The following is a 144,179-nucleotide window of genomic DNA, read 5'->3' as shown; positions in this document are numbered from 1 at the left end:
CCCTTCATTGTTGCTGGAAGGCGACTGCCTCCAACTGCCCAGGAGCATCCTTCGCGTACTTCCTCCACAGAGACCGATCTTGACACCACTGCTACCAGTCATCGGCAAGTCCACTCAGCTCCACAGCCACACCCATTTAGCCCCCTCTATGGGCATGCGGATACATGACCCAGCCAATGCAGCCTTTGCCTGCCGGAGCAGCTCACCGATGTGATTTTGTCCAGATCTTTCAAGGATTTGTGAGCTCCTCACACAATCCAGCCTGGTTAAACCCAGGATGGATCGTATGCAGGCTCGCCTAACTGTTTCTAACCGGCAAAGATGTTCCATTAGGGGGGTCCGCGTTTCGCATGCATCATATACAGGAACACACATACACGACTAGTCCAGACACACCTGAATACTGTGTTGTCGTCATACCGCCCACTAAGTCCTGCCTAGTTTTGATGTTGAGTTGCTTATGAGTTATTTTGGGCAGCCACACATTGGGTGGGCTGTCACTTATGGCTCGCTCGAGCCGTTTAATTAGTTTCATAATAATATGAACACATAAGTCCAATTATCCAAAATGTTAATCTTTTTCAGAATTTCATGCAGCTGTGGAATCTTTTTTTACACCGATAAAAAAGATGAACAGTAGAGAATTCATCTAAATGGGTTCACACTCCGTTATAAATTAGGTTTATATGAATGTTTGTGCAAGAAATCCATTTCACTCTGAAATATATAGTCAGTGAAGCAATTTTATCAAGGCAGCTGATAAGCAATGACTCGGTCTAATCACAAAGCCTACCACTTGGATAACATTGTATGGTTAAACGTATGCAAAATATAGGCGTTCAGGCCAACATGACAATTTACCTTTCCTTCATTTTATTCGGTATTGTAATATTTTTATGTTGCATTGAAATGATTGAACACTGCATTGTTATATAATACATCTATATGTGTTGGTATTTTAACCAACCAGATACCACATGGCCAAATTTATTTTTGGATCAGATAAACCCGCGTAGGTTCTGCACTAAAGGACATGTCCCTCATTATGGATGACAGCTGAAGATAAACACATCTCTTGAGGAGGGAAGAAGAATGGGGGGGAAGATAATAGCGTGCCCACAATAATCATGATTCTAAACAGCGCAACACTGACGTGCCATCTCGCCGAACTCGAACCCAGTCAGCAATCTATTTTTTTCTGGAAATCAGAGATAATTAGTACCTTCTGCAAGGGAGATCTCAATTCAATCCAAGGTACACGTTGTAAATACATCGGAGTTATAACAAAAAAACCGTGGAATGCCCTCTTTGACCAAATCAGCCGGAATTAGTCCAATCACATCAGATCTTGGAAACTAAGGAGGGCCGACTGGATATACAGGGTGCTTCAAAACAATGTTAACACTTCGGAGAATTTGCAACAATGCCACAAGAAATGTGCTGGCTCCGGGCTTTGGAGACCACCTGTAGAAGATTCCAGGCCACGTGTTGACAACGATGGCGAACAAGTAGAGACGCTTTGACTTTTTGAAGCTATTAACATACATTTGTTATCATGTTACAGTATATTATTCGTTCTTTTTTCCATTAAAAACCATAGTCCCATATAAGTGCTAACATGTTTTTAAGCACCCTGTGGTTTGAATGGTTGACCACCATGCTTATACATACAGGTCCATTCGGCGTTGTGGGCAGTAGAGAGCAGAGCAGCAAAATCTCCATCCCACCAAGCCCATCCTTACACACCTCAGCAACCCGCACCGATCCAGCGTTTGTGAAGAATGGTTAAATGTCCGTCACGGCCTGTAGAGCATGGGGATGTCCTCATTTTGCAGTGGACTCACAAAACGGACTGTGGGCCTCCATGTATGAGTAATGCCATGTACAGTATATCTAACTGGAGTAGTTCTAGTGGAATATTGAACATGCTAACTCCAGTTCGGGCTCAACTCAGCCAACATAATGGAAATATGTTTTATGGCAAAAAACATATTGTAGTGCCTGAAATAATGGTAACTTTTTAAATTTAGAAGGGTAGGTAATTTGCAAGATGGACCAGCAGGTGGCGTGAGACTGACCGATGGTGGGGTGAGATCAGTGATTTTGGTGGGGGAAGCACAGACAACGGATGGAACACTTAAGCACCAGGCGTGCTGATGACATCCTGAAGAACGAAACCAACATCAACACGGTTTGCCTACTGAAAAATAAATTTTAAACACTACTCCGGAAGGCTCATAGGCCGATTGAGGTGCTTCTGTGGCAAGATGTTAACTACCTCGCCTGGTTTCCAGGAGGCCGTGGGTTCAATCCCGACCCTGACGCCTGATGAGTATTTGGAGTTTGCATGTTCTCCCCATGGTCGCATGGAGTTGTATCTGTGTCCTCTGGCTTTTCCCTCCAGATTTAGAAACATATGTTTAGAGTATTTGGTTGCTATAACTTTCCACATGATGAGCCATTTTGTTGAGCTATCATTTGTGGCCAGGTCGCTTCTGAAAAAAGATAAATATAGCTCAGTGGGCCTTACCTCGTAAAATAAAAATGGTTAATAATTGTTTTTATAGCAGAACAAATATATTTCGTTGTGAGATCGATTGCCTCTGTTCGTTATTTATTAGTTCCCCAGTAAACACGCAAGGTTTGGGTCAACGTCATGTGGCTGGCACTGTTGGACCATATTTGAGCCAACGTTAGGCCAATTGATTGATTAAACAGTAGTACCGCGATTTACGCCCTCCCGTTTAATGTACTTTCGCTATAACACTACTCAACTTATCGATTACCCAATCCCGTTTTACGCACTGTGGTACCTAGCCATAACGTGCGCGAGATTTACGAACTTTTTACCACTAAGATCCAACTTTGTTTACGATGCACAGCGACATAGAGGCGCCAGATGGCACTCAAGCGTGAGCGTTCCAGACTACAGTCGCCTCCGTCATGCGTCCACGTCCTTTATTCACGTCGTTCTTTCCCCTCACCGTGTCCATGGCGACTATCTTTTTGTGATACAAATGGAAACTATTTTTACACGGTAAACAACTAATACTAATTCATACAGTGTAATAGACAAGGAAAAACATATTAATATAGCAATAATGTGCGACAATCCTTTGCCAATCAGGGGGGCCGTGTTACGTTCCTGAAAACCGCGGTCGGCAATACTACGGCGTTATGGGAAATAGGGCGTTTGGGCAACCGCGGCCACGTTCAATAAACATGATCGAAATCATTTACCTTTAATAGCGAGGATTGAAGTCCATGGTGATGATGATGATGGGGTAATGGAAGAGGGGCTTTGCCCACCCTCTCGGTCGGATGCCCTGGGGACCATGATTAAGGACAAAATAAATGCATGTAAATAAGAATTAAAGGTCAAGAAACGCCGAATAATGCATAGCAATAACGACAACGTCCACACTATGCGAGAGAGAGCGTTTGTTAGTGGTGGGAAGAGAGCGGTAGTGGGATGATGCTGGGAGATGGGATGATGCACGGAGGGAACACAGATGCGGGTGATTTGAAATTACAAGTGCCGGTAGCCGTGCGAAACTGCAGATACACAAAACTCCATACCGCGGTTAGCAAACTGGCATGTCTAAGGAAAACCGTGGATACATAAATACTGTGGATGCAAAAAACGTGGTTTGGTTAGGGATTTGTGGTCTTACTTTTCACACCGATTGTTGTGCAGTATTGATTTAGGTTCTGTACCACGTTATGATCCACCATCCCATCTCTTTGCTTCGATTTACGTACTTTAGATTTACGTTCTGGTTTTCAGGAACACATCCTGGGCGTAAAAACGTGGGTATTTTATATAAATGCGTCAAAATCCGAGCTGACAAAGCTATTATTTTGTCTGTATTGGTCCATTTACCATGGGCAAGTAGCAGTAGGAAAGTGAAATCAGTAGGGCTGTTTAACTACAGGAGGCGTTGATAACTCCACAAATATCGATTCTTAAACTCATAAAGTCACAACACACGCATCGAAAATTGTTCGTGTAAGAATCAATGTGTTTACAAGTTGTAAAAGTAGTATGCTTACTCTAGCGGGTTCACGTGACCTATACAACCACCAGAGGCCGCTACATTCACCAAAGTGGAACAACAAATTCTAGTAAGAAAATCACGACCACGACGAATTGTGGCGATTCGTTTAATCAGCCCTAGAAAGTAAAGTATGTTGTGGTGGGTTCTGCAACAGAAACCTCTGTTCCGACCACGTTTTCTATGCACACTTTAGACAACTCTAAAGTGTTGAGTTTGTTATTCATGTATGGCAATGTGGACATATTCCATAAAGAGAACCAACTGACGAAAAAGATGCCCTTTTAAAGGGCCAGAAACTGATCGATCAGATGAGGTCTTCGGGTGTAGCAACTAAATATTGCTTCCAAAGCCATATCGTGGTTAGCAGACCTCAACATTGACATTTAGTGCCTAAACATTTTGCCATACGTAAGAATATAATAGTTTAACACGTAGGCTTTTGCGACCAATATCACCCATAATAGAGGTTTTTTGGGTTAGCTTGATGAAGCTAGTTGTAATTATTGGCGAAACGTCGTACTCAGATTGTAAATGTTGTGGCTTGGCTCTCCAACACAACGATGTGCTGTACTAGTGACGAATTGGCATGTTCTGTTTATGTGACAACCCTTACTAGTTGGCTGTGTCGGGTGGTGGCGGGTTTTAACGACACATTTATATATATTTACGCGATCTAACCCAAAAAAAACCTCTATTATGAAGAATATAATATGAACTCTGGATTAATCCGCCTACATGAAGGAAAATACCATGTTGTAGAAGTCACTGTACACTCGGTAATGACGTGTATTCCTGGCTAAGTTAACAAATATCTATACAATGCCGCATTATATTTTCTCATTCGTGCCGCATTTCATTTAGTAAATGTATTTTTTTTCCTGGGTCTTCATAGCATCGACTCTATTTGCTTAAACGTTCAAGACATCGTGTGTCTCGGCGTGTTACTTTAACGCGAGGATGTTGTGCAACATGCTGAGAGTGCATCAAAGATTATTATACATTCTATGCTATAAAGAAGGTGTATTGACCGAAATGTCGCCGAATATATCAATATATATGTCCTCTTAAGATCACAGTGTTATTGACGAATGTGTTGTGTTTTTTTGCGTTATTTGTACCGAAAGTTATTTGTACCCGTGTCCAACTTCCCACAGAGTAACATCACCAAATAATTTGCCCTGGAAATCAGCGCGTTCAATTTCAGTGAGTGAAGGTTCACTGATAAAAGCAGTGTCTTTATTTAATCGTTCAAGAAGTAACATGTATTATGCATTCTATTATGCACTCCTTCCACTCTTGTTCTTTCCATTCCATCAAAACAAGCTCCGAACATTTATGCAATAGGATTGTTCAGATAAATTAATGAAATGCTTTACAGTTGCAATTAATCATGTTTGTAGTTTTTAAACATGACCTCTAGTTAATGTGTTTAAGGCGATGCAAAAATCCATTTAATTTAAAAAAAGTGTTCTTAGACTGAACCAATGCCTCATGCTGAAGTAATATATTTTAAATGATGTATTTTGTGTACAATACAACCCTCTGACGGTCCACTGCTGGATAAAGGCCTCCCCACGCTAGGTTGATCATTGAAATGTTACCATACTTCACGATAGTCAGTGGAGTTTTCTGAAGGGATGGGTTGGTGGGCAGAACGAGCTTAAACTTTTGCATTTAGCATTTTAATAAAATCTTATATCTGTGAGAGTGGGATTGTTTTAACGGTAGTGTAGCAGATTCCCGCTCACGGCCGACATCGGTGACGATTATCTGAACCGGTCCTGGGCCTCCTTTATATCAACTCAGCCTCAAATGAGTACCTGGTGCGGTGTGTAAACTTCGCCACTGGGGAGACAAAGGCGGCCGGCCGTGGTGCCGGCCACCAACTCCCTCGTGTGCGGCGCCGTGCCGGCCTTCATAGGTGCTCATTGAGAGCACTTGCTCCTACAGTCTGTTACAGGCTACATGGGGGATCTTTGTGTTTATTTTATCATCACAAGCGACCCTACACACTTTATTTAGATAACAGTTTAATTGGCCGATGGTTAAGCATAGTGACGGAGTGGCAGCCAAATCAGGGAACTCCTCATAAGAGGCGACCACCGGGGAAATCAACTCGCGTGCAGTTGTTAGATGTATGACTGTTGCATCGCACAAACGTGGGAGATAGCGACGGATTGAGGAGGATGTATACAGCAGTGGACTGATGGTTGTCTGATGAAACATTGTACTGAATAAAGCCTTTTGATAATTCATAATTTTACTGCCTTTTTTGTGTGCGTATAAGAAAATGTAAGAAAAAACCCACAGGGGCTGGCCAGGTGATTCATGATCCTTTTATGTAAAATCTGTGAAAAAGAGCTTCAAAGCTCACCGGATTCCTCCAGAATAACTAAATATTCTGATTCTGATTTCCGGTGACTTGAGAAGCACAGTTTGTAACGATAAACAAGCATCTGCCTGTGTGTATTATTACGTGGGTGTTGGACTGTGAGTGAAGCTCGTTTAGTGTTGCACCGAGTGCAGAAAAAAATACCTAAATCAAAACAACAATAACAAATAAGTCGGATCATTTACAATTCTCTGAGGCGCATGGTTATGAAATGTATGAAAATAGTAATTATGTTCTAGTTTTCGCTAGCGTTTACATAAAGTATCAAAGCATATTATAGTAGTTTACATGGGAAATATAACATGTTGGCAACGCATTTCCTTTAATTCTTCAGATGCTTAAAACCGACAACCTTCATAACAGAACGAAGTCCATGGGTGATCTGGTCTTTGCTTCTGTGGCACCTAAATTGTGGAAATCTGATGAAAGCTGTCAGGGATTCCTGTTCGGTTGGGATCTTCAATGTGCCACTTAAATAATTTTTCTTCAGAAGGATGTTTCGATATTAACTTATCCACTTCTTACCTCCCCCCCCCCCCCATTGATGACTTACGATTTTAAGAAAGGCGCTATATAATCTGTAATTAATATTATTAAAAACAGATCAAGACGTCAACATAGCCAAAGCCGTTGATGCCACCACACCTCATTGCCAACGTTACCTACTACCCTCGGCCAATTTCTGCAGCTGCTACACAGTAGACAAACACATACGGCCTCAAAGATCTGCTCGGAGAGTCTCCCACCATTTGTTCTTAGGATTTCCACTTGATCGTCAGACTTGCAAGCCCATCCCAGTGTCTGTCTCAGCAATCGTCACTCTCATCCGATACAGTGAGGGAAAATAGTATTTGATCCCCTGCTGATTTTGTACGTTTCCCCACTGACAAAGAAATTATCAGTCTATAATTTTAATGGTAGGTTTATTTGAACAGTGAGGGACAGAATAACAACAAAAAAATCATAATGCATGTCAACAATTGTATAAATTGATTTGCATTTTAATGAGGGAAATAAATATTTGACCCCTCTGCAAAACATGACTTAGTACTTGGTGGCAAAATCCTTGTTGGCAATCACAGAGGTCAGACGTTTCTTGAAGTTGGCCACCAGGTTTGCACACATCTCAGGAGGGATTTTGTCCCACTCCTCTTTGCAGATCTTCTCCAAGTCATTAAGGTTTCGAGGCTGACGTTTGGCAACTCGAACCCTCAGCTCCCTCCACAGATTTTCTATGGGATTAAGGTCTGGAGACTGGCTAGGCCACTCCAGGACCTTAATGTGCTTATTCTTGAGCCACTCCTTTGTTGCCTTGGCCGTGTGTTTTGGGTCATTGTCATGCTGTAATATCCATCCACGACCCATTTTCAATGCCCTGGCTAAGGGAAGGAGGTTCTCATTCAAGATTTGATGGTACATGGCCCCGTCCATCGTCCCTTTGATGCGGTGAAGTTGACCTGTCCCCTTAGCAGAAAAACACCCCCAAAGCAAAATGTTTCCACCTCCATGTTTGACGGTGGGGATGGTGTTCTTGGGGTCATAGGCAGCATTCCTCCTCCTCCAAACACGACGAGTTGAGTTGATGCCAAAGAGCTCCATTTTGGTCTCATCTGACCACAACACTTTCACCCAGTTGTCCTCTGAATCATTCAGATGTTCATTGGCAAACTTCAGACGGGCATGTATATGTGCTTTCTTGAGCAGGGGGGCATTCTAGTCAAAGCCGCGCTAGGCATTGCTCAAGCAGCGAAACGCCGCCCAAGGGGTAAACGGTCGGGGGCTCGAGTACGGCTACGCAGACGCGGGATCTGAACAGTGCTTCCGAGCTTTTTCCTCTCCAACGTACGTTCACTGTGCAACAAAATGGACGAACGTCAGCTACTGATGGTGAAAAACAGAGACTTTCTTTCATCTTCTGTTTTGTGCTTCACGGAGACATGGCTGTGTGATTTGATTCCGGACACTGCGCTACAACTGGCAGGATGCCATCTTGTAAGATCGGATCGTGACATAGCACTCTCCGGCAAGACGAAAGTTAGTGGGATGTGTTTTTACATTAACAGTGGCTGGTGTGTAGATGTCACAGTAATTCTTCAACATTGTTCTCCGCTCCTTGAATCATTTTTTATAAACTGTAAACCTTTCTACTCACCTCGCGTGTTCGCGTCGCTCATTTTGGTCGGAGTTTATTTGCCGCCTTGTCCTCAGGTTAAAGAGGCCCAACGCATGCTCGCCGACCAGATTCTGAGTGTGGAGCGAGCAAATCCAGATTCGCTGGTTATCGTACTTGGCGACTTTAACAAAGGTAATCTCAGCCACGAACTCCCCAAATACATACAATTCATTAAATGCTCAACCAGAGAAGGGAACACTGGATCACTGCTACACTACAGTCAGTAGAGCCTACCACACCGTCCCCCGAGCAGCACTGGGACACTCTGACCATGCCATGGTCCACCTGATTCCTGCATACAGGCAGAAACTAAAGCTCTGTAAAACCTGCTGTGAGGACATCTAAACAGTGGACCAGTGAGGCTGTGGAGGATTTGCGGGCGTGCTTGGACTGTACTGACTGAGATATGTTCACGACTGCTACCAATAGTCTGGATGAACTCACAGAGGCTGTGACGTCGTACATCAGCTTCTGTAAGGGCTGCTGTATTCCAACACATACCAGGGTGAACTTCAACAACAACAAGCCCTGGTTCTCAGAAAAGCTCAGAAGGTTGAGGTTGGAGAAGGAGGAAGCGTTTAGGAGTGGGGATAGACAGATTCAAGGAGTCGAAGAACAGGTTTAGCAAGGCGGTGAGAGAGGTTAAACGACTGTACTCAGACAGACTAAAACACCAGTTCTCTGCTAACGACTCTGCTTCTTATTCTTAGCTCTTTCGGTAAAGTCACGTTGAAGGGAAACAATAAAATAATAAAATATATATAAAACAATAAAAATTCTCACGACGTTTCGACCATAACACAAACAGTCGTCATCAGGTACACCGTTTATTTATAAATAAATACACCGTTTAAAAATAAATAAATTAATGCAAACCGACACACCTGATGACGACCATTTGTGTTATGGTCGAAACGTCGTGATAATTTTTATTGTTTTATATATTTTATTGTTTTATTGTTTCCCTTCAACGTGACTTTACCGAAAGAGCTAAGAATATGAATTACTGCAGTCACGAAAGCTTTAAATCAAAATTTGACTCTGCTTCTGTCTGGAGAGAGCTCAGGCAGTTCACCAACTACAAGACCAGAGCCCCCCACACCACTAATGACTCCCACCTGGCCAACGACCTGAACGAGTTCTACTGCAGATTTGAAAGACAATTGGACTGTCCTGAACTACTCCTTCCCACCCAAAAGGCCCCATCCCCCACCCCTACTACAGAGACGACTCTCTCCTTTCAGGAGGGAGAAGTTAATAGACTTTTCAAGAGACAGAACCCACGCAAAGCAGCTTGGCCGGACTCTGTGTCTCCAGCCACCCTCAGGCATTGTGCTGACCAGCTGTCTCCGGTGTTCACCAAGATCTTTAACACCTCCCTGGAGACATGCCATGTACCAGCCTGTCTCAAGTCCTCCACCATCATCCCTGTGCCCAAAAAGCTAAGGCCAACAGGACTAAATGATTATAGACCAGTCGCCCTTACCTCTGTGGTAATGAAGTATTTTGAGCGCCTGGTTCTGGCACACCTCAAAGCCATCACAGACCCTCTCCTGGACCCCCTTAAGTTTGCCTACAGAGCAAACAGGTCTGTGGACGAAGCAGTTAACATGGCCCTCCACTCACCCTACAGCATCTGGACTCCCCAGTATCCTATGCCAGGATCCTGTTTGTGGACTTCGGCTCTGTCTTCAACAACACCATCCCTGCCCTGCTTCAGGACAAGCTCTTCCAGCTGAACGTGCCCGACTCCACCTGCAGGTGGATCACAGACTTCCTGTCTGACAGGAAGCAGTGCGTTAAGCTGGGAACACAAGTCTCTGACTCCAGGTCCATCAGCACCGGAACTCCTCAGGGCTGCGTCCTTTCCCCACTGCTCTTCTCCCTGTAAACCAACAGCTGCACCTCCAATCATCTGTCCGTCAAACTCTTGAAGTTTGCAGATGACACCACCCTCATTAGGCTGATCTCTGGTGGGGATGAGTCTGACTATAGGTGGGAAGCTGACAACCTGGTGACCTGGTGTAGCCAGAACAACCTAGAGCTAAATGCTCTAAAGACAGTTGAGATGGTTGTGGACTTCAGGACGAATACAGCCCCACTCATCCCCATCACCCTGTTCGACTCCCCAGTCAAAACTGTGGAGTCCTTCTGCTTCCTGGGCACTATTCTCTCCCGGGACCTCAAGTGGTAACTGAACATCAGCTTCCTCACGAAGAGAGCTCAACAGAGGATGTACTTCCTACGACAGCTGAAGAAATTCAACCTGCCAAAGACAATGATGGTGCACTTCTATACAGCAATCATTGAATCCATCCTCACCTCCTCTATAACCGTCTGGTACGCTGCTGCCACTGCCAAGGACAAGAGCAGACTGCAGCGTATCATCCACACTGCTGAGAAAGTGATTGCCTGCAATCTACCAACCCTCGAGGACCTGCACACCTCGAGGACAATGAGGCGAGCGAGGAAGATTGTGGCCGATTCCTCCCACCCTGGACACTCTCTGTTCCAGCTACTCCCCTCCGGCAGAAGGCTGCGGTCCATCAGGACCAAAACCTCACGCCACAAAAACAGTTTCTTCCCATCCGCCGCTGGCCTCTTCAACAAGGCCACGGGCTTACACTGACTTTAACATGTTATCTACAAAATTACACCTTGCTATATTTACACTATGTTACCCTATTTGTATTTTTAGATTGCATCTTATAGCTACTTTATATTAAGATTTAAGATTCCTATATGTTGAATGTATGCACCTTCCTGCCAAAGAAAATTCCTTGTCTGTGCGAACTTTCATGGCGAATAAAACCCTTTCTGATTCTGATTCAGCAGGGGATCAAATACTGTTTTCCCTCACTGTACACGTCCCATTCAGCGGAGCAGTTTTCCTAATCATATCTACGCCATTTATCTGTCATGCTCCCTTCCAGACCTCTGCATTGGTTATCCTGTCTTTTCACGAAATTACTTGCATCCCTGTCACGGACACCTGTGTTCAAATGCCATTCTCTTATTTCCCTGCTGCTTACTTAGGGTTCAGCTCTATGATCCACACAATAGTACAGCTATCACTCCCTCCTCGAATACCCTTTCTTTACACTCAAACATATCTCTCTTCTCTTACAAAGTGGTTTCCATAGCCCAAAAGTATTCGAGGCAATCATAGCTGAGATGTGGCGAACACCTGGGACTCTCCATCTTGATACAATGTGTGTTGCCAACGTTGATTTAAAGGGACAATGCTCATATGATAACATTTTCACGCAACCGATTTTGAACGTGTATATTTTTTATCAACATCATTGAAACTGCTGTCTGATTTATCGGCATCGGCAAACATGATCTATCCACTGCTACATGAATGGCTCACCAAATCATCGCCATTCCACAAGATCTCGTGATAGAACAATCCATCTCGCTCCTGCACATAAGGTCGCACTCATTACACACAAAGTTCTTGCCACAAATGAACCACACTACCTTGCTGATCTCGTCAAGGAGCATAAACCATCAAGCAAACTCCGGTCATCCTCGCAGCAGCTTTTGGCTCATGATCGAACAAAGATTGTCACTGTATCGCTCGCTTTCAGATGCGATTGTGTGGCCATCTGGAACACTCTTCCTTCCGATATTAGGAAGCCAATGAAGCTACACACTTTTAAATCTAAATTGAACACGAATATCTTTAGAAGTGCTTTTTGTGTTTCGTTTGGTAACCTTCCCCCACACCTCTGATTAGCATGATTGGATACGTACGGTGCGAAAGAAGTTAAACATACATGCAGGAACCGATCTCATCAATCGATCTCAGTGGTCCTATAAGGTATATTGCTTTCTTTAGCTGCCACTCCATTTTCAGTCTCGACCATTGACAATTATCCCGTCTAACGAACTTATGTGTATGTTTTCCTTTTTCAGTCTGAATTTAATCCTAAGAATGAATCTCTCCATTCTACATTTTACTTATTCTTCTTCTAACACGTACACAAATATGTACATTGTCAAAGATAACTGTAATAATTATCTCTTGTAATATTCCATAAAATGAAAACAAAGGCTGTAAATAAGGGCAATTGCGATTTTTTTTAAAATCGCAGATATCATTGTTAGTGTGTACAGTGAGGGAAAAAAGTATTTGATCCCCTGCTGATTTTGTACGTTTGCCCACTGACAAAGAAATGATCAGTCTATCATTTTAATGGTAGGTTTATTTGAACAGTGAGAGACAGAATAACAACAAAAAAATCGAGAAAAACGCATGTCAAAAATGTTATAAATTGATTTGCATTTTAATGAGGGAAATAAGTATTTGACCCCCTCTCAATCAGAAAGATTTCTGGCTCCTAGGTGTCTTCTATACAGGTAATAAGCTGAGATTAGGCGCACACTCTTAAAGGGAGTGCTCCTAATCTCAGCTTGTTACCTGTATATAAGACACCTGTCCACAGAAGCAATCAATCAGATTCCAAACTCTCCACCATGGCCAAGACCAAAGAGCTCTCCAAGGATGTCAGGGACAAGATTGTAGACCTACACAAGGCTGGAATGGGCTATAAGACCATTGCCAAGCAGCTTGGTGAGAAGGTGACAACAGTTGGTGCGATTATTCGCAAATGGAAGAAAACAAAAGAACTGTCAATCTTCCTCGGCCTGGGGCTCCATGCAAGATCTCACCTCGTGGAGTTGCAATGATCATGAGAACGGTGAGGAATCAGCCCAGAACTACACGGGTGGATCTTGTCAATGATCTCAAGGCAGCTGGGACCATAGTCACCAAGAAAACAATTGGTTACACACTACGCCGTGAAGGACTGAAATCCTGCAGCGCTCGCAAGGTTCCCCTGCTCAAGAAAGCACATATACATGCCCATCTGAAGTTTGCCAATGAACATCTGAATGATTCAGAGGACAACTAGGTGAAAGTATTGTGGTCAGATGAATCCAAAATAGAGCTCTTTGGTATCAACTCAACTTTCCGTGTTTGGAGGAGGAGGAATGCTGCCTATGACCCCAAAAACACCATCCCCACCGTCAAACATGGAGGTGGAAACATTATGCTTTGGGGGTGTTTTTCTGCTAAGGGGACAGGACAACTTCATCGCATCAAAGGGACGATGGACAGGGGCCATGTACTGTCAAATCTTGGGTGAGAACCTCCTTCCCTCAGACAGGGCATTGAAAATGGGTCGTGGATGGGTATTCCAGCATGACAATGACCCAAAACACACGGCCAAGGCAACAAAGGAGTGGCTCAAGAAGAAGCACATTAAGGTCCTGGAGTGGCCTAGCCAGTCTCCAGACCTTAATCCCATAGAAAATCTGTGGAGGGAGCTGAAGGTTCGAGTTGCCAAACGTCAGCCTCGAAACCGTAATGACTTGGAGAAGATCTGCAAAGAGGAGTGGGACAAAATCCCTCCTGAGATGTGTGCAAACCTGGTGGCCAACTACAAGAAACGTCTGGCCTCTGTGATTGCCAACAAGGGTTTTGCCACCAAGTACTAAATCATGTTTTGCAGACGGGTCAAATACTTATTTCCCTCATTAAAATGCAAATCAATTTATAACATTTTTGACATGCGTTTTTCTGGATGTTTTTGTTGTCATTCTGTCTCTCACTGTTCAAATAAACCTACCATTAAAATTATAGACTGATCATTTCTTTGTCCGTGGGCAAACGTACAAAATCAGCAGGGGATCAAATACTTTTTTCCCTCACTGTATGTGGCCAATAGAAGAAACCTTTCCTAAATCCAGCCTGCTCACCTGCTTGGTTTGCCTCTAAATCTCCTATTCTGTTGCAATGATCTTTGTGAGCAATGTATGTGTAATGGGAGGCACATAGGGCCATCATTTGTGCCTCCTATTTTGAATAAAATATTAACGTTCATATTTTTAAAGCTACTTAGGGTCCAGCTCTATGATTCATACAGTAGTTTAGATGTCACTCCCTCCTCAAATATCCTTTCTTCACACTCGAACTTATGTTTTTACTTACGAAGTGACTTCCAAAGCCCAGAAGCAAAAACATTCAGTACATCACTACTGCGTTGACAATTATAAAGAATAGCATATAAATATGAAATACACATAAGGCTATAAAACGATAGGGAAGAGAAGTGGAATTACAAAAAAGCGTCATAGCAAGAATGGGAACATGCAAGCAGCGAAATGGGATATAGGACTTCGGGAAAAAAATGGAACCATGGAATAACACAGACAGAATATTAAACCGACTGGAAGAGAATAATCGTATGCAGATCCCAATAGAAAAAACAAACATGCCAGGAATTTAACATTGTTTCATATGAAGTGGAGAATGTACCAGAGGTCACACTTGATGAAGTTTGAAAAAAGTTCACAGTCCACGTGGACAAACCGGACATGATCAAATAAATAGAACCAACTGTTAGAACAAAATTATTTCCTAAATGTTCACGTAGAAATGAAATCCCTCAATCATTGACTGATGCTGTTCAATTGCATATCTTTAATAACGGACGATACCTTTTTTCGACACCCTGCACTTCTTTCGGAATTTTGCACTACAGCCTGCAGCGGACGACCAAGAGGTAACTACTGCAGCAGTACCGGTGGCTCAGCATGATCCTGCCTCTCGTGCCTGGAAATATGCTTATGAAAAGTTGCACCCCACACGGTCCATCAGTTGTTGCACACAAGCACAGTCCGACTGGGCGCGCACCACCTCCCTCCCCACCCATCTCGGCCGTTCTACCTCCTCGCCAATAGCGTTTGATGCCTTCTCTCTCGTGCATAATCATGCATGGGCTCTCAGCAAGCAGTGGACGGCTCCACTTTATCTCTTTGACGGGAAACGAGAGAACAATATCTCCCGCTGATCAGTTATTCATACTCTCAGACTCGGATATTCGGACTCTGCACACACCTACACAAGCACACGGACTTACCATATACACACAAACGTCCTTGTTCCATGTGGAAAAAAACAATTGTTAGCACGTCAAGCTGCGGGTCTTCCGGACAAATATTATCGAACATTATTTATTTAAGCAAGCTATTTTGAACTGGATTTGACCTGCTGGGCCTCATCAGCAATCATGCTTTTTTAGCAGAAGTTGCTGTTTTTTAAAATGTTATTGGCAAAAGCCATCCACCATTACCGATGGTGGATGGCTTTTGGTGGATGGCCCTTCAGCGCATAGAAGCCCCTATATGATATACATCATGTAAAAATGTATTGTATGGTGCCGTGAAAGGTTGTGTAAACCTCTATTTATCCACATACTGTATATGTTAGTCCGGCCCACTTATAGACTCATCTTCGCTCGCGTTACCTGGCGACACCTTGTCCAACATTTACCAAGGCTCTTAAGTGAGGCTTTCATCTTCTGTGCACCCACGCTTACAACAATACTCTTTTGAAAAAGGGCCACATTCGAGAAGACATCACTTTGAAAGCACGGCTTCTGACGCTGCTGATTGTCCCTCTGCCATAATTGCAGACGAGGATTGTCTGAGAAAACCAAAAACCCTGCTCGTGCGCGCACACACACCCCTACCTGCACACTAAACAATGCATATATATGATCCATTGTCAGCATACTTGAAGGCCAGGCTGCTCAGAGACAATGATCCGGAACTTTTTATTTCCTGGGTTCGAATCCGAATGTCAGATACCCGCCATTGAAAAAGTCAATGGTCTTTATCCAGTTGCAATGACTGCCCAAAACAATTAGGGTACTCTAGGTTATGTTTGGTTATTTTAGCTCTGTGGGACCAACATAAATTTGATTTGATTCCCAGGATGAAAAATCTGAACAATTTGGCTTCTGCTTTGTATACAGTATTCTCATATATATGAATGGATGTTTTACTTTATCAGCCAATTGGCCTTTTCGACTTATTTTAGTTAACCTGCAGCTTTTGTTTAAGTAATTTATGGACTGATTTTGGCCTTCTGGGTCTCAATAATTCTAGAAGGTCAATAGACCGATAAATTCAACAATTATATTTTTGTGGAGACATAACTGAGGGTGTTTTATGTTATTTAAATGTAAGCTACGTATTCGACAACATTGCATAATACTACTAATGTTAAGAAAATAAATAAATATATTCACAACTGAAGGTCGCTGCAAGTTGCCAAACAGTCAGCGAGGTCATGTTATGAGTCTTGCAATTCAGTATGAATGCCAAAGGCTTCAACAGCCAAACTATCAAAAGATCCTATGAGCAGTGGGAGAATTGTCCCAAGCCATACCACGTTGTTGCCTTGTTTTATAGCTATCAGGGTTCCTGGGAAGGTGCACCACCTCATGTGGATAAAAGACAATCGATAGGACCCTAGATGTCATCTTCAACTATGATGCCATTTTGCAAAGGCCATTCTGAAACTTGGGGGTGATGCAATGCCTTCAGCGACATTTCCCAAATTATATTATGTTCATTGCACAACATGACGCCTTCTCTGTTGTGCAAGAAGGCAGATGCGAGGGTCAAGGGTTGCGGTCGTAGAGTGGACAAACTCGTCTTTGTGTTTAGAGCGCAGGAACAAGGCTCCAGCAAATTACTGTAATGTGTATATGGTAGCACCTAGCTTGGCACCAAGCACTGTGGTGATGTCACCACCACTAAGTAATTCATGGTAGTAGTTATGGGAGGAATGTAACCATTCACTCCAAGGTGATTTGAAAAAATGTCACAATTTTGGGTAGCAATTTGAATAAAGAATCAGTTTTTTCTTCTCTTAAACCATGTCAGTGGTATTTTATTTTTGTTTACGTTTTGTTTGTACAGGTTTGGTTTTCTCCATTAGCATAAACTTAACAAAATATAATTTGCTTACATTTAAAATATTTATCCTTACATAGGTGATTTGATGCATGTGCCTGAGCCTTGGATTCAAAGTGAAACAGTACATCGTCAGAAACGTATTGTCCCTTGTGGATATTGCCTGTGTTTGTGTCGTGTGCTAATTCAGAGACACTAGTACGAGGTACTCTCTTTAATTTATTCTGGCCTTCACAGCCATAGGGGATAACTACACACTGGGTCAGGACAGCCAACATGCTTCCTGACCCACAGCTCGAAGAGGCGAAGACCATGATGACGGCAGCACGACGAGTTCCACTCCAGACCACGGCAGCCCCGACTGTGAGTCAGAGCTCTCCTTTCATCCTCCCCAGCCTGGCCAGGCTCCGCCCTCGGCCACGCCCCCTTCTGGATTCCCCCAGAAGGCTCCGGGCTTCGCCCACATGTCCCACTGGTAGACTGAGCTGCTACTTATAATCCCACTCTCTAACAGTCCCCAGCGCTACGCGTTCCAGTGACTCATTCTATGTCACTACATCACCCCCCCCACCCCACCCCCCCCCCCCCGTGATAAAAACCAACCGTCCCGGCTGACCTCCATACGTCGTGTAGCGGGACAATAAATGCAACAATACCCATGTAAAACAACATCCGCAATGCATGACAACAACCCAGCCACCAAAATACAAAATATACAGCAACCGAACAATGAGTAGGGATGGTCATCTGAACCGAACCATCTTGGAACGGGTCCTCGTCACCGGCCCCTCATATGGGCCCGAAACGGGTCCTCTGGGGTGACTTAAAAATGGACCAACGGGCGTGGTTCCTCCCGGGACGAAGATGGAGGGAAAGAAGAAGCGGGTGGCGGTCATATTGTCCACCCCGGTCCGCCTATGGGTGACACCGCCGGCGGTTCCATGGGCTCCAGGCCCTGGGATCCTGCAGATGGAGGAACAGAGTCTCGCTGAGGCGCAACTTCCGTAATCGTACATCTGGCTCCGTCAGACACATCAAACACCCGGCCATCAGATGGTAGAGATGAAACAACCTCATAAGGTGGAAAATAGGGTTTTAGCCGTGATGGGTGCACATACCAATCAATACCTACGACCAACCTGGATCCGCACACACTGCGGCCTCCAAACCTCAATCACCTCCACCAGGCTCTGCCATGGCCTATGTAATTTAGGAGACATGCCCAGAGGCACCTGGGGGCAATGTAGCCATGCCCTCTCCCCAGGTTTCTATGGGTTTCCGGATTCCTTAAGCCCAGCTAGTTTTTCATTCGCAGCCTGCCACTTGGCCGAATTGCCATGGGACGCCTCCCGCACTTCCGTTAACCGCTTATGGGTGAGGCTCATAAGTCCCGGCACAGCGACTCTCTTCTTGCTTGACTCAATATTTAATTGGGCTTCCATGGGGGGGTTGCATTCTCTCCCGTACATAAAAATAAAAAGGGGAGAATCTGGTAGAGGCGTGAGAATCTGGTAGAGGCGTGAGGGGCCATCCTATACGCTGCAAGAACACCCGGAACGTGCAGGTCCCAATCGGACTGTGCCTCGTTAACCTGTTGGCACAGCATAGACGTAAGTGTCCTATGTAAATGCTCTACCATTCCATCAGTCTGGGCATGGTATAACAAGTCAAAATTTTCTTTGTACCCAACAAATCACATACCTTTTGTAACAATTTTGAAGAAAAATTTCGTAAGGAGACGTTCCGGGGCCCGTTTATCTAACAACCACGCAGGAACGCGTCCGTAATGGATGCCGCCGACTGATCCAACAGGGCGCATGCCACCGGCCACCGTGACAGGTACTCTACCCCTACCAGCAAGAATTAATTTCCCCTCGGAGTGGTGGGAATTGGCTCGAGGATGTCGAGGGCAACAAGCTTATTTACACGGGACACCCAAATAGACTGCAACGGTGGTTGGGCCAGCCTCGGCGGGGGCTTCCGGCGAGCACATTCCACACATTCCTTAAGCACGTTGTGGAGGTCTTCCGACATCCCGGGCCAAAAGAAGTCACGCTTCAATGTAGATAACGTTTTCTGTACCCCTAGGTGCATACATTGCACATGGGCAGCTCTCGTTGCTCTACCCCGGAGAGCAGTTGACACAATAATACAGTACCGCTGTACCTCCGTATCCCAGCGCATAAGTAGCCCACCTCGGAGGACCACGGGGGACATACCCCCTGGACCCTTCCTATCGCTTGGCAAGACCAATAGTATTATCGCGCGCCTTCCCCATTACGGGTGGCGTAGCATCCACCAATGCTACAACGGCACCCGGCTCCCCCACATCCATTGGCTTACAATGGCTGGCGCCCATCAAACACGCGCACTGGCTCTTCGGCAATAACCATGACAGAGCGTCCTCATTACAGTGGCGCAACGCTTTCTTATAGGTGACTATGAAGCAATAATCTTGCAGAATTTCTAACCATCATGAGAGTTGCACAGACGGCTGGTCAACTCGTAGCGCGTATTGCAAATCCGCGTGATCCGTGCGTGCCATGAACTGCCTACCGTAGAGGTACGGGCGGTACTGCTGTACAAAATTCACGAGAATCAACAATTCACGGCGCGCAACACAATAGCGCTGCTCTGCGGGGGACAGTACCCAGCTCGAGTAAGTGACTACGCTATCCACGCCGTTCTCCACCTGCGACAACACGGTGTCTGTGTCCAACATAAACAGCAAGGAGGAATCAGGGTACTGAACGGGGGGGGGGGGGGGGGGTGCGTTCACGAGGCCGTCACGCAGAATAACAAATGCGGCCTCCTCCTTCCCCCACCGAAACCTCTGGCCTTTTGCCATGAGAGCGTGGAGCGGCTTCGCGATCATTGCAAATCCAGGCACGAAGCGGCGGTAATACAACCCGAACCCAACAAAACTGTGGACCCCACTTCTGACACCAAATGTAGTGTGCTAATTCAGAGACACTAGTAGGAGGAACTCTCTCTCATTTATTCCGGCCTTCACAGTCATAGGGGATAACTACACACCTGGTCAGGACAGCCAATATGCTTCCTGACCCACAGCTCGAAGAGTCGAAGACCATGATGACGGCAGCATGACGAGTTCCACTCCAGACCACAGCAGACCCGACTGAGTCGAAGCTCGCCTTTTATCCTCCCCAAGGGACATGGCCAGGCTCCGCCCTCGGCCACGCCCCCTTCTGGATTCCCCCAGAAGGCTCCGGGCTTCGCCCACATGTCCCACTGGTAGACTGGGCTGCTACCCATAATCCCACTCTCTACCAGTCCCCAGCGTTACGCGTTCCAGTGACTCATTCTACGTCACTACATCTGTATGAGTGTTAATAAAATTTAGGAAAAGCTTAACCCATTCCTGGCATGTCACATTCTGAAATTTCTAAATAGCCATGTTCTATATTATCAAGTAAAATATTAACGAATGAAAATGCCAATTACATACAACTTTATAACAAAATAAGCTCTACCGAAAAAACCAATGAGTAAGCTCTCCCTTGTCTATTTTTGCGGCATATTTGCAACAATATGATTGTCATTGACAAAACCATTCTGCTGCTATGATACAATACGAAAAACCAAAATGCAGCCGTACACATTACTCCACAATGCAAAGTGTTCTGTACGTGATCATTTTTTTAATGTATATAAACTTCGATTCAATGGTTATTGACAAAGTATGACAGAATACTTCCAAGGCATTGAGTAATTATTTCAGCAGTGTGACTAATTCCTGTTGAATCTGTAGGAGTGAAAAGGCAGCCGGGCAGGAAAACTTACCCAAGTGTCGGACGTTCCTCTTATCGCTGGAACACAGCGTGCTCACTGGGGAGGAGAAGTGATGGCACTGACACCTTTGCGGTTGACCATTGATTACTGTGATACTGCCACGATAAATCACTTAAGATAAGCGGAGCAATTATACTTGGCCCGGAAAGCAGAGCTCACTTTCCTGTAGGGATTACCCGCTCCGAGCAGAACAGTGGTAGTCATTTATCTGCCCTTGGGTCAATTGTCGTGTTATTTATATTTTTTATGGCACTCACTCGTTCACCAGTGGGAAAGCCATAATCGCGAATAACTTTAGTTGTTATGGTTCATTGTGCTAAATGGCGCATGCCTCAAATCTCGCCCTTTCGAGTCGAGGTTGATGGGTCACTCACAGTAGTCATGTGCGAGACTCTGAACGTGCATGCCTAAAAGGCGGCCAGTAGATGACAGTGCAGTCAGTGGGTTACACATTTATCTGGATTTTAATGATATTCTCAAACATTGGTGTTTAATATTATGCCACATGCTGCAAACATCTCAAAGTCAACCCCGCTGAAAGTCTGTAGACTCAGTGATTGCTTTATAGATAGAGGGGCATTCTTTTTTGTAAAGCTGACAACAAATGTAAAGGTGCAGCCCGGCAATTTATAGCTCACACAACTGCTGGCGAAAGGGCCTCCACTAGAGCTCGTGGAGGACCTACATTCCTGCACTCATCAGACGTCTTGAAAGAGGCGAGAGTAACCACACATTACACCACCACGAGTGTCCTTCTGATCAACTATCTGCAGTAAACCCACTTACACTGCTGGGTGGACAGAGGCGGGAAGATTTAAGAAACTTGAAAATGCTTTCAACCGTCAACACTGGGCGATTGAATGGTGGCCTCTGGACTTCAAGTCACGTGTGCTGAGCATTAGACCACAGCAATTTTTTAAACAAAATCCAGTAAGGTTGTTTTAAACGTACATATGTCACGTATTGTACTTGCTAGTGCAGAAGTATTCAGTAATTAATGCAGAATTATCATGCATGTAAAATTGTCAGAACGTCACACTCGCGAGCAATCAAAGGGATTCAGAGAAACACACCCCGATCATATGAACATGGAAAATCCATAAATGTTCTGCCCCACGGCAGATATGGGGGTGTGTTTACACAGGAACTTTCTGATATGACGGTGTTGAGCTTGGTCATGTGACCAGGAAGTTACGAGTTAAGGGTCTCTAAGCCACGAGGCCAGGCAGGTGTGTCAGCCATTACATAGAGTACAAAATGGAGGCACAATTAGGGTCTCAGTGAAGACAGGTGCTTCTGTTCATTGCGAGACTTTAAGAAGAATTGTCTGTAAGTTCGTTTATGTTCTTATAACACTGGGGATGTTGTTATAATGTTAGAATTGCCATTATAATGCTGTAAATGCCTTTATAATGCTGTTAAATTGTTCCGATGAATATGAGGCCTAGTTAACAACGAAGCCTGCCACTTGCATTATTGTAAATGTTATTTGTAGTTGGATAAATCTTGACTTAAAGCTTTCATGACTGCAGAAATTCATATTCTTGGGTCTTTCAGTAAAGTCATATAGATAGGTTAAAAGAAAATAACAAAAAATAACAAAAAAACTACGACGTTTCGATCACAACACAAGCAATCATCATCAGGAGAAAAAACAGCTATCATCAGGAGAAAAAATAGCTGTGATTGCTTGTGTTGTGATCGACACGTCGTAGTTTTTTGTTATTTTCTTCGAACCAATCAACGTGACTTTAACAAAAGACCCAAGCATATGTAGCTGGATAAGTCGAGCCAGACTTGTGCCCATGTAACTTTAATGCGTTCATGAGAGCAAGGATGAATAAATATCTCATTCGCAGTTCAGTGTTATATGCAGCATTGTACATTTAGGCTGCAGAATGAATAAACTGCCAAATCGCTGCGCGTGGCACTAACGTTTTTTTTTATAAATACACCGTTTAAAAATAAATAAATTTATGCAAACCGACACACCTGAAGACGACCGTTTGTGTTATGGTCGAAACGTCGTGAGATTTTTTATTGTTTTATATATATTTTATTGTTTCCCTTCAACGTGACTTTACCGAAAGAACTAAGAATATAATATTCTCTTGTATAGCTATTCAGTGCAAATGTAGGTACCTGGTCCATCCAGGACCTATTGTTCAGATTCATGTCATCTAAGACAAAGTTATGATGCTGCAGTGTTCATTCATTGTATTGATATTGCAAGTACAGGGTGTTTAAAAGAGATGGACCCAATTTCAAAGCAGTATATTTCACGATGGCAACATGTTACAATTACACAAAAAGTTACTTGAGTTATCAAGTTTTACTAACCATTTTATAAATGCTCTATGTGCCCTCCACCTGCTGTATGGACAACATCGAGACGATAGTTGAAATCGTCCCAAACACCTCTCTTCTCACGTTTTCCTCTGAGGTGCATGGTCGCCCTGTGCTCTTCCCCTTACATAAACAGCAGCCCGTTTCCTCAAATTGTCGGTACCAACGACGAATGGTCTTTGACATTGGCGAATCAATGCCAAAACGCCGTTGAAACGCACGCTGCACCACAATTACGGATTCAGTCTTTCTGAACTGCAGAACGCAAAACGCCCCTTGTGTTGCGAGGTTAACATCTTCGGAATGACTGAGGCTAGGGGCTGTTTGTGCGCTGGGAGAGGCATCTAGCGGAAATCATTTGAAACTCTATGCCTCGCCCTTTCAAGTAGTAAGAGTTTCATTCATGGGCGGTTCGTGGTTGCAGAGATATAGCGATTTCAAATCGGGTCCATATTTTAAAAACACCCTGTATTAAGAGATGCTGTATTTTGTGCTGTGTTTTTCCATCAGTTTTACCTCATTCTATAAATTAAATACGTTGGAGTCGGATGCTCACCCTGGCTCTGAAGGTTTATTGAATGCGAGGTTATCTACTCGGATAGTGGTGCAATGCAGCGCACAGCAAGGCCGAGACAATAAATATCTTCCCATGCTGATGTCATTGAGAGACCACTTTGACTAACTCTTTAATTCATATCATATGTTGTAAAGTCTGGTGTCATTAAGCAACACCGTATGTTGTTGTGTCTATGCACTTTTATGTTAGATCTATGGTAGATTATGTTATAATCAGTGGAGTGAATTGTTATAATGGATGTATTTACTTATTTGGATTTTACTGAGGAATATCACATATTTGGGAAGTTGTGATGCAGTGGCTAGCACATTGCGCTATGAACGTGGATATATTTAGAAATAAACTTAAAAACCAATTTATTTCCTAGGATATGTTAGATAAACTAGATATGTTTTTTTTCTGTACGGCAATGTGAGGCTGTTTGTTGGGTCTGCTGCGCCTTATAAAAAGTAAATATTAATTATAAAATATCAACTTGTTTCCTGCCAAGGCTAAAATCTGAACTGGTCCCACTTTCAACCCACACTGAGCAGCATGGTGAAGTATGGGTAAACAACCCCTATGGCAGAGACGACATAGGAGGAATGCATCCATCCAACAGGGCATTGACAAAGAGCTGTAAATTAAACACATTTAACACACGAGGATGAATGAAAACGTCCTTCATTAGATTGGTGGACGGGCTGATAGCCAGCTCCTCACAGTCTGGTGAAACACACTAATCTTGGGGGGATGTCGAGGCAGACGAGGGCCTGTCTCAGCCGACTGGTAAACAGGAGATATCAACACAGGAGGCAACAGTCAAATTAATTGAATTAAACATATAACTGCAAGGTTGATTAAATTAGGAATAAGAGGTGAATGTAGAAAGTATGAATGGGATATGGGAGGAGAGGATGTGTATGGATAAAATGAATACAGCTTAGTGTTGGGGAAAATCATGGAGGGGGGGAGTCCTGGAAATGCCTCGCATGCTCCGTGTGAGGACACAGAGAAGTGAGAAGTTGTGGAGCGGTGGCAGTTTTAAATGGGTACTATAGGGTAGTGCGAGAAAACGGGGGGAGATCATGTTGTATGCCCTTGGATGGAGGCTGCGATGGGAGTTGAGACCATAATTGTATTATTAATTAAATATGGCTTACCTGAATAAGATACTTTTGGTCTTGTTAGGCACTCTCTTGGTTATAAAGGTCATCTACCTAAATAATATATATTCCATTACCTGTGGATTTTCGTACAATGTACTCTGTTGCGCATAAAAGCACCCGAGAACAAAAACGTGACTCCTTGTCCGATCGTTCACAATCTACACGATTGAGCTGCTGGATTTGAATCCAATCTGGAACAACCAATCGTGATTAAAACAGGGTTCCCAAGTTTCCTGACATGATGGTAACAACCCGATCAAAGGTGACTGCACAAACACATAATATGAAACTTGGTATTTAGCTTATCAGCTTATTGCAGCTCTGAGGACTAAAAATACTTGCATTTATTTCCATTTGCCGAACACTGTTTGCAGGACATGTAAAAGGGAGTGGCATATGCTGTGGATCAGTGGCGTAAAGTGACTTGAGAAGTAGTAATGTCACACGGTCTTTTAAGAGGCGTTTTCTGGACACAATTCAATGTCACAATGCCCCAAATAGAAATGTATTTATCTCATGACTTGGTGCAATGAGCATAGAGGACAAGAATGTTTAATGAACAAATATAAAGTGGTGTTATTCGTCATGCTGTCGTATGTATTTTGAACTTCTTTTGTACCATACGTACCCAAACGTGCTAATTGGAGGTTTCGTGGTTAGCACACTAGACTAGAAATCCAGACATCACTGGTTTGATCTCACAGCCCAGCAGTTGAAATGGACAAGTTACTTAAATACTCCCCCCGCCTCTGTCCAAAAACGTATACATGGATCCACCAGTTATTCGATCGGTAGGTTGCATGTGGTGAGGTAAACATGTGTGATCAGCGTGGTAAAGTCGGCTCGAATGCCCTCCACAGTGGCTCTGTAGAACCCCCTCGAGTGGAGACCCTTGCACGAGCAGTGGCGAGAGCAAGTACTTGCAGGGCTGCACTTTTACCGTAAATTAGTGACAATTATATAGAAAATGATGGCAATGGTAATGATGGTTGTTATATGTAACGTGGACAAGGATGTTGGGGAGGGGGTGGCGGGGGGAGGGGGGGGTGCATTTGTGCTCACCTCCAACTCTCACCAACCCCACCTCCCTCCTCCATTCAATTTGACCACCAGGAGCCTCCACAATGAAAATGAAACCCAAGCTGCACGGCACCTTTTTTTTGCGGCAACAAAGACGGGGGCCCGGATAACGTTTCGAGCGAGCCATCAAATTTTCATGTCCGCTCAGTCCCATGATCAATCATGACGTCAGTCCAAGGGAATGCGAGGGACGCGTCGGGGTTGGGAAGATGGGGAAGGAAGCTCAGTTGTGAGCGAGCCGCTCCGAGAGGAGGGGAAGAAGGGCAAGACGACGAGAAGTGAGTGAGGCAGGGAGAGAGAGAGAGAGGAGAGCAGAGCGTAGAATATTTTGTGAAATCTTTCATTTAAAAGTGGGGGGGGGGGGGGTACATAAACCAAGGCATTGAAATTTTTTTAAAACTAAATGATGAACGAAGCAAAGTGCCGACTACACCGAGCATCTTCTTGTTTTCTCTAATCGCTAAAAAAGAGAAAAGCTGGGAGAGAGAGAGAGGTAGGGAGGAGGGGAGGCGAGAGGGTTGTGAAGGAAGTGAGTCAGGGAGGGAGAGAAGCAAGGAGGGGCAGAGAGAGAGAGAGCGCGGCAGGGAGGGAGAGGCGTAGAGGGGAGAGAGGCTGGAGGGGGGGCGAGAGAGAGAGAGAGCACACAGCCATCCTCACCCCCGACGGCAGACACACACAGCAGACGCGCAGCATAGCAGCACCGCTCCTCATCATCACAGCCACAGGACGCTTCCCGCTCAGCAGCAGCAGCACAAATCACATCCTCGGTTCCGGCAGCAGCAGCAGTAGCCAGTACCCGTAACGTTTGTGTGTGTGTGTGGTTTTTTGGTAGGATAGTATTTATTTCCCCTCGTAACAATATATTTCCCTTTTGCTTCCTCTTCGTTTGGTGAATTATTCGCGGACGGTGACAACGCATAGAAACTGCTTACCCGCTATTTCGAGAAGCAAGAGATTTACCGTACATCATACACACAGAGAGAGAGATGGCAATGAAGAGTCTACCACTGCTGCGGTCGCTGCTGCTGCTGGCCGGACTGTTGGCTTGTCTACTCGGGGGAGCCCTGTGCAAGACGGTAAGTCACAATAGCATCGGCACGCAGCCTTGTATAGTCACGAAACCACGCGGCAGCCAACAGCAAGCATCCTGACATCGCTGCGCTGCCACAAACAGCACACACGCTCGACGGCACGGATAAAACATGAGCAAGAAACAGCGAGCACACACACACGTGTGCGTGTGTGTGTGTGCGTGCACACGATTCCGGTGGAATACGATGCGACACCCCCCTCGCCCGCCGTCGCCCCCAGCATGCGCGTACATCAACGCGCGCGCATGCTGAGTTAAAGTCGGCATCACATCGCGGGGAGTAACGTGCACGCGCTCCGGATTGTGCGGCGACTCTTGGCCCAAGTCTGTTGTGTCGTGCGGTTTGGGAATGTTGGAGCGCGCGGACCCAAATTTCAGATGAATAACATATGCAACTCAAAAGGCGGCATCTGCAATAAGTTACCGTTGTTGAAACGGCTTGGGGGGATAGAGAGAGGGAGAGAACAGGCACACACACACACACAAGTTTGCCGTCAGCTTGTACACTCACCCGTGGTGTAGGCAGCCTTCACCAGCTTGGGTTTGACTGCCAGCAACTGCGTTAAGGACCGCAAATTGCGTGAATAACGCACGCGTGTAATTACTACCCGTGCATTGATAGAAAGGGAAGCACGTGGATGAGAGAAACGAACGCGCGTAAAATACATCGTCTTTACTGTTAACAAAAGTAAAGTTGGGGTTTTTTTTTAATATAAAAGGTATGATGGCGATGGCCGATGGTCCAGCATAATAACGCAGTGGCAGCCAAGGGATGGAATGCACACCGAGAGAGAGAGGGGAGTGGAAGGGGGTACAACCTAGGAGATGGAGCGATGGAACCATCAGCTCGTGGTAGCAGGTGCTCGCGAGGCAGGGTGTGGAGGAGGTGTGGATTATTCATTACATCGCAGGTACGTGAGAGATTGCAGCGACTTGGGGATTCAGCGTAGCCGATGATGAAGAGCGAATAATTACCACTCCCGACTCCCTGCCCGGTTTTCGTTGGAGTGACGTTCAATAATTAGCGGGCGCGGCAGTTTTCACGAGTTCACTTCGTTTCTTGTCGTGGCGAATGCGCGTCCCCCCCTGCCCCGCCTCCCTCCCTTCCTTCCTCGTGTTCATGACAAGGAGGCAATGACGCCTTCGCGCTCCGTCGCTAGAGCCTCACCGCTGCGCGCGTGCTGTGGACGCGGGGCTCGGGATGAGCGGCGGCGCCCGCGGGGAGCCGCAGCAGCAGCAGCGGGGGGGGGGAGGCGTCATCCTCGACGCGGTTCGCGTCCGTTCGAGAACGCAGGGCGCGTTCAGTGGCGCCGCGTATTCATCTATTAGCCCCCAGCCGCAATAAGCAGCGACTTCTTGCTTTCACGGCAGGAGGAGGAGGAGGAGGGGGGGCGGGGGATGTTATTCTTCCGATCGCTTCACGTTCATCCGTTTCTTTTGTGAATCCCGTGAGCTTTTAAAGGTTTCAGAGCGAGAGCATTCACGTTGTAAACCCCTCTGCGATGCTGCTGTGGAGCGGTATGGGAAAACGCAAATGTCCAGCGGAACTTTTGTTCTTTCCCTCCACACGTAGATATACATTGAGCGTATGTTTTTACCCGGCTCGAAACCCGCACACAATTTTGTTTGCTTGCCTATACAAATGCTTCTTGCTTATATTACCTTAACACATTCGTCAATAACGCTGCTTTATAGGCACCGTGTTTGGCAATGGCCCTGTAGAGCACATTTACAAAGCCGTATTGATAATATTCGTCTTTGTAACATTGGTCTTGGAAAGCCAATATGTTGATGGACTAAAACGCATGTTTTATGTATGTGTGGAGACGGAACGGAGTTCTGCTTATGTGTGCTTTTAAGATTGAGAGATCTGGGTGTGTGTGTGGGGGGGGGGGTGTTACTGCATGGGGTCGATTGTGAGAGTGGTGTCACATCCCTATCACAGCTGATGGCGTTAGCGAGGCGTTAAGTGACGCCCTAATTTACCAATATGCTCTCTAACACACTCCCCCCTTTCCATACACGCGAGCTCATTATAAATAACTTCAAGAGTGATTTACCACCTCCACTGCTGCATGGCGTCCTGCCCCCGCGCTGTTGCCGACCTGTAATAAAAAAACACATTTGATGTTTTATGTACATTCATTTCTATATTTGTCACAACATGAATGCGTGGTCACAATAACGGGTTTTTTTGGGGGTTAGCTCGCGTATATATGAATGGAAGTTGGCTGCGAGCCTGCTGCTGCTGTTGTTCTGGGTCTCGGTGACATGTCACGGAGCGCCCGCTGGGTCGATTGCATTTTACGTCGGCTGATTAGAGCCGAAATCCCAATACCATAAGGGAGAGCGCGCTAATGGATCTTCCAAAAGCGGATGTTGAAGATGATGGTTCCCAATATTTATTGTCCTAGCACTCCACTTAGCGCATGCATAACGCACCAATGATAGCCACAGTTGCCACTGCTGGATGAATACCTCTCCAAGCCGTTGCTATATCTCACTATCGTGCGATGTACTAATTCACCTAGCACCTGCACACGAACTGCATTCATTGCTCCATCTCTTCAGTGGACGTACATCTCGGACGTTGTTTCCTTTCCCTTGCTGCCACTCCGTAAACATTCTTCTTTGGTTCTTTCGGTAAAGTCACGTAGAATGAGAATAAAATAATAAATTGATAAATAATAAATTGATAAAATAAAATAACACAATAATATTCTTATTTTATTCTCATTCTACGTGACTTTACCGAAAGAACCAAAGAAGATGAATCATTGCAGTCACGAAAGCTTTAAATCCGTAAACATTGTTGACCATCGGCCACCGTGCCATCCCAGCGGCGTGACCTGTCAAAGCCCAGTGGCTTTTCTTAACAGTTTGAGCGAAGTCATTAACCTGCGTATGTTCTCTCATCCATGTGTTCCTCTTTTTGTCTCTCAAAGTCGTTCCAAGCATGCATCTGCCCATGATTATTTTATCACTATTCATTGCAGGCTAGAGAAACCTCACTATGCAGTCCCGTACAGTTTCGTCAGTTGCTTTGCCGCTTATGCATTAACGTTATTCACAATGCGCGATTAACAGATTCCATGGGCAACAAAAGTGATGCGCAATATTTTTGGTTCAAAATAGTTTTAAACACGCGCTCATGTGTATCTTGTATTGTCTTGTAAATATGAACTTGAGGAAGATACGGTACATTATTTGGATATTATTTATGCTTAAGAGTTTTGTAATGTGTTTTTAAAATAATAAAAACACAGAGATTTAAAAATGATCATGGGATTTACAGAATCACCGAAAACAAACTTCCTTTGAATCTTCCAGTGCAAAACTGCTGTGTTCTCGCTGTAAATGAGATATTCTTCGTATGCCTGGGCACTGCATGGCCGTGGGAAAAATAACAATTGGACAGACTTGTGCAATTATTACCCAGAGCCCAATGCCCTTTCTGACACACAAAATAAATATCGAGTTTTCCTTTCCCGGGGAAAAAAACCCCCCATCGAGTGTCGAATTCCCCCCCCCGCCGCCTTCTTAGTAACCATAAAATACTGACGCAGCAAAACTGAAGCCTCCCCTCCCATTGGCTACTTTCCCCCAGTACGTGGCGTTGGAGTTGCACCGCCGACTTGTGTGTGTTTCCATGTGCGGCACACTGCCACCTATAGCTTGCCACGTGTCACTTGCGCTTCCTGGAAAGCGTGCAAGTGCAGCCACACACAGGCGAAATAAGTGAATCAGTCACAACACATAGAGACTCATTGCTTAAACTATGAACGGGCAGGAAGTGGTTTTGTGCGGAGGTTCCAGAAGGTGTTTTTCATTTCGTAATAGCGGAATGCAACCAACACACACCTTTGTGCCGTCATTCGAGATGTGACTTTGCTTCTCTCCTTGGTTAGTAAATTATATTTCGGCCTTTAGGAATTATCTTCCAACTTTTCCTGCTGAAGGTCAGTTGAAAGAAATGTCAAGGTTTTTTTTCCCCACTCGGTTATAGAAACACATTAAAAAACAAAAAATACGTATTGTTTTAAAATTAGAATAACGGTTTTAGTCGCAACCAAAAGTTAATGATACGATGTAGGTGTCTGGGCCAATTTTCACTCAATCAATAGCTTAATTCAGACGGTCACTTGGAATTTCTACAAATCACCAAAGTATGCAATGTTACATTTTACTTTAAGACCCTTGAGGCATCGTGCAAGAAGGGACCAATTGTGTTTTTGTTGTCGTAACTAAATATAAAGTTGTCAAATTACCTTCCAAATTGGAAGGAAAAAAAACCTGCCCCCTACCTCATGCCCAGCTGAAAAGGAGATCAATGAACCTCTTCTGAGCTCTCACAGCACGATTGTTATTTACACACAACACAGCGTGCATATTTAGAGGGATCTATGTATCTCACAAAAACACGTGCTTTGTGTGAGCGTATGCGCGTAGTGCGAAAACGCAAAACTGTGGCACCTGGGATGGGCTTGGGGGAGAATGGCAGCAATTACTGCCACGCGCATGCGATGAAACGTGCAACATGGGTGGCGGCAGATAAGTAGGGGTCTTTATCCAGATTTTTTTCCACACACATTTTTTTGTTTGTCGCCCGCTTTCCCCATACGCGGGGGGCTTGCGTGACCAGAGTGTGAGAAACGTCTTTGCATGTTAATGAGGAATGCTGCAGGCGGTCAGACTGCATTACAGTGCACTCCTGGGTGCTACCGCCCAGGCCTGTGACAAGACTGGAGGAGGTGGGGAGGCGGAGGGGGGCTCTACCTGTTTAATGTCAATGTCAGAGGAAAGGGCTTGGGCGCGTTCGCCAAACAGTTTGCCTTTCTCGTCGCCACGAAAGTCGCCGACATGCAATTGTTATTTAAACGGTTGAGACGTGAAATTGTAAAATGCATCATGTCATGATGCCGTTCATTTAAAAATAACAAATGGTGTATTGTATAAAGTATGTTTGTCGTGATTATTTGCATAATTACCATTTCATTTAGTGTAAACCATTACTTTGGTTGAAGATACTATTTGTGCTGCCACACTTCACCAACCCGTGCTGACCAGCATGGTGAAGCATCGTCAAATAAGACCCTAATCCAGCAGTAGATTTATTTATGGTTTCTCATGAGCATTGTTATTATGATGACAATCGCCTCGAGCTGTCTTTTTCTAAACCTTTATTGTTTAGTTGCTTATTTTACTTCTCTATTTTTCAGTCGGCATTTATACATTTTACTGTGACTCGAATAATTGTTGTACCTTACACTGGGATCATTGTACGCTTGTAAAAGTGTCTTGTGATAGTAATTGTCATGGGATTGCGCGATATAAAATAGAGATGAATTGACTTGGATTGACCAAAGGGCTACAAATGTACTGTTTCTTAGTGGTAAAGGCATTACCAGGAAGATTCCTTCATCATCCATCAGCTGAAGGCATGGGTGATGGTTATGATGTTAATACGAATGTACCATCCATTTATGTCAAAATGCTGAGCATAATCCAAGCATTACTACCAATGTAACTACTGTATATTGAAAATGAAATATCACAACATCAGAGAAAGTAGGGAAATAGATAGTGCCACTGTTGAGTAATTTTTCTATTTCATATATATGTAATAATTTTGGTTTCTGCTCAAAGCAAGTTTACAGGATTTCCAAAATCTCTATATTGCTCATGTAAACCAAGCTACGTCGGCATTGTGGAGGACGATCTTAAAATATTAATGGTTATATATGGTGATGTATTGCCCCAATTAGTCTGATTGTAGCAAACCTTTTAAGTCATTTGTTTAAAACGTCCTTTGAACTGCCTGCCCACAAAATTTAAAAAAATGTTACAAAGGCCTGCTCAATTCAAATACATTTTACGAATAACAGTTATGTGAATCGATGGAAATGAAACATCATTCGTTCGTGCTAATATTGTTCAAATCCTAACTTCAGCTATAACCATTTTTGCTTTGCCTTCCAAAGTCAGTTATTACCACTGGCAGCTGGAAGGCCCAGAAGAATTCATTGTCATTATATTCAGTTAATATGCTGCCACCATGTAAAACATATAACTTTCTCTTATCTCAGAGTAACTAGTACTGCTTTTTGGACTACACCAGCCAGTCTTAAAAATATATATAAATAAAATTCTTAATGACTTGTGCAAAGTTTCATTACATTTGCTGTTCCAGATTGTTTTTTTTTAAATAGTGAGCACTTTGTTTCAAGTGGACAGAATTACAATACAATTAGCTTTGTAATAAAGTGTGCTTTCTAGAAGCAATTGGGATGTGAGAGCATAATGGATAAGGGACATGATATATGTTTTAAATATCAATTTATGTACGAAATGGAACGTTTTAATAATACGGTAATACGTTTATTTTAATATCAATGATAATAAAATATTCATTTTAAACAAAATCAGCACCTTTCTTGAATTACAACCACTATTCATTGACTATGTCCGTTCATCTTTTCAGAACCGTCCCCGATTAATTAAATGATGCCCGTGTATTCGTAAGATTTGCACCTCACTCGTAAATGCTACGTTAGATTTACAGAGCAGTGAAAAATGCGAGGAATTGCATAATTTATCTGACTCACTTTGTAATTTTATATTCAGCCTTGGTAATGCATAACATAAAAAATGCTGACTTTCCACCAAAAAAATTCATGACACCAGCAATACTTACAGCATCCATGTAACGCATTGCAGCATTACCCTTTTTTGAGGTCCATTAACCACTGACCAATCTGACAGAGCGCCCCCTAGCCCGATATCTCTCCAGTGGCCTAAAGTGACCCTGGTCACGCTTGCCGTGAAGTTCTTACAAAATAATAACGGCTTTGTCAGGTTAGCCTCGGCCACACTTCGTCATTGCTAAGGAGGACTGGGCAAACCACTAATAAAAATAACCCCAGCTAATTGAAAATAAATTGATTACCCGTGTCCGAGAGGCTTTTCTGCTGCATTAGTAGATAACAAAAAGAGGGAACTTCTAAAGAAAGGTTTCCTGCAAGGAAACGCATCCATTTTCGGCTGCAATTAAAATGCAGTTTGCACGGCATTGTGAAGTAAATAATGATCCAAACAGATTAGAGGTTGTCATTGGTTCAATATTACAGAGGGATATTTGGGCCATGTGGTCACTTGCATGACCTTTAAAAAACAAATCAAACCAGCAGGAATCAATTATTATTGCCATATGCGAAAAGCCACCTTTCCTTTGTAAATAGGTATGCACGATTTGTTATTGAGCAATCTTCATAAAAAATGATTTTAATATGTTTTTCAACTTCACGGATTATTTTTACTGGTATTTGTCTTCACTTTGCTTTCTTTGCTTTGTGGTGTTATTTACAGAGCATTGTAGATTACAGCATTAAACATGTCACTATATACATACATACACAAATACAGTAAATTCTAATGTAACATTCCATCAGAGAACAATTACAAATTGAACCGTAAATAAAATGTAAATGATGCTGGCAGAATTGTTTTATTTGGCAGCATGCTGGACCTTCAGAATTACTCTACTGCCAGGTTGTTTTTCTATGATTGAGGTATTATGAATACTATATGCAATTTGCAAGTATTAAAAAGTTACAATTTTTAATCATACGTTTGCTTTAATTATTATATTTGAATGCTTCCTTAGTGTAATAATAATAATCAGCACACTGGGCCTGCAATACAGAGGTCTGCGGCTCTATCTCATGGCGCAGCAGTTGAAATGATGAAGCAAGTTTCTTGAAATCCCGTCGCCTATGTCCACCTAAAATGTAAATGGGTGCACCACAGATGATCAGCAGGTTGTGTGTGGTGGGGTAAAGTGTGGGTACAGGCACATGGAAAATATTTAGAAGCTGGACAGCCATTAGCTAAGAGTTGTTAATTGTGGGGACAAAGAAAATACCCTGTTATGCTTATACATTCAACAAAATCAAACTTCTGCTGATTTTGATCTATGGAATTCAGTAGCACAAATAACAAACAATGCGAAGACTAAACATGTAAAGCAATTTTATGATCATATTTGTACCTCAGATGTGTTGTGCAACCATTGCTAGGTCATATTAACACTGAACTAATTATCCTTTGTCAATCTACTGCTGGATTAAAGCCCCCCCCCCCACCCCCTCCCACATTGACCAGCATAGTGACGTAAGGTCAAACAGATCCCACAACATCATTACGTATACTGTATAGTATTCAGGGATGCAACGATTGCCCTTTCCATCTTTTTCGGGATTCGTTGAATCGTTGCGATTTCGGGTCATGGTTCAATTCAAGAAACGTTGTTTTGTATCTGTGATGATTGTAGTCTTCACAGCAAAAAAAAACAAAGATACTTAATTGTAGTAATCTAAAGAGCAATTTCATACTTTATTTACTGCATGCAAGGAAATACAAGTACACGATGAGCTTGAAATATTTACCACCGTTTCATAACTTATACAGTACATTATATTATTTTACCTTGTACCGTTTTGTAAAGCGATCTATTTTTTAATTGCCAATGGACATGATTTGTACTACGGTGAAAAAAGTAACTTACTTTTAACAGAATGTCTAATGTTAGAGGTTTATTGCTGCAGGCAAGGTTGAATTTGTATACAGGAGACAGTAACACGTATCCAATGGACCCCTTTTTATTCAAAACATTTTGACCAAAATTTATGGGGCAATTTATGGTTAATTAAAAAGCATATGGCAAATTGCATTGCAATCTATACGATTAAACAAACAACATGGTTCCATCTGCCAAATCTGTTTACCAAGATGCGCCCTCCATTTGGTTCGATTCCCAACAGTTAAACCAAATAGATTATTTCAAAAGCTTCTGCCATTTCCCCCATGACAATTGTTGAGAATACAAAGGTTTCTGCGCAAAGGTTTTCAGACTTTAAAGATTTATCTTTTGGAGCTTGTCCTTTACATCTACACACTGCTGAAAAACAATGTTAAGATGCATGAGATTCATCGAACTCTGGTGGGCCTTGGTGCCAACTGTGACCTCCAATTGTGGAACATTTAACGGAAGAGAATGTGTTTTTTTCCACGATTGCAAATAACTTTAGTTACTGTTGTGACTGCTATAAAATATGCTCATCAGCTGCCATATTCTATCTACTGCTGGACGAAGGCCATCACTATTACCATTGCCATCCCTCATGGTCCTGTGATAGCACAATAAATCTCATTCCATTTTACTTGAAATTTTTGGTTATTTTCTCCCACGTCAGTTTACCACGTAGGCTTTTACGGCCAATATTATTCATAATAAAGAATGTTGGGTTAGATTGCGTAAGTATAAATGTGTCGAAACCCTCCACCACCCGACACGGTCAATCAATAAGGAATTTGTTACGTAAACAAAATGACAAATAGTTACTACTTCAGCCCACCGGTATCTTGAAGAGTGAATCCACAACATTTACAATCTGTACTCAGATTGTAAATGTTGTGGATTTATGTGACAAATCCCTTACTGATTGGCCGTGTCAGGTGGTGGAGGGTTTCGACACATTTATACTGACGCGATCTAACCCAGAAATCCTTTATTATTTTTCCCACGTGTTTTCGGCCTCAGCTCACAGCATGTGGAGCATAATTTTGGACATCATGTCCTAACAACACATGGCAAAACCCAAGCACGCATCAGAGAGCAATGCATTAAACCGCGAAAACCTACGCAGCAGTGTTTTATTTAATTGTAATCCATATGTGACATATATTACTAAGCTGGTAGAAATGTGGGTTTTTTGTGAGCTCTTTTTTCCATAAATGGTTGTGCCCAGTTGTCGAAGTTGCTTCCCCATATACCAGGTTCCCTGTTGTACATGAATATCTGATTGCAAAAGTAATAACAAAAATTAACCAACCCACCAGATGTCTGATATGTCATCCGGCTGTTACAATTGCCCTAGTTGTGTAACTAGACTATTGTTGGAATTCAGTAAAAAAAATTGATGACCGATGCCAATGGACATTTAATCAATGAAACTACTGCTACTCTGTGCCGCAGTATGTGTCGTGTATTTGGGAGCGCACAGCAGGATAATGGCTAATGCATTCACACATGTTCACCACCTTGCAGGTAGTCTAGAAATTAAATGTATTTGCTCGCGCACGGCAGTTAATGCACATGCTTAATGTTTTTTTTCCCCACTTCTTAACCTAACGCGCCTGAAAACTAATCCTCTACCAGACTCACCAATCAAGCTGGCTTGCTGAACATGTTTCTTTTTCCAAACGCTTTGCAGTCGTAAAATTAACATACAGTAAGAGCACTACGGTATTTTTCTTCTATAGATGGTGTTAAATTTTCCTGTTTAATCTGGGATGTAGCGTTTTTAATGATACCGTAAATATTCCGCAAGCAATTTTCTACCAGTAACTATGTGAACTATAAATGAATATTACAGTGTCGGACTCCAGCACATATTACCTGCTAAGAGATATGGTTAATAACCATCGTCATTAACACAACGATAGAACCACATATTAAAGTGTGCAAAGACGCATGTAAAGATGCATTCTTGGAATTAAATCGGGATACAGAAAGTGGAACACATTCGAGAAACATACTCAGGTTAAAGACATAATTTAAACTGTTAAGAAAAGTCAATGTGTTTGGGCCGGACACGTTACTCTCATGAATAATAACAGTGGCAACCAAGGAATGGAACGCGTTCAAGAGGACGTCCACCAAGGAGATGCCTTGATGAAGATTAGTTCATGCAGATGGCCGGTGGATTGTTACACTGCAGACCCATGAGAGCTGGTGATAGTTTGGGGAGGCCTTAATTCAGTGGTGGAGTATGGTTAATTGTAACAGCAGTATTGTGTTCTGTTTGTGAATGCATTCTGAAGTCAATGTCACAGGTTAGTCTGGAGGTCACGGAGGATTTTTTTTTGTTTCACATTGCAAGGTGAAGTCTAGAAAATAGGTCACGTCACTCAACTGGGAAAGGCAGAATTGTGGAGCTTAATGTAACCATTAATGGGCCAGAGAAGTCAGTCAATTAACCCAGTAATTTGTTCAATCCACTGCTTGGTGAAGACCTCCCCTAACCGTCACTATCTCTCCCAGTTGTGTGATGTAACAATCCACCAAGCACCTGTAAAGAATCTTAACTAATTGCTCCATCTCTTTCGTGTTCCATTCCTTATCTGTCACTCCATCATTATTCTTGACTGTTGGTCATCATCCCTTCTAGTGATGTGTCCTGCCCAAGCTCACTTACTTTTTCTTAACTGTTTTAAATGAGTCTTTAACCTGCATATGTCATCTAATCCATATTTTCCTATTTTATTGTCTCTCAAAGTAATTCAATTACATTTCATGGATAGTGACTTGCATGATGCCTTAACATCATATGTTGAATATTCTAATTGTATGAGCATATTAAAAGGGATCTGTGTGAGTATTTTGCAACATATGATTGTATGCCATGTGATTATCTAATTTACTTCTATGTGAATGCAGTATTGTAGGTGATATATAGAATCTAAAATATGTGCATTATGTGCTTGTAAATGCAATGTTTGATTATGGAGTCATAATGATTTTTCAGTTCCATAAAATGTTACATCTAAATGGTTTAACTTAAGCCATGTTGTGTGCATATTAGATGTCTGCTCTATCATCTGCGCTAAATCTGACTTGAACGACCCATGCTGAGTTGAAATTTGCGAATATACTAAGCATTGAGTGAAAATGCCTTAGGCAAAGGAAAGCCAAACTAAGATACTCTAATGAGGCACATTGGCAAGATTTTAATGCGATGCGCCACACTGGAAATGACAAAGGCTGTGAAAAACGAGAGTTGAAAATAACCAGCACGAGAAAATAAGTGAAAGTCGCACATTTCCTGTGAATGCAAGGAGAGTGTGACATGGTGATGATTTTAGTATTTAACTTATTTGAAATGTTTTCACGTTGGTGGCTAGGGAGCTGCCTTCTATTTAGCAAAAAGAATGAAATAGCCACGTTAAAGCACCATTGCACATAATTTATTTGCGCACATGAACATAAATGTACATATGCGTTACTTCAAAAGTTGTCCACTTCGCCAATACTTCACGGATGAACCGGCAAGCAATATCTTAACCAGTCCTCCTGGGCCCACTCCCTCCCCACCTTCACCAACCAGCATGGTGAAGTATAGTCAACCATGGCAGGGGAAGGCAAGGCATTCATCAAAACTGACAAAGTGAAAGACCTTAAAAATAATTGCTTCATAATTACAAACCTGAGGACACCTCAAAACAAGTTTGTATTCGTCTAATGTGTTGGACAGTGACACTTCTTCGGAGCCAACGGAAACGGTTATGATATTTGAACTTTCAGTAGAAAACAGCATTTTTTCAATGCAGTAGGTAAATTTCCAAAAATCCTAAATATCAAAACAATGGCTTTGCACAGTTGGTTTGGCTACCATTAGTTTACTAATGTAGTGCATTAAAGTGTGCATTAGTTAACTAATGTAGTGACATTATTACAGAGGAATATGAGTCCGCTGCTGAAGTAAGTATTCAAAGACCCTGGAGTCTGTGTATTGCATTGATAGTCATCAGAGTAGGGTTTCCCAAACTCAAGTCCTTGCGACCCACCATCACCACCACGCTCCGTCTTTCTGCATTAACCAATTTACTCCGCATTCAAATACAAATTAACTCGTTCCACACTGCACGCGCCCATTGATTGTTAAACAGGCCCCATGTGACGCATTAAACGATTCATGCTGTCTGTGCCACATGTAACACATGCACACTGAGATCTCAATCTTCATGTAATATCGGCTGTATTAACGCAGACAGCGTTGTTAATTGCTTAGCGGGTCACTTGGGATGTGCAGCTTGGAACGAGTTTATTTGTATTTGGTGAGAAAATTAGTAAATGTAGCAAAATGTCGCAAAATACACCATGGTTAGTCACGAGGACTGGAGTTTTACAAAACCGTGCATTAAAGTATCCAAGATATGCATGTTTAGGCACTGTCACAGCCAAAGAATGCATACACTTTACGTTATATATTTCAACTGAGATGTACCCTCAAATCAAAAATGTAAAACGAAGGCATCCAAAGCACATATTAGCTGCCATAATCACACTGCAGTTGAGCCTTGTAGCCATTTGATGAGCATTAGCATAATTTAGTGATCTGGCAGCAATGAGAATTCCGTTTCCTCTTGGGGCAAATACACAATAGATTTGCCGGCTCATTCTTCTTTGTCGCATTGATTTCATAATTATATTCAGTTATTAAGTATCCAACTGCCCTTAAAATAAGGAGCATTACAAAAAAATGCTCTAAATCTATAAAATTTTCGTAGGCTTGTTTGCCTGACAGGATGAAACTTGGCAAGCTGAAATTATGGCGGTTTCCATTGTAATTCAAATCTCAGCGGTAGATTTAGTCTGCTACCGTTTAAAGGATGATCTTCAGTTGAAGATTCGTACATTGCAAAGAAGATAAGTGATCACAATGACTGAAGCGAATTATGATTATACAGAAATTAGAATGCATTTAAATCGTTCATGTAAACGTTGAATGCTTACATTTTTATCAAAGATAAATTGTCCCAAATAAGTTTGTGTTTGTTTTTATAGCAGATTGCTATTGAAATATTTGAAAACAAAATTTACACTTTTTGCAATTGTGTTCTTTCAGAGCCAGTCTTATGCACAGGATATTTCGATTATATTATAAAACATGGACAAATAAAACCCACATTATAAAAAATGTATAACCTAAAAAAAGTTATCACTGTGACATTGGCTCTGAATGTGCAGAGGAGTTTTCCTCAACAGTGAAATTGCTTTCACCTCTACTCAGTAAGGTCATCATTTGCATATAGTACATTTACTATAGCATTTAATTGCAAATGGGATGTTAAATCGGTTTAAAATTATAACAATTCTATTTTCTCTAGATTTTCACAGATTTGTCATTCTAAACTTCTCTCTCATCCCCCTCCAATTACGTTCGTTTTTGCTTTAAAAAAAATCCTGACCAATTCTAATGCAAGCTAATGATGTTTCGAAAACACGGAAAGAGGTGCACGTGCTATGTGTTTGTTCAATTGTTTTTTTCACATTCATAGCAACAGTCCACTCTTTTACAAATCGTAAGTACTTCACAACGAATGTGTTTAAAACATTTCGTATAAGTCCCCTACAGAAAATATGAAGCAGAATTAAAAGATGGGATGATATTCTTGTTATCACTGTTGTTAGCCTCCCCCCCCAAGTTTAGCTTCCATGCCTTCGTTGTTCTTGCCAAGTAGCGGCCTCCAAACTCGTTGATTTTAGCTCCCCGCTACCATCTCTTATGCCGTGTCTCCTTCGGCTTCTTTCGCCTTCTCTCCGTACCCCCAGAACGATGTCCGTTTTTCATCAGTTGCTTTCAAAGGACGAGGGAGGGACTCATATTGGAGCAGATTGCAGGGCAAGGGTTGCATTGCAGAGGAGACGTCGTTGTGTACAAGGGTTAACTTTTCACAAAAACCTTTTTACTGTTGAGCATCCGCTGGGATAATCTAAACACGATCTTCACGTGTAAAATTCAGCCTGATTATCTCCCCCGATTTTGCATAAACGATATCACAGCAAGCACGTCACATTCTTCGTGACCTTCACGTGCATGGTAAATTCAATGTTACTCATACAAGCCATTAAGTATGTAGTTAAGTGAATAAAACACAATTAGCTTCAGTTGCAGCAGCATTGATATGCCCTCACTTGTAGTTTCAATGTTGTAGCAGGTAAAAGTTGCTCACGGTGAAAGTCCAGCCCTCAAATTGCTTGCCCACTCCGACGGAAGGTCCTCCACTAGAGGGTATGTGGCCCACTTTTTCACACTGGTCAAAAGAAGATACGGGAGCACCCACACTTTAACACACCACAGGCGAACCTGCTCATCAACTCACTGCGGATGTGCCCATTTATGTTTCTGGGTGGGCAGAGGCGGGAGTCTTCAAGCATATTTTGTTAACGTACGGAAGTTTTGTGATTATAGCGAATAGCAATACGGGGGTTATTGTTCAATGTCTTTGCAAAAGCGCTTGCTCATGCTCTCACCAAAAGTGATATAATGTAGTTGTCAAGAACTCTAAATGGTCATTTGCGGCCAGTGCCTTGCCAAGGTATAAATTTGACACCATATATTTTGCGTGTTGTCATGAATGATAAATCGCAGACCCAGTTGGGATGTTACAGCTCATTTGTTGAGGTGTCCAGACTCCAGAGTTGAAGAATTTAATTTACACATTTAATTAGTCACAATTAAAGTTGAAGTATATACATTATACAAAAAAATCCCACATACACGTTACAGAATAATCTTAACAAGAATGTGTGTGCATGTATATAAAAAAAAACTCCTCAAATATATTGACAATATTTGTGGGGAAGTTGTTCTGCAGTGGTCAGTACAGTGCATAACAAAGTCGGTGACCTGAGATTGATTCCAGGCTACCAATAACTTCAGTGGCAAGCGATATCTGGTTAACATCGGTATGGGAGGACCTTCATCCAGCAGTAGTTGTGATCATTCCCGCACGTCCGATTAGCACAGTTGGCTACGAACGGCGCAAAAAAAGTTTCACATTCATACATACAATTGGTGTCCAAACCTTACTGGTGGGCTTAAACAACAATAATTGTAAAATGTTTACTTACTTGCTTACTCCTCTTCCCTCCCTGTGGAGCATAAGGCCGCAACAAGCTCACGCCATGCTGGACAGTCTTTAGCAGCTTTCTCTGCTTCACACCAAGACAGGCCCCCCCCATGGTCTTTAGTTGGTCTGGAACGGTGCGTCGCCAGTTGGTCTTCGGCCTGCCCCGTGCTCTCTTCCCTTGCGATGTCCACTGTAGGGCAGTTTTTGCTATGGACTCGGGTTCCATTCTCAGTACATATCCCAGCCAACCTGAGCCTTCTCTCTGTTATGTCCCACATCATGCATCTTGAATTGGTCTTGATGTACAGGTCCCGGTTTGAAATCAAGTTTGGCCAGAAGATGCGACCAATTTTCCTCAGACAGTTACTGTGGAAGGTTGATATGGAGTTCATGTCTATCTTGGTGGTTTCCCAACTTTCCCTATTGTACAGTAACACTTATTTTACATTGCTGTTATATATTCGTACCTTTGTCTTTAAACTGTATTGGCCAGACTTTCAGATGTTTCTGAGTTGGAAGGTGTGTCTTGCCTTGTTTACCCTGGACTTGATGTCTTTTGAGGTGGAGTTTTCTTTGCTTATTACAGTATCAAGGTATGTAATATTTTCAACCTGTTCTAGTGGTGTTCCCTTGATTGTTGTATGTGTTGTTGTTGCTGTGTTGATTTTAATTTCTTGGATTTATCTGCAGGCCTAGTTGGTCAGCAAACTGGCTCAAGCGAGTTGTGTTCCCCTGTATATGGGTTTGTTTAAAAGAGAGCAGAGCTATGTCATCTGCGAAATCTAGATCTTCGAGCACTTAGAAGGGGGGCCAATGGATTCCCCTTGGGAAGTCTCTTGTGATGCATCTCATAACACAGTCAATGGCACCCAGGAAGATAATTTGTGAAAGGATGTATCCTTGGTGTACCCTTTGATGTGACGGAGAACCAGTCTGAGAAAGTGTTGTTGACCAGGATGGCACATTCAAATTCTTGATAGAAGCTGTAGTTAAATTCTTTAACCAGTGACAATTTCAGTTATTTGGCTGTTTAAGGATGTGGAGGGTCTTAACGTCACACATCTGGCCCAGATAGTTACGTGACCTTATTCAAAATCAAACATGAATCATGATTATTGGCTGCAAAAAACAGCATGTTATGCATAACCCACATATATCAGAAAGTCCTTAGACAGGTCATGGTTATCACATCGAAAAAAAATTGTACTCTACTCGTTAGAAGCTCTCTGGGGATGATGGCCATGTGTCCTGAAAAATGTACACCTAGAACAAAGCCAATAGTGAGCTATGCGACCAAAACACACTCATAGCTTTTCGAGCGGTGATGGCTCATGCCTCCGGTTTGAGAAAGCAACACATTCCCTAGCGAGTCAGTAAGCATGAGCATTTGTTATCATAAATGTTCACATTTTACCATGGTAAATGCGAGTAAGTAATTGGATTGACATTTAAAATGTGGAGACAACATGTTACAGAGCACCAATGTCGGGCTCTCAAGAGACTAGGAATCCTGAGAAAGATGCACGTTTTTATTCTTTTGATCACAGTTAACAAGCACAGGCCTAAAGTCCCAAAACACCAGGAGCAAAGCAGCACGATTGAAGGTAACGTAAATAAGAGTAATTATTCTTAATATGATTAAGGTTATAACTGATAAAAAAAAACCTTGGGAATAGTGACGAAAGTTTGGAAGTCCAAAGTCGAGCTGCATGCGGAAAGAAACAGAAAGAATTGTAACCTATATTGTGATGGTTGAATACAGTAAGTGTGGATGAGATGAAACAGTCTAGTAGATCAAGTCCTCAACAAGGGTGGAGGAATCAACGAGCAAAGTTCAAGGAAACAATAACCGTGGTAGTAACGATCGAAGAGTTATAAGTCGGTGACTGGCTGCCGAAGAGCGAGTGACTGGAGTGAATCGATCAGTGCTGGATCATCAATAAACCTGGTGAACGCGCGATGTTGCCATCTCGTGAGTGCGTCTTCAATTAAGCCACTGCAGCCAATGCATTTCAATCGCTTAATCAACTACCTGCTCATGTAGCCAGACAACAGAAAATGTAGCGGCAAGGTTTGCCCCCTCCTCAAACCGCAGCCCTTGAACCATCGGTCCTTTCTTGGTGTGACACGGTTACTCCTGCATAATTCATCGTGCATGAGAGATTGTTGCGGCAAGACTTTGGGCCCTGTTTGAGGAGGCCAAGCCATCTCCTCACAGAGTCTCAAATAACAATGCCAATTAATTTATTTCACCGAGCATGGGATAAATAATGAAACATTGAGTGTACAGCTCTGTCTCCCGAAACTAGACAGATGTTTGCGTTGGGAGGCCTTTATCCAGCAGTGGGTTGACAAAGTGCTATTAATCACTGTAGTATCATTATTAATTGGAGTTTATTTTGTTCACAAATAATATTGCCCATTGCAGGTTTAGTATAGTAAACAAAAAAATACTGACACAGTAATGTATTTTAAATGTCTTAAACATATGTGCAAGTTTTGCGTAAAAAAGTATTTGCCCAAATTTCTAATTCATTTTAATGCATTCGGGATGTATGTATGTTAAACTTATTTCACACCGTACATAGCCTTCCGTGCTAATCAGAGATGCGGGTGAAGGACAACAAATCAAAAACAAAAGACAGTTCTAAAGAAAATGGATACACAGCATTGTGTATCTTTCTCTTCTGTCATGCATACACACACATATGCAAAGATCCCCCTATTTAGCATAGACTGCCATTTAATATTAAATACATTAAGGCTGTCACAGCACACACCAGAATGCTGCATTCAGTGGTATGCTTGGCTGCTTTTATCTCCTTATTGCAGATGCTGGCACACTGCTCCTTTAAGACTGGGCTGGCTTAGGAAAGGCTTAGGCCAGGTTCCGATAGCAATTGCCACTTGTTATGCATGGCAAGGAATTGAACCTGGGTCACCAGGATCATAGCACAGTGTGCTAACCAGCACATCTCTGCCTACTCCACCGACGGAATATACACACACATGCAAACACACACGCACTCACCTTCACACAATGTGGATCAATAATGTAGCACTTCAATGAAAGTGCATTCTAGGCGTATATTCACGATAACATTAATACACAACAGCCATTTTTCCAATATAATTTGTTGATGTGTAAATATAATAAGCGGAGTCAAAGTCACACGTTTTTGTATTTCCTATTTATCATTGAAATTTTCTCGGTTACTTTATTTTTTACGTTGTATTTTTTTTTCTGCAAAATACTGGACATATTTGGGTGAATACCAGACTAACATTGCTTGGGGCTCTGTTAAATTTGAAGTTTCAAAGTCATTCCGTTTAGATATGCAATCCGGTTCGAGTAAGCTGAGACACAATGAAAGCAGCATATTCTATAATCACGGTTATAACAATGTTTAGCTTTTAAAATTCATTTCATTTTTGCATTAATTGACAACACATTTCAACCAATACCTTGTGCAGAGTTGGCTACATTCACTGGAATAAAAAAAATGTGCATGTTTATACGACAGCCATAAGATACCTCTCATACAAAAATGTAAGCTCATAAAATGGGCATATAAAAACGTTGAAGTATTTATTTTGGGAAGTCCTTCTCCCCTCTGCTATTGATTTGGTCAGATGCTAAAAATAGGGCATGGCCAGGCCTGTGGAACAGCTTATGCTGGGTCCGAGACACATTCGCAGGGCAGCCCTTTGGGCCCCTTTGTCATCTGACCTCTTGTGCCCTTTTGGTTTTCTTATCCACTCTCCTTTGAGGCCACTGAGAGTACTGGGACCTCCTAAGGACAATTGTCAAGACAGTTCCGACCCCCAGCTCTTGGCGGTACCAGACACAGATGTAGTCGCTGTGTTTTACGTTGAGCACATTATACATGCAATGTGAACTGTGCATGCCCACGGCGGTTAGCTTCGGTGCAGACATCCACCCACATTTCCGTCATCTGGGACGTGGGGGCAGCACATGCAAACAATGCAATAACCGAGCCTCGCACATTCTTTCGCCATTAAACGGTTTTCGAATAAAACGGTAAGGCACGAAGGGAGGAACACTGTGAATGGAGGTGAAGGCGCAGCCCTGAATTGCCTTGCTCATGCCCCTGCTGGTGGAATGGCCTCCACTACAGGGAGCTCTAGAGAGCCACTCTATTGGGTATTTAGCCTACTCTTCCATTCTGGCCGGATGTCTTAGAGGAGGTGGGAGTACCAATGCTTTACTCTGAGCCAGCTCACTCTTGCACTTGATATTATGCCGGTACCTTGAGTTCTCACCTGCATAAACAAATAAAAGTGGCTTGACTTGATCCTATCAGAGGCTACCTGCTGATCAACTCACTGTGGCATGCCTATTTATTTATTTATTCTGCTGGGTGGACAGAGGCAGGGGTTGGGGTGGGGGGAGAATTTAAGACATCTACCTACTGTGCTCGGTGATTTAATCAACTGGTGACCTCTGGATTATAAGTCCACTGTGTTAACCTAAGATATTGGTAGCATCCCTTGAAACACTGTGCAACAGGATTGAAATGCATTGTCATGAGATCTGAAGATATCTAAATTATGCAAGCTCCATTGTCCTCTGAGCATTTGGAATGCATATGTTATGCGTGCGGCGCTGACATAACGGATTATTTAGCTACACCAACACTCTTGTTAGGCACTTGCAATTTCAACCGATATCTCATCTTGAAAAATTCAGCCATGACTGTGCGTTTATATTTCTACATAATAATTAAAGCCCTTTGTAATTCCACCGCTGAACGAAGGTCTTCCAACTTTGTCGGTCATGGGGGGTGTTTGACCATACTTCACCACGCCCATCAATCCTGGTTGGTGATGCGTGGGGTGTAGTTGATGATCGGTTCAGATATCACTTGCCACTGATGTCAGCCATGACTGCGGATCAAACTCAGGTGACTGAGTACATAGCACCGTGTGCTAACCCCTTCCTACACCGCTTCGCACTGTTGCCATTTTAGATTACTTGAATTCGCAAAATGTGTTTTCGTAGATAAAATACCTTTCAAGTCAATTTCTTTGCTTCTCAAATGTGAGTCGCATTTTTGGTACCTTTTATATAAATGTGGCATCTCACAAAAAGTGTACCTTACGAACTGCATATTGTGATCATCAGCTGTGAAATTGAGTGGGTGGTTTTCTCTTTGCATGTCTTTTAAATCAAGCTGCAGATGAGGAAACGGCTAATGTCTGTGAATGTTACTTGAATTATCCGCAGATTTAAAAAAATGCAATTATGGATAATTGTAAGAATTCGCCACCCAATTTCTCTTACATGCGAAACACGTGTGGATAATTGGAGTTATGGCATTTTATTGGTCAATATCTGCACATATCTTACAGATAATTATAATTTGGAGAATTTGCCACGTTAATTATTTTGCCACGATAAATAAAATTGGAAGTTTTTTCACAATAAGCTGTAGGAAAATGCACATATGGCAATAATAGGCTTCCACAGAGGAGTTAAGGGTAATAGGATGACGGAGAATAGGAGTTTTGTAAAGTGCTGACGTGATATGGGCACTGACTCACGTTAGACACGAAAGAGCCCGAGTATTATTTTCAGAAATAAAACAGTCTGTGAACCAGGCATCATTAATAAGATGGTGCAGTTGTCTCCGATTGTATCTACCTACTAAATTAAAAATGCACCCCTACTGCCCAACTCTCTCGAATGGAATATATCAAAACAATGTTTATTTAGATAAATATAACATGCCTGACCTCTCACTGTTACACATACATAAAATGTTTATCATAGTAGCAGTGGAATTTTTTGTTATTGAGGTGAGGTATACCTACAGGTGAGTTATGCTATTTAAAGCTCTGTTTTTTGATACTTCATGGATTTTTCATGAATGATTACTCGTATTTTTTGGTGAGGATGTGCATTTTCTGTATTTTCTTACACATGTGCCATTGCCAGTCTTTTTTTCTCATAACGTTAATTGCATTTTTATGATTTTAATTACAGCACTTCATATATTAAAACTATATATTTCAACTTGCACAACATAAACACATTCCTGCGGAGGGAGCTGGTAGGAACGTTCGGTTGCTCGGTCAATGGCCAGGGTCAACGGCAGCACCACGTGGTGTATTCCGCAAATATGCCCGGCTGTGAGGGCGGGCACAAGTCGGCGTGAGTAGGTTAAAAGTTGAGTTTTATAAGGGCACCACGGGGTGACCAGCCCCTCCCCACCCAGCCCCACCCCACCCAGCCCCACCCCTCCCACCCCCACCCAGCCCCACCCTCCCCACCCAGCCCCTCCCCACCCTCCCCTCCCCACCCAGCCCCTCCCCACCCAGCCCCTCCCTACCCTCCCCTCTCCACCCCCTCCCACGTAGACAGACATCCACAGACATACACAATTAATCCCCTGCCTCCTTTGAATTAATCCCGGTTGGGCTTCCAGTCCACTACGTTTCCTACCAGTAACATGTTATATTTGTAGTTTATGTGCCTGGCGTGGTTTTTTTCTTCAAATATTACCTTTTCACTGCACCCACCATTTTCTAGCTCTATGCATTTTAAACGTAATTTCATTTTAATGAGCACTAATTTAGTTAACATTTAATGTAATACTGTATTACCATTTGGCTTCCAATTTTCCAAACGTGTCTTTTCAATCCAATTTCCCCTCACGATTGCTACCTAAGTTTAAGAATATAATAGCAAAATAAATACTGATAATTATTCATATTCACAACTTAAAAAAATATGTGGCCACATATTGCATCCCTGGATAGACCTTGCATTACAACTTCAATCGTATTCATTGCTCAACAGTGTCTCAAACATTTTGTCCAATACCACATGCATAATAGATTATTATTATTTTGCTAACTGGTACAAAACTTGACTAGGAATAGTAAATTTGCATTGAAATAGTTAACGCTATGAACATTTATTTCACGGACTAGGAGCCCTATGTGGATTTTAGACCTGAGATTATGGAGATTTTAAACATCCAGAGGGAATGCCTTCCACTGATCATTGGGTTCTGGGAGCACCACCTTCAGAAACTTTGAGATAACTGAACAATGAAACATCTTGTTTGTTAAAATATATGCGATCAAATTATTTCTTGAGTTGAAAAAGGTAGGGCAGTGAGGTAGTTATATTAGATATCACTAGAATAATGTAATAAAAAATACATACGGTCTGTCTTTTCTCATCTCTCCAGTCATTAGGCTAAAGTAATTTGATTTTTTAAATATATAACAAGTAGGGATGTAGCCCCTATCATTGTTTTTTTCTCTGGAATAATAAGGGAGGCACCCCCATGTAGAATAAGTAATTTACATTTTTTTATGTATAGTTCATTCCAACACGGTAAAGCCTGAGTGATGGACCCCTGTTGCATAGTCTGCTTCCAGTGCAATGTGGCATTTGTGGCCTACCATAGAGAATCAATCCTTGTTCCGGCGCTGACCTCGCTAAAAATCTGCGTCTGCTGTAAGTTGTCTGCTCAAAGCTTGTATACAACAGTCGCATACGTCTCGATAATTAGTATTTATTCACACTACATCTCAAACAAGTGCTCTAGTCAACTCTCACACCATTGCTGAAAATACAGAGGTTAGCTCCGTGCCCATGTCTGTCTTATTATATCCCTGTTCGTGGCTGTGGCAGTTGTGGTGCATTTGGCGTGGTTTATTGGTGTATATTGTTGGGGGACTTTATGCCGACTTGATCGCTGTTATTTTATGCTTTGGTCTGGGCGGGGGGGGGGGCACGTTGTCTTATTGAGTATGATTGGTGCTCGATGCTCGAGTGGCAGACTGTGCTTCACACTGCGCCTCTGGCGTGCTGCTGTCGCGTTACAAGCTCATGCCGACAGCAGCGTCAAGGTGGCGAGCAACTCACGGCTCACTCGAGCACTGGCCCGTTGCTCTGAGCCATTGGCCACCGGTGCTAAGCAACTTGCCTGCGGCCTGGATTGCGTTTTCCCTGCATTAACCGTGCGACGCCTGAGCGATTGCTGCTGTTGACCCATTGCGTGTCCCTGTCCAGACAAATACCTTTGCATCGTAGCCCCCCACCGACACCGCCCCCTGCACAATGACACCAGTAGCAATGGTGCCTCACTCGCTGCTATTCCCTGGCAAATATAAATACGTCACACCTTCATGTCAGTTCTGAGTGCATGTTTAGTGGCACCTTTGGGGTTCTGTAATGTTTTAAATGGCTTTTGTATCTGAGTCCTTCCTCTCTCAATAAAGGTTGCTTTCTCCCCACCCAAGCCGCAGGCATCCACATGCCGTTTCTCCTCCTCATGCCTTCCACCTCGCTACATCACCAACTTGCTTCACGTGCACAATACCCATTTGTCACTCAGGCTTTACCCGATCACACGCCCTCCCGCATCTCATTGTCCCCCAGCGACGTGCACCACCCTTCACACACCAATGTTCGTCGATTGAAATTCTTCTCGTTTTTATTTTTAACTCGTATTCGACCATTTGTAATGACATTTTTTTTGTATAACTCAACAACACAAAAAAATCCAGCATTGGTGTTCACCGTAAGAGATTTGAACACATTATTGGGGATATGGGCAACCCAGGGAATGATGGCCGATGGTTTTGAACAATCACGGAGTGGCAGCCGAGGAACAGAATGCATCGGAAGAGGCATCCACTGAGGAAATGGAGTGATGCGCTCAGCACACGTGCAGGTGCGAGGTGTATTATTACATTACAGGATCATGAGATCTTCTTTGGTTCTTTCGGTAAAGTCACGTAGAATGAGACTAAAATAATAAAATAACACAATAAAATTCTCACGACGTTTCAGCCACAACGCAAGCGGCCGTCTTCGGCCGCTTCGGCCGCTTGCGTTGTGGCCGAAACGTCGTGAGAATTTTATCGTGTTATTTTATTATTTTATTCTCATTCTACGTGACTTTACCGAAAGAACCAAGGAAGATGAATCCTTGCAGTCACGAAAGCTTTAAATCGAAATAGGATCATGAGAGTTGGCGACGGCTTGTAGGGAACCTTCATCCAGCATCGGATTGGTCATGGCTGATGATTGTTAACATTGTCTTGTACAGTAATAGTGGTATTTCTATACATTTGATTTGAATTCTGTGTTTTCTATAATTTACCATGGATAAATCATGATGGTCAATTCACGTTAAAAAAACTTGGCATTGATGCAGTTGCTACTTAATTAATTAAGCTTGGACTTATTTTCGTGTTAGACGGGCTGAACAAATGCTCTCACTGAAGTTCCTTCAATATCCATTATCCGCTTGTTATTGCCAAATTGCTACTATTCGTTCTATTTAATTGTTACTGTTTTCTCACTGTTATCTGAAGGAGATTTATTTTGCCTCTTCCTTACAAATGATTCACACTGACTCTGGCAATTTAGAATTTTCACACAACTGAACAAAAAGGCATTTTTACAGAGACGTAACTGACTGTCATCATCGTTATCAGCTGCAATCATTCCACTGCTGGATAAAGGCCTCCCCAAACCGCCACCACCTCTCGTGTTCCTGCGACGTAATAATTCACCTTGCATTTGTACATCAGCTGAATCTATAAAGATCTAAATGCACATGACAAACATGTACCTCTGCACCACCGATTAGCATGGTTGGCTATGTATGGTGCGAACGAAGTTCAACATACATGTATGATCCTCTGACAAAAGAGTTATTATAATCTCCATTAAAACATAAAGCACTGCCAAAGAAACTGCCAATTGGAGGAGAAAAATACTCCATTTGGTATGTACAGGAAATAGTTTCCAATAATAGGCTTTAGGTTTCTACTTATTGAAAGTTATTTTCTCTACCATCCCTTAAATGTTCTCATGTGATCAATCTTATTGATAAAGTTAGTCTCACCAATAACAGTAGTCTCACAATACAGTATTTATTTCTCCATATCTCTCAATTCTGCAGAAGCACTGCTGTCCAATACATTATCCTTCTGGATTGTATGGTTTTTAGTTTCCGTAGCAGTGTTTGTAAATAATTATGGTGGTTATAATTTGCGAAGTAATAAGTGACTCTTCTCTGCCGCAAACGCGGTCACTGATGTCTGATTTGAAGTCCATGTGATTGGTTAAAGGTCCACACTAACCTTTAATCTAACGGGGGTGGTGTTGCAAAGTATATTTAAGGGGCACTGCAGATAGGTTATTATGACACGCACGACATTCAGACTTCTATATTCAATTACGTTCAGAGTGTACGTCGTGAAATGTACATCACGACTGCGGCCCACTTCTCGATTTTGGGGAGCCGACAAAATAGACGTGGGATGTCATCGTTCCAAGTAACACATGCAGGTGGCTTCATTCATGACTGGAATGTCAAGCCAGTGTCCAGTGATGATGACGTGCGGGCTGGGGGCACCTGTCTGCCAGAAACAGTGTTGCTAATGAAGTCACTGCCAAGTGTATTCCAGTCACTGATTGAATCCAGCTGTACGTATGAACCAAGACTGGAAAACCTGTCGTGGAGTTTGTAGTTTTTCTCATCCTGGAGCCAACATCAGCGAGTAGTATATATCACACTCCCTTTAAAATACCCTTACATATTTGATGAACACCCGGTCAGTGGGGTTATTGTTAGAGAAATATTATTTGTATTCTTGGTTCTTTCGGTAAAGTCACGTAGGGATTGCATTCAGGAAAGCCGTAAGCTGAAATCTTGGTTGGGATGGACTCAACCTACCATCTCTTAAGGATATATACATATATTATTCCTGTGTGGGAATTAATCCGCAGTCATCCTGTAGAAAGACTGGCACCCCATTAAGTGAATGTGAAATTTCCTCCAATGGGTCAAGGTTAGCAACAGCATCGTCCCGTGCTTGTTTGAGCAATCGAGCACTTCTTGACCTTATTTTTGGTGGTGACAAAAATAAAAGGTCAAATTAAAATATTAACTGAGTCAAAATAAGATCTTGAAATTTGTACCAACTTTTTTTGCCCTCAAGAAGGAAGGAAGGCCAAGAAAACAAATGAGCACCATTTTGTTGTGGTCGGTTATTTTCTTAAGATGCAACATTTTTTACATGTATGAGAGTGACACATGTATGTATAAATACAAATATGCAGGGGACAGTCAAGAGTGCTTACAGTATCAACAAACAATAATGACCTTTTTTATAACAGGAATAATAATTAATAATGTACTGCCTATTTGTCAACCCAGTGCTAAATGAAAGTATCCTCTTGCCATAAAGGTTGTTGTTTGACCATACTTCACCACTCTGGTCGGTGTAGGTCTCTGAAGGGAATGGTTGGTGGAGGGGTGGTGGAGGGGTGGTGGAGGGGTGGTGGAGGGGTGGTGGAGGGGTGGTGGAGGGGTGGTGGAGGGGTGGTGGAGGGGTGGGGACTGATGCATTTATCACTGATCTTAGCCGTAGTCAGAAATCGAATTCGGGCAGTCGGGTTCATAGCGCTGTGGGCTAACACTGTGTCATTGTTCTCCCAGCCCTCCGTTCAAACTAAAACTAAACTATTTTTTATTTTATCGGGTTAGGCCCAATGAGCTACGGGGATCTATTTCAGAAGCGAGCTGGCCATACATTGTAGTTAAAAAAAGTGGCTTATCATGTGGAAATTTATAGCAGCCAAATACTTAAAACGCATGTTTCTAAATTTAGAGGGGAAAACCGGAGGACCCGGAGAAAAATCCACACGACCAGGGGGAGAACATGAAAACTGCAAATATAAAGGATGTCAGTATCAGGATCGAACCCACGACCTCCTGTATACCAGGCGAGGTAGTTAATATCTCGCCACCATGGAGCCTTTGATCAGAATGTGTATCTATTTATACTGAAGGAATCCAGTATAAATAAGTAATATAGTATGAAGATCTAACATGAAAAAGAAAGCCATTCTCGCAAATTAGCGACGAGTGAGTCTGTATGCACAGTTAATGTTCACGTGTCACAACCAGTGCGCCGCCATTTCTACTTACATCAATTAATATGCCGATGCAATTCTTTGAAATCCTGGACATTAAAGTCTCTATGACTGATGAATATTACGGTGTTAGTGGAGCACTTACACATTTGTTCAGAAGCTTACCATAATGATGCACTGTTTCCTGCAATAAAAGTCTATTATATATTTTGTATTGCATTTTATGAACGTGTATGCTCTTTAACAGCTGGCGACTATATAGCTCTAAATTATGCACACCTAGTCACGTAGCAGTATTTAATGAATGCAACCACACTTCTTAAAATGCCTTCTCACATTCGTACCTCCAAAACAGATCGGTTGTTGTTGTTGTTGCAAGAACAAAGGAGTTAAATGCCAACCGAAAATGATTAATTACTGTATATATTCTTTCTCATCAGCTGGCTTATATGTTGGAAGTTTTTCATCTTAGATGGTTCTTTTTTTCCTATAAGCCATTTGACTGCAACGGGAATTCACTGCCGTGTTCAGTTAATGCCTGAAACATCGGAGCGCGTCTTCTCCTGGGAGCGCTAAGGCACAATCTTCCACTTTATCACCCTACAAAGATGTAAATTTTGGTAAATAAGGCGCTTAGCCAACAGATTATGTGGCTGATAAATAGAAACTCCCAGGAGGCGTGGGTAGTTTATCTTTGGGTGTTTGGGTTAAGGATGAGGCAGCCAGCAATTGCCCCCCCCCCCCCACACACACACGCGCCGCACGCAAAAACAACAGATTGTCCTCATAAAGAGAATTGGCCGGTTAAAACCTGCAGTTGTTTTTAGCACTCCTGTGGGGACGGAACAATCTTAGAAATAGTTTTAGTGAGAGCACAGTTGTGTTTTAAAATTCATAGTTAAAATGACGGATGCTGGTGTGCTGTAACCGTGCAATGGTTAGCAGTAGGGACTTGGAAATCCAGCTAGAGGTTGCCGGTTTTTATCTCCCGGCGTGGCAGTTAAAACGATGGGCAGGTCTGTTAACCCCCCACACACACACACCACTTTTTTCCGCCCAGAAGTATAAAAGGATCCATCATTGTCAATGGCAGATCACGACTGTGGTGGGTGAAGTGTGGGTAACTCCCACCTCTTCCAAGAAATCTGGCCAGTGTGGAAGGGCAGGCCAATATTTCATTTAGATGGGCTCTCCAGAACTTCCTCTGGTGGAGGTTCTTCTGTCAGCTGTGGTGTGAGCTAGAAATTGCAGGGCTACACTTTTATCTTTTTGTTAAAATGAGCAGCAAACTAGCATCTGTGACTCCAAATCAATAAAGTCTACTTCATCTGACAGATAATTTACACATCTCTCCTATGCATGGCCTATGCAGATAGTGCAAAAGACCTACACTTGAACAGCCCTATTAACTGCACCTGTCCTGGGTAATTTGTAAAGTCCCGCAGCAAATTACTGCCTTAAATCAAACTGCTGTCAGAATGTAACAGAAAATTCAATGTGGCCCTCAGACATTCAAATGAATGCTGGGTGGAACTGACAGCTGACAGCTCTAACACTGCCTGGAATGTTTGCTTGATCTATGGGTTATTTATTTATTTCTCTCTGTAATTTTTAATTAGCAATGCAGTGCAGTGTATGCTTTGGGGAGGCAGAAAGGGGAAGAAATCATATTTAATGCTTTGCATTATTCATAAGAGCAAGGGCAGTGCATGAAGCTTCATCATTAACAGCCGTGCCTCAGTAATTGGAGTTTCTCTGGCTTTGTTGCAAAAAAATCAGCTCATAATCTCTACAGCTCTGTTGGAGCATTAACAAATAGCCATAATATGTATTGTCTAGTGCATGGTGGAGTTGTGGCTGAAGCTGTTGTGTAACCCAAATTATTCATCAAAAAGTCTGCGTTAAGGTTTTTGTACCAACTTGAAGTATTGATTGTGAAAATATAAAATGTACGAAATGACCACAATTGAATTAGTTACGCAAGTATAATAACCTTTATAATGAATAATTGTGCAAATGGCTACATGAATAAAATGTTATATTTTCAAACACTGGAGTAAAAAACAAAAAGAGAAACATAAAACAAAGACAAATTGGCATACAATTTAGTCAGCACCCTTATTTCCCTGATAGTATTGCTCTTTGTAGCATTGGCTGGCACATGTAAACATTTTTACTTCTCAAAGGTTACAAAAAGTTACGAAAATATAATGACCCATGTTGGCAAATTTTCAAGCAAAATAGTTATCGTAACACAGTAAATGTATCAGCTGAGTGTTTTATTATGAAAAAGCATTACTGTAGCACGCCAAGGACATTTTGTCAGAACATTGGAGGAAGAATGACTTTTTGGAATTTTTTTGATTCCCTACTGCCCGCAATTACACACGCACATATGTACATTCCAACTATAACTGTGTAAACGTGAATGCAAGAAGGCCTTCACTCAGCAGTGGATTGCCAAATGGTTGTACATTAAAATAACTAAATTAACTAAATAACTGTTTTGAGCCGACTAAGTTAAGCAACCATAATGGTCTCCCCATGCCTTGCGAGTTATGGGGGCTATAGGACCATATTACAGGGTGTTTTAAAAGATAGACCAGATTTGAAATCGCTTTATCGCTGCAACCACGAACCGCCCATGAATGCAACTCTTACCACTTGAAAGGGCGGGGCATAGAGAGGGCGGGGCATAGAGTTTCAAATGGTTACCACTAGATTCCTCTCCCAGCGCACAAACAGCCCCTAGCCTCATTCATTCGCATGACACACTGCCTCAACGTTTGATAGGTCGCACGGGACCCCAAGTCTTGGCGTTACACTCTTGGCCCCCAAGATCCCCAGACATCACCACACCCTGCGACTTTTTCTTGTGGGGATACGTCAAAGACCGTGTTTATGTGCCACCATTAGCGACTAATCTGGATGACCTAAAAAAAAAGAATCACGGCAGCAGTGACTTCAGTGGAAGAAGACACTTTGAGAGGCTTTTGGGACAAATTCTACTATCATCTTGATGTTGTCCGTACAGCAGGTGGAGGGCACATAGAGTATTTATAAAATGGTTGATAAAACTTGATAACTCATTAAACCGCTTGTAACTTTTTGTGTAATTGTAACATGTTGCCATCGTGAAATATACTGCTTTGAAATTGGGTCCATCATTTTCAAACACCCTGTAGTTTAGAGTATTTGGCTGCTATTTATTTCCACGTGATAAGCCACTTTTGTTGAGCTATTATTGGTGGCCAGGTCACCTATGAAAAAGAGCTGTATACCTTAGTGGGCCTTTCCTTGTGAAATAAAACAAAATAGTTTGAATACTTTTACATTTCACCACACTTTGTCAGTCCTGGTTGGAGGAGGTGGGGATCACAGACACGAGAACACTGAAGTAGAACATTGCATCATTCTGCACTGAATTCCGTTACCTACCACGTAGCACCAGAGTAGATGACAATGTGTTTTATGCAAAGTGGTCGTCCGCTTTGCATGTCATTTACTCTCTAGGTCACCGGGATCTGATTATATAGTTGGGCACATTCTGGGTGATTTGGTCGTAGATCATTATGACTCATTGGTCAATAAAACGAGTACCGTAGTGCCGAGTCGTGGGAAGTCAATAGTGGCTATCCTTTGTGTACACTAGCCCCCGCAATAGGAATGTGGAATATCCCCCCACTGGGTTGTCAGCTCAGGGTTGTCAGATTTCAGATAAGTACCATTCCAATGCTTGGTTCCAATAACAAGACACGCATCAACACAACTTCCATAAATAGGAAAAACTATTATAATGGACCAAATTTCTCGTCATCAAATACAAAAAAAATATATGAAACTCAGCACATTTAGCCAGGAAGAAAGGCAGGTGGCATGAATGTGGAAGACTTTGGATATGCAGATGGTGTAGGTTTGTTGACTAGGACTGGATCCGTATAATAGTTGTCAGTTTTCGGCACTGAGTTTGAACACTGAGATCATAAGATAAGTTTTGCTAAGACAAAGTCAATAAGAGAAGCTTTGCTAAGACAAAGTCAATGGCGGTAGCGAGAAATTGTGCTCCTGCAGGAGGATCGCAAGTCACGGTTGTAGGAGAAAAGGTTGTGGTGGCTTAGGCAGTAATTTCCATAATGCAGGGGGCTGAGAGAAGGAGTTCAAAAGGCGTATAGCTCTTTGCAGGTCAGGTTTTTGATTGGCTATTGGAAACCACTTTGTAAGGGGAAAGATATGTGTGAGCGTAATTAAATGGGTATTTGAGGCTGAAGTGCTATCTGTTTTATTGTTTGAATCACAGAGCTGCACTCTAATTAAGCAGCTCAAAAAAGCAGTTGCTGCCATTGGAGCACGGATGTCTGAGAATGATGCTAGGAATTTCGTGGCAAGACAGGAAAAGACAGGGCATGTGATTGTTGTAGATATTAATAATCAAACACAATTTAGCTGGGTAGTACACGTGTGTGGGATGGTGGTGGGCCAGTTGTACAGCGCAGTGAAGTCAAAGTTAGATATGCAAAGCTTCGGTAACCTTGACGATTTTGCTGGTTGTTACTCAGGCTCAGCTAAAAATAAGTGGGAGGATCAGGTATGGCGGTCGGAAACTCCAGGATTCAGTTTTCTACTAATCTAAAGAGTCTCGGCACCATACTCAACCTGAGTATGTTGTTTGATCACCACGTCCAAAATATAGTCAGGACCTATCAGGGCTTTACGACACATTCGACCACTATTGAGCAAACATGGTGGCGTGTAGCATAGTATGGACAAGATTCGATTATCGCAACTCACTCCTCTATGGGACATCTGGCAACAACATTACAAAGCTGCAGCATGAATAAAATTCGTTGGCATGTATCGTGACGGGTACTCTAAAGATCCGACCATGTCCGTCCAGTGCTCACCGAGCTGCATTTGGCTTCTGGTTGCCAAATGAATACATTATAAGGTCGCACTCATTACACACAAAGTGATTTACACAAATGAACCAGAAGACCTTGCTGATCTCGTCAAGGAGCATAAACCATCACGTGACCTCCGGTTATTCTCCCAGCGGCTTTTGGCTAGCCATCAAACAAAGACGGTCAACTCAATCGCGTGCTTTTAGATGCGCTTCTCTGGCCATCTGGAATGCTCTTCCTTCAAATATTAGGAAGCCACTGGAGCTATGGACTTTTACATCTAGATTGAAAACTAGTTTTATTAGAAATGTGTTTTGTGTTTAGTTTGTTGTCCTTTCCCCGTACCTCCAATTAGAATGGTTGACTACGTACGGTGCGAAAGAAGTTCATCATACAGACATACATATGTGTGAAATAATAGTATTAAAGTCCAAAATGATTGCAGGGGAGTTTTAGGCATGAGGATGATGTGGTTGTTTACTGTAAATTTGAATGACACAAACTTACAGCTATTTATGCAAGTCTGAAGGCAATTCGAAAGGGATGTTTTCCAAATGAAGTAATAACGCATCCTAAGAAGTTGAGATTTGTTTTGAGCAAGATTTGCAATGCCCATTATTCAATTATTCTGGTGCAGTCAATGTCTCCCCATGATGTGTAGAGTACTTGGTAGAATACTGATATCCTTACCTTTCACAACACACAATGAGGATGTCAAGTTAATGCAAGGCATACAGTGAGGGAAAAAAGTATTTGATCCCCTGCTGATTTTGTACGTTTGCCCACTGACAAATAAATGATCAGTCTAGAATTTTAATGGTAAGTTTATTTGAACAGTGAGAGACAGAATAACAACAAAATCTAGAAAAACGCATGTCAAACATGTTATAAATTGATTTGCATTTTAATGACGGAAATAAATATTTGACCCCCTCTCAATCAGAAAGATTTCTGGCTCCTAGGTGTCTTTTATACAGGTAACGAGTTGAGATTAGGAGCACACTATTAAAGGGAGTACTCCTAATCTCAGCTTGTTACCTGTATAAAAGCCACCTGTCGACAGAAGCAATCAATTAATCAGATTCCAAACTCTCCACCATGGCCAAGACAAAAGAGCTCTCCAAGGATGCCAGGGACAAGATTGTAGACCTACACAAGGCTGGAATGGGCTATAATACCATTGCCAAGCAGCTTGGTGAGAAGGTGACAACAGTTGGTGCGATTATTCGCAAATGGAAGAAACACAAAACTGTCAATCTCCCTTGGCCTGGGGCTCCATGCAATATCTCACCTCGTGGAGTTGCAATGATCATGAGAACGGTGAGGAATCAGCCCAGAACTACACGGGAGGATCTTGTCAGTGATGTCAAGGCAGCTGGGACCATAGTCACCAAGAAAACAATTGGTAACACACTACGCCGTGAAGGACTGAAATCCTGCAGCGCCCGCAAGGTCCCCCTGCTCAAGAAAGCACATATACATGCCCGTCTGAAGTTTGCCAATGAACATCTGAATGATTCAGAGGACAACTGGGTGAAAGTGTTGTGGTCAGATGAGACCAAAATGGAGCTCTTTGGCATCAACTCAACTCGCCGTGTTTGGAGGAGGAGGAATGCTGCCTATTACCCCAAGAACACCATCCTTACCGTCAAACATGGAGGTGGAAACATTATGCTTTGGGGGTGTTTTTCTGCTAAGGGGACAGGACAACTTCACCGCATCAAAGGGACGATGGACGCGGCCATGTACAGTCAAATCTTGGGTGAGAACCTCTTTCCCTCAGCCAGGGCATTGAAAATGGGTCGTGGATGGGTATTCCAGCATGACAATGATCCAAAACACACGGCCAAGGCAACAAAGGAGTGGCTCAAGAAGAAGCACATTAAGGTCCTGGAGTGGCCTAGCCAGTCTCCAGACCTTAATCCCATTGAAAATCTGTGGAGGGAGCTGAAGGTTCGAGTTGCCAAACGTCAGCCTCGAAACCTTAATGACTTGGAGAAGATCTGCAAAGAGGAGTGGGATAAAATCCCTCCTGAAATTGTGCAAACCTGGTGGCCAACTACAAGAAACGTCTGACCTCTGTGATTGCCAACAAGGGTTTTGCCACCAAGTACTAAGTCATGTTTTGCAGAGGGGTGAAATACTTATTTCCCTCATTAAAATGCAAATCAATTCATAACATTTTTGACATGCGTTTTTCTGGATTTTATTGTTATTCTGTCTCTCACTGTTCAAATAAACCTACCATTAAAATTATTCATTTCTTTGTCAGTGGACAAACGTACACAATCAGCAGGGGATCAAATACTTTTTTCCCTCACTGTATATACCGCACCTTGAAATTAATCTAATTTCAACTTAATATGCATTCTCTTAATGATTGATTACAACACTTGGCTATATTATCTTTTAAATAATGTGCATAATATCCTGTGTAGATGGAGATTGTGACTGGTAAGTGGTTGTACAGATTTGTAGGACAATAGAAAACACATTTTGCATGGTGAATTGTTCTTGTAAATTGTAAAGATTGAAAATGCACCTGCGTTCAATCATGAAGTGGTATTGTCTCTTCTCAGAAACGTCCAAACAATAATTTGAAACGAACCCATGAATCAGTTACCATTCATAATTGCTTTGTGTTCCTTTGAGAAAGGTTTTGCATACTGTACCTCCCAATGGTGACATACAGCGATGTGCAGTAATTACAAAATATTTTAAATATATTTTCCATCTGCATTCGAGGATACTGCAGTTTTTATTTATTTAGATAAGATTCATAGCTTTACATTTCTGACAGTATACAATACATTTACATGAATGCCCTGGGCCAAGCGTGATGGGTGTGTGATGAATGTGTTCACAGGAGGGAATAAAAATGAAAATTTTTAGCTGGTTCTAAATGTTCTGTTATCTCCTTGTATAAGCACTTCGTGCACTGTTGTTTTAGGGTTTACGGGCGTATCCTGTGCAAACACAACTTTTTTCACGCAGATTGAAAGGAAATATTTGCTCTGAGAGAATCACATAGACCAGGAAATCCAAAGATCTTCCTAGAAGAGGAAGATATACTCCCGACTGTTACTTCTTTGACGAACAAAACAACCAATCTGAGTGTTTTTGTGTGATCAATATATCAATTATTTCTGATAAATGTAAGAAAACACATCAGTTTTGTTATTTCTGTTTTACTCTGCACGTATGTACGTGGGCGTGCAGAGTGAAGCTTGCGAAATTGTGTGAGGTGCAGGCAGTCTCCGAACAAAATGTCAGCATTGACTGACAGTTTCCATTAATAGAGCCTTTGACTTAACAAAGGCTTCAATTACTTCAAATATATTAACGTTTATGGGTTTTTTAAAATGAAAATTGCAGACGTCTGAGTAAGTATGTACGTGTATATGATTCGAAAGCACGCTCATTGATGCAACATATATAGAGAAACAAATTTAAAACTGTACAAGGAACCAACAGAGAGATGCACACTTGGAATTACTGTACATTGAGAGACTAAAGGAGGAAAATCATGGATTGGAGAGCATAGCAGGTTGATGACATTAAAAACGTTATGAAAAGAAAATGTTCTTGGGCAGGACACTTCGCGAGAAGAGATGAAGGACAACGTTCAAGAATAATAATAAAGTGGCAAGCAATGAACATCTGAAAGTACTTACACTGAGGAGATGGAGTAATTAAACTAGTTCATTTGCAAGTGCCGGGTGGATTGTTGCATCGCAGGATCGTGAGAGGTGGCGGCTAGGGGAGGCCTCCATCTAGCGGTGGATTGCTCATGGCTGATGATGATGATGATTTATTTGATGGGCCTGTAATTGTCATGGTGTTGTTTGGTTATACTTTAAACAGGTTGGTGCTGAATTTTTATTTAAAGCTTTCGTGACTGCAGGGATTCATATTCTTGGTTCTTTCGGTAAAGTCACGTAGAAGGGAAACAATAACATAATAATAAAATAATTAAAACATAAAACAAGAAAATTCTCACGACGTTTCGACTGCAACACAAGCAATCATCATCAGGTGTGAAAACCACATATAGGTTGGTGCTGGTTGATGAAGGGGGAAGCCAGGAGCCAAAAAGTCACATTAGCATGTAATTTGAATGCATTATAAATACTGGCAATCTGTTCTGAAAATTAAATAAAATTCATATATAGTGAGTAAAACAATAATATGTTTTAATGCATGGTTACCTGCCGAGTATTTACATAATATGGTGTTATAGGCAGCAGTATTGCTGTAATATCAGCATTTGACTCGTAATTGGAAGGTTGTGAGTTCAAGTGCCACTCTGGATTTACCAATCCTATCATCATCAACCATGATCAATCCAATGCTGAATGAATGCCTCCCATGCCACCACCATCTCTTATGATTTTAGGATTAAATGATCCACCTAGCACATTCTAACAAGCTTTATTTCATCACTCCTTCTCAGTGGATGTCTTCTCGCATGCGTTCAATCCCTAGTCTGTCGCTCCATCATAGTTATTGATGGGATGTAACAGTGTTTATCTTATTGGAGCCACAAATTCCCTTCATAAGAATGTCGATTATCTACACTGGCTCAAGACCATGAACAAATATGCGCATTTCCCAATGCTCATGTGACTCTCGATTACATTGTGAACGTGTTAATCGTGTGAACTTGTTTAGTGTTAACATTAGTAATATAATATATTCAAAGTGATTTTTAGACTTGTAGATACTGATACATTCTCATGCACATTTACACATGACCATTACTGCACTGTAAATGCAGAAATTACAATAATATATACCATCGATAGCAGGGTGTTAACATTAAGTACTGTACTGATCATATTCATGACAATAAAGGCACGACGAATCTGGTCAGTCTATATGGGGTGGTGGTTCTTTATCATTACCGTTAGTTATTTAAATGCCCCTGAGCTTATCCTTGTACGATGCTATTTTGAATAGTTTTGCCCTGGGCTTGACATCCTACACACCATGACTTTGCTCCTGTGCTCTCCTCCCTTGCACATGGAGTTATTTTAATTATTACTCGAAACAATGCTGTAAATGGGTGAAAGCGATTAATTATCACGAAACTAGAGTGCTAACGTCGGGAGCTGTTTGACCTTTAACGTAAATAAGTGTTGCCTTCTGTTTTGTATTTGTTACATTGGTTACCCAGAATTTGTTGAGAAACATAAAAGAACGGCACACTTCGAATCGAGCGGTGTATTTTGTGTGGTTGGCCAATTATGTTTACCTTCGAACGCTACGCAAACAAACAGCATTTCTACTCGTAGATATGAAAGAGAGAAAGTACTATGATGCATGCTTTTTCTTTTCATGCATTTTCTTAACTCAAATGAGAAAATGCTGTTTCATAAATCTGCAAGACAAAACAACATCACCGGCTTTGCTGATGCGGCTAAAGTTGCTAGTTATGTCTCCTCAGTTATGCAGGCCAGGCCATGATTCCATCTACACAGTAATGCTTTATAAAAGGTTTAAGTCTGTTCGAATCATAATCTACTTTCATCATGAAATATTTAACAACACGTCCATTTTTGTTCAATTGCATTGAATCTTAACCTCAGTGTTGTGAAAAGTTAATGCCAAGGGGTCAGATCGAGATTATGGATATCCCAGGAGTAACTTGGTTTTAAATTCAATCCATTCTCATTATTTGTGCTGAATTATACATTTATAGGCTACCCGCTCACCTGACAGTGTTGCCAAAACTGCTATGCATCAATATAAACACCACATCTAGACATCTGCAATGATAACAGGGTAGCGGTAACAGGGTGGTTATCGCATTGTTCTCAGAATCCAGCATTCCCAAATTCGATTCCTGGATACAGCTAATATAAGTGGTGATATCTCCAACCATTCATGAAGCCCCCATCCACCCCAACAACTCTTTTGCAACCCATATTGACCAGCATGAAGTATTGTAAAAAATTGCCATGATTCACGTGCCATAGGTAGGTCTTCATCCAGTAGTGGATTGGCAGAGTGGCTGATTTTTTAAGTATATAAAAAATATATATGAATTCAATTATAATTGCCTGCAAACATAAGCGATATATATGGAAAATATAGGTTCAGTACTTTGTTTTAAGAGACGTATATTATGTTTGCCAATGCACAGACTGCACCGTTGCGATGCAAGGCATATTGCATGTCACACCGTTAATTAACAGTGAACAGGCACAACGGGGTCAATTTGAGAGGGCAGCTCTCTTGCCAGGGGGATAAACGTGGGGAAGGTTGGCAGGGGCTGCATATCCCTGGCTTGTAGGCGGTGCATCCCCCTCCCATCACCATTCTCACCACCACCACCACCCTCCCATCACCATTCTCACCATCACCACCACCCTCCCATCACCATTCTCACCACCACCACCACCCTCCCATCACCATTCTCACCACCACCACCCTCCCATCACCATTCTCACCACCACCACCCTCCCATCACCATTCTCACCACCACCACCCTCCCATCACCATTCCCACCACCCTCCCATCACCATTCTCACCACCACCACCATCCTCCCATCACCATTCTCACCACCACCACCACCATCCTCCCATCACCATTCTCACCACCACCACCACCTTCACGGCAACGCATGTGTGCCGTCCTCTTGCATATTTCATGCTAGTTTCAATTGACATTGCATGTTTTATTGAATGATTGTCTCTCGGCTTCGTTACATTTACACAATATCCAAATCCCTCCGCGGGGCTGTGTTTGCTACAGACACAACCTCCTCGTCCCGTGTCGTGGAAAGGCAAAGAGTCTCACATTGAGACAATTTTGATGGTGTCCCAGGCAGGTCTATTGGTGTCATATGTACGCATGTGTGGCACCGTTTCATGTCAGTTGTTCCCTCTAACACTCACTTAAATTTAAGTTGATTTGCTATCAGTTGATTTGGCAAAGCCCCCACTTCCCAGCACTTAACCAACTGTGCAATATTAATGATGTTCATCTGATCTTTGTTTCCGAGAGTGTCACACACATGCCACGTTAGAGGGTGTGCATCGAGTATATGGCAGCGATGTCTAGTTACGTAGCTGCTTGGATGCAGTCTCAAATACGTCGAAGCACAGCTCTCACGGGTGAGCACCAGGATGAAAGTCCCTTTGCAGATGAAACTTGAAGGAGTGTTCAAAAGAGCGGCGGTGTTATCAATGGCGCCTCGAATGCCCGAACCTGTCCCATGATGATTGATGGTGCAAGCCTGAAGGACACACACAGGGTGACTGATGCAAGGGTCGTTACTGCAATCTTGCAAAAATAGCTATGCACGAACACGGGAGAAAAATATAAATATTTCTAACCAAGACACATAAATTGTTGACCCATTGTTTGCTTATAAGTCTGACATATCAGTCTTATTTTTTACTCCCTCTCACCGTAAAGTAGAGAAGATCTTCAGTCACATAACACTTGAGAGAGCTGGAGGAAAGCTGTTATATTACTAAAGCACATTCCCATTTTACACTCGTTTTTATATAATTATATGGGCACTGTCATGTCCATACCAATACTTTGTGCTCAAGTCATGCAGATAGCCTCTCCTCCAGGACATTCTGCTTTTTAAGGGCTCTGGAATTTTTAGCACCAATCAAGCTCATGTATTTTATTGCAGTAATATTCCTCATAGTAATAATTCTAAACTTGGTCGAATTCTGGATGTCAAGAGGTACGCAAACTCTTTTCCCAGTGGGAGCCATCTCGGCAGTTATTTAAGAACAATGTCAGGATCCTAACCACATCCCTCTGGGAAGCACTTGTGACACACTGACAGATAAAAGGTGTTTCAGTTACCTGGCTGCACAAAAGCAACGGACATCGCTTGCTGTGCGCAAAGTTTCCCATAATTGCAGTTCACAGCTGTTCTGCAGCCAATGGGGCACATGGAGATATTTGTGAAGTAGCGTATCAAGCACTGATACAACGGTGATTGCAGGCAATAAGAGGATGCGTTAGTCCACGAGCTTTTCTTACGTGGAAATTGCATTTGAAATCAATTTTGAAGTGGCTCTCATATTAGAAAAAAATATGAACCAGTGGAGTGATAACAAAAGACAGTGTATCCATAAAGGTATCATCCATTAAAAAAAAAACTGGTCAGGAGTTTGGACTGCATGGTCGGAATGTTGGGAACATATTTGGCATGCGTAGGCACTCTCCTGGGGTCTTGCAGTTGCTGCTGCTGCTGTATAGCAGCGTGGGTTTCTCTCCTCGAGCTTTGCCACAACTATGGTGGCTCTCGACCTGTTTGATATTGAGGCCCCTCCAACCTGGACCGCTGGTCCCCATACCCCACCTCCCCCTCCCCCCCCCCAGGTCACTATGGTCACAATGAAGAGAGACCACATGGTCAAAATGTTTGACACCCGTAGTAGAAGTTGCAGCCATGCAACTGTTTGCTCATGTCACTGCTGGCAGAAAGGCCTTTAATTAGAGGGAGCACGCTGGAGAGCTCTAGAGAGAGAGCCCCCTCCACAGAGTACTTGGCCTCCTCTTCCACGCTAGCCAGACATCTTGGAAGATGCGTGAGTGCCCACACTTTACCCCACCGCACCCGATCTGCCAATTGATGCTGCTCGGTGGGCAGAGGCAGGGACATTTCAGAAACGTTCCCCATTGGTTTATCTGCCTTGCTGGGATATCGAACTGGCGACCTCTCAATTGCAAGTGCAGTGTATTAACCATTGTACAGTGGCAGCATCCCATTGGAGTTAAAATACATTATATAACAAGAGGAGGTTCCTGGGTGGCTCAGGGGAATAATACCCGTGTCAAAGCACTGAACCATTTCAGCTTAATTTCTGAGTTAAATTCCCATGCTCCCGACTGAGATAAATCCAAGTTTTCAAGTAGAGCACATGTAATTGTTTCAACCCAGTCACTCATGACAGGACAAGAAGCCATTGTTAAAAATGTGTTTTTTTGCTCAATTCAGTCCAGCATGGCTATGAGCTCCTTGCTTGGCAGATGTGTCATATTTTCAAGAGTGAACCCTCCTTGTCATCTTCAAGTCAATGTTGGGTGGATCTGATATTTCCAGTAGATAGACTGTTGAAGGATGCCAAGCCCGAGAGTATAACAAAACGTTCAGGTCATTACACAGCATGATGTGTGGCTGGACTGCTATAGAGGGACCGTGGATTACATGCAGAGTGATGCGTGCTCAGTTATTCACCATAGCTCCTGTGGGGAAATTGAGATACGATCGGTGATTAAATGCGCTCGCCCAAAACATAGATCAGTCTCATAATTTGTAAAAGCAATGGATGTCCATATGGAGTTTTGAAATACATTACGTTTGTGGCATATGTGGTGATGTCATTTAGCAGACACTTGTCTGTTTAGGCTGCAGGGTCCTCGGTGTGAGATTAGATGTTTTTTTTATGTTTTGTCTTTATTAGCGTGGCTGGTTAGAGCCCCTTGTTCACGTGTACACAAGACAGCTTGTGTTTACCACCCGTTATAAGCCTTTGGGAGACTGAGCTTGCTGTTACCCAGGCAGATCTCCACTGATTTCCAGCCAAGTTTGGCACTCGCAACACTATTAATACAAACAATGGAGAGGCACAGCAATGCTCTGTTATTCTTCTTCAATTGAAGGGGAAAGCAATTGTAAGTATTTTTTTGAAAATTATTATTTTTTAAACCTAACGAAATGTAGACCCAAATATATTCAAATTGTTACTTTTAAAAGCATTGGGGGTTTTTTTTGTTCATTAATAAAAAAAATTATATATCCAAAATAGCTGTGTTTTGGAATGTGTAATGATTGTCCCTATGTCACAATTTTTCAAGGTGAGATGCACTTCGTTTTCTGATAATACTGTATGCTGTGATTATAAGTACCCTGTCTTCCACAGCCACATCAATGCTGAATGCATCTTTGGTCCTAACATCGCATGGCTTCGAATCCATAAACAGTCTTGCAATATTTATATGGCAATTGTTCAACCTGTCTCTGGCTCTTTAATCAAGCTTCTTTCCGAAAAGTGCCTCATTCTTTTTTTTCTTCTTCTAGACGACGCATCGTCCAGATTTTCTCTCCACGTATGTTGCACAATTTTACGAAAGTTCTCACTGTGATCCAGTGAAAGACAAAATTATATTTGTGTAACCATCTCTCTTGATTGGTTATGTTGCTGCATTACTTGTTTAGCAGATTCACATCTGAGAAAGGTCATACATGCCATACAAGCGATGCGTGGTCAAGTGAAAGAGGAACATTTTAATACTCTTTGGTTCTATCGGTAAAGTCACGTAGGTATAAAATAAAATAAATCACGACGTTTCGGGCGTTATTAACCAGGTAAGTCTTAACTGACTGTGATGTTTCCATCCAACCTGCCTATGTTAGCTGTTATTTCGACTTTCTGTGTCTCTCTCTCTATGCCTCTCTCTTAGATCTCTCATGCTCACCCTTCCTTTTCTACAGTTACATGATAATTGCTTACATTAACATCATGCTAATCTCTCACATTAACATAGCCACTTCCGTGCCCTCTAATTTCTCACATTAACATCATGCTAATCTCTCACATTAACATAGCCACCTCCGTGCCCTCTAATTTCTCACATTAACATCATGCTAATCTCTCACAATAACATAGCCACTTCTGTGCCCTCTAATTTCTCACATTAACATCATGCTAATCCCTCACATTAACATAGCCACTTCCGTACCCTCTAATTTCTCACATTAACATCATGCTAATCCCTCACATTAACATATCCACTTCTGTGCCCTCTAATTTCTCACATTAACATCATGCTAATCTCTCACATTAACTTCATGCTAATCCCTCACATTGACATAGCCACTGCCGTGCCCTCGTCTAGGAGGCCGCTCTTCTATCTTACATTAACATCATGCTAATTTATCACATTAACATCACTAGCCCCGGCCACTTCTTTATGGCCCTTGAGCTACATCCATTTCAAACCTTTTAAAACAGTCTGCCTCAGCAGCAGACCATCGCTTTCCCACCTGATGATGGACGCTTGTGTTGCGCCCGAAACGTCGTGATTTATTTTATTTTATACCTACGTGACTTTACCGAAAGAACCAAGAGTATGGATTCCTGCAGTCACGAAAGCTTCAAATCAAGATTGAAAATTTAAATCTTCAAACCATTGGCCAATGTCAGCATATTCAGTGTGTCACCTTCAACACAAGTTCAAATATCAGCCAGTTAAGTTTCGTAAAATACACACAAAATGGATTTCTGCATCGTCAACCAATATTTTTGTTGTGATATAACTCTGAGATGAGAAAAACGCAGTGGATGCCCTTGTGCCTACACACTCACGTGCACAAGCGGGGGTTGACTCAGCACCTCATCCCATTATCTCTCCAGGGTTGATACAATTTGGGGAAGTCAAAAGTGGTTGACCAATAGTAAGACTTGCCCCCCCACTAAAGGAATGTGGAATTACCATCGCTGTCAACAGTAGATGACTAACGCTGCAATGCTTATTTTAGCAGGAAATCACTCTGGATTTTTATTTCAGCTTTAAGTGCATTTTGAGTCACAATACTGAAATTTTGATGTGATTGTGTTAATTAACTGCAAGCATAAGGAAATAAATAAGCTCGCAACATTAAACTAATTCTTCACTCTCAGCCATACCTCTGCCCTCCTCATTATTTATGGCTCTTAATCATCTGCCAATCATGCTCGTTTCAAGTGCTTTATTAATTTTAACTCTATTCAAAGTTAATGTTACATCCTTGAATTGAAAATCACAGATCGTACTGCTCACATAATTATCGTTTTTGTTTAAAGTATTAAAATGATGATGAACACTTCCATTTCGGCTGGAGTGTGGGTAACTTTAATTGCTTATGAGGTATAAAACAAGTTGAACTGCAAATTAAAAAATCAATGACCCGATGAAACTAACTTTGTTTCATGGACGATGAATGAGCCGAAAACAGGGTTCAATGTCACCACAAAACAGCGTAAATAAACTTTGACACCTCAGCCGGGAACTGGGAATTATTACTGTATTCATTGCCGTTCTCTGCAAGCCTAAAGATTATAGCAGGAAGGTTATGAAAAAGGCATCTTCCAGCTCAGAACTAATCCTCCAGATGCAGCTTCAGGCGACTAGCAAATACCGCGTTCCTCGACGAACAGCAAATAGTTTCAATTAATTTCAGAATAATACAAATAAATATATTTTCCAGGGGTTATTGTGCACTGTGGGACATAAGCGAGATTAGCTCAGCAGTCAAAAAAATCATAACATGAATAAAATATTTATATAAATAATGAGGCAGTTTGCGCAAATGTTTTTGGAAAAGCTTAACTTTTTTTTTGCTTTATCCAACCAGTTTGAGACACGTTGCTACACGTCAAAGCTTGCAATTCTTCAGCAAAATGAAATGTTAAAACGAAAACAGCATATAATGGTATTTAGCTGCTCTTATTACTGGGTAATGGTTTTGCATGCGCACATTATGAGAAAGAAAAACTTTATTGAGAATGATCTTTGTCTTTTTTTCATGCAAGACAGAAAAAAGTGTGTGTACGCGTGTACGTGCATGCATGTATGAATGTGTGAAGTTGCATCAGCCAGCCTGCTTGTTCTCCTGTGGTATTTTTTGTATGAATGGCATGGTAACTCGACTGAGAGGGATTTTGAAGTTCCAAGCTTTCTTTGAAGTGGAATCGCTTTTAATTTTATCAACATGTCAGAAAAAAAAGCAATATACAGTGAGGGAAAAAAGTATTTGATCCCCTGCTGATTTTGCACGTTTGCCCACTGACAAAGACATGATCAATCTATAATTTTTATGGTAGGTTTATTTGAACAGTGAGAGACAGAATAACAACAAAAAAATCCAGAAAAACGCATGTCAAAAATGTTATAAATTGATTTGCATTTCAATGAGGGAAATAAGTATTTGACCCCCTCTCAATCGGAAAGATTTCTGGCTCCGAGGTGTCTTTTATACAGGTAACGAGCTGAGATTAGGAGCACACACTTAAAGGGAGTGCTCCTAATCTTAGCTTGTTACCTGTATAAAAGACACCTGTCCACAGAAGCAATCAATCAGATTCCAAACTCTCCACCATGGCCAAGACCAAAGAGCTCTCCAAGGATTGTAGACCTACACAAGGCTGGAATGGGCTACAAGACCATTGCCAAGCAGCTTGGTGAGAAGGTGATAACAGTTGGTGCGATTATTCGCAAATGGAAGAAACACAAAAGAACTGTCAATCTCCCTCGGCCTGGGGCTCCATGCAAGATCTCACCTCGTGGAGCTGCAATGATCATGAGAATGGTGAGGAATCAGCCCAGAACTACACGGGATGATCTTGTCAATGATCTCAAGGCAGCTGGGACCATAGTCACCAATAAAACAATTGGTAACACACTATGCCGTGAAGGACTGAAATCCTGCAGCGCCCGCAAGGTCCCCCTGCTCAAGAAAGCACATATACATGCCCGTCTGAAGTTTGCCAATGAACATCTGAATGATTCAGAGGACAACTGGGTGAAAGTGTTGTGGTCAGATGAGACCTAAATGGAGCTCTTTGGCATCAACTCAACTCGCCGTGTTTGGAGGAGGAGGAATGCTGCCTATGACCCCAAGAACACCATCCCCACCGTCAAACATGGAGGTGGAAACATGCTTTGGGGGTGATTTTCTGCTATGGGGACAGGACAACGTCACCGCATCAAAGGGATGATGGACGGGGCCATGTACCGTCAAATCTTGGGTGAGAACTTCCTTCCCTCAGCCAGGGCATTGAAAATGGGTCGTGGATGGGTATTCCAGCATGACAATGACCCAAAACACATGGCCAAAGCAACAAAGGAGTGGCTCAAGAAGAAGCACATTAAGGTCCTGGAGTGGCCTAGCCAGTCTCCAGACCTTAATCCCATAGAAAATCTGTGGAGGGAGCTGAAGGTTCGAGTTGCCAAACGTCAGCCTCGAAACCTTAATGACTTGGAGAAGATCTGCAAATAGGAGTGGACAAATCCCTCCTGAGATGTGTGCAAACCTGGTGGCCAACTACAAGAAACCTCTGACCTCTGTGATTGCCAACAAGGGTTTTGCCAACAAGTACTAAGTCATGTTTTGCAGAGGGGTCAAATACTTATTTCCCTCATTAAAATGCAAATCATTTTATAACATTTTGACATGCGTTTTTCTGGATTTTTTTGTTGTTATTCTGACTCTCACTGTTCAAATAAGGCTACCATTAAAATTATAGACTGATCATTTTTTGTCAGTGGGCAAACGTACAAAATCAGCAGGGGATCAAATACTTTTTTCCCTCACTCTTAATATTTTTTTTTGGTTCAGGTGGAAAACAAATGTGATCAGTACTGAAACAATTTAGAGATGTTTCTCTTCCCAAAAACTTTGATAGTGAAGCATTAAATGGTTAAATTTTTAGAATAACAGCAGATGCAATTTTCATGAAATTGGACGCAGCCATTTGTGTGTGAATTGGTGAGAAATGAGATGGACGTGCACCCCCTTGGCTAAATTGTTACATCTCTGCCATTAGGCCACTTTCTTGGAAATTATGCACGCCAAGATGCTTGTGTTTATCATCAAAAAACATATATATATGAATATAGCAATTTACTTCGGAGAATGTTTGGGTAATTCCATTTCCTATGCATGGTAATCTTCCTTGTTACAGAACGTAAAAGTGTCACGGGGTTCTGAAAAACAAAATCTTGCCCAAAGCAGCCTTGTCAGCAAGGTCAAGTTGACATACAGGATGCAACGTATAACCAGGTCATCTGTCTGTAACACAGGCCTAACCTCATCATCATCATTAGACCTCCTTTGCCAGTACCAAAATGTAATAATAGGGTTTTTCCCCTTTTTCTGGCAACAAAACTGAAATGCATATATTATCATAGTATGTTTTTTGTTTGCATTTTGACTGCAGGTATTGTGGTTAATGCAGACATGAATCCTTGTAAAAAGGTTTCAGTTTTGTTGCCAGAAAAAAGGGGAAAACCCCTATTATTACATTTTGGTACTGGCAAAGGAGGTCTAATGAAATATATGCATTGTCCTTGAAACTGATTGGTCCACACCAGAGACGGCTTTCTTTTTGAGACGAGGCTCAGAGTGTGTTTTTTGTTTGCATTTTGACCACAAGTATTGTGGTTAATGCACACATGACTCCTTGTAAAAAGGTTTCAGTTTTGTTGCCAGAAAAAAGGGGAAAAACCCTATTATTACATTTTTGGTACTGGCAAAGGAGGTCTAATGATGTAGATGCTCACCCCGAGCCCTCATTACTTTGATAGTGCATTGTCTTTGAGCTGTACGCCTTTTGGTGTCACCTGGTCGAGCACGAATTGGATCGAGGCTCAAAAGAAAGCCGTCCCTTGGTGTGGACCAATCAGTTTCAAGGACAATGCATATATTATCATAGTATGTTTTTTGTTTGCATTTTGACTGCAAGTATTGTGGTTAATGCAGACATGAATCCTTGTAAAAAGGTTTCAGTTTTGTTGCCAGAAAAAAGGGGAAAAACCCTATTATTACAGGCCTAACCCTTGCTCTAAATTCCAGCAGTTAATTTTACGCTCAACACTTGTTAGATTGTCTCAAATGCAATTATTGGTGTGTGATTGTTCGTATAAATAAAACATTACAAATTTTAATTACAAATTAAAACATTAACAAACCTTTAGCATGAATATTGAGCAGAATATATCAATATAAAACAACCCGAATAAAACTGCAGGGATCGTATTCACGGCATTAATAATGCATGGCCTTGTATGATAGACCTGTGAAATTATTTATTGAATGCATTTTTTAAAATATAGAATTAGTGGGAACAAATATTTTTTTAATTAATGTAATTTGTCTAACTTGTCGAAAACAATGGATAGCCAAAGCGTTTTGAGGACAGCATTTAAATTCTGCATAATAAAGGTTTTTGGATTAGATCGTTTAAGACACAATGTGTCTTAACCTTCCACCACCCGACACAGCCTGTAAGGGTTGTCACGTAAACAACACGCAAATTAGTTACTACTTTAGCCCACCGGTGTGTTAGAGAGTAAATTCACAACATTTACAATTTGAGTAGATGTTGTGGATCTACTCTCCAACACACACCGCTGGGCTGAAGTAGTAAATAATTGGCACGTTGTTTACGTGACACACCCTATTGGCTGTGTCGGGTGGTGGATGGTTATGACACATTTATACCTCCGCGATCTAACCCAAAAACCTTTATTATAAATAATTTTGGTCGCGAAGGCCTTCGTATTTAAATTACGCATTTAAATTATGCACATATTCGCGTGTATTACTTTGGTCTTCAATTATGTTGTGAGGTTTGTCTGTGACGTTTCATCAGTACAGTGTGTGACACGTGCAAAATGTTGGTAATGTATAATAAACATTACAGCATAGGTGGACACTTTTCAATCTAAAAAAACTCTGTCACTACCATTCACAGAAGTGCAGCGCAGCACTAAGTACAACTCACAATTGACTCATTACAGCCGATATAAAGGAACAACACGCAGCCATGAGCCAGAGGTGAGCAGAAGAATATTTCGCATCGTAGACAATTGTCACATCGGCGGTTCTACTCGCCACGTTTGCCTGGGCTGGACAAAACACGCGTGCTGCGGCATCAGCATGCGTGCGTGTCTCGTGTCCCGAGATAGTCAATGGGTGGCTTTGTAACGTAATGAAAATGCGCAATTTTCGGCATTGCATGGGTTGGGGGGCGGGCGGAAAACGAGCCTCTCGGCCCCCGCTGTTGCTTTGACCGCCACGTTACAGGAGGGCTGCACACACGCCGGCGATGATTCCGGAGGTAGATGGCAACCGCTAAATTGAAATTCGCGACCTGGGGTAACAAGCTTGTGAATGTTTAATGAACGCGTTGCGCGATTACTTTTGTCGGGCGGCTGACGGACAGAAGATTCTCATCGCGGCTCGCAACAATGCTGGCGAGTGAATGCTTAATGAGCACGTGACTGACCCCACGAGCCCCGTGCCTTCACTGGTGCACAATGATGTTTGCGCTCGCACGTCGTTGCGTGTTTGAATGAATTGCCACGTTTTAGTTGCATGCGTGATGTGCGTCTGAATTAATTATTTGTGAAGTGGCGGCTTCATCGTTAATGCTGGTATATGTTCACGATATGACGGCTGGTATTTAAATGTTGAGTAGATACTAGCACGAGAACACGCCGTTGTATTTTGCACATTTATTTTGAAATCTTTCAAATAAACAAATGTATTAATACAAAGACAGATTTACGATATATTAATCTGAATTAATGTTCATCCATAGATTGTCAAATGATATACCCAGAGCAGTCACGAATAAATCTGGTTATTTTGTGGCACCGTATAGTATTTTTTAAAATCTCTTTGCTATATAAATACTCTTTAGAAGATTTTTGGTTGAGCAAGCTACAAACAAATGTTAGTAACTGAACTACTGCCAAGAACGCAAACGAATGATGATCAACATCGCCTGTGGCTTTGCTGAGAACCGTATTTATAAACCTTGCATTATTGGAAAACGTTGAATTTGTATATGGCATCTCAATTAATGTTTACTGTTTAACCATTGCGGATGTTTGTGTTGTGCTGATGGCTCAGCTGTTCTGGGATACACGGAGTCAGTGACACGCATTTGTTATACACGGACGGAAAGTGTGCCATTACACTGATAATTACATGAGCAGCAGGGAGCAACTAAATTCGTCATTTTTATTCTGGCTGTGATGTTCATTCTAGTTGTGAGGAAATGCTCTAGGGTCAAGGACATGTTCGCTTTAGCTGGGAGCCTGCAACTCCACCAGCGCTAAGAAGTGTTCACTTTAGGTTGAAGAAATTAGTGACGACTTTTTTTTGCTAAACAGCCACTATGATTTGTTTTATTTAAGTCGACGATGACTGTGTTGACAAAAAATCAAGCACAGTGATGACTATGATTGCCCAACCAAAGACCAAAGCGTGACTAACGATGACAAGACAAACTTAGCTAGAATCGTCTGAATGAAGATGGCAGACTTAGACAATAATGTTATTGGAGACTGCGGTGCACTTATGGCGACCAAAAATGGTAGTTGGCTTTACAATATATGTACAGGATGTAAAAAGATATACAGTTACTCTACTGAGTTCACTGATTTAGCTAAGAATGTGACTTTATAAATGAAAGCCCACAAGCTAAGGATGGACTAAAACTCCACAGGCGATTGTCGACTAGACTCAGACTCTACAATATTTTTTTCTTAAAAACTTATTTTACATTGAGGGAGTTGAGCCAGTTAATTGTGTCAGGAGTAGTGGAGTGTATCACTGTGGCGATACCTCCTTCGTATTTATGAATTGCGCAATGAGCCGTGATATGTGTAGTGTATATAATTACTCACACTGACACGGAGTAATAGGTCACCTGCTTACACTGTATTAATCCTGCTCTCGCACCAGTTGTAGGCACACCTATGACTGCCTCTCACTGTCATCACACATGCCGCTTCAACCTCCTGCCTGCTCTCACTTAACCCGCACCTACCCTTTCCTATCCAGCCGCTGCCCCCAGCTCTTCCCCACGCTGCCTCGTACCCACTCATCCGTTTTGTCCCAGGCGGGGGGTTCAGCCAACACCCATCCTGGCGGTGGCGTGAGGGGCGAGGTCCCGTTGACGGGCCAAGCGGCAGCGGCGAGACGTCTTCTCTCTTGGTCCCCAAACAACTCCGCGCTACTCACGCACGCTCCTCTTTATGTACCCCTCTTCCTTCCGAGTCCTCACGTGCCCCCTCTGAAGCTGTCGTCTCCACGGCGCCTCTCGCACTAATCCCTAATCGTCGCCCCCATCTCCCGTCTCTCCGGCGCCAACCTCGTGCGCCAACGCGCACACCTGCTCGTCCCCAATTGCACCCCCTCGACCACGCTCACTGCGTACATCCCTACTCTATATATGTGCCATGGTCTGTTCTGGGTTACCACAGTCTCACACTGACCCTAGAGCTATACATTTTCCATTTGTGCATCAAGTATCTGCATCTGCCACGGCCTGTGTGGACGCACCTCCAATGAAAACTGACGACTAACTGAACGCTGGTGCTGTCTACAAACCCGAGCCCTTGCTTCCATGACCACTTTGTATTCACCAAATGGTTTCGGCTGTAGCTTATGTGGATGGCACCTTATTTATTAATACTCGTATCCATCAAGGCCTATTTACAGGGAAAATAACATGCCAGTCTTCCACGGATGATTATCTCAGCCTTTAAAGTTCTGTGAATAATAAAACATAGCAATGCTCATAGCCACATTCAACACTTATGTGAAAGTCATATGGCGGTTTTCTTGTTTACGTTATTTCGCTCTATAGTTTGTTATAACATTACGTAACATTACAACACATTTGGCAAAAAAAACTAACCCTCCGATATGAATTTTATTCTATACAGCAAATACTATGGGGGAGTGGGTGCCACTACTGTGGGCTTGTGTACTGTGCTATGGGTCATGAATTCGACTCTTGGCCACAGGTGATATCTGAAATGGCCCTGCCACCCACCCCCCCGCTCCGTGACCCATATCCTCCCGGCCCGCCCCCTCCCTTTCCCATGCTGCACTCACCAGCGTGCATAGTCAAATATCCTCCATGACTGACTCAGCATGGGGAGGCCTTCATCAAATAGTGGATTGTTAAATCATGGCAAATAATCTCAGTAACCTTGTGTACTTACAAGGTTCACCATAAGGACCCTCTGCTGTCCATGTTGTTTTAACAGTGAAACATAACGAGACAAAAGGAATCACTATTGGAGCAGATGTTACAAAAGACAGTCAATGCAATCTCCAAGGGCATACTTTTTTTTAATAACACATCTTTGGTTATAGTAAAACCTCGGTAAGAGTAAATGAAAAACACGCCAAAATTATGCCAAAGACACTCTTTCCTCGAACTAAAAGTAATGAAAGCGGCTGATTAAAAGCTTTTTGCTATGCATTTTCGTGAAAAACAGTATAAGATGAAATAAATACTGTGCTCTCCTGTTGGATAATGGATTTGAGTTGTACATTCAGGTTGTTTTTTCTCCCAAACTCAATTCAACTATATGTATTCAATTTTACGACAAACTTTAAAGTGAATACATACAGAAGTAAATGCCAGAGAGCGTACACAAACAGTTTTCAAATGTTCTGCCTTAAACGCTCACTATCAATGCCATTTCCACAGTCGATGAGTCAAAGTGATTTCTTGCTCGAATGAGCATTGAGGTGGAGCGCAAGCGGTGGAAATTCCGTATTTCTATGGTGAGGACGGGTCATCCCAAAGGACGGCCCATTGTTTCCATCGCCGTAGCATAACACATTTATACTCCTTGATGCTGTCATTGATTTTTTTGGTGCTCGTTTAGGGAACTAATTCGCTCATTTTGAAAGCAACGCCTTGGCTCGGTCTACCTGCTCCGTCACGGCAGTCAATTTGTTTCAGCAATTACTCATTGTCTTGTGCACAACGCCCACACTGCTTACGCATCCCTGGCTGCCGGGTTGCGTGCTCGCGATGGCTGTAATAAGTCAGCTGCTAAAAAAGTGCAAACATCTGCAAGATGCTGCTCTATGTTACATTCCCCAAGAAACACAAAACAATCTCAGTGAAGGAAAAAATTCAAAGTTGTGGCTGGGCCCTTTTTTTAAAGCAGCATGCTCTTCATGAGCACGGTGCATCTATTTTCAGGGCTTTGATGGATTTAGATGCAAATGTTAATATTTTACAGCACATTTGCTAGCGAAGCATTTGTGCCTAATCACGCCACAACACGATCCATATTATGACAGGATGTTAACATGATTAAAAGTACATATACAACAGAAAGCCAATACATCCACATTGATATAATGGGGGACTGCAATTTTTTGTTGTCGAACGGATGCGGTGTGCCGCGGATTACAGGAGGAATTAGATGACTAATCTGTGAAAAATGTGCAGCTCACAGGGGAAGCATGGCACTTGACCAGTGGCTAAATTAATACACGATACATTTGCAGATTAGAAGGTTACACATTTTTCGTACACCAAATGGTGCAAATCTGCCATAGCGATCTATGTTAAACAATGTTTAGCATTTTTTTCCCTTGATATCCAGTATTTAAACAGACACTACATTTCATAAAATCCTATCAGCAGTCTTTCCTTAATTCTGTGGCATAGATTGCTCCATCTATGCTATGGGTATTCTGCATATTGTTGTGAGGTTTCACATCCTAAATATTGGGGATGCATCGTCCAGGTCTAATTTGGCCCAATCACGGGTTTAGGTCGGTCCTGTAATCCAACTCTAAGCCCATGAAATTTGATGATCCATGCTTCTGTGGATCCGTTCTGAATTCATCGTTTGATAAAATCTTGACCAATTGGGGCTGAATACTCTTATATAAGCGCACAACTTTATCTGTGATGAACGCTGCACTTTCCATCGTTTTCATGTAGGGGGCGCTGCAAACTACGCGCCCCCTGCATGAACGACGGAGGCGCAGGGACAGACGTTCGATTACGTTGGAATCGATCTGCAGACGGCGGTTTTCTCGCACAGCCAGCTCCGTGTCGCCTTATCTCGATCCCGCAATCCCAAACAGGTGAAAGTCCGCATCGAACCGAACCCCCAGCAAGGCCATCTACTTAACGACGAGAGAAAATTCACACAAAATGTCGTTTTCAATTAAGTCTTCCAGATGTAAAATGATATAAGCTTTTAATGAAGTAATAAAAGTATCTAATTCAAAACATAATACAATTCAAAGATGTTTCATTTTAAAACTTCAAAACGGAGCATCGGGCGCTTGCGTGAATGCGTCGTTTGTGTGCAATTTTTTTTGTAACTTTCCTGGCCGAAGGCTGTAAATTGTTGTAAGGGGCGCCACAGGCACCCCCGAACAACCCCTAGTTTATATATTGTGCTATAATACCGAATGGAATACTTTAGAGTTAAAAATAACATTAGAAAAGTGTGCTAGTATACTTTTCTTAGCAGGAGAGAAAAGTCCCACTGAGTATCTCCATTACTTTCCCAGAGGATTCTTCACTGGGATGTTTGACCAATCCCTTTAAAAATATTGTTTTTGCTTATTTTGGGAGGAAGCTAGAATATCCAGAGTTAACCCACCCTGCAAATAAAAAGGTCCAAACTGATTCACGATTCCACCTATGCTCAGCGGGTTTGGGACTTTCACAAACTTTTATATGACCCACCAACCCTCACCTGCAAAGCATTAGATCACATGTGTGCATTAGAGTTCCACAATTCAGTGTAGTAATGGATTATTGAATTTATTGTAATTATAGCAGCATCTTTGACTCATATAAAATAGAAAAACGTGAATAAAATTATGACTCAGGCAGCAGCTATACATTTTAATTTTATACTATCGATTCTAAATCCTGAGTTAAGCATTTATTTTTTAAATGAACCATGATTCCTACAACATTTAATAAAAATCTTCACGATCAGATTCTTGAAAAGGCTCTTATTTATCCGATTAGTACACGATTCAGTGTTTAATTTTGTTGTATATATTATCTGTACTGTATTGTGTTGTTTTTGACCATCATATTTGGTCTGAAGTTTCTAGCTGTCTAAGTAATCTCAAATCTCCCTTTTGTATAAGTAATACTGTAGTTGATTAGGGAGATATGGTTGATTGTTTTACATTTAGTTCCAACATTGGTCGGTCCGATTTGCCAAACTGATTCAAAATTTAGCCGAAAAAAATCGAGTCCATCAAATCTGAACCAAACCAAAGGTACTCCTCGACTAAACATATTTTATTTTCACTCCTTAAATGTATTAATCAGAGGGTGAATTCAAATTTTCCTGACCAGCAAAGTGCCCTGATATCCTGAATTGGAATCCTAGTCCACGTTTATTTGTATTTCACTGACATGAATATGACCCACTTGTATTGTAAGTGTGTACAAGCAGGAGTTTTAAACGAATACACTTTGGTGTGCAAGTGAACACGAGCGAGTATGTATAGTCAGGTCAATATAGAAAAGAGGGTTGCTGCTTGTATTTTATAGGGTCAGGTTAAGGCAGTTTGAAAAGAAGGCATTTTGCAACTGCAAGCGTACACACTCATAAACGGATATTATTTGGTTCTTTATGGTAAAGTCATACTGAAAGAACCAAAGAATATGAATTCCTGCAGTCAAAAAGTTTTAAGTCAAAATTTTATCATTAACTGAATTTTAAATATGTTCAAGACATTTTTTCTTAAATTTCTGAAAAAAAGATGATGCATGTAACATTTAAAGAGCAAGGCGACCACAGCATAAGTCAATATTCCTGGTGTTTGAAATGAGAATGCAGATCAAGTACAGCTGCATGTTAAGTACAAATGCAGTCGATAAAGCACTCGGCATCAAACATAGCAATTACTCCTTTTGACACTGCTAAACTTTGAATTTTGTGCCAAATGTAACGAGGTAAAGGTGCACCCCTGGAATTTCTTTCACCAATGTTGGGGGGAAGATCTTCACAAGAGGCAGTTTTAGAGATTCCCTCTATCGGGGATATTTTGGAAGTATCCAAACTCTATCCCATGACACGTGGTCTGTTGCTGATCGACTTACTGTGGTGTGCCCGTTTATTTTGGTGGTGGGACAGAGGCAAGGGAGGGGGCATTTTAAGAAACCTCCCCCCTCAACTATCACGCTGAAAAAAAATATTGTTGTGGTTTTCACACCTGATGACGACTGCTTGTGTTGCAGTCGAAACGTCGTGAGAATTTTATTGTTTTATATTTTTATTATTTTATTGTTTCCCTTCTACGTGACTTTACCGAAAGAACCAAGAATATCTGAACCAGTGACTTATAGATTACAAGTCCAGTTTGACAATCAGTACATCATGGCAGCATCCCAGGTATTGTGTATGCAATTGTCATTACTTGCGTTCATTTATAAGACGACTCTTAAGTTGGCATGAAAATGGCTCAATGTTATTCAAGAACCCCTGATTGAATTGGTTTATTAATATAAAGCATACCATTTTTAAAATCTAACCTCTTGAGCATATATACACTGTGACTCTACTATGATTACGAGCATAAATGGTAAGAGCGACGATCTATACAAATTGATATTTATATAACATGAAGTGACTGACGTGACTTCATTGGGTACACGAAACACAGGCAAACTAAATTATTTATTGTGGGATTACATTTCCACGAGTTTTGAAACCCTGAACACATTTTTGTAAAAAAACAAAACTTACAAGTAAATTCGGCGACATGGACACGATAGGAGACAAACATTTCACCTTGCACCGTTATTGAAGTAAAACATTCTTGCAATAAGTAATGTTCTGTTACATCATAACGGCAGTGTGTGCTCCATTACAAGTTGCACAACGGTTGCAAAATACATACAGGGCATAACACAGGCAGCGTCTGTATGCCCAGTCGCGAATTCAAACTTACATAAAACAAGTTGGAAGTCCCTACCCGGTAAACATCGAACGGTTGGGCCAACGTTGGAATTTGGTTGGGGCCGTTGGACCAACGTTGGCCATGTTTACTGAGTTTGTGAAAGGCGATTCATTGTGGGCGATTTGTCAGTTTGGATCTAGGATTACTGTAATGTCGTTTGCGACAGGGGGATCAAGTGGCTTCTACGGGCAATAGGGATTCATCTATTCCCGAGCCGTATTTCTTCAATGTGTTTCCGGGCGGTACCTGCGTGTTGTTAGTTTTTGAATTTGGTTTCTGAATAAGCTCCCAGGGCGCGGAGCGAAACGTCAGACACCATGCCAAACAGCATGCGGTAGAAGCCGACCGCGAAATCCCACAAAGTAGTATTCCCATACCACTTTTCCAGTGTCTGGGCTGCATTGTGAGCACTTAACTGATTAGGATTAAGTTGTTACCATTTAGCCAACCAGCAAACGGACTTATTCACAGCTTCATAGTAGAGGGTGCAGAAAATTAGTTAATTGATTTCTCTCCACATTACAATACAATAACATAACAGTTTAATTTATATACCGCTTAAAGATGGTGTACAGAAACAGCGGGCATTTTTATCTTATACACAGAAGCAGTCGGTCAAAGGCGGTAGAAGCAAGGAAAGTACTGTTATTGAGCCTGGGCTTGAACAGGGGCAGGGAATCAACAGCACGGATGGTAGGAGGAATGGAGTTCCATACTATGGCAGAAGATAATGGAAACATCTTACTTTAGTTTTCGATTTAAAGCTTTCGTGACTGCAATGATTCATCTTCTTTGGTTCTTTCGGTAAAGTCACGTAGAATGAGAATAAAATAATAAATTGATAAAATAAAATAACACAATAATATTCTCACGACGTTTCGGCCACAACACAAGTGGCCTTCATCAGGTGAAGGGACGAGACTGTCTGGTAGGACAGCGCTGGAGTGAAAGAGCCACGTTCAGGTCTGAACGTGGCTCTTTCACTCCAGCGCTGAACGTGGCTCTTTCACTCCAGCGCTGTCCTACCAGACAGTCTCGTCCCTTCACCTGATGAAGGCCGCTTGTGTTGTGGCCGAAACGTCGTGAGAATATTATTGTGTTATTTTATCAATTTATTATTTTATTCTCATTCTACGTGACTTTACCGAAAGAACCAAAGAAGATCTTACTTTAGTATGCACTTTCCTAGAGGTATCTATACACTGATATTTTAGTTTCTGTTATTCGTTCTTATGGGTGTGTGTGTGTGTTCAATATAATAAAACAAATCTACTCCGAGCTTAAATGCAATGCGCGTCTTGTCTGCAAAGCACACATTAGGGGCCCAGGGAGCTCAATGAAGCACTTTGGTGCCACCTTAATCCATCAGGCCTCATCCCTCATTTGTGGGGCTGCCAGGGAATGGTGGAGCAAGCTGCCCTGCACGGGAGAGAAGTGCTAATCATCACCAGCTACGCTCGATCCACCACTACTTAAAGTGTGTGTAAAGGTAAAGATGGTCCATATCTTTAACAAAATATAATTTGCATGTAACATCCACATTGGACATTGTGCTGAAGCCCTCTCATGGCTAGCAGACATTAGCATTTAGCTTCTGAACATATTTCCCAAGGCAAGAATAGAATAGAATTGTGCTTGAAAACTGTAGATTATGTTAATCAATTCAACAGACAGAATGCCCAACATCCGTACCCGTGGCCTTGTGTGCTTTTCTTGGTTGCTTGCATTTTATGTAGTTGGAGAATATGGAGCCAACTTACTCGGTGAGATTATTTCTGTAGAACTTTTTTTTTCCACAAATAATGAAAAGAGAATAGTTTTTTTGAAATCCCAATTTTCATTGACCCATTTATAAAGTTTTCTGTCATAATGTCTTCAGAACAGAGTGAGCCAGACTCACTTAAACATTTGCCCATTGTGCCTTTAGAACTTCACAGCATGACATTCCTCTCAAGTTTTATGTCAATAAATGGAAAATTCAGTTCCCAATGTATGGTTTACAAATTAAGCAAGTGGTTCATCAATGCATAATGTAAACCTACGTGGCAACAATGACGTATATAAAATGCGCGGTAATTTTATTTATATCAATATAATGCTGCAACTGTGAAGAGTATCCTTGAGGTCTATACATTTAGAATAAATTATCTGAAAGTAAACATTAAAAACGTAAACTCTCACCGAATATAATGGGGGTGCAGAATGAGAGTGGTAAACATTAATGATTTACAGTCACTTGTATATACAGCATTTGACAACAGTAAGTCCATACAACAAATGTGTTTTACATTGCGTGTAAGTTAAAGACATCCTATTCTCTGGTAAGAACGTGGGCTTGGGTAGGACGCGTCGCTAGAAGGAGACATGACTGGCGGTCGAGACAAACGACTGAGCAGCAGCCAAAGGAAGGAACACTGCCCAAGAACACAACCATCGCGGAGACGGACCGATACAATCAGCTCGTGTGCGGGCATAATATGGATTGTTGCATCACGGGACCATGAGGGATGGCGATAGATTTGGAAAGCCCTCATCCAGCAGCGTATAGATCATTGCTGCTTTTGGTTTTATGATGTTGACATATGCAGCACCTTGCTTATTTCACATGCACACATTTTCTCATTGAAATTACAGTAGTTATTCCTGGACAAGCATGCGGTGAGCGATCTTAGGTGTAGAAATCTCTACTAGTGGCAATGAAATTGGAGTCTGAGCATTCTTGTGAGCCTTTGCAAGTACATCAGCTAAGTCGTAGCAAAGGGGTTGAGTGACAATATTGACTTTCTGTCAGTTTGTCAACCTCTGACGTTCGCATGGCTACAGGTGCCTCCTGCACAGCTAGATCATGAGCACGTACGCAACACCAAAATCCCTGCACATGCTGTTTCCTTTGAAGGACACATAGCCTCAGTTTCACCTATATAAAACATTGTTTTTTTTTCCCACTGTGTACCTTTAGTTTCAATATAAGGTCATATGTTAACCATGACCGGGCACAACCTCAAATGCTAAGCAATCCGAGTATACAATTCAGTTGGCTCTCAATATTTAAAGACCTGGCTGTCAGAAATGTGGCAGACAGTGACCAAGTGCACATTTATTTGCATTTAATTTTCAACACCCACCAGGCAAACTTTTACTTTGCAATACTCTGCGTTGCTGTTCCTTGTCCTACAGTATGAGGTATTACAATTTTAATCCAGGTATGTGTTTTATTGTTGTTAAAACGAACTGTACGTTAACTAAAACATATCAATTTGGACACAAATGACAATATTCTTGGTTCTTTCGGTAAAATCACGTAGAAGGTGCTAACGTTAAAAATAACCGCCACTTTTTTTAAATTTTCTTGTTGGTTTTCACACCTGATGATGATTGCTTGTGTTGCAGTCGAAACGTCGTGAGAATTGTATTGTTTTATATTTTTATTATTTTATTGTTTCCCTTCTACGTGACTTTACCGAAAGAACCAAGAATATGAATCCCTGCAGTCACGAAAGCTTTAAAACAAATGACAATGTGTATACATACTTTATTCGACATTAACTAGAGTGACATGTATTTAATTAATGCATTCAGAAAATATATAATGCAAAACAATAATTCGCGTCATTGTGGAGAACGTAATTTTAAAAAATTAAATCAGCAGGCAGTACGTTTCCTACCCTCATAGGCCTCCAATATATCCCATCGGCCACAGAGCCTTATAAAAAGTGTATTTTATTTTTGTACATGAAGAGACAGGTATGGGGAGAAGGGATATTGTCTGCTTAGTTATTTTATTCATAAAATATGCACATTTACCTAAGTAAAACGGGGTCATACATTTATGAAATTTAAGGTTGTATAATTAGAAAATAAAATATAATTAATTACCATTATCAACCACGATTCATTCATTGTTGCGTGAAGGCCTCCTCAAGCCTTCGCCATCCCTTGTGGTCTCGCGGTGTGACAGTCCATCTACATCAGTGGCTCACCAAATTTGGCTCCCCGCACCACCGGGTGGTCTGCAAGGGTCCTCCGGGTGGTCCGCAGGGCTGTAATGTAAATGCAGGTTGATGAGCCCCCCTACCCCCCCCCCCCCCCCCAAGAAAAACCTTATAGTTGCGTTTAAAAAAAATAAAATGTGTCCATGTTCCGGTAATGTGAATAATTTTGTATGACGACTGGTATTTAGAGAGATAAGCGCGTGCTTTTGCCACCAGAAATGGGGGGGGGGGGTCCACGGAAATGTTTGCATCGGCTAAGTGGTCCATGGGTCAAATAAGTTTGAGAAACGCTGCCCTTGCTCCTGCAAGCGATCTGCTTTCATCGCTACACTGCTGCAGTGGGCATTCTCATCTCACACATGTTCTCTCCTCTGGATGTCATTGCTGTTAGTCCTGACCACCGGCCATCACCCATTCTACTTATTTTTTTAAGAATTCCGTAACAGTCAATATTGCGTTTCTAACGTGCACATGTGCTCTGATCCGTGTTTTCATTGTAATTGGAACCATGCGCCTATCCGCTCTTCTTCGTGCACTTTTCATCTTTTGTTCCATTCTCTCCGTCAATATGCCATCGCGCAATCAGGGAGTGCACAACTCGTCACCCTGTCAAAATTAAATAACCTTTGAGACATGATGCACACTGGCTCACATTCAATATACAAACATCTTGTAAAGACACAAACACACACTATAACAAGGCGACATTTACGTATGCTCATTGTTTAACCTCTCAAAATTATATAACTCGGTGATTTTGCATGTGGACTTCTGTGCCAAAAATTAGCATGGCAACTTCAAACAAATTTCAGTACAGCTGTAAAATGATAATGTCCAAGTCAGTTGACCCCAAATAGCGTGTTTAAAATAAAGTTAAATCTATTGAAATGCGTCAGGTCACAAAATAAACTTTCCATTTGGGAAATACTTTGACTTCTCTGTTATGTTCCAGCTTTTTCCAAAGCTAAACAGAAGTGCATCCCACCTTGATATGATGTATATGTACATAACGTGAAGCCAGTTAATCCAGAATTCAATGTAAGGGGCACACGCACTTCGTCAACATATTCTTAGTTTGTGGGTTCAAACAAATCCAGCAGCACTAAAAAAAAGTCACACTATAAAACCATACTCGTATATATGCTGTACATTAAAACACGTGTTGCCAACATTACGTTGGCTGTGATCCCTTAACGACGCAGTTTTTTGGGGGGGGGTTTGTAATTGACTGCTGCAAAGGGTTAGCTGTGCTTGATGCATAACGTTCTTATTTACAGCAAAAGCGTCGGTTTGATATAGAAATAAATTAGTTGCCGTGAACAACACTGGAGCCGCGGTTCACGGCGAGCAGATGCATGCCTACTCGCTGCGGTAACGGCTCGGCTGGAACATTACAGAAAAGGGTTTTCTTGCGAGACACGAAATGGACTCCATTGTGTGCCTCTTGAGGCTTCCGACGATGGGAATTTTTTTCGACTGAAACACCACCTCTGCTGGGACGGCTGTGTACCGCCACTCGTCACACTGCTTCTGCTGCGTTCAGAGAGCAACAACTAGATTCTTGTATACAACTTTTTTTTGTATTTTTTAAGGTCCGCGCAAAAGTAATCAACAATTTTCACTCCTATTCGACATTGTGTACCCATGTTGTTGGTCGCCAATTGCATGACTTGATTGGGGATTTATTTGAAGTTGTCCGTCAACACATGCACAGCTCATTTTGTCAATCCACTGCTGGATGAGGGCATCCTCACACTGTGCAAGCCAAAACGGATATTTAACCAATATGGGCCATCCACACGCTGAATTATGTTATCTTATGTTCTATTTATAGAGTGCCTTAGTTCAAGGTGCTGAACATAGTTTTAAAAGCAGTAGCAAAAAAAGAGCAATATAGATAGCAGAGGCGTGTGAGGGCCGAGGAGTGAGTGACCGCAACAGAGGGCACATAGGGGTCACGAAAGGTCATGAGAGGGATGAGACGGAGTGGACGGGCGGTGGGCGGGAAGAGGAAGGGAATGGGCAATAGAGAAGAGGTGAGGCTTTGAGAGGGGTATGAAAGGAGGTTAAGGAGGGGGGGGGGCTGCTTAATGTACAGGGGAAGTTTATTCCAGTGGAGGAGTGCAAGGAGGGAGATGGATCAAAATGGGATTTGACACAGGCAGAAGGAGGGACAGAGAGGTCCAGAGAAGATTGGGAATGAAGAGGACGAGAGGGGGCATGGAGGGAGATAAGATAGGCAAGATAAGGTGGGACAAGGGCATGGAGAGCTCTATAGACTAGCGTCAGGTAGCGGTGTAGTAAACCGGAAGCCAGTGTAGCTGAAGGAGGAGAGGCGAAGTGTGAGGCTTAAATGGTTGATTGAAAATAACCCATACGGAAGCATTTGAAATCTGTTGGAGGGGAGTGAGAGCATAGGCAGAGAGACCAAGAAGATTTTTTTTTTCTGAAATCACCAAGTAAATTATGTGTGGCACACGTGCACTTTATTAAGTTAATCACATTTGAAAACTTTCACTCAATTTGTATGCTGAACCGCTCCACAATGCCAGTTTGCATAGAAACCCTGGTTATTTATAAAAATTCAGATCACAAATGTGTAATCAAAAGTGGGTTTACATTCATACATGTTTTCTCCTTATTGAGCCGTGCAAATGCTCGTAAAAATTTCAACACTAATTGTTCATAATAGCCATTGTGTTTGCACAAACTTTCCTTCTTATTCAGTGCTGCCTGTGGATATGTGCACACAGACTGGCCTTTCAAAAGTCTTGACGACAGCGTCTTGGAGGGCCAATGAGAGCTCAGCAAATAATCACATGTTTCCAAAGTAACCGATAGCATAAAAAAATCTTACGCATTCCTGCCAAAAATCCATACAGTTGGTGAGTACAGTAAGCGAAGGATGGAAAATCACAACGGGTTTTTTTTTGTTCCTTGTGGAATAGCGGTTCAGAAAATGGCTGTTTTGTGACGAGAAACGGTCATCTTGGAACACACTTCATCTCCATCCATTTGATGGCTGGGTGTTTAACAAATCTGCATGGGGCACAAGTACGACGTAGTTAGTAAAACGCACGATGCTGTAAACATGAATAGTCCACTTGTTTATGTATATACATTTTTTTTTAGAAAACTGAATGTAGTGACTTTATTTTTGCCAAGTTCGTTATTTGTGGATATTCTAAATCTCCGTTCATGAAATTTGACAGAACTCTTTAACAAGAGTAAATTCATGGCAGTCACCATATTTAAATCTCAGCAAATGTCTTAATAAGCACAAGGGCTATTTATATATATAATCTTCCAAACACCATTATAATTAGATTCAAATAAATTGATAGCATGCAAGAATTATGCCAATTAAGTCGGTTCAAATTATTCTAAAGAGTACAAACTACAGCTGTTAGATTTAACCTAATTTACTATAGATACATTGTAATATTTTAATTCACAGTGGCGCTGAACACATTACACATTACATGCCTCGCGACCTGCGATCAATTCCCGTCAATGGCCAATTTCAGTGACTTGTGATTTCCTGGCTTTGCACCTTCAGCAATCAAAAAAGCAAGTGACGTGTGCTAGTTATGTGGTTATGTCATGACTGAGCAGCTGATATTCTACCGATTCTAGAGAATTAGAACAATCTGGTTTGATGGTGCATCAACCCCCCTAGCGCTTCGATTGTTAGCATTGCAATGGACACAACACTTTGAAAATATTGCTGGAAAATGCCGGTACGGTCACAAAATGTTGATATGTTCAGCAAAATAAATACATTTGCTTCAAACATAAATTAGGTTGTAGGGCCACATTTATGATTTAATTTTGTAAATGTGGGTGGGTTAGGATGTTTGCCAGACTGCTAGTACGTAATGGCCTGGATTTGTGAAATGTGAATGACATCATTGATCTTGAAAAATGCATTTTAGAAAAGATGGTCTATTTATGTAATGCTCCATAAAAAATACCAGACTACTGAAGCAAATGTACCTGGCTCAGTGGCACTCACACCAGATACCACTCCAGTTCCATCCCTTCACTTAACGCTAAAAAAAAATTATTCTGAAGAAAGGCGCAATTGCAAAATACATCTTGTAGATTGTTGACAATTCATGGTGAGCTATCATTGTAGAAAAAAATTATGAAATTTAACTCTGCAGATGGTGTGAAATATCATTGTCATCCGCTATGATTTTTCCACTGCTGGATGAAGGTTTCACCCACGCCGTCGCCAACCATGATGGCCTAGTGGTGCGACAATCCATCGACCTCCTGCACACGAGCTGATCTCGTTGCTCAATCTCCACAGTGCATTTGCTCCCTCCTTACTTTCATGAAATATTTGAAGCATAAATAAATATTGTCCTGTATTTATTTACGCTCTTGGTATTTCTGAGTATATCACTCATTACCATTATTTGTTGACGGTGACTGGTAAGTTTGTATATGTGTAATACTGTGAAATCCAACCAGCCTAAATCCACAACAGAAATAAACAGAAACGTAATTAATAAACACATTTCAAAATACTCTTGGGCACAATATTGTTTTCTTACATTAAAAAAATGCCTTTCGCCTGCCCACATGTTTTTAATTACAGTCTGTAAATTCAGTGGGAGATGCAGATACACATGGCTAGCAAATACCTTTATCATCGCTACCAGCTGTTTTCATTGCTCATAATGAACGTGGATTCCCACATTCATACAATCCGGTGCATAATGGTAACTATAATTGTTACGTGATATACATTTTCCAAGATATAAGATATCAATTTTCACGATGTGACGATTAACACGATATCACATTTCCATAGCTTCGTAATTCTATTTCACATTTGTATTGTACCATATTGTGTAATGCAAAAGTACATTGCTGTAAATCCCATAAAACAGAGATTGCTTAAGTTTTGTTCATACAACTGAAGCTTGGCATGTCTTCTAAACATTTATAACGCTTATAAAGCACATGCTGTTATTTACACAACAAATAATGAATTGAACTATGGAAATAATGATGTCATCGCCATGCTATTAATTAGTTCAGAAAACATCTAACAAAGCATTACAGGGATTTAATGGGTAATAGCAATTTATTTAACACTTGAATTGTTGAGTTTCTTCATTTATAAATCTTTTGTCAGGGAATAAAATATAGTATTTCAGCCAAAAATTAAATGAGCAACCACAAACATAACATGATGATATTTCATATTCTTAGTTTTTTCGGAAAAGTCACGTTGAAGGGAAACAACAAAATAATAAAATATATATAAAACAAAAAATAAATTTATGCAAACCAACACACCTGAAGACGACCGTTTGAGTTATGGTCGAAACGTCGTGAGAATGTTTTTTTGCTTTATATATTTTATTATTTTGTTGTTTCCCTTCAACGTGACTTTACCGAAAAAACTAAGAATATGAATTACTGCAGTCACGAAAGCTTTAAATCAAAATTTAAATATGATATTTTGTAAGACGAATGATACGATCATCTTGGAATTAATATTGTGTGATATTTCTTAGTATCGCCATGTCGCGACCACCCTACTGACCAAGCAGGCAGAGTTCGAGGACCATGCAGAGATCATCACGTGGGAGACGTGCAGAGCGAGATGGTAATCTGTATTCGTGTTACCCGCAGTATTGCCTGTGATCAAAACTCCCAGAATGCGTCCGACCGCGTCAGATCTTGGAAGCTCAGCTGGTTTGAGCCTGGATAGCGTTTGGGTGGGTTACCAACATGCATAAGAGAGGTTGTTATAAACCGCAGGGCTACGTGGTGGACAAGATCGGGAAGTGTGGTCATTGTATTATGCTTCTATGATCCTGCGTCCACGCTCCCCACCTTGAACAACCCACACAGATGAGTGTGGTGAAGTACGGTCAGATAACCTTCACAACGTGCATAGATGTGGTGATGCCCTCATCCAGCAATGGATTAATATGGGGCTGTATGTGTACATGCTCATCCGTGGGTGTGTTTTCTCACGGTGCATGCCGAATGATTAGGATTTGGAGTAATGTCTCAAAGAGGTTCCTTTTGAAAAGTGACCTTGCAGCTCAGCCAAGCATTTCTGAATGCATAAACCAACTGTTGTTGTGACACTTAAGATATAACTTTATATGTAATGAGTGCGACCTCATAATGTGTCCGTTCGGCAACCAGAAGCCAATGCAGCTCAGCGAGCACTGGACGGACATGGGTCGGATCTTGCAGTAACCTTCAATGCCACTCTATCACCAGTTGTGTCCATTAGCAGTCATATTTTCTACCAGTGAGTTCTGCCTATGGTTATTTAAATATCGAAGAGACTGAAATTTAAGGCTCAAGATCCCGAATGAAGGCCGCTGAGATACTGTGGATGAAACCCATCGAAGGGCCACGTAAATAAACCCCTGTTTGTGGCTTCATCTCAGTTAATGGAATTTTCATCATTCCTCATCGAGATTTTAACCGTGATACACACAATGTAAAAGGTAAAGGTGCAACCCTGTAATTACTTGTTCACACCACTGCTGGTGGAAGGTTATCCCGGAGAGCCCCTCTAGAGAATAGTTTGGCCTAAGCTGCCATGATGGCAGTATAGTACTTTCACTTTACCACACGTGACTTTCCAATCAACTAACTTTGGTGCGTAGCCATTTGTGCTGCTGGGTGGATAAAGGTGGGAGTGGGGGGGGGGATTTAAGGAATGTACTCATTTTTATTTAAAGCTTTCGTGACTGCAGGGATTCATATCCTTGGTTCTTTCGGTAAAGTCACGCAGAAGGGAAAATTCGTTTTTTATTGTTTCCTTTCTACGTGACTTTACCGAAAGAACCAAGAAAATGTACCCATTGTTTAAAATGCCACGCGGGAAGATCGAACCAACGACCTCGGGAAGACGAGTGTGCTAAGCGCTATGCTGCAGCAGCGTCCCACGTAATGTTTTACTTTGAAAAAATAAAAACCTTATTGTTTCACGAGTGGAGGTAGGTTGGTGAACATTCATGTTGGCAGTTTATGTACTGAGAATGTTCTTTATGTTTAGAAAGTCAACATCAAGCTCTATGAAAAGAGCCAACATAGCGTAAGAAAGGCCATGGAATACCAAAGTGGGAATCTACTGCCTTGGCAAGCTTCATTTGTTTTATATACGACGCTATGCAGGGCACATAGAGTATACTCTTGCATTTTTAAGGGCTGGTTTAGGCTGGGTATCTCTAATTCTCAAGGAAATAAGAATGTAAATTCTACTTTACATAGTTTTTGTCTATAAATAACACAATGCTTTTTCTTCTACCCAAAGGTGAAAACATTATGCAGAGCTAAGAAAAATGAAAATGACAACTTTAATTTTATATAAACTCAACCATTGCCACCAAATGAACCATACAATTCTATGCCTTTCACAGAATACAAATAAACCACCACATGCATCATGTGCTGTTTTGTATCAGTAATGGATATTCTTAATGGAAATCTTTCAAATACTGATTCAGGTTCGCAAGAGTTATCCAGCGCATATTTTTCAAGAAAATTCTTATTTGCCTTCACGCTGGATAAAGAACTGGAAAATATTTAACTTCTCTCTGATGCCTTTTAAAAAAAATTCAGCTTTATTTCAAACTTAAACTCCTGTTTTCCCCAAAAGGACCACCCTTTCTGCAACATTAATGCCAGATTTCCAGCATTTTCATTTCATAGTTTGTCTTGCATGAAAAATATATGTCACCCTCTTGCTGAAGGTGTATATACAGTATAGTAATACTGGCGATACAACACAAGACATTGTATAATGTTAATGTTTTATTTCTGATAAGTCTGTTATGATTTAGCATGCGTTCATTTGTATTATGCTGTTAAATTTGATATACCATTTTTTCTTCATACAAAGTCTAACACATGCTCCCCAGGTACAAATACAGATTATTGGCAAGTGATATGTCAACCAGTCCTGTCCCCGCCTCTTTTACCAACCCACATGGTGAAGTATGGTCAAAGAACCCCATGACTCACACAGTGTATGGAGCCAATCATCCAGCAAAGTGCTGCAATTTAGTCAATTTTTTTTTTTTTAAAAAATATCCTGTTTTCCAAAGCACCAACAAAATACTGCACATGTATCCTTTCATGGAAATTGACCGTGTGAAATACACAAAGCAGAGAGGGTGCCAACATACACATGCTTGCCATCCCATCCTTTGTGCACTTTGATGCTTCTTTCTACTTGGGTAGGGTTTGCGCGGTTGTGCTGTAGGAGCTCCAATGTGTTTTCGGTTCGTACGCACGCAGTCCAACCCGAAACCACATCGCAGAGCAACGCGTTGGGGCTGGTTAGCGATAAAAAGCCTCATTGCGAAACCGTGCCCGCAGTGCATGTGCATCACGCGCGTGAATGTGACCGCAATGTCTTTTTTGCGTGGGTTTGCATTGCAGCCGACAGAGGCGCAGGATGCAGAGGAGGTGATCGACATTGACATGGAGGCGTCTGCAGACGGGCCAGATGACGAGGATGGAGAAATTCCCAACTCTGGCTGGGGCTCTGGTATGTGTTTGCACCAGCAGAGTGCTAAAAAATGAACTTGGGCCGGATGTACTTTAGCGTTGTTGATTTTAGGATTTTTTTTAATGAAATCTATATTCACAGGATACATTTGGCCTGTCACCAAATCATCCGGGGATGTGCTGGATCTCAGAATCTCAGCCGGGTTGAGCATGGACTAGTACTGTGCACAAAAGACAGGTGTAATCGTAGAGAGGAGCACAGCAAAATCCATTGCTGTTCTGCGCTCACATTGACTAGTGTGGTGAAAGTATGATCGAATATCCTTCATGGACTACAAGGCATGAGGAGGCCCTCACCCAGCAGTGGGTTGACAAAAATGGACTGTACATGTGCAAGCACATACAGGCCAAAACTACTTTACTGCCATCACCATTTGCACTAACAGATAAAAATATGATATATTTTTGGAAATGCCACTTATTCCCAGCAGTGGTTAAAGTGATGACATCTTTTTGTTGGTCTCTGTTTGTGACATCACTGCCAAAGTGGTGACTGAAATGTTCTTTGAAGTTTAACTTCACATTCGGATTTTTCGTTACCGGTTGCAAATAAAACCATATTAACTGATACACTGTTGACATTCTGTTCACCAAATTTTGATTTAAAGCTTTCGTGACTACAGTAATTCATATTCTTAGCTCTTTCGGTAAAGTCACGTTGAAGTGAAACAATAAAATTATAAAATATATCATCACACCTGATGATGACCGTTTGTGTTATGGTCGAAACGTCGTGAGAATTTTTATTGTTTTATATATATTTTATTATTTTATTGTTTCCCTTCAACGTGACTTTACCGAAAGAGCTAAGAATATTCTGTTCACCAGTTTAATTACCCACATATTTTCTTCGCTAATACCAATACGGTAGCCGTTAACACATTGTCAAACGGTTGTTCAAGCTTGGTCATGTGCAATAAAAATATATCTTTTTGGTAATGGTGGACTTGAAATGCCACGTTAGGAATGCTCGATAAATCAAGTTATTTTTACTGAAATTCTTGTGATTTAAGTTCTTTAACGGAAGGCACCATATTCAGACAGGCACCTGGCCAGCAGAACAATGTCTAGTTGGCATTAATGTGTCAGCCACGATGAATCGGCAGAGTTTCTTTGCTCCATTCTGCAACTGCAAAACTCATAAATCATCAAATGCGACTTCTCATGAGCTCTTGAGATAATGCACTTTTTTAGCTCAAGTGATTTAGGAAAGACTTGAGACTTAACCCCTTGTACATATTTCTTTGGCTTCTTATCTACAAATTGAAGGACGACATGTATCAACACCAGCAGCAATAGCATCATAAGCAGTAGTAGCATTTTCACTGAGTTATATTTTAGGAGTGTAATAATGCATCGATTGTTGGATTCATGTTGATTCTTCAGCTCATGATACACGCATCACATCACATTTGTAATAATCATTGTTGTTTTATTTGTACATATTGTATGCAATTTGGTTGACCCCTGCAGTCGCTAGAGGCTGCAACATCCCCCACATTTTTTATATAGAAGATTCACCCTGAAGGGCAAGAGTACATCCAATTGTTAGAATCCTACTATCCACTGGAAATATAGTACACCTTCCCATTTCACAACGATCATCATCAGCCTCCCTGCAACTTGCCACTAATTATCATGATTCTGTAATATGATTATGATAATAATAAGTCTATCAATTACATTTAAATTCATGTTTTTTTTAATATGCAATATCAGATGCGAAATCTGAATATTATGGCTGGGAAAGAGATGTAACAAAGTGGCATTTTTAACCTTTATTCTTAAATGGCATGTCAGACGTTTCTAATCTAGTGAGTTGTAGGAAGCAATAAATAAATTGATCTAAGAGACAGAAACAAGACAAACTACATCAAGGAAATGCTGTTGTGCTGTCCTGGTTCGTGTGCTGCAATTGCAATCCAGAGGTCACCAGTTCGATTGGCGAGGCAGTTAAACCAATGGGAAAATGTATTTATTACCTCCCTGCTTTTATTAACCCATTAGTGTAAGGGGTACTCCACAGTTAGTCGATTGGCAAGTCGCGTATAGTGGGGTAAAGTGTGGGTATTCCCACCTCTTCTAAGACGTCTAGCCAGCGTGAAGGTGTAAACCAAACACCCTCTAGGTCTCTAGTAGAGGCCCTTCTGTCGGCAGTGGCACAGGCATGCAGCGCTGCACTTTTACCTGAACCTATTTACAAAGACAAATATCTCCCCGTCTAGACTTACCAGACTGTTGGGGCAAGTGCTGTTAGCGAGCAGCATCTATGAAGGCCGGCACGGCACGGGAAGTGGTGGGTGGCCAGCGCCACGCTCCGCCAACTTTGTCTCCCTAGTGATGACATTTATACTATTTCTGTTTTACTATTTTTATTTTACCAGGTAAGGCCCACTGAGCTATATATCTCTGGCCACACAAATGATAGCTCAATGAAATGGCTTATCACGTGCAAATTTATAGCAGCCAAATACTCTAAACCCATGTTTCTAAATGTAGAGGGAGGGAAAAACTGGAGGACCCGGAGAGAAATCCAAATATACAGGCGTCAGGGTCTGGATCAAACCCACGACCTCCTGTATGCCAGGCGAGGGAGTTAACATCTCGCCACTGTGGCGCCCACCACACCAGGTATTAATTTGAGGCTGAGTAGACCTAGGGGAGGCCCAAGACCGGTTCAGATAATTGTCACTGGTGTTGACCATGAGCCGGGTTCGTAGCGCAGCACACTAACCACTATGCTACCGTTCCCCACCTTGTCACACACACACACAAATATTTTCAAATGACAACTAATGACCAATAATGCTGCTCTTTATTTTTTCAAACTGTGACCACAGCTGGAGCCTCATTTCCACTGAGATGTGAAGTTGATGACTCGTTGTAAATGCTAGCACAGGCGTTTAAACTAGAGCTGACTTTGCCACGGAAAATGCCACCGTGCTGAGACCAGGAAGGCAAGACCTTGGGTGCACACAGCCAGCTGTGACCATGTTGAAGACTGCTTAAAACATTAACCACTGCAGTGCTGGAGGGAATTTTCTTATATATAACCCAGGGGGTAATGATTAACAATATAGTTGTATTTTATATATAAATCAGCTTTAATTTGTACGGTAAACATGCCTTATTTGCAGTCTGCCCATGAATATATGACCAAGTCAGCCTGAATGTGCCTGATGTCGCCGGATGTCAGAAGCTAAGCAGGCTTGAGTCTGGTTGGTAACTGTACAGAAGACTGCCTGCCAATACCAGGTGTTCTAGGCTTTGACTGCAGGAAATTGCAGTGCAGAAATTGATTATTGACTCTATCTGTATGGAGCTTTGAGTGCTGCCTCCATGTATGTGTGCATGGGTTTTGTTACAGTACTCCAATTTACTCCCAGATGAAGCCATACTCAAATTAATGGACTGACCAAACATTCCAATGCAATACCCTTTTTTATAATGATACTCAGTGTGGCTTGCCTTAATGAGTAAAGGAACATTATTATTGTACAGGTATTCAAGATACTGCTATGGTTCAATCATAAGCATATGGTCATGTAATCCAGAGGTTGCTGGCAGTTGGAACAGGGAGCAAGCTTCTTAAATCTCCCCACCTCTGTTCACCCAGGAGCTTAAATGGGTACTTCACAGTTAATCGATTGGTAGGTTCAATGTGATTGGTGTGGTTACTCCCGACTCTTCCGAGACGTCTGGCCAGCATGGAACAGTGAGCCAAATACCCTCCAGAAGGGCTCTTTAGAGATCTCTCGAGTGGGGGGCCCTCCTGCCAGCATCGGTATGTGCAAGCAATTGCAGGCTTACACTTTTATCTTTCACGTTTGTTTCTGCTCTTGTTTCAGGTGGAGGGCTTTCTGAACAAGGAGATGTCACCTTAGCAGCAGCTCCGACCAGCGCGCCCTCCTCCACCCAGAGCAGCACTGTTCCCATGGTGGAGGAGGCCGTATTGGAACCGGGCGAAGGCTCATCCCTCGGCTTCCTGGAAACTACAGTGTCATCGATAACCCCATCCTCTGCCACCCTCAGCGAAACCACAGAAGAGGCAATAGTGCCTGTTGTAGGCATTGAAGCGTCCGCGGAGGAATCTACGGATTCGCTCGTTCAGGAGGCTTCTGCAACCACGCAGTCGTCTGCCGAGGTTCCAGCAACCACCGAATGGAAGGAGGTAGCTGCGGTAATCGAGGAAGCGTCCGCGTTCGCACAGACCACAGTCATGACGCCGGCGCATACCCCAGAGGAGCAGCCCTTAGTGGAGGCGTCAGCGGATGATGTGATGCTCACAACTGTCACTACAGCGACAAAAACAACACAAAGCAGTGAAGAAACAATTTTGAAAGATGTGGTTGGTGTAGTCTCGGAAGACAGTGACTCAACCTCGACAGAAGGCTCAGCCCCTGAGGCTCAAACCGTAGACAGATTTCTAACAGCCGATCTAGCAACGACGGCTCCGGCAACAACAACTGCTGCTGTTACAACATCGGAAATGACGACAACTACAACCGAAGTTTCGACCGAGCCGGAGCCAACAACGCCAGATTTGTTTGGAGCAGCCCAGCGGTCTGGAGATGATCTATTTAAATTTTCAGTGTCAGAAGCCACGTCTACAATAAGTGACAAGGTCACGAGTGAAACCGTCACTGCACAGTATCCAGAAATGACATCAGCAACCACGTATACGGACAGTGAGACATCAGCCATCAGCGTAACTAGCTCCACTGTCAGAGCGATACTGCATGGCGTGCCCAGGATCTTTGAATCAGATTCGGTGGATGATACTACAAGTCAGGTGAATTTCAGATAGGGTTTGGTCTCACCGCCATATCAAATGCCATCAATTTCTGTAGGGAGTTAGTCGACTAAGAATAAAAGGGGTTTCCTTGACGATGTTTAATTGTTGCTTAAACTGTCCCCTGTATAATTTGTCAAAGGTGATTTTTTTTCTTCAAATTATTTGTTACAGAAGAGATGAATTTGTAAGTGGGTGATTAGTATTCACTGTAAGAAATTTACAAAAAGTGATACTAAACACACACACACAGCCCCAACATGAACATTAATTTCTCATTAACATTTGAGTTAGATTTTTTACATTAATTTCCATGAACTGCCATAGGAATGTTCATATTTTACTACAATGCAGTTATATTTTTGTAAATACTTACCCTCATAGCTATTCGAGATCCAGTATCAGTATAAGTCTGTATGTACAATTGCTAACGTCTCTGTAAATGTTTGCAGTCTGTTAATGGTTTACAGACACTGAACACATTTAGAACATTGCCTGTGCAAGATAACAAGAAAGTTATATCCCAGACCATGTATTACATTATTCCTGCAATCAGCACCTAGCACGGGAATGTGTAATATTCACCACTGGATCAGGGTTGTCACTGGATATAATCTCCATCCAATATTTGTTTAAGCATAGAGGTATCTTGACTTTCACGTTACCAGACATTGTTTTTTTTCTCAACAAAAACAAAAATCCATGCCATTTTTTTCACTTGCTCATGTGTCAGTTGATAAAATATGTTTTACATGGAGGTGACTTGGTGAGTCAAAGTTCAGAGCACTGAGCTGGCATCACTGAGACCCTGGGTTCGAATTCAGGCAGCCACCGAAAATTAAATTATGTTCTCAAGTGTTGAGAATGGATCCTCTCAGCCCATTCATCAGTTACTGCAACACAAAATACATCAGGTTAAATTTTGTTCTGCACTCTACATGGCAAAAGTCCAGCTTTCGGAGTTCAAATTATCAGTTTGACTGCCATGCGATGAACATTACCCTCAGTTGCAGATTGAAGAGTAGAGCACTGCCCCTTACTGTGTGGAACAAGGGTCACTTTTAAAGGGATCTCAGAGGTAGCTCTGTGACATCCGCTTCCATGGACCGTAGCCTAACACGAAACGTTGCATTGCTGTGTAAGAGATCCGAACGCACGCTTGGTCTCGAGACGTGACGCCGATAGCACAATCATAATAAAATTACAGAAGTTTTTAAAAAAATATATATATTTTTTAAATAGTTATTTTTTGCATGTGTGTGTTTAATGTGTCTACCAGATGCATGAAAGCACATCGATGCAGGAGGTGCCGGCAGTACGGGACGTGGTGCTGGGTGTTGGAGAGGAGGACGCGGTAAACTTTGGGACGACCGCTCTTCCACCACTCTCGACAGCCTCCCCGGCCGTCTACCATCAGCACGAGGAACCCCTGGAAAAGACCGAGGTCCTCGCTGGTGGGTACCGCACAGGCACCAAGAATGTTTTATCTTATCAATCCACCGCTGGATGAAGGCCTCCCCGTGCCTTGTCGCTGATGAGGGTTGCTGAAGATACCTCAGCAGGCTGATCAGTGTGGACTGGTGAAGGGATTGGAGGCCAGGGCTGGCTCACATTTCACCTATTCTCCTCACCTCCACCTACTAGTGGTTTGATAAATGGACTCGATTCGGAGTTGCAATTTGATGCAAGAATCGGTTAATTTTGATTCGTTTTTACCATCCCATTTGTATTGTTTCTCTTTTGTTCTGCCTCATTTGTGCAGTTTTGTCCAACTCATTAGTCTATATCTATATGACATTTGCATATAATTGGTATATGGTTTGCGTAAATCATGCATGCTTAGTTCTCACACGTACAATCTAATGCATATATTGTAGGGGTGGAGTGGCAGTGCAGTTGTTCGCGCACTATGATGTGAAATGTCACCTGAGTTCGATTTCCATTCACGACTAACATCAGTGGTGAGCGCTATCTTACCAGACCCTTGGTCCCACCTTCACCAACCCATACTGACCTATGTGGTGAAGTACGGTCAAGAAACCCCATGACTAATATGGCGTTCGGGAGGGGGGAGGATTTAATCGAATTAGAGAACGGACAAAGAGCTGTGTGAATATTCATCTTCTTTGGTTCTTTCGGTAAAGTCACGTAGAATGAGAATAAGATAATAAATTGATAAAATAAAATAACACAATAATATTCTCACGACGTTTCGGCCACAACACAAGCGGCCTTCATCAGGTGAAGAGGGCGAGACTGTCTGGTAGGACAGCGCTGGAGTGAGAGAGCCACGTTCAGATCACGGCTTTTAAGCTGTGTGAGAGGAACAAAGAGCCTTGACAAAGGAATTAGCATATAATTTAGCATTGAAATGGCTGAATGATTGGCTTGTGACTGGTCACAGAAATAGCTATGTTAAAAGTTAAAGCATACACATCCGCAGAGGCACCCATTGTTAAAAGGAATTAGCATAGAATTTAGCATTGAAATAGCTAAGTTAAGGCATACACATCCGCAGAGGCACCCCTTGACAATGGAATTAGCATAGAATTTAGCATTGAAATAGCTGAGTGATTCGCTTGTAACTGCTACAGAAATAGCTACGTTGAAGTCAGAGCATACACATTCACCGAGGCACTTAGTACAAATCAAACAGGAGAATTTAGCATTGAAATAACTAGGCGAATTTAGTATTGAAATAACTGAGTGATTTGCTAGTGACTGGTCACAGAAATGACTACACATCTGAGCTATTCACAGTACTATATAGTGAACCAATAAAAACTAAAATATAAATTACCTTCATGTTATCAATAAACTCTATATTCTCCAATCAGCTAAGCTACCAACAATAAGTCGTTATATATCACAATGCTATATGGCAAAAAAATGGGTGGATTCTTACCCTCAAATTTCCGCACCACGGATAGCTACGGGCCTCGTTCAGACGGACGAGTTCGTCCATGGTCGGAACAGAGGAGGGGGAGAGAGACAGCTGCGAGGCCCTAGTATACTCCATGTTGTAAACCATACCATTAACCGTGGTGTGAGAGGTATTAAGAGGCAATGCTGGCGAAAGAGCTGCGGTCTGAAGGTCATCGTAAAAAATACAATTAATTAAGAACAGAAATGATTTAACACATCTTTCCAGTGGTTACTAAGCCTGAATCCATCTTCTCGGTTGAAATTGTCTCTGTGCTTGTATATGTGAATGGCCTCATGAACGAATCTCTCATGGTAGCCGGTTGGTTTGCAAAGAACCTCCGTCTTGGAGAAGTCAATGTCATGTGAGCCCACTGAATTGTAACAGTGATCTGCCACGGCAGAGGAGTTCGTCCTACCGTGTTTCAAGTCTGCTTTATGTTCGCGGATGCGGTCCGAGATATGTCTTTTGGTTTCTCCAATGTAGCTACTACCACAGAGGCACTTTAGTTTGTAAACGCCCGGGTACTGTATGTCTGGAAGAGCATCTTTTACAGATGGAACTAAATCACGGATTTTATGTACTGTGTTGAATCGGACCTGGATCTTGTGTTTATTCAGGATTTTTGAGATCTTTTTAGTGACCCCTGCAATGTAGGGTAAGGTGATGGTTTTGAGTGGCTCCACAAGAGGATCCTTCTTCATGACTGGAGTGATGGCTTTGCGGATTGTGTAGTCGGAGTAGCCATTAGCCCTGAGACCCTGGTGTACGTGCTTGAGTTCACTGGTAATGTGTTCCTGGTCGGAAATGCATTGGGCTCTATGGTATAGAGTCTTGATGAGGGAGTTCTTCTGGGATGGATGGTGGTGGGAATCCGGTTTCAAGTAAGCATCTGTATGGGTAGCTTTCCTGTAGACAGAGTGGCTCATTGAACCATCATGTCTCCTTTTAATTAAGACATCCAAAAAGGGTAGTTTGCCATCTTTTTCGACCTCCATGGTAAATCTGATGGCTGGGTGTATGGAATTGATGTGGTCGCGGAATTGGTCTAGAGCAGGCTGGCCATGTGGCCAGATGACAAAGGTGTCATCAACGTACCTCTTCCATAAGGTCGGGCGTAGAGTGGCAGTCTGGATGGCGTCAGTTTAAAATTTTTCCATGAATACGTTGGCTACAACCGGAGATAGGGGGGAGCCCATTGGGGTGCCCTCAGTTTGTTTGTAGAAAGTTCCATTCCAGGTGAAGTATGTGTTGGTTAAGCAATGTCTCACCATGGGGGGTACATCAGTATGCAGTCCTTGATGAACGAGGTCTTCAATGATGAATAGGTCTTCAATGATGAATAGTCTTCAATGATGAATATTGTCTTCAATGATGAATATAGTCTTCAATGATGAATATTGATGAATAGTCTTCAATGATGAATATTGTGATCACGAGGGGTGTACATATCAAAATATTGACTCTTGCCATCGGAATGTGGAATTTACACAACTGGTGCAGGGCCACTTATGCAGAAGACCACCCCCAATTCTCACATGAGCAGTGAGGAGCAATTTGGGTCTCCACTGTTCATCTCATATATCTTTGCATGTCCTTTTTTAAAAATGAAAAATGTTAACGAATGTCCTGCCAGTATCGTTAGAGAATTAAGCTCGGGTTCATCTCCGGAAAGCTCCTCCTGACAGCAGATAAAACACCACCTGACATATAACTCCCAATACACACACACCACAATTCACACACATGCTGTGCTGTCTAACCAATGCGGGTCTCTTTCATATGGGATATGACAATTCATTGCCACCCCCTCCACCACTTTAGAAATGTTACCAATTGTGTCGCCATTTCGTTCACCGACGTGTTGTTTTGTTTCCTTGTTTTTTGCCTTCCAGTTGTTTTTTTTCCCATTTTGGTCAACCTCTTTAGTACAGTTTTTAGTTTGAATACAGCGGCAGCATATAATTAGCGTATGCAGTAAAACTCTGAAAAACCGCGCTTCCATTTGGCAATACATCGTAAAATTCGCTGAACCCTGTGGTCCGCGAGAACTGTAATCGCCAAAAATGTTCGAATTTTTGTGTACTGTGCTGCAAAATGTCCCTTGTCTTCTGCGATTGTCTACAAAGTTTTTTTTCCCCCCAGAGGAGCGATGCTTTTATCCTGGTGTATGACAAATGAGAGAATTCGTGAATACAGTCCCCCCACATCAACGCGATTAGAATCGCATCGATTTCTTTGCTACCTGTAAAGCTATACGTGAGCAGAAAAGTTTACATATCTGACAATGATATTTTTTAAAACCCTACAAGTGTGTTTTCACAGTGAATTGAGCACAAACAGAAATTTGTCATTTATAATGGATCTATTGTTCAATTTAAAGCTTTCGTGACTGCAAGGATTCATCTTCTTTGGTTCTTTCGGTAAAGTCACGTAGAATGAGAATAAAATAATAAAATAACACAATAAAATTCTCACGACGTTTCAGCCACAACACAAGTGGCCTTCATCAGGTGAAGGGACTGGATTGGACAATAAAATTCTCACGACGTTTCGGCCACAACACAAGTGTCCAGTCCAGTCCCTTCACCTGATGAAGGCCACTTGTGTTGAATTTTATTGTGTTATTTTATTATTTTATTCTCATTCTACGTGACTTTACCGAAAGAACCAAAGAAGATAATGGATCTAGTTTTTTTTTTACAATGACTGCATCAAGCTCATGAAACTAACTACACAAGAGAAGCATGTTTTTGTTATGTCAGATATTAGGCTGGGATTTTAACCCAAAATCCTAGAGTCACTGGATAAATGCCCCGATGTGTGCATTAGTCCACGATCTGCCAGCCGCCTCCCATTACTCCCTGATCTATTTTGTAATCCATCAAGCTGCGCTGGGAAGTTAGTAATTTACATACAAGAATACATTTTCCACAAGCCTTTGCCAGTTCTTGCTTCTAGGCTGATGAAAACCACAGTGCGTTTCCTTTTGAAGACTTGTTCTTATGTATTTCACGCACACACACATGAACCTCAATGACGATTGGGCAACACTCCCAGTATACGGTGATGATGTATCGCGATATTTATTGCAAGTGAAAATATGACAGCTACGATGTCACAAAACAAACATGGGCAGGATCCGTTTACAAGTGCTGCGTCTTCACCGTGCGCCCGTTGTGCACAAACCTGCGCATTGATGCGGGGATTTGGAGGGCTTCTTGAGTTACAGGAGCAGCACTCTGATCAGCAGACTCTTTCGGAGCCCACCAAGGTTAGACCCAAGTTTAATTAGGAGCACGCTGCACCTGTGGCGACCACAGTACACCACCTCCCAGTCCCACGAGTACGCTCCGCATTCTAAAATTATCCCGCTTGCGTCTGCTCGCCAACGCTGTCCATTTTTGGTCTTTATTGTGCTTCGTTTCTCGACTATGGGAAGTTGAGAACAAATATTTTTCTTACGTCCGTCAATGCTACCTAACAACTCAATAGATGTGTGAAAATTTCGACATGTCTCCAAATGTTATTGGACTGATTTGACTGGATTTATAGATGTCTGACGTTATGCAGAATAAAGTAAACCCTTAATAATTGCGGGGGATATGTTCCTGCAGAACAGAGTTGAATATTAAATAAGTGAATATTAATACTCAAAAGCTTTATGAAGAAAATAGGGTTATGGGGCTCAAACATATATGCTTAATCATAAACTTATAAACTATGTACATATTAATGAATATATTACATGGTAATGTTTGGTTATATAACTTACCTTTAATAATAATGTAATAATAATGCCCATACATTGTATTTAAAAGTGCAAATGTCACGATTATTACACGGTATTATTTAAACTCGCCTTCAATGATGCCGATTCCTTTTCGCTTTAGGGGCCGTGGTTAACTTTAACACTGTACGTGATTCCAAAGACTTGCAAAGGAGAGCACTCGAATGTAAACGGTGCGGTAAGAGAATGAATGGGCAGACTGTGAGGAAGAGCATCGTGTGGGATCAACGTCCGCGCCCTCCCGTGCCTCAACGACTGACTTCTCGCCGGGCAGTGCAAACAGCCACGAATATTTCAAACACAGCCGAGTGCAAATTTCAAATAGCGCTGCGATAAATTTGTCGCGAATACGCACAACGGTGATTGCAAAACCCCGAGATCATTTAGGCTTTACTGTTCTGTGTACACAAGTAACTTTTTTTTAAATCAAACTCACAGATTGGTAAGTTATATTTTTTTTTATTAAGCCCTTTGTTGGATCATCTGAGTGAACAAACAGTTGGCATCTTGCGACTGAGCACAGAACCGCGACTGAGCACAAGGGAATACGCATCAACACTCGAACATGAACACCACACAAAACAATTTATTATACCAATTCAACACATTGAATGTACATTCGATGTATAGAATGTATTTACAGAACATCTGAGCAAGTTACTTGAGTGTCAAGATTATTCCTAATTCGTCTCTTTAGAACTGAGCATTTGTTAATGTTAATGCCTGAAGAAGGTGGGTGTAATCTCCAGTGAAATGTCGTGGGAAAGTGTAAAAAAGTGCTTACTTTTAAACATTCCGGTTTACTGAACAAGCAATTGGCATATTTGCCCACGTGACAACTCGATTTGATTGACTCTGTCAGGTGGTGGAGTCAAAGAGTTAACATTTGATGTTATACCTACACTAGCTATCCCTAAAATAAACAAATTATGAATCAAAGTAATTACATTTCTTCAATGTGTCAGCTGAAATGGTAGCGATTGCTGTGTTTTTCCTGTTCGAATGTCACACGAGTGTATAACTAAATGGGCTTGCTTAACAATCACCGTAAAACATAACATTTCTCGTAGAAAATATAAAATAACATGCATAAGTAACATAGGTAACATTATCCTGTATGTAGGAGATTATTCTTATGGTGTTGTTCGATGCAACATCATCATCAGCAGCCAAGATCAATCCACTGCTGGATGAAGATTTCCCAAAGCCGTCGCCATCTCTTACAGTGCTGCCATGTAAATGGTCACATATTTTTTTATAATGCACCATTATAAATACAACTCCAGCATGCAAAGCATATATGCTTTCACTGTTTAATGTTCATCATCAATAACGTTGGATTTCCAAAACAAAACACTTATATTACAAGAACCTTACAAAGATTTTGAGACTGTGTCATATAATTGTACTCTCAAAGCTCGTTAAAAGCAGTGGGTTTTTAATGCTGTCATTTACCACACTGATCCTTAAATAACCTAAAAGCTGCAAACTTTACACGGAACAGTTAAAGTGCATGGTTTAATGCTGTCAGAAGTCTGAACTTGCCATTGGGGTGTGGGATTTTTCACGAGGACAGACCTTAACCTGGGCTGACTCGCCTTTTCCAGAGAGAATGACTCATCACACAGATTTACACTTTTGCCCACACCAAAGTAATGTCCCAAAAAAATATACTTTAGCTCAAGTATCTAAATCAACTCATGGTCAACATAGAGTATGGCTATCTTTCCGACAGCTCTGTTTCTTCACCTGAGGACGGCTGCTTGCGTTGTGGCCGAAACGTGAGAATTTTATTATGTTTTATTTATATTATTTTATTATTTCCCTTCTACGTGACTTTACCGAAAGAACCAAGAATAAAAAGTGAAATGATTGTTGCATCGCAGAACTGTAAGGACCTTCCTCTATAGGGGCCTTCTTCCAGCAGAGGATAGACAATGGCTGATGGTGAAGATCCTATGTAGTTTACCTTCAAGTGAATGCCAACTAATTACAACTCTATTAGGCTAAATGTTAAATTTTCCTCAGTGTAAATTAAATCATAGTTAAACATTGATCAGATTAAATAATGATTATGAAGGTTAGTTCTCCGTTTTTGGAACTACATTTTCTCAACTGGAGAGCATTTGCCACAATCACCAGACTTTACAAGCCATAATTACAAATCTGGTTGCATAATGAGACAGCTTAAACTTCAATAATAATTTAATCGTTGCTTGTCCCATTAGCGCTGACTTCCATGCGTTTGATTTCTTAGTGATGCATGAGACATCATCTCTCCAAATACAGAAATAACAACATTAATTGTCAGACTCTGTGAAGAATATTTATCGCCCAATACATGCTTGTATTTATGTTGTAAGCATTTGTATTACGGTATATGGAAAGCGTACTAGATGTTCCATTTTTAAGCTAATTCATGGCACTATGCAGGTAAATGATACACACCAACTAAATTATGTAATGAAAACTATTAACCCTTGAAGTTGACACAGACGCAAACGATTTACGAAATTACAGCAAAACAAAGCGTGTGGCCACCACGTTTCAATGCTCCTTACAAATAGTTTAACTGACAAGTGGCATTTTAAGGGTTACGCTACGCAGAAACCAAACGCCGCAACCTCATACCGACCAAGAAAACACGAAATCCAACACGCGCGCATCAACAGAGCCTCATAAAAAGAGAAAAGGAAAACGGAAGCACCGAGTCGTGAAGTGGCAGGGAGAGATGAGAAATGTGCACTTTAATCCCAGAGGGTGTTGTGCGCAGGCTGACTGTGGCGTTTCGGACTAAGCGATGCGGTGAGGGTGGGGAAAGGGTGAGTGGTGAGGAGTGGAAGGTGGAGAGGTGGGGAGGTGGGCCCTCAGCCGCAGCAGGGGCAGTCCTTTTGGTGAAGGCAATGGAATAACAGCAGCTGGGTCCCATTTGGCAAAAGAATTGAAGCAGCCGGTGCTGGACCACAACAATCCCTGGACAGTTTTTTTGTTGTTTTTGTTTTAATATCCCTCTTTGCAATTAAAATGAACGGCAAAAAGGTCCATGCAAATCTGCAAACACTTGTTCACACTTGTGCTGTTCGAAAGGCCTCCACAGGAGGGAGTAATACATTACCCCTCTAGTTTTGCCTGTTCTTTAAAGCTGGCCAGAGATCTTTAAAGAGGTGGACGTACCCACACTATGCCCCACCGCATGCGATCTGCCGATGGACTTCCTGTGGAGTACCAATTTCTACTGATGTGTGGAGAGAGGCAGGGGGCTTTAAGAAACTTGCCCCATTGTTTCAACTTCCTGTGTCAGGAGATCAAACTGGCGAACTGGATTGGGAGTCTAACCATGTGCTAACCATTACAGACTTTGGACACTACCTTGTATCATTTATCCTCGCACACAAGAGCACATAAGCAACCACAAAATTACACAGTTGTGAACAAATAATGCAAAAAACCGGAGCTCAAATTACATTTAGAAAACAATAACACACATCAACATGCAAAATTATATTTGGTTCAACAATATTGCTTTATTAAATACCGTTTAATTGCATACCATGCCATTCTTACAAGGTGGTTTTAGATTGTTTTTGTTGTGGCACACTTTGCAAATGTCCACCGGTAAAGTTTGAATTCAACAATCTTGCTGTCAGATGTGTTGTTCTGGTGAACAGCGTGTTGTTTGGCATAATGCACGAAAGTTTTGCTCGCCGTGCTGGGAGATTTTGCAGGAATTTTCCTCAATATTTAGGAACTGAATATTCTCAAGAATTGCTTGTAAAATTGCTAAGTAGGCAAAATGAAATTCACTGTGGTTAGGCAACATATCAATTAACTGGTTTAACCATTAACATGTGATGTTTTTATTTATGCATCTGTGATGATGTCAATAGATTTTTTGTAAACACGGATTAGTGAATTATTGGCACCTGTAGCTGCATACCATGCCCTATTAATCAAATCAATGTAAAATAATTATATCGTTGGGGAAACTGGTATGAATGTAATTAAGACAACCGTTGTTTAGTCAAAGCATCAAAGCGACAACTCCCATTTAATTAATACAAATACATGGAAAGAAACGTCAGACATCATGCTGGTATAACCCGGAAAAGATCGGAGCGCTGTGCAGCACAAACCGCAAACATCTACGCTGCAAATTTTGATTTAAAGCTTTCGTGACTGCAGTGATTCATATTCTTGGTTCTTTCAGCAAGAACATTTTCTTGTTGTGGTTTTCACACCTGATGATGATTGCTTGTGTTGCAGTCGAAACGTCGTGAGAATTTTATTGTTTTATATTTTTATTATTTTATTGTTTCCCTTCTACGTGGTGACTTTACCGAAAGAACCGAGAATATCTACGCTGTAGTTAACCGTGTTGTGTGTTTTTGTTATTATTGTCATTTCAGCGGTGATCGCAGGTGGTGTTGTGGGCCTGTTTCTGGCCGCCTTCCTCGTGGCCGTGCTGATTCACCGCATGCGCAAGAAGGACGAGGGCAGTTACACCCTGAACGAGCCCAAGCTGGCCAGCGGCAGCTACCAGAAGGCGCCCACCCAAGAGATCTACGCGTGAACGCCGCACTCCGTTGAAAAAAGAGAGCGAGCGGTGTTGTAACATTCACACTCTTAACGCTCAATTTTGAATTAATGTATTTTTATTTTATTACCTCCTCTTTTATTCTTTATTTTTTTACCTTGAGACGCATTTCCATATTTTATGAGTGCCCTAACTTTTGGGTTTCATTGGGCACAAGTGCTTGCGCTTGATAAACAACAAGTGATTCAATGAGATGCAGAATTTGAAAAACACCACAGGAGACAAAGCGAATTTGTGACATTGCGTGTTATAATGAACACGCATCATGTGGGAAATAAAATTAAAACTCCTTCCGAGAGCATTACTTGTAAGACTGCCACGTGCATAGCCAACATTAATTAACTGCTTTGGCCATTATAATTTCATATTCTTAACTGTGATGTTCATTAAACTGTTTTGAAACAAACTTGGGTGAATTGTTGACATCTGTAGCTCTATCCCATGCCATTATTAAATGAATGCATTTAAGACTACAGCAATGCAATAATTGCATCAAAGCTACAGGATACCCTTAATTCATACACATATACCAACAGTCAATAGAAAAAATGTTGTTAGCATCTGATCCCCATTATTCATGACCAAACACACATGCATTGTTAAAAAAATTTTGGCTTTTGTCAACAGGCAGTGTAGAAGTTTTAATGAGTAACTCTATAGCCCGTCTTGCTGATTTCTGCAGGGCACATTTTCCGAGAGTACTACTTGTAAGACTGCCACGTGAATCATTGTAGAGTCACAAGTTAATGAAGCACCTAACTGTTGTAATATCAACAATGCATGATGGTTAAAATTATGACGATTTTCATCAATGATTTACTTTGTATACAATTTCAAAAACAGGTATCTCGTACGTTAAAGTTATCAATGTATTGATTTAACATTGCTAGAAAGGTAAAACAAAATAATATCGTTCTGGATAATTTCCGTAGCTTTGTACTTTGTTACATGTATAATCAAACAGGGTTCATCAATCTCTTGTAAATGTATTTACATAGTCCCCATTCCCCTGCCGCCACCCCATCATATTACAAATCAAGCTGTTCAGGTTAAATGTAATGTCGTATTGCAAAGCTATTGGTTTATGCTTGTATAATTATTTTAGTTACAATTATAGGCCTATTATTAAAGAGCATTGTTTTTTTCTCGTTATTTCCTAATTTGTTTTAAAGGCTGCATATCTGGTGATGCTTCAGTGTTTGATTATGGTACGGTAGTGATACGGATTGCTAAATGGATTTGTAAATTGTTTTAAAAAATTGCTCACCAACTGATGACCCCTTAATGTTTGTCAACAGCACAATGCAGCAAATGACACTCCTCTGTAGAAAGATTGAGCATAATTCACACAAATATTTAACATTTAGTATTTGACATTTAAAATTGTCATTAAACTATGCTATAAACATTTAGTGTCCGTGCATAAATCTGCCAAGCACTTTTGAAATTCAGAAACATAAATATCGAAAGGTAAAATAAAACAATACATACAAAAAAACACCAACCAAAACAATACATTTAGATACCATCAATAAACCATGAGCTTTAAAACATTTAGCTCTGTCAACATTGAGATGTAAAACTGTAAATATTTCTGTGAACCGTCCAAGCTAATTTTAAACAGAACGTTTATGTTCAGGTTATTTGGAGCACAATTGATTTAAATTGGTCCTTTTGACCATATATTTCTTTATTTTAGATTTTCTTGAATTTCCCATAGCATTATTCACGTCACGTAAATTGTTGGCTATTACATGAACACACACACGCACACTAATATACACACACACGGAATCAAATGAATCCTGTTGGTGAAACCCGGAGCAAACCTTATTGCCACAGCAGCCACAGTCGTCGAGCAAACATTTCAAGGCGTCAGCATACTTTTTCCACTGTTGGTGATTAACACTTCCTCGATCTCTGCTTTATTTCTGCGTACGAAGCATTGCTGGCTGAGGGCCTACGAAGCACCTTATGAAATGTCAGAGGGATCAGGAATCAGCACCGCCTCGCTTATTTATTATGGATGCTCCGTATTACCCTTCCCCCACCCGCCCCGACAGCCCTGGCATAATAAAGTAAATCAATAAAATTCATATTTTTTTCTCCCTGCGAAACATTATTTACGCTGGATGAACTCTTTGTTTCCAGCGATTTCTACGTTCTTTGTTTTTGTCTTTAGTCATAAGGGTTTGTTTGTCATGAAATATTGCTAATGTTTACCTTGACGTCGCTGTTGTTCGTATTATTTCAAAGGTGCATCTACATGTGGTACCAATTAACGAAGCTAATTACGATGAATGTAAGCGTTGTTAATTCTTTAAGCATTGTGAGGCTGTGTGTACAGTATTTTCCATGAAGTCCCATTTATAATAATGTTGGACAATTAAACAGTGATTTATTTCATCTATGACTAGTTTTCTTTTCAAGCAGAATTGTTGCAGTAATTTTATATGTCTGATATGTTTAGGCATGTGGTTAAAAAGAGACAAATAGAATGTCCTTGCTTGCTGTCAATGGTATTTCAATTGCAAAGGCTAAATAGTCATCCTGTTGAGAACATTTTCCCAGTCCTGGCTGTGTATTGAATGCTTCCTCTTAGTCTGCAACAGACGTAACGCTTGCTGTCTTAATTTCGCAAACCGATTTTTAAGTCTGGTTCATACATATAAATAAATTACCTGATGACAAATAACGTCTGATGAAACACATTTGTGTGAGTCACGACCACCGTGTACAAAAGCTAATGAATTCATATTTTCATCAGGCGAATCCAGCCTGATTTTTTTTAAAGAAGATCTGACATACTTTACTGAAATTATGAATGACATGACATTTTCATAACCCTCACAATACACTGGGGGACAGGCAGAAGGAATTTATATGAAATGAATTCTTAACCCTTGCACTCCCAAAGCTCAATATTGAGCCGTTGAGTTAGCACATGATGTGATCAAGCATAGATGCACAATGATCGCCAACTTTTAATGCAGCAAGTCTGTAAAACTGGCAAGTGTAACTGTGATCACAAGAATCAAGTCTCCTTGCAGACGAACTGTAATTATTTCATGAATGCAGCATTCCTGAGTTCCTATAAATGCGAGAGTGCATTTTAAGCAGTACATATGGAACAATTTCAACAGGTGAATAATTTTTGACACGGTAATAACATGTTACGAAATATCCTGGCTGCGTTTCCACTGGCAAAGAGTACATTTTCTCTGTCATCACAATTTATGCATTTCAGCAACTTTTGTTTCATCCACCTTCCACACAGACCTTTGCAAATCAGCATATGTGGGTTTCTTCAACTGGGTCACGTTGACTTTGGTGTCTTATATGTTTTAAAACAATTCCTCTTGAACTTCTGAATAAAATAGATCCTCAAGGTTAACAAACCTAAATCTTGAGCAACAAAATAAACAAACCTGGATAAAGTTATATCTTCTTTGTCCTTTATTTTCATATCTGGAATACATTTGACTGGAAATGGAATAAAATGAAAAGTATTTTTTTCCTCTTCAAATGAACTAAAACGTTTCAAGAACATAATTCTAACTAAATAAATTAGAGTTTGTGTAAAAGGCAAGGGCAATAATATTTTTTTGCATAATTACATCACTGAACCGTTATTTGTTAACAAAACATTCTTGCAGTACCCAACGTGACCCAACTATATCACCAAAGCTGCCCAAGTCACCCTGACATGACAAACGTGCCAGGGCTAGCTGTGTATAGATTGGATGTAAACTCTCTCAATACATGCAAAGGCAACATCCATTCATTTGTTGGTGGCAGATCACCGGGACCCTGTCAATCAGCAAGCAGCCACAACATTATAGCGGGCTTGCCAGCCTGCTAATGCAGTCAAGTGATCACACATTTGCATTCTGGCCTCTGGGCCTGGTTCCAAAGCTCAGATGGCTGCTTGTGAGTTTCTCAATTGCATTTCTGCTCTTTGAACTCTCTCCCCTTGATGCTGTCCTTGGGTGACTCTTGCTCAACGTGCAGATCCTCGCGAATGGTCTGCTTCATGTTGACATGCACAATAGTGCAAGGGGTTATAACGGTTCACACAGGCACCATACATGGCAATGAAGAACCGGTTTCTGCAGGCAGACAGACGCATACATTCATTCGGCCGTCTGGTGACTACATCGCTTCTCATTAAATGTTAACTCGTTTTTATATTAAACCGTATAGCATTAATGTTATTATTTCCCCCTGTCCGGCTTTACATAATGAAGGCAACCCGTCTGGGTGCTTTTAATTGTGAAACCTTTGATCAGTGTGCAGATTTCACTCTGCTGATGAATGTATGCACTGGCTTAAAACATCGACCCTCGTGTTTGCTAGTTAAGCTCACACACAAAAAGAACAATTCACAAGAAAAATACGTTTTTCATCAATTTGGATTCAACCTGTCCCCGAGAATATAAGGAAAAGGGTTGCTGTACCGGTAATTAATAATTACAAAGGCTCAAGCCCCCAAGGCTACAGGAAATGCTTATAGCCTTCTTACGAACCCTAACATATACCAACGTCAGTAATTGTCAAACATGTTGCTGTAAATCCCTGCACTGTTGCTCAGAGCTGGGCTCTTGCAGCACAGACACGGGTCGCCTAGACGATACAAACGGTGTCTGGTTTTCGCTTGTCAGACGCGCTCAAGCATCTGGGGTTCGAGCAATTTTCCCAAAAAGAAACTTGACTTCCCCTCAAAGCATTTCTCGCGAAAAAGATTCCGCTTTGGTAACATATGGAAGGAATTGTATCGTGGGTTCGAGGTGATTTAATCAAATGTTACGGCGCAGACGGTTAACCATCTGCAGCGCAAGCGACGAGTGTGGTCTTCGCAGTCTGGTGAAGAGAGAAGGGAGAGCCAGAGAGAGAGCCAGAGAGAGAGAAAGAAGGGAAGCTATGTTCCTGTGAGGAGTTACGGCGCAAATAATGGTGCACTGCAAGAGCAGTCGCACACGGTGCGAACAGTTGTGAAACGGACTGGCTTTGGTGGAGGGCTGAACGATCAATCGATTCCAAATCGAAATCGCAATTTGAAACTACGCGGTTTTTTTTGCGATTTGAAAAAGTCCTATTACTTTCTTATTTGAATTGTTTTATTTTATTATATCTTTATTTGTTTAACTTAATATTTTTTTCTATGTTTGATCGTTCCATTTCAATTAGAACATTTTAACAAATACATGTTGGAAGCAATTCATATTTTTTAAAGTTCTCATTCTTGCATTAGAATTATATAGAGACGTTAATATGTTGATGGTATCACGTGGCAATGCTCCATCACGTGTTTTAAATCTATTACACAGTGAATATTGAACTGAATCTTGACTTTTAATTTTTTATCGCAAACCAAATCGCAATATCTGTCAGGAAAGTCGCAATGAGATATTTTCCCAAATCGTCATGCAAATGGCTCCCGTGGAGGATTTTTTTTTTTGGGGGGGGGGGGGGGTAATTTATGGAATGATTTACAAATGCTTTGTAGTTTGACAGATTTCAAGCACGCGTGCAGATTGCTTTGCCTCCATTAGCCAATGTAATTCCATCACCCAGAATCGAGGTTCGAAAGTCACGCCATCAAAATAGTTTTAACAAAACATCAATGAAATTAGTCAATTGCTGTTTTTTGGGGTTGTATCACTTGCTGTTTGGCATGATGTCTAACATTTTTCATCGTGTGCTGGGAGATTCGTCGATTCTTACAGTACCGAACATAACCCAACTTCATCGCCAAAGTCACTTGAACTTGACAAAATCGGCAGGGCTAGATGGCTAAAAAGTCTCCTTGCACATAAATGCAACGTCCATTCATTTGGTGGTGGCAGTTCACTGGGACCCTGTCAACATTACAATGGCCTCAACATCCTGCTAAACCAGTGAATGTATTACGCATTTGCATTCTGGCCTCTGGGCCTGGTTCCAAAGCTCAGACTGCTGATTGTGATTTTCTTAATTGTATTTCTATTCTGTTAACTCTCGCTCTGTGCTGTCCTTGTGTGGATCACGATGTCCGACATTTCATTCCACATGTTGAGAGCTTCAGTGGAGCGAAACGCTGGACATAATGTTAAACAACGCACGGTACAACCAGAAAACACATTGGAATTCGACTCTTTATTGTGTACATGTATGGCCCTTTGCCAATATACTACTGGATGAGGGCCTGCTCATACTATGCAATTCCTGGGGCTTGTTTGACCATACTCCACCATACTGGCCAGACTGTTGAAGGTGGTGAGTAGACATGCAGGACCATTTAAGTGCAGTACAGCAATCGACAATGTCCTCAAAATGTTTAAGTCTATTTTCATCATCTATCTTCATAGCATCTGAGCTATGAACACCCGCATACACTTCGAGCAATAGGTGATTTGGAATGCTGACTCACAATAATAAGTGTGCAAATTATCCTTGCAGGGTATATAAAATATATACTGCTTTGTGGAAAGTGCGGAGGCCGACGTCCACCCCCTCCACTCCCCCCTCCTCCTCTTCGGCCGCCTCTCGCCAGGCCCCCCGCCGATCGGGTGATCGGCCCCCGCACGCCAGCGCCCTCTCTGATGGACATCGCTACTCGGCTGGCTCACCACCGCCCGGGGTTATCTCACGCGTGCTCAAATTACACCACCACACAAACGAACGCGGAGGCGTGCACGCGCGCGCCCCTACAGGCACGTATTTGCCTCACAAAGGCTGGCGCTGAATTAAAGAAACGGCGGCGGTATGAATATGCGCGTACCTGCGCTAAAGAGAAAGAAGCAGCGGCAGATATGAATATGCACGCATACCCCCCCCCCCCCCCCCCCCCCGTGGTTAAGGCTTAATCCGCTGTGCAAACGCGCTGTGTAAACGCACGCGACCGCAGGCGAACGGGTTGATCGCACCCAGCCCCAATTACTCACGCGGCGCTGCAGGCGCTCGTTTTCCAAACATGCGCAAACGATGGCGGCCGTATATGTTGCAATACACGCGCGCCCCACACACACGCTCAACTTACCAACACGGCGCTGACGCCGTCTCCACACGCAGTCGCGCTACACCCCAATCGCAGACGACACCACACCGAGGTTCTACCCACACACACAGAAATCACACTGCCCCGATATTCGGAACTGAAGTTTATTAATGGCACCAATACACACTACCTGGAGGAGGAATATTTCGCGAGGAGAGCCTGGCCTAACTCTGCCTACGAACCCAGTTACACAAACGTCCTACCACGTACCCCGTAGCTGTACTCACGGCGTCGCACGGACGCTGCGAGAGACGGGAGGGAGAAGGACGAGCGAAAACTTCACCTACCACGTACCCCGTAGCAGCGCTCGCTGGCATCGCGCGGATGATGCGAGCGGCTCGAGGAGGCAGGACGGCAGGGAGTGGGTCTTGTCGGCCCGGAGGTTGGAGACAACTGAACTCAAAATCGTCCGGGGCCCCCCTTTTTAATGTCTAAACTTCAAAGGCCCAGGGTGACGTCATACTGCGCAGCCAATCGGGCGCTTACCTGCACCGTCGTCCCCTTCCACCGTCTCTCCCGTGGCCTAATCCCCTCACTTCAAAGGCCCGGGGTGGCATTGTGCTGCACAGCCAATCCTGCGCTTTCCTGCGCCATACATGGAGTGCCATGGAGCGTGCTGCTGCTCCGCTCTCCGAATTGTTCTCCCGTGCTCATTAATTCTAACCTACTGGTCTGCCCTTCTTGCCTAATATTCCACCCTCAGCCTCTCCCAATTTCGTGAATAACTTATTGCGGTTGGCCCAGTGCACCTTTTCTTCTGCGCCCATACAATTTTAAGCCAATTTAGGGGCACCACAATGTAACCTGTCCTGTGAGCGTCGGCCAATCTCCTGGCACTGGGAAACCGTGGGACTCTCCCTCTAGAAGCCCTTCGGATTAAAACCCGATGTGCCAGGCAATTCCCCACTAGGACACTACGTGGGCGCAAGTGCTGCGTGTGTGTGTGCTCAGGGTGGGGGCCGGGAGGGGATCGCGGCGTTTGCAGAGTTGCTCCACGGTCGTGGCACCACAAAAGTCAACGGATTGTTGTTTTAGGGATAGCTTGGCCTCCACGTATGAAAAGTAGAAATCCCACCACTGCCTCAGTGCAGCGCTGAGCACTGACCCGTGATCAGTTGAACAGGAAACAACTTGCACTTTGAGAACATCTCCAGCATTTTGAGGATATGTTCAGTAGAGTTGCTTCGATATACAATATGAAATCTCATTATATTATATTCGCGATATCTGTTTCCCTTCACTTTGTAGTTATGTTTAAAAAATATTATCAACTGTTTTTTGTGCTGTTCTTTATTTTAGATATGAATAAGGATTGCTTAAAAGTTATTAAACTGCAGTTCACCTTTAACATCTGTCTGCCATAAGTATTTTCATCATTTAAAATTTACAAGCTGTAAAACACACTGTAAGTTACACAAAAATAATTACCGCAATTAAATGGCCGATGGACATAATGATGTCATATAACCGCCATGCAGTCAATTACTGTGCTTCAACGTTGCTGGTCACCCTGGCATATGGAAAACAATCAATTACTCCCAATCACGTTTTATAAAGCTCTCATTTCATTTAATGGCAATAGCTATATTTACGACTATTATTGTAATATAAAAGTATCGTTAATGAATTAATTATATTTTGCCAGGATAATAGGTGATTAAGACAAGTTAAGTCATCAACGATAGTGATGATATGGCAATATATATATACTTTTTTAAAACTAAAGTTTGACATCGTACAATAACATATCGTAACAGCTAGTGCCATATCTCGATAACCCTAATGTGCAGCATGTTGAGAATATGCCCCACGTGTCTCCAGAATGAATGGTGCAAACAGGAGAACGAAGCTTGTCACAATTGCACCTTCCAGATGGTGGACGGGACACGTGTTAAAACAAAGTTCGACAGAAACACTTCATTACAGTCGCCGCTGATGTTTATTGGGTGCTCACTCACTGCGACAACTGCACAGCGCCAGCTGTGCGCAAACATAAAAGGAGGCTTTCATTTCTCACTCGATATTTTCCGAAACGCTTACTGCTAGGCTGGCTTGGAATATTAATTATTGGCATAAGGCACTGCCACTAGAATACAGGATAATGTAGAAGGTAAAGCCTATCCAAGATCATCCACATTCCTTTAAAATTCATGTTATCCTATGCATTTGTTCATAATAAGTTATGAAGAAAAAAGGTGAGATGGATGTGGCATGCCAAAATAGTTCCTGGAGCATGGTTCTGGTCTGATCCAGCTAATATGAAACAACACAAAGACAAAGATCCTCTGTCTAATCTATAACAGACTGTTGAGGCAAGTGCTGTTAGTGAGCACTGATGAAGGCTCGTTCAGCATACGAGGGGATAAGTGGCCAGCACCATGCCCGGCCACCTTTTGCTCCCGAATGACGATGTTTACACACCGCACCAGGTGACCCTTTGCACCACGTGCAAAGTAACCCAAACACAATCGACACAACAATATCAATTGATCAGCGTAGAGGGAAGTATAGTCAAATAATCCTCATGGTCAACGCAGTGTGGGTGCGGGAGGCCTTCATCCATCAGTGGATTGTGAAAATGCGTCACATGATATCATAAAATCTTGACTTAAAGCTTTCATGACTGCAGGAATTCATAATCTTTGGGTCTTTCGGTAAAGTCATGTAAATAGGTTAAAAGAAAATAACAAAAAAAATATTTCTCTAAGATGAAGGTACTTTGCGTGGGGAATTTGCAGTAGACACCAAGTATCCTTTTGGCATTCACCGATACAGATTTAATTAAAGCAGCCAGCACTGACGATTGATTGAGCCATTTCCAGCCATCATAATGATGATGATACAGTATTTTTTGGGTCTTTCGGTAAAGTCACGTAGATATGTTCAAAGAATATAACAAGAAAACTACGATGTTTCGATCGCAACACAAAGCGGTCGTCATCAGGAAAAGGGGGCTAGCCTCTAAAGGTAAACTGTTTATAAAGGTTTGAAATGGGCGTAGCCCAAGTGTCAGCAGGATGGGCGGGGCAGCTAATGTTAATGTGAGTGGTGGTACTTGTAGAGGGCAACGACGGCACTGGTGGTGGGCTTCCACCAATAAAGGGCTGCTGCTAGTGGTGATGGTAGTCGTGGGCAGTGATGGTCCCGGTGGTGGAATTCCACCAATTAAAAGGCTGCCAGGTCTAAAATGGAAACATTACAGCCAGTTATGATTTAAATTGCTTGATAACGTCCTTCCAGTGATTGCTGAGTTTGTACCCATCTTCTCGGTGGAAATTGTGTCTATGTCTATATATATGCATGGCTTCATGAATTAATCTTTGTTGATAGCCAGTGGGTTTGCAAAATAACCTTCGTCTTAGAGAAATCAATTTAGTGTGAGCCCAACGCATGAAAACAATAATCAGCTACGGCCGAGGTATTGGTCCTACCATGATTCAGATCTGCCTTATGTTCACGAACACGGTCCAAGACATGTCGCTTCGTTTTCCGAATGTAACTACTGCCGCAGACACAGCTTAATTTGTAGACGCCGGGGTATTGCATGTCAGGGATCACATCCTTCACGGATGGGGTCAGATCACGAATTGTATGAGCTGTGTTAAATCGAACCTGGATCTTGTGTTTGCTCATGATTTTGTAAATCCTTTTGGTGACCCCTGCTATGTATGGCAAGGTGATGGTTTTGATTGGGTCCTCAGATGGTTCTTTCCCAACGGTTGGGGTGATAGCTTTACGGATTGTATAGTTTGAATATCCATTCGTTTTGAGAGCTTGGTGTAGGTGTTTCAGTTCACTGGCTAGATGATGATGGTCGGAAATACATCGAGGTCTATGGTATAGAGTTTTGATGAGGGAATTCTTCTGGGATGGATGGTGGTGGGAGTCAGGTTTTAGGTAGGCATCCCTATGGGTTGCTTTCCTGTAGACAGAGTGGCCCATTGAGTCATCTGATCTCTTTTTGATTAAAACATCCAAGAATGGTAGCTTGCCATCCTTTTACACCTCCATGGTGAATTTGGAATTGGTTCAGAGCTGGTCGGCCATGTGGCCAGATGACGAACGTACCTCTTCCACAAGGACAGACGTAGAGTGGATTCCTGGATGGCGTCTGTCTCAAATTTTTCCATGAAAACATTGGCTACAACTGGAGATAAGGGAGAACCCATTGGGGTACCTTCAACTTGTTTTTAGAATGTCACAATCCAGGTGAAGTAAGTGTTGGTGAGGCAGTGCCTTACCAGGGCCGGTACATCAGCATTCAGTCCTTGTTGGACCAAATCTTCAATGATTGTGTAGTGACATTGGGGATGTAACTGTATGGTGCCGGCCCTAGAGGGCCATGGTGTGCGATGTACTTACATCGCGGATATCATTGTGTGTGTTACAGAGTGATGCTGGCTCTAGCAGAGCAAGCCGTGTGATGCACTGTCATTGCGTACACCCCATAGGCGGGTGTAGTACCAGCCTTTGGTGAGCACTGGGATAGCGATGGGACCACGCATAGCGTGCAGTGCGGGCTCCCACTAGAGGGAGTGGGAGAGTGTCAGCCCAGGGACAGGGTTGCCCCGGGCTATGGCACTCTGGTTGACCCCGTAGGCACGTGATCCGGAGTGTCCACAGGGAGGCCCCCAGGTTGGGGGGGGGGGGGCTAGGGGGTGATCACGTGTCCGGGGAGAGCTCTCAAAAGGGATCGAGAGAGAGCTGGAACGCTCTCGAAGGTGGGCGGGGCCAAGGGCGGAGCCAGCCCCAACCCGGGAGGATATAAGGTGGGGTTGCTTCGTTCTGCAAGCTGGAAGCTCCACGCTCTACATCTGAAAAGGCACCAACACGTGGCCCGGGACCCGAGTACGAGTCTGGTCCTTCGTAGCCATAACTCCTGTAGGGTAGTCTAGTTAGCTGGGTGGTCACCACTCTAGGCTGTATCTGGTAAAGGGGCAGATACCCCTTTTGTATATACGTGTTGTGTAATAAATGTGTTGCCTCTGAAGAAGAATGTCTGCGACTCAGTTGGACCCGCTACAATTGCAAAGGTGTCAGGCACAGAAACTTTGCTAAAAAAGAGACTACATCGAAACTAATGAGCAAATCACCTAGAGATAGTGAGATGTCCTTAATTAATGATACCAAGTGAGCTGAGTTAAGTAAAGCTGAGGTGGTCTTACCAGGTCTCAGACAGAAATCGGCCCAGTTTGTAGGTGGGTTAGTTAATGGTGGAGACAATAGGACAAAGGGGTGTACCTTCGTTATGGATTTTTGGTGGTCTAGCAGCAGAAGGTTTTAAGGAAAACCTCTTGGTTGGTTCGATTAAAGATGTCGAATCAGTGATGATATTGTTGGTTTTTGTAACAAGGCTGTTGGTGGGATCTCTTTAAATTTTTGTATAGCTACCATCATTAAGTAGGTCCTGAATTTTGTTATTGTATGTGGTTTTGTCCATGATGACTGTGGCATTGCCCTTGTCGGTTGAGAGGATGACGATGTCATCTCTCTTTTTTAATTGAGAAAGCTCAAAACGCCCATCCTTACTGATGTTGCTGATGGGTGTCTTAGCATTTTTGAGGATTGCAGCGATTTCCGATCTTGCCACATCTGCAGTAATGTGTCCCAAGCCCTTAAGGGCTATATCGACCTGGGTAATGATATCATCCACTGGGATGTGTTTAGGGGTGACTGCGAAATTCAACCCTTTAGCTAGAACCGATTCTAGGCTGTCGGAAAATAAACTGTTACTCTGATAACAATCTTGCCAACGTCTAACTTTTTAACGTGTGGATCTGGCTTTTTCTTGGAAAGGAGGTTGAACTTGGAAATCAAGTTATCTTTGCATTTAGCTGACATTGAGTTGGATAAAGTGGCTGCCATGTTATCTACATGTTCCCAATCAGATGTAGACATTTTTTGCATCAATGTTAAGTGTGAGTCTTGTCCAAAATATCTAGTTCAAATCAGAGAAATATTATTCTCTCTGAGATCAGGACTAAACCTGCCCTGAACAAGATCCGTTTAGCATTAGGAGATGTGACAGCAGCAGATGTCAATGTAAAGGCGATCGGTATGACCTTAGTGTCACAGCATCTCTTCAGAAATGTGAGTGACTCAATCAGATGAGCCTTCTTGTCTCAAAGTTTATTAAAAGATCTAATAGTTGTGTGGAAACCCTCCCTGTGGAGGCGGTTAAATCTTGACTTAAAGCTTTCGTGACTGGAGGAATTAATATTCTTTGGGTCTTTCGGTAAAGTCACGCAGATAGGTTCAAAGAAAATAACACAAAATTAATTTCTCTAAGACGAAGGTACTTTGCAAACCCACTGGCTATCAACAAAGATTCGTTTATGAAGCCATCCATATAAACAGACATAGACAATTTCAACCGAGAAGATGGGTACAAACTCAGCAATCACTGGAAGGACGTTATCAACCAATTTAAGTCATAACTGGCTGTAATGTTTCGATTTTAGACCTGGCAGCCCTTTAATTGGTGGAAGCCCACCACCGGGACCATCACTGCCCACCACTACCACCACCACTAGCAGGAATCCTTTATTGGTGGAAGCCCACCACCAGTGCCATCGTGGCCCTCTACGAGTACCATCACCTCTAGCAGCAACCTCTACCGTTAGCAGTGTGAGTGTGTAAAGCGAGGTGCAATGATTACTTGGCAGCCCTTTAATTGGTGGAAGCCCACCACCAGTGCCGTCGTTGCCCTCTACGAGTACCACCACTCACATTAACATAAGCTGCCCTGCCCATACTGCTGACACTTGGGCTACGCCCATCTCAAACCTTTATAAACAGTTTGCCTTTAGAGGATAACCCCCTTTTCCTGTTGACGACCGCTTGTGTTGTGATCGAAACGTCGTAGTTTTTTGTTATTTTCTTTGAACCTATCTACGTGACTTTACGGAAAGACCCAAGAATCCACTGCTAGATGAGGCTCTTCCCACACAACAATTTGAGTTTAATAAAAATGTATGTAAATATTAAGTTTAATTAATATTTTAACCTTATGGCGGTATCGTAGTACCCCGGCTCTCGCATAATGTCCGTGATGCAGTCATTTTAGTCTGTTGATGGTCGGCGATGCGGCAATTGACTCATCTCGACGAGCCGTGCACGATGCACTATTCAAAGTTGAATATTTCGATAACAGATTTTTTTATGCTAATGTTTGGGGTTTCGACATTGCGGAGTAGCACTGATTGCGGATTTATTGGTACCCCAGCCACGGAGTTAAGTGCACCCCTGGAAAAAATAGCATCACAGAAATAAAATATTTAATTTCCTCGGCCATTTTGTATTATTTGGTACCCTGGAGTACCGCCATAAGGATCATTTATCAAAGACAGTTATAATTCAGCTGGTATGATTCGTTATTAGTCTAGAGTGCTTTGACATAATTCTTCTGGGTTTTTCAGGATTTGAATCTAACAAAAAATAGGTTGCTAAAATTAATGCAGCTGCTGGGTTGTGTAAGAAATACTTTCGTGTTTTATGTGGAGAGACGGATACGTGAAGGAAGACAACATTATCTGCGTATTCATGTTGTTATTGTTATGAGATCTCTCACATACCTGCTGTATTTTACCAAAAATAAACGAAGGGTCATCACGGTGCAGATATCTAGTAAATAAATGTAGAGAAAAATTAATAAATGTAAAATACGTGTGCTCTCACAAATAGTGCAATTGTAATAGTGGTTATCACCTTGTGAATTAGGACACATGGGTTCTGATATTGCTTCATTATGGTGACTCGGTTTGTATTCATATAGCCTTTGGCATTTCACAATAAATACTTACACGCGGGTATATGCAGACTACAGTCCACGCGGTGTGGGGTTAGCCGAGGTAGCACTGCTGTGGCGGTGAGCACAATTGAAAGAGACAGTGACATTTTCTCTTTCACATGTATGTACATAAATTGGATATATTTCACACTTTTCCAATTACTGACAGGATAACCAATGATGGCAAACGAGAAAAGCATTGTAACACAATGTACAGCTAATCATTAAGAAAGTCATCATGATTGAGATGTTACAAATACTGTTTTCAGGAAAATGAAACAACTCGTTTAGTAGTATTCAGGATGTGTTTTAACTTGGTGAATGGAACTGCGAGCAATTATGAGTATTAGGCTTAGATATGCAAGAACATGGTTTAAATTGTGCTCTTTTGGGATGAAGGCACAACATCTCAACAGAGAGGCTCACAAAGAGACAACTATGAATACAAACTACGCTAAAAAGCAATACAGTATATGACAATATCTCCCAGGTGGCATAATCATGAGAGTAATCTGATGGCAACCCCAGCCAGTGATTGGCTTCGCCCTTCTTACTTCTCATAATAATGCACACCCATAAGTAATAATAATAATACGTGAAGATGACTTCACATCGTGCCATTTATTGGGTTTATTTGACCATAATTCATCATGTGTAGACAAAGGAAGGGGGGGAGCCAGGACAGTGCAGCTATCACTCGCCCCCTGATATTGACCATGGATAGGAATTGGACTAAGGTCACCAGTTCATAATACAGTCCACCACTGGATGAGACTAGTTGAGGAATTGCAGCCAAATGACCGATGGACCATCCAATCTAATCCCGGACCGACCCTCGAATTGACCGGTCGAACCTTGGGCCCCTCGAACCTAATGACGAACCCACAAAGTGAACCTTTGCCCGACCGGAAATCAACACAATGACTGTGAGATGTATGAAGACGGGCCACAGCAATAAGAAATATCCACCACTGGTTCAGATCTCGACAGGCACCTCTCCACACTTATCTGAGCAGGAAACCACGTTGACAAGCTTTGTTCTTGTAAACTTAAAAGCGCTTTGGTGACCAAAGCAGTTCCCCAAAGAGCTGCTTTCATGTTTGTTTACTATGCTATTACCACATTACAAAAAATGGAACAAGTGTTAATTCGTAAACCGTGGTCGATGAACTATGTGAATAACACATACCATATTTAGCGTTTAGCTTCCCCTCAAGGCGTGCATTCTATTATAAAGTATTAGCAGGAGCCATCTTAGCAGCACACACTGACTTGTATTTAAATGGTTATTACACTGAGAATGGCTAAGCTTCTGCACAATAAAATAATATTAATAATCTCCACTCACACGGATGGCTGCAATTGCAGGAACATAAAACAGTGCTATATATTTTAGCTGATGGGGAAGTTACAATGGACGGCACGTGCAGCAAAATTTATTTCTGTCGGCACCCTCGCTATGCATAAGGGGCGTTCGTTTATAACAATGCACTGAATGTCTCGGTCGCTGAAAACAGATGCGTTGAATTCTTCTCAATTGTGAGCCATTTCACTCATATATTGTGCAGATATTTTATATTTTTTAAAACTCGAAACTTATTCTGTAAACACAAATGAGAAGTGGAGCACGTCACATTTTACTGAAGTACAACTATGATTTAAATTATTATGATTTGATTCCTTATCATTTTATCTTGAATCATGCATATGAAATCTACGATTATTATTCAGGCTTGGCAAGTAGTTTATTTACTCCTAATTTAGTCTATATAGCATTGTGCACTCAAGCAATCGAACTGCCATTTGTTCTTCCAAACACGACTGCCGTTGCCAAGTCTACGGTTTTACAAAATGTTTGGCAACGTGAATATGAAGCACGGCGTGTCCAGTGTAAACAATTGAACAATCATCTTGGTTCCAAGGCAGTGGCAACAAGTCATCGTGTCAGGAAACAATTGGGAAATTGTAAAGCTGCTTTTTTTTCACAATAAACAATTTCCTGATGTGCTTTGCGAGCCGCGTTTCCACGGAAGGATCGACGTCGGGAAATACGATCGGGGAATGAAAAATATTTTGTTGAAAAGGGATTGGTCTTGTGGGATGCACCTTGAAATGTATTTCACCACGCTGCTGGAAATGTCAGAGGAAAATATAATCTCCATAAGCGCAACAACACGCAGTCAGCAGATTTCACAATGCCATTTGTGTGTAAAGAGGAGTGCTGTATCTAAGCTGCATTTAAGCCCAGCCAGAGTACGGTCAACTCTCGATTATCTGGAGTAATGGGACGAGGGGGTGGCCAGGATGAAACTAAAAGATGGATAATACAAAACAAATGTCAGATAGGCTATAAAACCATGTTTTGTTTACTTGTGTAAAATCTGGTAAACACATGGGGCATCTGTTTATATGGTGTCTGAAAGAATTCAGCTTACTTGTCGATGTGTTTGCGGCCCCATGGGCTATGAAGCGACGACCCGCGATGAGTTAGGAGCAGGGAATTATAATAGAACCGGTGTGCATGTAAGCATATCTTGACTTGGAACCATGGTCGCTGCACAGCCCAGATAATCCACCCACGGATCAGTTCACTGTGTTTCCATGCTTACGTGACCATTGGTTGGTGATCATCTCAATTGGCATCCTTGAGCCAGAGGTAGACATTTCACAACCCCTTGGAAGAAGCCAGAATCTTCCATGGGATCGGGGGCACGGATACTTTGGATGTCATGGGTGGCCACTCATCTCCAACATTTTTAGACATGGCTACGAAACACGCTTTTTTAGTCTACATGTTCTTCCCTTCAACAAAGTTAAATAAATGCCGATTGTGATAACGCAACCTTAAGACAAACAGTAGCGCATGAATAATACACTGAATACTGAGTCCGTAACCAGTAATGTAGTTGCATAGATTTCATATATAGCAATTATACTGTAGTCCAGTAAACCCCATCTTATCCATTATAATAACCACTAGGAACCATTAAATCGTAGAATACCACCAACCTCCACAATATGTCTGTGAGCCTGCATGGGATGACCAACTGTTGTTGACTTTCCACAAAGTGTTACGCTCATTTGTATATAAACCCTCAAGAGGCAACCGTGCCTCAAATTGCTCACTGCAGTCTCAACGTACGGTTCATCTGTGACTGCGGACGTACAGTCGTTTTTCAACTGAAAATGCAATTCAGGAGTTTAACCGCAAGCAAAGCTGTCCATGGGGCTTGGGGGCACGCAAGAGGCACGGGGTGGCGTGGCTATCGAGTGTGAAGTCGACCGCCACTCATTGCCCACGGTGCCAATGCCGAGCACACCGACGCCACTGAGCAGGCGTACAGAATGCAGGCGTGTGCGTACGCGTGTGTGTGGAGAGCGGACCGAGTTCGATTCCCGCTCATGGCCCACACCAGTGACTTATTATCTGAACCGGCCCTGGGCCCTCCCCTAGGTCGACTCAGCCTCAAATGAGTACCCTGGTGCGGTGTGTAAACATCGCCACTGGGGAGACGAAGGCGGTGTGGCGTGGTACTGGCTCACCCGAACCCTCGTGTGCTAACAGCACTTTTCCGAAACAATATGTTAAGGCTATACAGGGGATCTTTGTCTTTTTTTTAAATTGAGTATGCGCTCCAGGGCTACCGGTATATCCCATATAGGATATGCTGGTAAACTGATCTCTATGCTGTATGAGACGGTAGAAGTGAAATAGCATTGCAGCTGAACAAAAATCACCTGGACACGGCTGAGTGTGGTAGTGATGCTTAGTGCAGGACACAGGGAAATCAAGACAAACACATGTCATATGTTTGTAAAATCCATGTTATTGCTTTTTAAAATTGGTTTAAATGATTTCTGGGGTATTACTTGTGGGGAAAGGTATGAATTTAATAGTGAAACGCATAAAATAAACTGGATTAATAAATACATCACTGTTCATGTTTTATTTTTACAATGCTTGTTTAAAAAAATATATTGTATTCAATGTCGCAAGCATTTTTATTGATTACCAGCAACATCCAAAATCGCTCCGAACGTTCTGCAATGAGAAATTCGGTAGGAATGAACTACTTGAAAGCAGGTCACCGTTTAATTGAAGCCTCAATTAAAACGACTCGTTGGCTACGCCTCTCTCTCTATGCCAGAACACAAAAATGATCTAAGCCGCTCATTATCGGCACGCAGGTCCACGGAATCCGCGTGCACGTTTTGGCCTCTGCACGGCCGTTGGTGTCATTTCCAAATTGCCTCCGTTATTTTTTTTGTAGAAAATTCAAATAAATTTGTGCCCAGGCGTGTAGCTGCAAAAAGAAAAAAAAGGGAATGAATTAGAGACTTTAGCAGTAATTAAAGGATAGGATATAATTTACCATTTTTCTTTTCAAATAGCGGGTTGCCAGAATTTGAGAGCCAGGCTTTCTCAAAAAAGGAAATGCGGTAAGGTCATATTCATATTGAAGCATTGAAGGGGAAAGTAATGGCTGTACAGTGTAACATGCGTGGCATATTGCATTATACCAGCCTTGATTTGTAGTTATTTTAAACATATTTACAAGCACGATGCGGTTAAACTGAAAAACAGATTTGTTTCGCTGTGTCTTGTTGAAAAGCCACTGCACACAATAGGCCCTCACGATGCTGATGAATGTCTGGTGGAGTAGCCGATGGCGATTGAAAATAGAAAACTGGCAAACAAATACACCACACACACACATAGGGAGCCAGTCATGCTAAGAAGACTCCACCTACCGAGTTTGTTCCAGGATTGGGCTGCAGGGGGGTGGGGGGTGGTCTGGCCAAAAGGAACGGCTCCCATAATGGCTCAATTCACAAGAGCATGAAAGACAACTCACAGAAGAGTAAAAAGGGGGGGGGGGGGGGGGGTGGGACAAGCCACCTAATGCGGTTCAGTTACAGCCATTAAAAGCAGCGCGCAGGCACGCAAACGCCACGAGTGGTACAGTGACTGACCCCGCATTGTTACTGCTAAATTCACAATAAACAGCCGTGACTGGAAACAGCCAAAATCTAATTAGTGGCATTTTAAAAAAAAGGAGTGTATTAAATTATTTATTTACCCGCGTGTACGTCTTCTTATTGATTTAATTGCCAATTATATTATTGTACTTCAGAAAAAAAGCAAACACCGACAGACAGAGCATCCGACTCAACAAAAGTGCATCGTTAAATGTGTACAACACTTTTTTTTTAATTTGCTTAAACTTTTTAGTTGCTGCTTCACGGGGCTTATACTGCACACAAAAGTCAAAGGTCCCCCTTGTTCAAATCAGCATGTGGAGACACTCATCTCCATTGGTGATTGAGTCAGTGGTGGGGGGTCAGTTTATGCATAGGACATGAAATGTCTACTTGCCACAGAGAGAGAAACATTTTATAATATTTAAACCACTTTCCTGTAGAGAATGTTCTCTCAACCTGCAAGTTTTAGCGATAACCCACATTTACAAATGTGTTTTCCCTTGTACTATTTTATTTGTTGCATGTCAATTCGCACACAACACATGGAAGTGCCATGCGCGTGTCGTTTTTTAAATTTAGTCCTCTTCTTGCTTCGCATTTCTTAATCAGTTCGAGTCTTTATTGCCATCTCACGTACTTTGCTGCCTGTCACCCCTTGTTTTTATCACTTTGCCTTATTTCTTTTCATGCTGTTTCTCATTTCTGACCAACCCTTCTTTCCAACTCTTCCCCGCGTAAATTTGCCCGATCGAATATCTCCGCATCACATCCCATTAGATGTGATGGAACAATTGAGCAATTCTGGGGGCACTGCTGTAGCGGTTGGAATTTACACACGCAACCAATTAGCGGCGTTATGAATCGGGCCCTAAGGGGGGGCGGGGGGGGGCACAAGGCCCGGCCCCCTTAACGGTCACTCCGCCAATTCTCAGCGGAAGCCGCGCGCGTCGTGGCGCGGCTTCGCCCCGTAGCTGTGGCCACGGCTCCCAGGCAGAGAGCATCAAAATGGCTTGCGGACTTAACTCACGTGACCTCCCCTGCCATATTTCAGATATCATCCACTGTGACAGTAAAAGGCACACTTTGCGCAAAAAAAAAACAAAAGTAATTGCCGTTTTGCCAGGATTTTTTTTTTCTTTCTGATTTTGACGTGAAACTTTGCGGAGCTCAAAAACAAACAGTTCCTAAGTGGCATGTGAATGTAAACTTGTGACATTCGTGTGATGTTGCAAGCGTGTTGCATGGCTTCTGAGGAACTGACTTCTTTCCTTATCTAGACATTGCATTATGCCTTTGATTTTCTCTCCGCTCAGGAATAGTAGGCTTCAGATTATGTTCCAGCAGAGTGCTACATTCAACATTTGACAAATACATTGCATGCAAATATTTCCAGACTGAAGCTAAATGGTGCATTCTTGTGTGATTTGCAATGAGTTCAGAAAACAGAATCTTATGAAAACAAATATAAAACCTATCGCTTATTTTTTATGACAGCTGCATTTATTTCCTAACGGAATTCTACGTGGGTGTACATTGCTAGAAAAATAATAACATTGGCTGTTTGAGTTGCATTGAACAGTCAATGTTTTTCAAATAACAAGTGGCAGTACTAACACAGAGCTCTTCATAAACAAATAATCCGTGTAACGCCAAGGACTCTAGGCTGTGGAAAAGAACACACAATCTGTTTTAACATGATGATAAAGACAGAAAAATACTGTTTATTGATAAGCATATATAATGAATCGGAAACAAAATGGAAACCATTGATATACTCTTTAACATGTTTTTCAGTATTTAAAAGTCAACTGCGTTCAGACATATGCTGGATTTTTTTTTCTTTTATAATTTCTGGTTGGGAGACTAAAGTCATTGAGACAGCACATCTGTAGTAAATTATCGCTGTACCCTTGACCCACTATAATACAAGTTTATTACCGTGCTACCCTCAGCACAGGGCAGCTAAAGAGAGAGGAAGCCCTTGGCTATCGTAATAAATTTGGGGAAATGTTTATTTTGCTCAAGATTGGAATGTTAAAGAACGTATTCGTACATTCAGTAGTCTTATGACTCAATATCCTAAGATATGTATATACAGTATTGCTTTGTTTAACGATAGTTATGCACCGTACTTTTAATATAATATCACTTAAATCACACGTCTATTTTTTTTTTACGTGAGCTATTCCCATTTTTCTTCATAAATTAAACTTTATTTACAGCCATGCACGGCCAGATTAAGGTTTCACCACGCGATGTTGGTCATTAAGGCTGTCTGATCATGCTTCCCTATGTTGGCTCATGCAGGTTGCCTGGGACTAATTCAGTTACCACTTGCCACCGACATTTGCTGCGGTAAAGAATCGAACTCACGTGACCAGGTTTATAGTGCAGTGTTCTAATCACTGTGCCACCACTCCGCTCATTAATCTATAATGGTAGTGAAAACAACAATGATATTTATTATTTTAAACGCAAGACAGAATGAGACAGTGAGGAGACATATTCTCATTTTATGTCACTAACGCATTTGTGCAAAACTCTAAATCGTTATGGAAAAAAAAGACCTTGAACCCTGATTTTTAGATAATGAAAGCGAAAAAGAGTGTATTAGAAATTGAAGCGAGGTTGCATGCAGCCAATATCTAATATATGTTCTTGTCTATAGTGTCGCTGAAAAATAATCAACAGGGGAACTTTCCATCCAGTGAAATTAGCAATGTATCGGTTGCTAGGATGATACCTCTCATTTCTACCTGGCTGGGTAGGTTACCCGAATCAAGGCAGTGTAACTTCTACCTTCCCTCTCCACTCTCATTGCATAATACCTATAATTTTTTTCTATTTGTTTTTAAAGTAAAAAAAGTGTCCTAAAATACCCTTTTTGGGGTTCACAGATGCTCGCTTGATCCAGATTTTTATTTTATACAGGAATGTGTGTGCGTTTCGCACTAAAAGCAGCTCGCACAGCATGCAAAATTCTTGACTGGGATGTGAAAAAATCTTGCATGCTTGAGAACTTTTTCATCTTATTCATTTTAAAAAAGCACACTGTAGATTGCCAAGTCTGACTGCAGTGACAGATATGTTCTTGTAAGCTGAGCCGTTGAAGTTTGGATAACAAAACTAAACCATTTTTTTTTCAAATACTCGCTAAATTTACCAGTCAAGTTTATATCAAGTTGAATTGATGATTCTGCCATTTTAATGTTGGCTTTTCCAAAAGGATGCTGACATGCCATTCAATATATTGACTGATCTGTCGACAAAATAACAAGAAAGCATACATTGGTGGTGTATATTTACAAATGAAAACGCAATGGCTTTTCTTTGTTTCATTAGTAACTGCCTGTGTGGTTGTTTATATAAATCTCTCAGCATACCAAGCACGTGGTAGCCAAGGTAAGTCAATTTATTTAACCTGCAAGCCAGTTGCTTGAGCAACCCTGCTGCTTTTGGCGTGCACTAATGTTTCACCAGTGTTCAGCTCTTCAGCACACACTGGACCTGTTTCTTTGATGTGAATTCAGATTTTAATGTGAGGTGTATGTTTGAATATCTATTTTTTTATTCCTCTGTAAGAGCGATAATCCATCACACGGCGTGTCTCCTCTTATTGACTGTGTTTAAACAACGCTCGATTTGTAACCAATGCAGAACGAGCAAACAATATGCTGAATCACACTTCTTTCATCAGCGCAGGCCGAGAGAGAGAGAGTTTCCATCTGGTTAACAGTTTGGAAATCTATCGAGACCGACGCCCATCGAGACTAAAAGGCTTCACTGTTCAACAAGGAATTATACGGACCTTGCAATTCTTACCGAGAGTTGCATGGGACATAATAAATGCATTTCGAAAGCTGTTTTTTTTAAAGTAACTTTCCCCGACTCTTATTCAACTTGTCCTGGTGATAAATTTCAGGGAGAGTTCACAATTCCCTTACTCCGCCACGCTCAACACGTTCTCTCGGGAGCTATCGCGAGACTGCCTGCTGTTTGTCTGCCCGGGGCCGAGGTGACAAGTCCGCCCTCACTCACCGACTTTCCTGTGGACAAATGACATTTGATCCATAATAGAGGTTTTTGGGTTAGGTCGCGTAACTATAAATAAGTTGTTAAATCCGCCACTACCCGACACAGCCAATTAGTAAGGCTTGCAACGTAAACAAAACATGCCAATTCGTTACTAGTACAGCACACCGGTGTAGTTGGAGAGTAAATCCACAACATTTACAATTCGAGTACGATGTTTTTGCCAGTATTATCAGGTGACCGCCAGAAACCTCTATTATGGATAATATTGGTCGCAAAAGCCATACTACGTGTTAAACAAACGGCATCTCTCTTCCCAAGTGTTTCCTTCATGGGTGACATCATCGTGCCTGGCTGGGTGGGGTAATTTCTGCCCCACAGCCATGTGAGCTGGCTCCAGCACATAAACCACTGCTTTGTTTTATGGAGGAGAGATGTTTTTTTTCCTTCCCCCCCAAGTCTTGTGACCAGTGGGATTCATACGCAGCGCATGGGATCCAATAGTCCAACCTTGCTAGTAGTGTGCTAAGCGGCGATATCAAAATAAAAACATCCGAGACCAAAACAGAGTAGATGCATTGACGTTGAAAGCGCACTATGCGTAGGCGAGACTGTGTAATGATAATATCGACGGTAAGTGAATATGTCAAGTAGTGGTCTCTTGTTTCATGTCAAAGGTTGACGTGTTTTTTTTTTAATAGTTGAATATCATTAACTATTATTTCCTTAACAAATTAATCATTAGAATTCGTAGCCACTTTATCCACCGCTGGATGAAGGCCTCTCCACGCTGCTGCGATCCCTTAGGCTTCAGTGCTGCTTCTGTTCATTGCATTCCTAGGAATGAATTGATCTAATTACTCCATGTCTGTGATGGTTATCCTCTTGTATGTGCTTTCTCCTTTATATCAACTGAACAAAGCTCAAATACAAATAGAGGATTAGTAAATAAGACATATGCCGAGCATTTCGATAACAAAAGGGAAAACTTCAGTTGGCAAATCCGCAGGATAGGTGACAAAAATAATGCAGTGTTGCTGAAGATTTGTCTTGTAAGCCCCAATAAGATGTTAATCAAATACATGTGATCACATGAAGTTCAAGCACTTGTACGAAATGATCTCTGCACAGGCACTACCATCAGAACTGCATGTTTGTCTATGTTCACAAATATGGCATGTTCACAAATAGTAATGCATTCTTCGTTTTATATGCAATCGCTTACTTCTAAAGTACAGGAATGAAATTTGCTCTTTATTTTTGTCCAAGAACCTATTTGTGCATAGTATAGCAGTCATTTTCTATTGATGTTCACACATCTTGACCTTTCACATACCCACCGATAACCTCCGTCCAGAGTAAGTTGGATACGTGACATTGTTCTGTCTTGCTGTAATTAACATTTTTGGAGGTCAAATAAAAAAAATTGACCTTCAAAAATGTTTGAACTCCCACCTTCTTTGGGGTGTTCCCATAGGGGTGTTCCCATAGGGGTGGGAGGAGAGGATCGAAAATGGATCGCTCCCTGATTGGATCTTCATAGCCATGTTACCTTGAAGGCTCGAAACATGGACATTCACATGAACAAAGTGTAAATAAATGAAAGGTTGGATTTTTGCCTTTGAAATGTCGAACAGTTTCCTCTGAAAACAAATATGCGAGGCATTGTTTAAACAAATTCCATATGTTTTTTACATTATATATTATTCCTTATTTTATGTAACAATTTAGAATTACATTTTATAGTCAGGTTAATCAAGTTGTCATAATAATGTATTGCTTCCATTAATTACCTATTAATCCAGACATTGTTTTAAATTAATTAATTAATTTTTCACAACAATTATCAACTTATGTTATGATGAGAATGCTTATTACTGCTACTATATTAATTATAGCGTGTTTGCTTATATATGTAAATTGCAGCCTTCTCTGTTCCCCATGACTCAGAGGTGAGGGAGAGAAGCCATTCTTTTAACATGCATGTTTGACATCGAACTCTGTATTTATATCCTATTACTGCAAGATCCAACCATGTGTGCTCGGTGCTCGCCCCGTTTGCTGAGCAAATACATCAAAAGGCTGCGCTCATTACACACAAAGTTCTTGCCACAAATGAACCACAATAAATTTCTGATCTCGTCAAGAAGCATAAACCATCAGGCCCACTCCAGTCATCCTCGCAGCAGCGTTTGACTAATCAAGTGTTGCATCGCAACACTTAAAGATGCGTTTCTGCAGGCCATCTGGAACGCTCTTTCTTCCGATATTAGGAAGTCACCGGAGTCATGCACTTTGAAATCTGAATTGAAAACTCATTTATTTAGAAGTGCTTTTTGTGTTTGGTTTGCTGTTCTTATCCCGCACCTCTGATTAACGCTGTTGCTACGTACGGTGTGAAATAAGTTCAACATACATACTATGCTGGATTTCGCTGTTGTGCTGTGTATAACTCTTACTTGTTCTTCCAGGTTGTAACGGGTGTTGATTGGCACGATGTCTGATGTTTCACTCCAAGTGCTGGAAGCTTCTTCAGGGAACTTCAGTTTGAACTCAGTTCTGGAAGAATTCGAGTAAATGTGACGATGTGTCAGACATAATCGCATGCACCGAAATCTGAATATTCAACATGCGGCAGCGTTAGGAGAGATCGCCGTCATTGAGGTGAATTATTTTTTTTTGCTTCAGTGGGCATTCACTTTGCAGAAAGAGTGTTAAACTGTCGTACACCCCCCCCCCCCCCCATGTAAAAAGCCCCTCTGTGTGATTAAAAATAATTTGCCAGGTTGGTGCAGATGTGAGAAAGGTGACCTAGTTTCCATCAGACCCGAGTGCTAAACTAACATTTCTATTCTAATACCGCATGTGTTAGGTAAAAAAAAGATCTATGCATCCCTCATTGAATGAGATGATTGCCTCATCATTTATAAATGATCTTGCATGCTAACGGTAAAAGAAGATATTGTTATTTACTAGAATGTACTGTGCCATAATTAAAGCAAGCCTTATGAATTGATTTTGGCTAAAGTCGCAGAATCTACATTTCATTCGTGCACATAACTATAATTAATTACAATTATATTTAAATGTATATTTCACTGCCAAGAAACACAACATAATTTACTGGCCCGGTTATAACATCATAATATTGGACAGTAAGATAGTTGATGATATACAGTATTGTAAAAATCAGCTAAAAAAATCTATAACTATAATCCCTGCTCTTTTGTGAATCTGTACCCAGATTAGGAGGCTTTATGCTTCATAATGGTGTTTCCGACCTCTCTCTGCTGCTCTCTCTCTCTCTCCCTGGGCGTTCAAACAGGAAAGTGAAGACGGGACAGGGTCAGGCTTCAGGGCAGCCAGAGGCCAGCTGGCAGAAATTCCATCCATGTAACTCATTATCCTGAGCGCTCTCTTCTCAGTATACAGGGAACTTGCTAGGGTCTCTCCACGTAAATTAGAATTGATTTGATCTGTTGCCGTGATGTGAAAGGATATCTCTTTACCGCTCATTTATATATTTTTTTTCCTAAATAGCAAGCCATTATGGAACAGTTCATGGGAATGTTTTCGTTTGGAAATTCCCACTGGAATTTTGTTTATATTGGGAGAAATTCCAAACACCCGTCAACTTTCTTCCAAAAGTAAAAAGAAAATATCGCAGAAATGGTTGGCTACGTTTCAAAATAGCTTGTATTTTATTAATCTGGAAAGTTGTAGTAGTCGACAAATATGGAACAATGAAAGCAAATGTTTATGAATACGTTGTTATATACTTGGCTGAAGCAACCAAGCTGCCAAAGGACAGACACAGATTGGAGAGAGTTCATCTGGCCTCAATTTTGAGCTGAAGGAAGGGAAAGGAAAACATTGTTGGTGTGACGAGATTAAAATGTATTTATTTCCATGATGCCCAGAGTTATCGTGGCAGAAGCCAAATATATATGTGTGTGCATATCTTAGAAGTAAGCATTGTAAACGGTGAACGTCTCGAGCCGTGGAAGTTATCAACACACGCAGTTTCTGGTAGTTCACGAGAAAATTACCGTCGATTCTGCATCTCTATGTGACTTCTATTAAACACGATCAGCATGAATATCACAAGATCAAAGGACCGAGCCGACAAAGCCATTGATCTAATCTCCATTGACGTGAAGGCAACGCCACACACAGGGTCCATTCTTGCTATGCTTCTCTCATTGTTTATTCCGTGTCCAATCTTTGAAGGGACTATCATGGTCCAGTTGTTAGAGAAAACACAAGCCACTTGTTGCAATCCCTGACTGCGGTATAACGATAATTGTATAAGAAACTGTGTTTTTTTATTGCACCTTACAGTGATGATAGTGATGTTGGCATGGTGCAATTGTTCGTACACAATCCAGAGGCCTCCGGTTCGATCCCGTGTCTCTGTCCACCCTGCGCTATAAATGTGTACACCATGAATAGTCAATCGGCAGGTTGTTTGTGGTGAGGTAAAGTGTGGCTACGCCCACCTCTTCCAAGATATCTGGCCAGTGCACCCCTGCAAATACCTGCTTCCTCCACGAGAAGAAACTCAATAGAGCCCCTCTAGAGGTGTCATAAAGAAGAACTTCTCTTATCCGTTACCCTCTTATCTGTGACTTCTATTATCGGACAAGTGGGATTCTGCTGTAATTAATTTGATCACATGTTGCATTAATCTGAAATGAAGCAGAAAACACCAGATGCAGTGGTGGGATTACCTACAGAGCGTCACATTGAAGGTCAATAAAATATAATGGGTGTGTCAGGTTTAACATAACCACATTAAGTGTCTACCCCATGGGATGATGGAGATTGTGAGGAGCATTTTGAAATGCAATGAAGGCTACGTAATATAAGTTTCATAATCATGATAATGCAGTTAGAAATGTTAACGTTTAAAATAATGAATATTACTCATTTGTCTACAGATAATATAATTCAACAGTTTAGGGTGAAAATCCTTTTCAGCTCCGAATGTACGCAGAGTTGCTTAAATCTAGATATATCGTCGCTATGATTAAAAAACATTAACTTTACTTTCCAAATGGGTCCGTGATGGCTTGCTTAAGACGTTCTTCTTATGCAGAACAATTAAGTGAAGAATATGAACAGTTTAAACAATTCCCACCCTCAACACTTTCATTGTTACTAGTGTGATGGGGGGGGGGGTCATGAATGGTTAATCTTGCACGTTTCATAGAATGCTAAGTCAGTCCCAATCCTTCTACAAACCAATTTAAGCCAGGACTCTAGGCCTGTATCATGTATTGACATTTATCAACATCTTTGATCTCTCCCATCACCCAGCAGACCTCTTATCGACTAAACCACTCGCTGATCATGCGAAATAGATCATTTGTCTTGCTAATGAACAGAAGCAACCCTTCAAGCCATTGATAAACGTAACTTAGACTATAACACTGCAAAATAACTCAAAACTTTAACAACGTTAATTGATAACAAGTGTGCCCAGTACTCAGAAAGCAGATTTGACTTCAGAGTTGTAGAAGGAAAATTAAAATATTATTTCTGGAAGTCAGTTGCAAAGGCTAAATATTGGTGAGGATATAATAATTACCCTCACTTTGTAAAGCAAAGTCCCACCCATGAAGCCTTCTACACAGCTGTCTGCACACAGGAAGTCCAACAGACTCTCCCTTTGGGAACAAAATAATAAAGGGGTTTTAGCAAGTAATTGGGATGAATTGTGTTAACTTTTATAGTAGGGGCAGGTGGCCAATATAGCTAAATCTGCACATGTTAAATGACTGCTAACTGCAGGCTGAGTCTGCAGCCATTTATATTGTCAGACTGACTGTTTTGACAAGCGCTACATCCCGATGTGCTGATCGTGCAAAATATCTACACACAGTGCAGCTCACTGTACTGAAACCAAGTCGTAGAAATGAATACTTTAGATGTTAAATTTTTGTAACAATCAAGAGAAACCCACGTTACAAATAAGGTCAAACAAAGTAAAACTGTGTTCATGCCAAGATACTTTCACGTTACTGAAAACAGGGCTGCTCGGTTTTTTTCAAGCAAATATCACCAAAATCTCTGGACAGATCAACTTAAAAGGGCTTAAGCCCAAAAGTTCCCATTTGGCAGAGCGTATCCTAAAAAGAAGCAAGCATTTTTTGAAGTAGTTTTTTTTCTGACTCACTTTTAGCAACCGTTTAAGAAATACCCAGTTGTGCATGAAATCTCCCAATCTGGCAGCTCTGATGGTGAAATTGTATGCTAATTTCCACGTGTCAAATATGTAAACATATTTGATTTACAAGCCCACCTTGCAGTTTCCAAGAAGAGAAAATAATGATTGCAGCCTGTCTCATTTGATCTCCAATCTCTTAAGCTAAACAGAGTTGATCCTGCTTCGGACTTGGATGGGCGATCATCAGAACTTGCCAGGTGTTGTATGAGGTGGCCAGGAGATGTCAGGATTGAATGTCACTCCCTGGTATGACGTGGGCTGTCTCTGGGTACTCTGGTTTCTTCCCACGTAACGCCAAACAACCCAATACCGGGTGCACCTGAAAAAAGAGATTTAAGACTCAACGAGGCTTTCCTGAATAAATAACTGGCATTATCTTTGTTATCAGATTTTCTCAATGTTTTGCATATCAGCACCGCAAGGAAAAAAATAAACATCGAGTCAAATTCAACAATCACTTACCATCATTAGCTGTGTCTGGTGTTGAGTACTAAATTATTAAGATGTATATCTTGCTACTGGATTGTAAACAATTTCTGTTTTGCCTCTCATCCATACTGTGTTCAACCACAGAACTGCAGGGGGAAAAAAACACTTATTTTTATGCTTTTCCCGTGCAAATTTCAACTTGGGAATGTGCTCCAATCGTCTCTTTTCCAAAATTCGTATAACCTTGCTCACTTTAATAAACATTAACTCTTATCTAGAATACCTTCAATATTGCTGTTTGTCAGCTTGGCGTTTAGGCTCTAAAAGTTCAGCTCTAAATTGACAAGCATTACTTAAATGAAGTAAATTTGCATTATTGGTCCAGATCTGTTCAATAAAGGGCTTATGGTATTCATTGTGAAAATCAATTGCAATATTTGCAAGTGAGCTATAGCAATAGATTTGTATGCAGGATATGTGTCGCAGTTGACACACAGCGTGCAATGGTAATGGTTTTCAGTGAAGTGCTTTATGATTCATGTATACAGTA

At 41.9% G+C, this 144,179-nt stretch overlaps 1 protein-coding gene across 1 annotated transcript; it reads left to right on the top strand.

Moving 5' to 3' along the window:
- Window positions 1–26,963: 26,963 nt before the first annotated feature.
- On the top strand, window positions 26,964–115,826 carry LOC116953926 (uncharacterized). The gene is made up of 5 exons (XM_032974251.2): window positions 26,964–27,435; window positions 96,904–97,012; window positions 100,881–101,824; window positions 103,104–103,278; window positions 112,944–115,826. The coding sequence occupies exons 1-5, from the start codon at window positions 27,346–27,348 to the stop codon at window positions 113,105–113,107; spliced, it is 1,482 nt and encodes a 493-aa protein (XP_032830142.1). The 5' UTR covers window positions 26,964–27,345; the 3' UTR covers window positions 113,108–115,826.
- The last annotated feature ends 28,353 nt before the right edge of the window (window positions 115,827–144,179 follow it).

This window comes from Petromyzon marinus, chromosome 3 (genome assembly GCF_048934315.1).
Source record: "Petromyzon marinus isolate PM22_M1 ecotype Great Lakes invasive population chromosome 3, UKy_Petmar_22M1.pri1.0, whole genome shotgun sequence".
Taxonomy (NCBI): domain Eukaryota; kingdom Metazoa; phylum Chordata; class Hyperoartia; order Petromyzontiformes; family Petromyzontidae; genus Petromyzon; species Petromyzon marinus.
Note: the sequence above shows the minus strand (reverse complement) of the source record. Positions and strands in the feature narration are given on the sequence as shown.

What these genes read in the sequence shown, in the direction of transcription:
- LOC116953926 (XM_032974251.2), top strand. Translation starts at nt 27,346, where the DNA reads ATGGCAATGAAGAGTCTACCACTGCTGCGGTCGCTGCTGCTGCTGGCC. An exon ending in GGGGAGCCCTGTGCAAGACG is followed by an intron (nt 27,436 to 96,903) that starts GTAAGTCACAAT and finishes TTTGCATTGCAG; the next exon opens with CCGACAGAGGCGCAGGATGC. An exon ending in CAACTCTGGCTGGGGCTCTG is followed by an intron (nt 97,013 to 100,880) that starts GTATGTGTTTGC and finishes CTCTTGTTTCAG; the next exon opens with GTGGAGGGCTTTCTGAACAA.